Here is a 130,315-nt window from a genome sequence, read left to right on the forward strand (position 1 = left end):
TCCCTTCGTTGGTCAGAACAAAAGTGGATGTTACTTGTTCAGATGACATTTTCCGGTGAAAATTCTTATGTTGATTGACAGCCGCACATTCTCCTCAAAACATTGGATTCATCTGAGCTGTGCCTTGCCGAGGCACAACCCAACCAGTAAAGTTGATGATTCTGCGAATAACTGCAAATGCAGAATTCGAACAGATGGCCACAAAGAGGAAAATCTACGGACTGCAGCTTTAACTAATTTACTAATTTACTAATTTACTAAGTAACTAATTTACATTTACATTTAGCAGACACTTTTATCCAAAGCGACTTACAACTGAGGACTAAAACAAGCGAGGGCATTGAATGGCCTTTCTTGAAGCCTGATTGGTTGACATCCAGCTGATTGTTCAGAGACAGGGAAGATGATACTTGTTTGAAAGCAACTCATTCAAGTGTTTTTGCAATGAATGGTAGGAGAGAGACAGGTCTATAATTCACTAAAAGTGATGTTTAAAGGGTTAGTTCACCCAAAAATGAAAATCCTGTCAGTATTTACTCACCCTCATGTTGTTCCAAACCCTTATGTGTTTATTTGTTCTGCTGAACACAAAGGAAGATATTTGGAAGAATGTTTTAATCAAACAGATCTCATTCCCCATTGACTACCATAGTATGTATTTTTTCCTACTATGGAACTCAGCTTTGACTCCTGATTGACAGTTCCATAGACCCATAGAAAGAGTTAGAGGATGCAGATTAGCAGTATTGCGCTGCCTTCTGTGCATGATGAGAGAGAACAGGAATGTATTGAAAGCACATGTTGATAAAGTGAAATAAGAAAAAATCTGGGAAAGGAAAGGGTAAAGAAGATACTTAAGTGCATTGCAGGTGTCCTTGCTCGGTGGAGTCGCGCAGGTAGAGTCGCAGGTGTTTACCCGAGTCGGTCTTCACATGAAGAGGCAGAACACGAGAGCTGAACGTGTCCAGTGATCACTCACTCTAATCACTCTGAACATGCAAAATTATGCAATGATGACACTACGAAAATCTGCACATTCTCAAAACCTTCAGTGTTGACTATCCTGAACTAGGCAGCACAGCCTTAAGAGACTTCCAGATAATGTTTCTACAATGCACATTTTGGAAGTCTTCCTTCCCTGACACATTTCATATAATCAGTTAACGACCCAGGTGTCCAGTCCTTTTCCTGGAGGGCCAACATCCTAGAGAGTTTATCTTTAACTGACCTCAACACACCTGCCTAGAAGTCTCTACTTAACCCTCAGGTGCTCTTTGTTTCGGAGTCACACTTGTTATCTTCCCTGTCAAAAGTGACCGGACACCTAAAAATTAAATTTCAATTTATTTTTGTTCTATAATATTTATTCTTTGTAATTTAGTATTTTGAGACAATTTGATTGAATTTATTAATATTTATGCAATATTTATGGTCTATTTTTGCCATGGAAAAAAAAAAAAATATATATATATATATATATATATAATTTTTTTCCAAAAATTATTCATGCGGAATTTTAGTTTAATATAGAGTCTAGGCCTTTAGAAAAAAAATATATATTTTGGATGTGTGACTATTTTGGATGTGTGACCACAAGTGTGACTATTTTTTAAGACCGCTTAGCATGCTCAGATCATGACCTCAATTTTTTTTGTGTGTTCACATACATAATGCCATAAAAGTCACCAAGTTTCGTAACGTTACGATCAAGCTGTAATTTTTAAAAATTCAAAACATACTTTTTGTAATCAAAATTTATTGGTGTGTATGTGTATAAAAGTGTATTTCTATGTGTGTGTTTGTGGGTGGGTTTGTCTGTTTTGCACTCTAGATGTTGTAGAGTGTCACCCTTTTCCTGTGGTGTACTTTTTTTTTTAGAATTGTGGCTGATTTGTAGATTGCACGTACAAAAATTCAGAGATTTTTTTTTTTTTTGTCAATTTCCCATTCATTTCCTATGGGTCGGTCATTTTTGACCAAAGAGCACAAGTGTGACTATTTTTTTACGACCACTTAGCATGCTCAGATCATGACCTCAATTTTTTTTTGTATTCACATACATAATGCCATAAAAGTCACCAAGTTTCGTAACATTCCGATGAAGCTGTGATTTTTAAAATTTCAAAACAGAAATTTTTTCGGTCAGAAATGACCGAAGAGCACCTGAGGGTTAAGACGAGACTGAATATGCCTGCTACAGACTGTGATTTTGACAATCCTATAAGATCATTACAAATCACACTGTACAATTGTGACACCTATTGAATCGTCGGCTACGACGTTAGTATAGAAGAATTAAACGTCATCAGCATGCGCTAGTGGTAAACAGTTGTTTTTAAGTGTTTGCGGAATGTCGTGTTGATAAAAACTGCATATTATGTTCCATATTTATTGGCTGGTCAGTAGGGTTGGGTATCGAGAATCGAGTATCGATTGGAACCGAGAATAACTTTTAGTTTTTCCCGGAATCGTTCAAAAGTTAAAATTTCGATTCCTAATTTCGATATTCACAGTCCGCCGAGCGGAAGAAGAAACCGCTGAACAACACCAACGAAGAAACGTCTACCGGAAGTGTTGGCATAACCACACGAGTCGAACATGAGTACCTTACGTCGGCGGTCCAGAGTGTGGCTTCACTTTTCTAAAAATAACGAAATCTCGGCAAAATGCAAAATTTGTGACAAAAGGAGTATTTCCTTCAGAAAGGATTATTTCCTTCAGAAAGACCGTTGGTTAGCAAGGTTAGCTAAACTTTTTTGACCTTTTTTTAAACTTAAAAGAATCGGAATCGAGAATCGTTAGAAACCGGAATCGAAACAAGGAATCGGAATCGGAATCAGACTCGTTCAAATTCAAACGATACCCAACCCTACTGGTCAGTAAAGGTAGGTGTTAGCAACAAACACACCTTGAGATGATCAGGATACATTTCTGACACTGACTATGTTTGGTCGCAAGACCGTGACAATGGCTGTCTTTGAACCTCTCTCACTGTAGGAAACAGAATACCACAGTTTAGGAGCCACAACCACAGGAATCACCTAAAAGTTGTTAAAAGAACAGCCTTGATTAGCTGCTTCAGGTGTGTTTAATTGGGGTTGGTGCTAAACTCTGCAGGACACTGGCCCTTCAAGTGCTGATGAATTCAATTGGGTGTGTTTGATTAGGACAGGGTTTCTCAAATCTGGCCTTTGAGCTCCTGCCGAGTTTTGCTCTAATTCTAATTACCCCCTATCCCACACAAGCACAAGCTACTTAGGCTATGTTTACACGGAAACGATTCTGAAGAGAAAACGCAAAAGTGGTGTTACGACATCACTTTTATTTGCGTTTTTACCGTTTACACGGGAACACGGCGGTGGAGCATTTTTAAGATTTCCACTCTGGAGGGTGGTTTCACTTTTTTGCGTTTTTAAGCCTCAAAAACGCCATCGCCGTGTAAACAATAAAATATTTTTACGTTTTCACCCGCGAACGTTCTCGTGTGAACAAGGCCTTAAGGACTTCGAGATTACTAGAGAGTTACCGGTTTGATTACTGTTGGAGTGAAACCTTTTTTTTTAAGATTTCTGAATGTTGTTTAATGGGTAAAGATTACTTTGGGAAACATAGCATCAACCTACACCCTGCATGAGACTAGTCCAACCTATGGAAAATAGTTGTCTTTTACAGAGATATTATTATTCATTTTGCAAGCTGTCTCAGGCCTTTAGGGAATGAACATTCTTGGTTTGACTGTAGATGAGGAAAACTACGGATTCGAACCTATAGACCAGGCAAAAGGTCAAAGCTAATTTCTTTTCCTAGCACCCTGTGATCATTCATTCTCAGTTATTATGTCATAATGAAACCTAGATTCCGTTTGGACCTCATTTTTACTAGTAACGGGTCAATACAAACCCCATCCTTGTTTCATTCGAATGTATAACATATTCATCATGATGATTGATGTGTTCAATATGGCAGGAAGGAATTAGCTATGTTTTTCTTTCGTATTACTACTCATCAATATGCCTCACACACAGGACCAAGCCATAAAATAATGACTAAATGACAATATGAGTTGACATTTACATCTGTTTTCTTGAATCAGTAGCGTTCATATATTCTCAGATATAATTATGCTTGTATGTGCCAATGTTGCGTTTGGTGTGAATATGGAGCCATTAGTTTCGCTGTAAGAGTTTGTTCAAATCATATTAAAGAGATAGTTCGTCATTTAATTTCCCCAAAATTCAAATTCTGTCATCAATCTTGTTTCAGAACAGAAGAAATTTTGAAAACTGTGCTGGTCGCTCTTTTCTACGCAATTACAACTAAGCAACTAAGCTTTCAAAATTCTAAAAGAGTGCAAAAGCACCATAAAATTGTTTTAAGAGGTATCTACAAATCTATCCCATCTGGCAAAAATGTTTTTTTTTTTTGTTTTTTTTTTTTCAAAATATACAGTATGTTAAATATATGTGGTAAAAAGTTATTTAAAATACGTGTTAAAATACATGTTTAATATTATTTAAACTTTTGAAATGGCAAAATATATTTGAAAATGTACTTTAAGGGTCAAGAAATTAAATTTCAAATCTTAAAATAAAATTTAGGTGACTTCAAAAATGTTGCTTTTAAAATATATTTTGGACAATAAAAACATTTTTACGATAAAAATGGCCAAAAAGTTTAAAAATATGAGTGTAACTTCACCGATTTTCAACCCGTTTTGTATTGTTACAATGTCGGTAGTCTCTGTAAATTAAAAATGAAGTTCCGGTGAGAAGTGTACAGACACTTTACTATCCCATGAGGCCACGGGAGAGGATTTGTGAATGCCATTCACACCACACACATAAATACTATATAGTATTTTATAGTATACTTTGTATATAGTATACTTTTTAACGGTCACTAAGTAACTTCAAATTTAGATGTAGAGTAGACCTAATCAGACTCGGTCAGATTTCGGATGCACCGTATGTATTCGGACATAATACTCTTTGGCATACTATATAATAGGGAAATATTCTGGACGCAATTTGTGGTCATCCAGTTTTAGTCTATGGGATACATAGATTTGTGAGAGAAAGACTGAACAAATCAAAGTGATATTAGTGAACAAATCAGTCGTTTGAGTTGTTTAATCGGCTGATCTATTCTGAATGGGTAATTCTTGTTTCTTTGAAATGCATCATTGTATTAGACTAAGCTATCATATGGCAGCATAAGACTTGCAATATAGTGCACTACTTTTATGTTCCTTTTTTGAAGTTTGAAAGCTTCAGTCCATGTTCATTATTTTTGTGTCCAATAGAGAAACAGGCACAGTCTTCAGATATTCTCCTTTTGTGTTCCACAGACGAAAGAAATCCATATGGGTTTGGAGCGACATGAGGGTGAGCAATTGACGACAGAACTATTCCTTTCATTTGTGCCACTATCTTATGAATGCAAAATCGCATTAACTCACCAATTCTGTCTTTCTGTCCTCCTACACTGTCGTAATTGTGAAAGCAGGACTAATGTTTTCAGCCTTCTCAGAATAAAGATCTGTCTACGTGTTAGTGCTAAAACATCAATAAAGCAAATGGGTCTGTCGCTCTGAATGCAAAGACAGCGGCAATAGGCCGCATCAAGGTTTATGTGAGATTTATTAGATTGTTGTCTGAACTGTGTGTGTTCCTCTCAGAGAGAAAGAGATGCCAGAGAACGACTCTTTAACAGATGAATAAAGCTGAGCCCATGGGCGTCCTTCAGCGACTCTAATAAAAGTGCAATGTATAATTGAATTCATCAGGATTGCTCTCAGAGCAATAAGAGAAAACGTTATTTAAAATGATGCTGATAGGGAGCGTTTGCCAGTGCTGTGACAGATCACTCTGCATGTTCTGTTCATGTGAAGGGTCAAAATTAGCACTTGTAAAAGACACTTTCATTTCCAGTTGAAACAAAAAATTAGGGTAGGGACATATTGAAAAAAAAAAAATTATAATAATAAAATGGCCAGTAGACTTTAGTGTGTCATCCTGTTGAAAAAATAAGTCAAGTTTCATTCAGTATCTAGTATTTTAGAATAAAATATGTACTCTTTTTGGGAAGGTCATAAATGTTCAAGCCACTTTGTGCCCCTCTTGTGAAAGTGAAATTGCAAGGACCATGTTGTAACTAATTGGATTTCATCTGAATAAAAGCTTGAAATGAGGAAGACTGGAATCTGTCGACAGTGATTCCACAGAGAAAAACTGTAATCCAGTATTACAACAATCATGGAATACAGTCCTGTGAACAATCCAAAAACTCGACTGAACAGTTCTTAAAGGGTCACTCCACCTCTGGAAAGATGAATGGGTATTTAAAAAGGGTCGTTTATGTAGAAGAAATGTGAAATTATTTTTGAATTTGGAGCTTTCTAGACTGAGAAAAGCCAGAAAATATATTTTTTGGCTTATGTGGATGAAAGACAACAACTCCCAGAATGCACTTGCTTCGCTGCCCTAGGAGGCCACGCCTACCGGTAACAGAGCGCAGTAGTCTAGGCTACTATGAGTCTGCCTGAAAATGTGTTTCGAGATCGCCCAAAAATGTCCGGGATTCGGCTTTTGCGTTCTACAGTCGCCATTCATCATGTTTACTGTGGCGAGCGGGACGAGTGAGGGCCGAGCGACACCTGTGAGACGTAAGTTACCGGTCTCGTATCTCTCACGGAGGAGCAGGAATTTTCTTAGTAATGTTAAAACGAATATCAACCGATCACTTGTTTAGCGTTCAAGTAAACACTATATTCAGATTCACCAATCGGAACGAATTCAGTTAGATTGAAACAAAAGCTGCACATGTAAACAATGAATGGCGACTGCAGAACCCAAAAGCTGAATCGCGGACATCGACGGCCGGACATGTCCGGGAATAAGAGGATGGGAACCCCTAAAGTTACTACTCGGCTTTCTCCACAGAACAAGAGCCTGTTAGCTTAGCTTCCAAAACAAGATGGCCGACACTTTGTGTGATCCCAATCCTCCATAACGCATCCGTCTGCGTGTTCAGTATCTTCGTCCATATTTTCAAAAAGTTTCTGCCGGTGAAATCAATCGCACTGGCTCTGATCTGTGATTGGTCTGTTAGTGCATTAGGCCCAACCCCCTATGGGCGGGTTTGAAAGGGTGGGATCCAGTGCTTGTAGTCTTTACAGAAATCCCCTCTCTTACACTTACAATGAAGTTAAATTACGATTTTTGCGTCATTGTTGGAACTAAGTTTTGCTGAACCAAATGAACCTCTTCTGAACCTCTAAAAGTGTCCAATAATCCACTTATATGTTTCTGAAAAGACTTCAGTTATTCACTTCCCATTAGAAGCTCTTTATTGAAATGCATTGAAGAACGGATCTGGGTCTGTAAGGCTTATGGCATGTTGCGTTGATGCCACAGAGCTGCGTATTCCTAGAGAATGTGCTTTCAAGCGCATCGTGCTGAATGCAATGTGTATTGGTGATAACGTAGAGATGAAAGGAGCCGTTGCAGCAGCCAACCAGCGTGAAAACAAACCAGGCGAGCCACTAAATGGATTGATATGGAGAGACAGTGGTGTTCTAATGGGGCCAACATTGGCGGTTTAACCATATGCAGACAGCAACAGCCACACTGAACTTTCCCTGCAGTCTTTCTGTCATTTAAATGCACTATTAGTACTCTTACCAGGAAAAGAATGCAGGAAAATCTCTTCTAGCTGTGACCTTATTCCCTAGGGATGGGTAGCTTTTTCTCTGATTGCAATGATTCCTTTTAATTCTTGAAGAAGCTCAGACTAATTCAGTGATTGGATCAAACTAGTAATTCACAGAGCTATGGCAAATTTCTGATTATGCTGACTGACTGATACATCCACACAAACATTTGGTTCAAGTACAGTATTTTTTTACACAATGGAAAAGGTCTTGGTTCCCAACTCTATTATTCACGATGCTGCTTAACTCACCAAATATAGCAACAAGGGAGTGGATGTACTGCCTGAGGCAGGAATCTTTTAAGACCAAGACTGAGTTCAAACTAATTGGTCAAGAGACTGTCGCTGGCCTTGAGAAGCAAAAACCTGTTTAGTGGTGGTTGTAATTTTGAAGTCCTTTTCATATGTATACCCATAGTGGGCAAATGTTAATGAAAGCAAAGGTCTGCATCTCAGTGTACTAGCAGCAGAGTATCAGTATGTGTGGACAACCTTTCATTTAAAGAAGCAGTTTCCATGGCTCTCGAAGGAACAGCTGGTGTTGGAAATGCAGCACCATCTGGCCTCCTGTACATGGGTCACAAAGTTTGCACAACTAGTTTTGTAACATCATTTGTACACAACTTTGTCTAAAGTATTTTCCTGAAAAATATGTGCATCACTGTTTCAAACAGTGAAGGTTGGCTTAAGCCTGTACTTCAGACTTATAGAGCGTAGTTCATTTAAGAATTATAAACTAGAATAGGAAGGCTTGTCAAACATTTTTGTTTGTTTTAGTATGAATTATGTCAACGCAATCTCATCCTAGGGCATCATGTCGTCGTTGTCCGATGAAAACCACGTATGTCCATTTTGCCGATTTTGAGATTTTTCGACGGATAGAATGTCCAGGTTCATTTCCGTATACAGTATGCGTCACATTATCTAAATGACCAATGAAAAGTAGTGAAATCATGTCATCTGATTTCCACGTATGTCCATTTGCTGTCAAAGCTGTCAATCACGTAGCGCCCTGTGGAGGAATCTCGCCGGTCTCGTGAAGTTTCATCTTTAAGCTCAGCATTAGATTGCCGAATAGAGTGATGAAGTGATGACGTCACTTTGTAGGACAACTCGGAAGCTAGCAGCGCATGGGTTCCCTCGGTCGAAAAGCAACGCATTTTCCCCATAGACTTTTGGAAAATCGCAAAAAATAAGATCTGACATGTGACACTTACACGTTTTGTCTATCAAGATAATCTTTACAAGTTAATCCAAAATTTATACATTTTGAATTCTAAATAAAGATTTTAAAAAACACAATCAGACACAATAAAGTTTTAAAAAAAACACAAGCAGGTTATATCTGTGTGTTCTATGTCATAGATCAAAACGTGAAAATATTTAGAGGCTTTGTTCACCACAGACCTTATTTCAGGCGATTTAGCAAAAACCCATTCAAAAATCCCATAGACTTTAGAGCGAGGGAACCGTAGTGCTAAAATGCTAACTCACTTCCGCGTTTTGGCCTACAGAGTGACGTCGCAACTTCGGCACTCTATAACACTGTGAGGTAAAGTATCATCAAACTTTTGTTTTTGACAACTGTTGATGCCAGACATAGTGGAGAGGAGTGACAAAATTATGGTAGGATTGTGTAAACAAAAGTATCAGTCTAGCATCGCCATGTCAGTGTATTAATTCGTTGTCTGTTCATAGAGAGACATTTAATAAACTGAGCGTATTTGATAACTGAGACGTAGGCTATTTAATAAACTGAGCGTAGCCTTATCATCTGTCAATGTGAAACGTGATTTGGTCATTCTAATTAATGATCGGAATAACGCGTATCGACCTCCGTTAATATGCACGTATGTCCATTTAAACTCGATTTTGTGTCAAATGTGGATCATATCATGACACTGGCAAGAATATGGTTACATTTAAAGATGTTGTACCAAGCATGAAAACGCTACGTTCAGCTGCTTTTGAAATTACGTGTTTTTTTCACTTCCTGAAAAGTAATCGTTTTGGACGTACGTGAGTTTCATCGTGCATCGACGATATACTGACGCTTTTGACAATGCGTATACATCCAACGCATATGGCACCCTTTAGCGTCAATATAACACGCTTCGGTTATGGTAGGTTTAGGTTTGGGGTAGTGTTAGGGTTAGACCACTAGGAGGCGCCTTCTGGCCCATATATATCTGCGTCTCATATTGACGCTAAAGGGTGCCGTGTGCGTTGGATGTATACGCATTGTCAAAAGCGTCAGTGTATGACGCCTTGGGATGAGAACCACAAAAAAACTTTTTTATTATTATTGCAGATTTTTACAACAAAATGTAAAATAGTCTTAAATTGGTATAAGAAAGAGTTCAAAGACTGCGTTTTACTGAAATTTTAAAATTTTGATGAACAGCATTTCCCTCTAGCATTTTGAGCGCAGTTAAACGGATTCTTAAACGCATCACATATGATGCGCTCAACATAAATGGCTGTGATTGGCTACAATGATCAACACTTCAAAAACATGTTGATTTGAAACTCTTCGTCGAGCATTTAAAAGATACACACGGGAGCGTTTGAAGCTTGTAAGCGCACAGTGAAGAACGACAATCATTGTTGATCATTGTAGCCAATCACAGACATGTATGTTGAGCGCGAGAACACAATAGCAAATTAGAGGTGTTTAAAGGGTTAGTTCACCCAACAATGAAAATTAAGTCATTAATTACTCACCCCCATGCTGTACCAACCCCGTAAGACCTTCGTTCGTCTTCGGAACACAAATGAAGATATTTTTGATTAAATTTGAGAGCTGTATAACTACCACATTGGCTCCTAAGGGACTGCCTCTTGACGGCCCAGAAAGTCAATGAAGAAAATGTTTAAATATCCCAAGTGACTACCGTGGCTCAACTATATGTTTATCAAGCGACGCGAATACTTTTTGTGCGAAAAAACAAACAAAAATAACGAGTTTATTCGACTATTTTTTTCTTCCTTGTAGGCCAGAACGAGACTTCCTTATAGATTTCCACGACGCATGCGCGAGATTTGCGATCTGCGTACACCAGCTTACACCACTTCAGATCGCAATTCTCGCGCATGCGTCGTGGAAATCTATAAGGAAGTCTCGTTCTGGCCTACAAGGAAGAAAAAAATAGTCGAATAAACTCGTTATTTTTGTTTGTTTTTTCGCACAAAAAGTATTCGCGTCGCTTGATAAACATATAGTTGAGCCACGGTAGTCACTTGGGATATTTAAACATTTTCTTCATTGACTTTTTGGGCCGTCAAGAGGCAGTCCCTTAGGAGCCAATGTGGTAGTTATACAGCTCTCAAATTTAATCAAAAATATCTTCATTTGTGTTCCGAAGACGAACGAAGGTCTTACGGGGTTGGTACAGCATGGGGGTGAGTAATTAATGACTTAATTTTCATTTTTGGGTGAACTAACCCTTTAAGAATCCTTTCAACAGCGATCAAAATGCTACAGGGAAATGCTGGTATCTATCTTCACATATATAAATTTCAGTACCGACTTTGTGCCGAAGTTGGTACTTTTTGAGAACTCTAGTATGAGATTGAATAGGCGGTTGCTAGTGTAATAGAGACTAGCTAGTATATATGTGCTGTTAAACCTCACTCCCCTGATCTCAAAAGGCATGCTAGCAACTGATGCTAAAGGCTGGGATCTTTAGCGTCCACCTCCCATTCCATGCTACCTTTTAAAACAATGCACCAATTGAATTATATTAGCATGTTTATTTATATTTACAATATATTTACAATATCCAAAGCGAATTATATTGAATTTCAAGGTACACATTTACATTTTTATAAGTTATTGCGTTCCCTGGGAACCGAATCCATGACCTTAGCGTTGCAAGCACTACAACGCTCGATTGTTTAAGCTACAGGAATACACAATAACAATTATAAACATTTACTTGTCAAGCCAACAGTATTTGTTTGGTCTCATTTAAATGTCGGATATAGACATGCCTAATTCATAGAACATTTTCATCCTGACCTTTTTCTCCACAGTATTCGCAGTCATGTTCTTCCCCTTGATTAGCACTAATGCACTGATTGAGAGTAATTGGATGTTTCTCTTGTTCCTCATCTCCACTGAGCTCAAGGCCAAACACATCATTAGGGGCATAGCTCTCCCGCGATGCAATTGCTGTAATTTTCTCTTTTTCCTCTCAAAACCTCCTATACACTCACATTCAACTTAAAAAACCTTGATGTTTTGTGTCGGGTTTTATGTCATGGATGTAAATCGCATAAGCAAACATGAATAAGCCAAATGGAAAATGAGACTTGAGAACTGCAGAGGAGGGAAATCTTTTTCAATATCAATTTATTCCACATACAATGGCTATCACATCACTTCACAAGACATTCTGATTTGATTTTATGGAGAATTCAAACTTCAACTATCGTTTATCAAGCATTTAGTGTGTCTGAAAACGTAGGTAGCTGACTTGTACCCTCCCTGCCCTATTAGCAATGAATTTGCAGGCGGCGTTTGCACACAAAGGCACGTCACAAAACTGATTTCAGACAGACTACTGAAGCAGTGGAATTAATGATATACAATAAAACAGAGAGCATTGGCGATAACCGAGCAAATATTTGATTGCAACAATAGTAATTTCTACAATGTGTCCTTCATGAAACCAGATGACAATAATGAACCATTATCTTTAAGAACCTCATGGTGCAGAATGGCAGATACACTCTGATATGGTGTTTACCAGTAACTATGGGGATTCCTTCTAACCATCAGGTTCTTCAATCCAATTGTCATTAAATATCTACTATCGGCTCTACTATCAAAATATTTACATGTGTTGCGTCTGTTGTGTAATGTGTTGCCCTTTAACTGATTTAATGTCATGAAGTTACTCTGTAGAGGAGGACAAAACTGCATGAATAAAATCTAAAGGTATTTAGTTGTCCTTCCTTACACACCCTGTACACTAACGTACACAGTCTGCACAGATGTGCCCCATAAAGTTGTCTTAATCTTTTAGCAGATGCTTATATTTCAGGGATTCAGGACAAATTATGATTATCAAAACATAATCAGCACCACCTGATCAACTTTTCTCTTTGTTCATCTGGCAGTTATAACTCAGACACAACAGCCAAACAAAATCTAATGTTAACAGTTTAAGGCCCAACTGAAGCAAACACTGATCACCATAATGGTGTCTTAAAAATACGAGTTTCTCTATCACTCAATGAATCACTTAATGAGCTTAACACTCTTGAATGTTAATGTAACACTCATATTTTAACATTTTAACACTCTTGAGTCTGGAGCCATATTTAACACTGGAGTTTTTGCTGTGTGCAATATCAAGAGACAGACCTGCTAAACCATTTTTTTTAAAGTTGTTGCTTAAAGGTTTTAATGATACCCTAAATAATTAAGGTAGATTTGAACTTATCACTATGGGCCCTATTTTAACGATTTAACGCAAGTAATGTTGTCGGGCGGTTCTCAGGCGCTGTTGCTATTTTACCGGCAGGATAAATGACTCTTGCGCCGGGCCCAAGTTTAAAAGGGGTTGGTCTGAAGTAGCCTCATTATTAATAGGTGTGGTTTGGGCGTAACAGAAATAAACCAATAAGAGTGCCATATCACATTCCCTTTAAGAGCATGATGAACTAGGTGCGCTTGTTCTATGGCGCATTTAAAGGCGCATTTACCAGACGCGCTTCAGCATCGGTTCACAGCCGAGGAGATTGATGTTCTCGTCAGGGCCGTAAAAGAAAGAGAAGTGACATTGGGGATGGGACAAACCCACCCAAATTAGCTTCGGTTAAACACGCATATAATAATTTGGGTAAACGTGTAAGGTTTATGCCTATTTTTCCCATCGTCATGGAAACAACAACGATTTCCCTCATGTTTATATATTTTTCCTTATAATAATGTATCATTTGCAAAAAGTAAAATGCATCTTTGTAGATGAGAGAATCGTCTACAGTGTATGCGCGTTGTTCACACTCTGTATAATGGCCAAGCATGCGCGCTTAAATAGCATCTGAATGTACGCGCAACTGACTTTAGACCAGGTTTTTTCTGGTCATTGGCGCAATTGTTTTCTGAAACTGGGATTGTTTGCGCCAAAATACGCCTCCTTTTTGCGCAGACCCGCCCAGGGAGCGCAAGTTCATTTCCTAGTTTACCGATGTGGAGGGAAAAAGCCCGCTTTGCGCGGGTGCAAAATAGGAATGATAAATGCGTCAGTGTATAAAGTCATTTGCAACGGGTGCAAATTTGAGTAGCCTTGAAATAACCTTGAAATAAAGGAAATGAACGTTTTGGCACAAGGGTACAAATATATACCCTTTGCCAAGGGTACAAATGAAAAGCCCAGTGACAAGCCGTTGTACCTCAAAGGTACAATTACGTACTTTATTTTCTGAGAGTATAATGCTAAGGAAAGCAGACACACATAGTACTGTAAATAAAATATAAAAACTGATCTAAGAGATTAGTTTTGTATGACTGTTCATTAGTTATTAGTTATTTTTCTTGAACCTTAATTAGTCGATAATTAGTAGTAGTTCTGACAGAATTCATTAGTTACTGTTTCTTAACATTTTATCATAAAATTCTATTACATACTGATGAATTAACACATCTTACTTAGTAGTTAACAGCTGTGGAGAAGGAAGAATGACCTAGTTCTTCAATAATTCCTTATTAGTTATGCAGTAAGTAAGGTACAGTATTCTAAACTGTTACCAACTTTTTATGCATTTTGTTTGTTCATGTACATAACAATAGTGTTTTATGGTCTTGAAAACGCAAAGTGCAGGCTTATGAAAGCGATACCATTATTATTTTGTAAACTACAAAAACAATACATTTTTAGGTTTCCTATACAGTAAGGAACTTATCTGAAGCAGCAGAGAGTAGCAGCAACAGCTGTGGTTGAGCTACGCTATCTCACGACCAATTCGTACGAATTCGTACGAGTGATTTAAAAGTGGCTAATTCGTACTAATTAATACGACCTCACTCGTACGAATTTGTACGATTTGTCTAAACCCACATGACGGTTATGTTTAGGGGCGGGTCATTCGTATGAATTCATACGAATTGGCTAATTCGTAAAATATGTACGATTTAGCAAAATCGTACTAATTCGTACGAGTGAGGTCGAGTTTAGCCACTTCGTAAAATTCGTACGAATTCCCCTGAGATCAGAAAGATTCTAGCTGGCTGTGTATTGGCCGCCATGCTACGGTTTCGTAGAATTCTTGAAAAACTCAAAGAGTCTATTGGTTTATTTGTATAGGTTGCATAGTATTTACAGTCATTACATTCCTGTGTATATTGCGTGAATGACGGGTGGTTGGGCAGATATTGTGTTTTGCGGTAGGTGGTATCCCAGATAGCAAACTGACATTGAATCAACGTGGAAATATGACATCGAAACAACGTTGATCTGACATTGTTTTGCTCATCGAATTAACGTTGAACCAACGTCAGACGCGTCATTCTTTCAAAACTAACGGAAAATCAACTTGAAATCAACGCGTTGTTTCAACGTTATGAAAGCAAACCAATTTTCGATTTTCATTTAGCTTTGAAGAATGCCGCGTCTGACGTTGGTTCAACGTTAATTCGATGAGCAAAATCAACGTTGTTTCAATGTCATGAGAGACGTCGTTTCCACGTTGATCCAATGTCAGTTTGCTATCTGGGATGCCATATGGAACCGTTGCCACTGAAACGGCTTTAACGAAGACAGTGGGGCTCAACAGCCTTAGTCAAATGGGTTGGCGTTTATGGTTGGGTCGCGGAGAGATTGTGAGATTGTGGTTAGGTCTCAGCACCAAGAGGGATGTAGAGGTCAGTAAGCTGGGATGAGTTGAGTGGGGGACGGAGGGGGGTGACTCTGGGACGCCAGAGTCACTGTCGAGCCCTCTTGAGGTGTCGTGGGCTAGTCGACGAAACACTGAGGACGGAAGGTGCCCACTTGAAGACCCTAGAGATGTCCCCTACTCGGCTCAATCCAGACGGTTGTGGTGCTGGTCCACTAGGGAGACCACAGTGTAGTTGCAGCCATCGTGTGTGCTGACGCATCAAGTACACTGTAGCCGTTAACGCCGGATAAAAAGGGAGTCACACAACCATAAGAAGTGTAAATGGATAGAGAAGGATAGTTTACTGTAAAGCTACGTCTTATTTTGTGCTTATCTTGGCGAAAGTCGAGTAGTACAAATCAGCATGAAGTTTAACATCTACTCTAATGTAATGGAAATCAAATTACAAAGTGACCCAGATAGCAAACTGACATTGAATCAACGTGGAAACGACATCTCTCATGACATTGAAACAACGTTGATTTTGCTCATCGAATTAACGTTGAACCAACGTCAGACGCGGCATTCTTCAAAGCTAAATGAAATCGAAAATTGGTTTGCTTTCATAACGTTGAAACAATGCGTTGATTTCAAGTTGATTTTCCGTTAGTTTTGAAAGAATGACGCGTCTGACGTTGGTTCAACGTTAATTCGATGAGCAAAACAATGTCAGATCAACGCTGTTTCAATGTCGTATTTCCACGTTGATTCAATGTCAGTTTGCTATCTGGGGAGCTTGCCAATTACCTGCCTGGCATGAATAATAAGCATTTATTTTTATATATTTTTTTTTCCGTCTGAACAGGGATTGTTTTGACAATGTTGTCCTCGAAGAAAACGTGAAGAAAAAGCTTTTCCGTTTTTAGTACATCGTTGCCGTAAACGTGACCCCGGTTGTCTGTTGTTGGTAACCCAGATAGCAAACTGACATTGAATCAACGTGGAAATATGACATCGAAACAACGTTGATCTGACATTGTTTTGCTCATCGAATTAACGTTGAACCAACGTCAGACGCGTCATTCTTTCAAAACTAACGGAAAATCAACTTGAAATCAACGCGTTGTTTCAACGTTATGAAAGCAAACCAATTTTCGATTTTCATTTAGCTTTGAAGAATGCCGCGTCTGACGTTGGTTCAACGTTAATTCGACGAGCAAAATCAACGTTGTTTCAATGTCATGAGAGACGTCGTTTCCACGTTGATTCAATGTCAGTTTGCTATCTGGGTTATGTACTATGTAGTCTATTTATTTCCTATTTTGTATCTCTAATAATCCCAAGCATTCTTGAGTGATATGTTAAACTAGTAAATAAATAAAAAATAGCTCCAACCGTAATCAAACTCACCTGCAGCCTGTGTAATATTGAAGACCTTGATTAGCTTGTTCAGGTCTGTTTGATTAGGGTTAGAGAAAAACTCTGCAGGAAGTTGGATCTCAAGGGCCAGAGTTGCCCACCCCTGTGCTAAACCCTATTTTAGTGGGGCTTCCCACTTCCATAATTATATCTCAGTCACAATTTAAGTGACTTTTAAATAAATCATTCAATCTCAATTCAAATTGGCTGAAAACTACAGCTGCGGCAAGTTTTTTCCCTCTTCCCCTTACTAATCACAAACAATGAAGCTAATTACGTGAATTATTATACTTGTGTTTGATCAGTGGGAGATCCTGGCAATTCTTGAATGAATGATGTGAGTGTTGTGTCAGAAGGGTGCACTACTAATGAGCAGAAGTTCCTGCCCCACAGAACAATTAACATGGACCCAGTATGAGCCTATAGCATGCAGATATGCCATCTCAGGATTCATCCATGTTCTGATGGGAAGCTGATTATAGAGGCAGACAGCTCACTCTCCCAGTCATTCATCTAAATCTTGTCCAGAGTTACAGTACACTGTAAATGATTTCTGTTGTTTTCACAGGATTATACTGTTTTTCTCAACAGTTTCTTACTGTATAATCTATGTACAGTAAGTTACAGTAGATTTAGTTGTTTTCACAGTATTAAATTGTTTTTTCAACAGTTATGTACTGTGCACACAGTTGACAGTATGTTACTGTAGAATTGCAATGCATTCTGGGAAATTATCAGTTACTGTTAATCTAAATACAGCAGTGCATTGACCGCGAAAAACACCACACACAGATCCACGGGTAAAATTGCTAGCCTACTAATGTTATTCTTACATTTAAAATAAAAATGTAGCACTGGTTGACCATTAACAGTCATAATTTATGACATAATTTATGTCAGTGGGGTGAGAGCATGAGACGAGAGCATATTTGACTTTGGAAGAGTGTCGTGTCAGTGGTGCTGCTGTCTTTTCTGCCGACCTGCAACTTCTTCATCTGGTAAGTAATAATTCTTATAATGTGTATGCATACGGATTCTAGCTAATAACTTTAAAGTTATTTAGAATAGCTGACCACGATTTCTATATTCAATTTAATATATTCTAGACATTTTAATAGGCTACTCTTCAATGTAGTCATTTGGGATGTTACTGTAAATTCAAATACATTAGTACGAAATGACCGCGAAAAATATAACCACAACAAGCTGCCATTTTATGAAGAACTCGACTCTTCAGTTCCCTTCCCTCTGTAAGAACACGCAGGCCGTGCATCGCGTCGCTGTCGGTCGGCAACGTTTTCGCCATACATCTGGTTAGTAATTCATATTTTTATGCAAACCATATGAGTTACTTACGTTAACAGATTAACGTTAGAACGAAGTGGCCGCGGAATGTTCTACGTCTGTATAAGCCAGACGCGGATTTCTTTTATGTTGATAGCCTTACTTGATTAAATGTGATTTTATTAACATATATTTCATATGTAACCTCTTATACGGTCAAAATGGTCTAGCAGCTAATCATTTTGTTATTTACCACGTTGTCGGTGGAAGCGCCTGCACGTTCATTATTTTATGACTTACAGGGGTTAGGAATTGATAATCGATAAATGTATCCTGAAATCGGACATCCAAGGTTAGGATTCGGATTTATTGTTATAAAATTAAAGTGCCGATTCCTCTTATTGATTTTTTCACGCTTATTTTCGTGTAAATCCTGACCTGGCGTTCAACGTTAACTTAACGTTACCTCAGTGATAAAGTTGGACCGCGGAAAGCGCCCAATGTGTATTTTTGTCCAAAATACAAAGCTATGTGTGACATTTACAGTATTTGTTGTGGTCTTTGTTAATCTTTGGTTATCATTAACGACACATACACGAGGGAGTTAGCCTGGTGATGAACACTTTACTAGCGAACTTAGAATCAACAACAACAAAAAAAAACCCGGGTCATACCAACTACACAAACTGCCTGGGGGTGTTCCGGTAGGAACCATTCACTGCATATACTACAGTATTGTCGGCTATAATATCATTGTTTTTTTTTTTACTATGTGTAAACTGACATGTACTCATTTGAAGGGAACGATGCCTTGTCAAGCTTTTTTTAAGTCATGTAACTTAGTATCACACAAGCAAGATTTAGCCTACGTTTTCACGTGATCGTAAATGAATTGATTTTAAACAACAGTCCAACAAACAAGATTTTAGTATTAAGTGAATTACACTTTAGGCATCATTTTGTCTGTTTTTGCTGTTTAGCCAAAACAACAACAAAAACGTACTATATTTTAACTGTCTTGTCTGTTCTCCTTTTCCACAGGTGTGAGCTGTGCATGTTAAGAAGACCCCTATCCATCTTGACGACCGATGAATTGTAAATCTAATCTAATTTAATTATTCTATTTATCTAACTACTAACGTTTACCTTGGTCCAGTACTGACCCACTGAGAACATTTTAAACGGATTTTTATCCATCTGTGAATTTTGTCTATCTGCAAGAATTGTTGTGTGAAAATAAACGTTACTGTACAGTTTAAGGTTTAATTGCATAAAAGCTTGGATAGAAAACTTCTTATTTCAAAAGTTAGAACATAAGTCTGCATATAAATAATTATTGATACCGTAATGCAAGTTTTTCATGGCACATGTGCATGATGAGGTTGTTTTGCGTTTAGTTTTTTTTTTTAAAGGACACTGGATAACTTGTCATTTTGTTATACTCATCTGGATTGGTGGTTTACTCGTCAAAGCTTTTATAGTTTATAAGTTTATATGTGTCTCCCAGCCCTGCAAATCTGGTCCCTTAGATAGAAAGCAGCCAAAAACCCTTTAAAATCAGCAACTGTGACCAGTTAGACAGTCTATCTCAAACCAATAGACAATCTTAGACTAGTTTAAGCTGTTTTACCCCAGCAGGGAATGGGTGGATGAGTTGTTATGAACTATCTTTCTAATAGATTGATCAGATAGCACCCCTTTAATCTTTTCTATTTTACCTGTTCATGATAATTTTTGCATGTATTTATGCATAATTGTTCATGATTGTCATGCATGATTTTTATTGTATTATATTACATTTTTATTATTAATGTATTTAATTGTATTAATGTATTTAAATGTATATTATGTAAATGTACTAATGTGTTTGAAAATACACAATAAACCTTGTGCAGTTAAAGCTTCAATTGTTCTTTTTTCTATTTCCCATTAACAGTTAAAATAATATTTCTACGGATTTTCTACAGGTTACACAGTAGCACTATAAAATAAATACAATAACATTTCATACTATACAGTATTATTAAAAATTAACAGTGTAATTCTGTACTTTAATATGGTAAGAAATTACAGTAAAATAATGTTATTTAATTTGCAGTATGCTTAACAGTACTGTAGTTAGTGTTACGGTAATTTTACTGTTAAATGAAATACAGCAAGTACTGGATAATTGTTGCCAGTAAGTTACTGTTAATTTGACAAGAAATTTTTTACAGTGTATATATACTATATTAAGGACACTGAGCTCCAAACACTTTAAATATATATGTGCTAAGTAAGTGAAATGCCAGATCCCCTAATTCATTCACCAAGGCTGATGCTTGAGATCAGTTCTGAATGACAGCTTTGCTATTTTAATGCACAACGAGAAGCTTTTTCACAAACCCTCGGGGATACTGGCCTATCCTCTCTGCACTGATAAAACTGTGCTCAGTGAGCCGTAACCAAACCTTGTCTGAGTCACATCAAAACATTCTGGATCACAATGTATGACTGTGTTAAATTCCTAAACTGGCCCTACTCTCAACCCATACACCCACTCAAGCAAATCACAGACCCCGTTGAGCTCTTGTAGAATTTATTAGCTTGCCGAATACCCTCCATCTGTTAAGCTATGAGTGTTTACGCTAAAAAAAAAGTAGATTCATTACAGAAACATGCAGATGAGCCAATATATGTCCACAAACAGCGATCCCTGGTCCATGATACACCAAAAGCTTGGCTTGCTGATTGAAGAGGTGGTTGTCTGCATTTAAATTTGTTGTCAAGCTGTTCAAATGCTTATTTATATCTTACCAAAATGTGATTTTATAGATATTTGATAGTCTTTATTAGTGCATAAATGGACTATGGTGAACATATTAAGACAGGTTGTGAAGTGAACCCTGTTTTGCTTTCAAACAGTTGAATATAACTTTCAAAAAAAGTCCAAACGTTGCTGTCACTCATCAACGGCACCTTTTAGAGTTGCTTGGCGACAAGAGCAATCCTCCTTAGGCTAGACTAGACCGTCTGACTTTGAGATATACTATCACGTCATCTTTAACGGACAGCTCTGTCGCGTGCCGTACATCCTGTCGCCGTAAACTGCCCTGTCAATCATCTTGTCACAGTTAAAATCCTCCATTCTATCTAATTTGTTTTCCTACCGATTCGGAGAAAACATTGATCTGCCAGTCATGGGTCTTTCATGCATATACTCTCCTCGTGTTTGCAATAGAGTGCCGAAGTGATGACGTCACTTTGTAGGACAACTCGGAAGTTAGCACCGCATGGGTTCCCTCGGTTGAAAAGCAATGCATTTTCCCCATAGACATTTGGAAAATCGCAAATCTGTGTTTAACAAAGAGTTGTGACCCTTACACGTTTTGTCTATCAAGATAATCCAAAGTTAATCCAAAATTTATAAATTTTGAAGCCTATATGATGTTTTTTAAAAACACAAGCAGACACAATTAAGTTTACAAAAAAAACACAAGCAGGTTATTACTGTGTGTTCTACGTCAGAGATCAAAACGTGACAATATTTAGAGGCTTTGTTCACCACAGACCTTATTTCAGGTGATTTAGCAAAAACCCATTTAAAAATCCCATAGACTTTAGAGCGAGGGAACCGGTAGTGCTAAAAGGCTAACTCACTTCCGCGTTTTGGCCTACAGAGTGACGTCGCAACTTCGCCACTCTATTTGAATATAATGATGCATTTAAAAGGTAATGGCTAAACGAATCTTTACAAAAGTTCACAATGCTGCTGCAGATGTAATATAATGTGGACAACATTGAATAAATTCATTTTTGTTAGGTCAGATACTGATAATTAATCACTCAAACTTTATCTAAACCTCACAACACAACCGCGGGACCTCCATGTCTGTAGTTCTTTAACACGTTTCACTTTTGTTTGTAGTTCTAAAGGAATCTTCGTCCAACGCGCGATGGTTTGTGGGCAATATCAGCCGGTAGAGTGTGAATCGATCTACACTTCGGATTCTGACCGGAAATAGTAGACCATCCGGGTATCTTTGAAACACTCATTTCAACATACTACGGTTTGGGACGCACTAATTCTGTTTTCGAATACTATTTAGGACGGATAGTATGCGAATTGGGACGCAGCTACAGTCTTTGAATTGGGACGCAGCTATTGTCTCTGATGTTGGTTGGACCATGTGACTTTGTGGTCACAGCACATGACTCTTATTTGGTGTTTTTTTTTTATTAATTATTAATCTTACAGTGTAGTTTATATTTTCAACTGGGTGGGATCAATTGCATAAAGTAAATGAGTCAGCTCGTTTGCAGAGATTTCCTGATCTCATCAGCATAACAGTGACATAGATGGTCTAGATGGTGATCCAATCAACCTGATTAGATCATTCAAACCTTAACATTATCATAGATACAAAGGCCCAGCTGTACTTTGAGATGAGACAAAAGGTTAATGGATCATTCAGACCTTAACATTATCATAGAGACAAAAGGCCCAGCTGTACTTTGAGAAGTGACAAAAGCAGGATTGCTCTTTAAATCTCATCATCTATGCCTCAAAATGGAAAACAGTACATTTGTAACACTACAATATTCAACAACACATTCTCATCCCAAAAAGTCATATAACTGACGTCTTGGGACGTCTTTTGACCATACGTCAATATCCGCCTTTTTAGGGCCCCCTTAAACATGGGTTAGGTTTAGGGGTAGGTTTAGGTCTGGGGTAGAGTTAGGATCCCATAACCTCATCTACCGACGTTTAAGGGGGCCCTAAAAAGGCGAATATTGACGTATGGTCAAAAGACGTCCCAAAACGTCAGTTATATGACGTCTTGGGATGAGACTGCGCTGTATTCAATATCCACAAACAAAAGTGGCTTCAATCTTTTTGTTTTCCTCTTTTCATGTTGAATTTGAAGGAGTTCACTTTTAAAAAAAACTTTTGCTGATAATTTACTCACCCCCATGTCATCCAAGATGTCGATGTCATTCTTTCTTCAGTCGAAAAGAAATTAAGGTTTTAGATGAAAAAAAAAACTGTTAACTGTAAGAAACTTTTTTCTTTTTTTGTGTCATTTGGTTCATTCAACGAACGAAGTGAACGAATTGACTCAGGAAAAGATTCGTTCATTTTGATGAGTTCGAACAGGAGAGTCATTAAAGCGCATTACAGAACAGAGCAAGGCAACCATTTGAGCTTATAAAACCTAAACTTTGTTATTTTTTATTTTTTTTAAATGAGCGATCGTTTCGCCTGATAAGACCCTTATTCATCGTCTGGAATCGTTTAAAGCCCTTTGAACAGTTTGCAGTTTGTACTGAAAGTGTCTTTTGGACATTGAACCGTTTGGTTCCCATTGTAGTCCATTATATGGAGAAAATCCTGGAATGTTTTCATCAAAAATCTTAATTTCTTTTCGACTGAAGAAAGAAAGACATGGACATCTTGGATGACATGGGGGTGAGTAAATTATCAGCAAGTTTAAAAAAAAAAAAGTGAACTACTCCTTTAACTCTCGTTTCATCCTTCAGGCTAATAAATAACAAAAATTGCATTTTTCAAATGTCTTATAATGAATTATTCAATAAAATATATAGATTAAGAAATAAGAACCTTATTAGTTCATTTTTCCTGTGTATAAAATCTCATATTATGTACGCAAACAAATATATATATATTTATGTTAATTGTTGTTGTTTTTAGAGTGGTGAGAGGTTGCTCCGTTTATTTGTCATTATGACAGGGGCGGGGTAAGGGGTCGGTCATTCGTACGAATTCATACGAATCGGCCAATTCGTAAAATATGTACGATTTAGCTAAATCGTACTAATTCGTACGAGTGAGGTCGTATGAATTAGTACAAATTAGACACTTTTTAATCATGCGTCAAATTCGTACGATTTGGTCGTGAGATTGGGTTGGACTGTGTTATACAAGTCAACAACAAAGCTTTATTCAAACTACAAGAAACCCCACATATACTGCCATCTCAACACAGCGCTTCCCATTCTGCGGCTTTATTCTGATTAATCAGCGGACCACCAGAGGTGAGCTGTGCCTTCGTGCCTGAGATTGTTGCTGTGCTTCACAATCTGTGGCGATAAGGGCAGGTGGAGCGATGGAGCGATGGAGGGTTTCATCCATGGACTATTTCCAGGATTCATCCTCAGTGCAGACGTTTCAGATCCTACAAAAATACGCAAACATATATACAAACAACAAAAATAGTAATTTTAACAGCATAATGTATGAGAAGTAAGTAACAAAATGATCTTACTTTTTAAATTTAGCAAAATCCCTAAAATACCATTTCGAACCCCCACAAATGCCACCATCATCTTTCCTTGAAGGTCCTTCTCCACCATAAAAGATCTTCAGCAAATGCACAGAAATCAATAAACAAAAAAGTGCCGTAATAGTTCTGATTGAAATTACAATAATTAAACTACAACTTAATATTTAAGTAGAATTTGTCTTTCATTTCTGTAGTAAAGCATCCATTCTCCACCAGACAAACCCACACATGGTGATTTTCCCTGTAACATCCAGAAAAGATTCACGCTATACCCTCTGTGATTTATGAGCTCAATGCTGGATTTACATATTGAGGTTGTTGCTGATGTGTTAACTCCCTTTTTATCTCACATGAATGTTCCTAGATTTATCAACAGTACTAATGGACAAACAAAATAGATAACTTATGTTTAGGTCATTTATGGATTGGTTTATTTGCTTTACTTACAGCTCGAAGCCGTGTTGACAACAGTGGATTCTACATAATAGCACACATTTATCATTCAGATGTCTATGTCATGTTGTGGTGTGCTCATCTGCAATACTTATTGAAGATTTTCCTGTCAGATTTAAATAGACATTTGAAATAAGCAGGTGTTTAGAGACGTACAGGAGCTCCCCTGTTAGGTATACATAACAAAAACGTGTTTTTACAGCAAAATCACAACTATACTATACTGTCTAACACCTTAAAAAATCCAACATTTTACTCTACAGTAGTTCTACACATTGATTTTAACACAAGAAATTGTGTTTACTCACATTTACAACCGTGTCGCTGATCTCCGCGATGTTCTATAATGGCTTATCCTCTCCCGTGGCCTCCTGGGAAGGTTGGAATAGAAAAGTATCTGTCGATGGGTGCTTCAGGATGACATCCTGGAACTACTCTTTTATGAATACAGATGTTTTGAACATACTACTCCTTTAATGTACTGTTTTCTCCAACAATATAGTCATATATGCCTGTCAGATGTCAAATAGACGTTTAGAAGATGTCTTTAAGATGTAATGATTTAGAATGTATGTTAAACTGACATCTTAAAGATGTCTATCAGATGTTAGTAAATAGCAGATGCTTTCCAGATGAAGTGATCTTTAACAGACATCTTGCAGACGTACGTGTGCTATCTGGGAGTTATTTTGCACACAAATCAGGATTTGTTTCATGAATGGACGAGATTGCTGGCATTGGCTCTGTCACTGATATTTGGTAAATATCAGCTCCGGCTCTAGGTCTGCGGTGGGTGTTATTCTTGGATTTGCAGTGGTTGTGATTGATGAAATCAACAGGGAGTATGAACATTTCAGACACCGGAATACAGCTTCTCTTAAAGGGTTAGTTCACCCACACTGTAAAAAGTAATTGCTGATTCTACTTAAGAAAAACTAGTGAATTTAACTTACTTTAGAAACTTAGTTGATTTAACTTGATTACACTGTGTACTGTGAACTTTTAGGTGGATGCAATAGTCAAACTAAACAAATCTAGTACATTGTACTTAAGTTTGGTAAGTGTATTGTACTAAAGGCATTTTCACACTGTTGAAAATTTCTGGAGCACAGAATTTGGATAGTAATAATAATAATAATAGTGAAATTAACAACATTTTTAGTAAATACCATACAATTAGTTTGAAAATAGTTAATAGGTTATATAGTTAATAGGTTCTGAATCTTTTTTTCCTGCACGCTTAAAAAAATAACTGGGAAGATAAAAAGCAAGCCCATCGGCTGCTACTTCACAGTCCTTTATATTTTTAGTAACAAATCTTTATACATTTACTTTGGTTATTAAGTTTCAGCATAAGACGAAACAACTCGGTTATTATTATTTTTTTTTCAACTCGCGCATGCGCATTTGCGCAATTGGACGGTTGAACTTGAGGAAGACGTCAAGACGAGACGACATCGCGAGGGACTTCAGCTCGTGTTCGGGAATGGATGCGGCAGCAAAACTAGGTATGCTAGCCTCTTGAACAACTATTTATCAACTTTAATGTCATTGTATAGCTTAAAAACAGAATTTATTTTGCTCATTGTGCAGTAAGAGGAAAAGACACACTGAAGTAACGTTAGTTTTATGTCGAATGAGACCAGTTGAGACAAGCGGCATAAGTTACTAGATTAAAAAACGATTTTTACTGAACACGTGTTTTATATTAGTTACAGTTTGTATGCTGTGTTAATCGTTTAAGTTTGGGGTTTATCTAAAATGTAAAAACCCTGGCTGTGCGGCCTATAGCAGCTAACGTAACTTTCCTTCTTTCTAGAAAGTTCAATGCTCACGTGTCGTTCACATGAAAATTAATTACATGACGCATTAATTAAGAAGTGTAACTAACAAGCAGTTATTACCTTATTTTGTCTTTATTTTGTGACAGATTCGCTCAACGTTTCATCAATAAATTCAAGGCTAAATCTGGAGATATTGGCTCCAAACTTAAGATTCTGCAGCAGATTTAAAATGACGTAAGCTCATCGACATATCACAATTATGTCTCGATTGCAAAACATATGTTGCTTTTACTGTTGTTTTTTGCTCTGACGTTTTGCTAGTAACGAGTGCTATTCAATATACATTTTTATAACTTTGCAGAAATCTAATATCAATGCGGAACGAACAGCGTTCTTCATCATGGCCTACCACTACTTTTCGAGGAGGACCACAATGATGTTTACAAGACATCTTTTGTAAGTATTTTCATCTCTGATGTGATTCTTGTTTAACAGTCTAACTGTTCTTCAAACAGTTGATATCTGGCAAGAAGAAATGCATGAAAAACTGTCAGGACAGTGAAACAAAGTAAGGGTTGGAGAAAAGAAAGTGAAAGATAAATTAAGAGTTTAGAAGAAAAAAGACAGTTAGAAGATACATTTTATATTAGTTTTAATTTATATAACCGGCCATCAGTTTTATTTGTCTTTTCATGCAGTGGTTTAATGAATGTTTTTCCCCCTGAAAAGGCCTTTACATTTAGACACAAAGGGTTATTAATTTAGTATCATATTTTAATGACTATGTGCTCTTAAAGGGATCGATCACCCAAAATGAAATGATGTTGTTATTTACTCACTCTTATGTTATTCCAAACATGTTTGAGTTTCTTTCTTATATTGAACACAAAATAATATATTTTGAAGAAGTTCGGTAATCAAACAGTTGAGATTAGCCATTGACTTCCATAGTTTTTTTTCCCACTATGGAAGTCAATGGCTACTCTCAACAGTCTGGTTACCAACATTCATCAAAATATCTTCTTTTCAGTTCAGCAGATGAAAAAAAAAAACCTCATACAGGTTTATAACAACTTGAGGGTGAGTAAATTAAGACAAGATTTTAATTTTTGAGTGGACTATCCCTTTATAGTAACACTCCACCATTTTGTTCCATATTAAACTATGTTATTCCCTTAACAAAGACAAGTTGATGAATACCTCTCTATGAATACCTCTCTCGTCTCAGTGCCTGCACTCAATCGCTCTGGTGCATGGAGAAACATTGTTAGCACTTAGCTTAGCCCAGTTCATTCATTAGGATGCAAATTGAGATGAAGTTAGAAGTGACCAAACACCGCCATATTTTATTTTGTGTCACCATACTTGGCCGTGTAACCACATTTGAATAGAGAAAATGTGGAGATGTTTGGTCGCTTCTCTGTTTAAATAAACTGGGCTAAGCTAAGTGTTAAAGTGTCTCCGCACGCCAGAGCCATTGAGTGCACGCACTGAGACGACAGAGGTATGTATCAACTCGTCTTAGTAAAGAGAGTAACATAGTTTAATATGAAAAAATAGTGGAGTGTTTCCGTTAAAATATGTCTTGTTCTATTACCTAATTTTTGTTATATGCTATTCCCATTTTTAGGACTGTGATGACAATGAAGATATGTCCAACATTGAAATGAGTTCTGACAGTGATTCCCGAATCGTCTGCAACCGCTGCCATACCCTACTCCCTGCATCTTGATGCCACAACAACGGCAATCATTCTGGAAGGTACAGTGGTTGTGGATGATCTTGAAAATCTTCCACAAGCAATGAGCTGTCTTTAAAGGAACACTCCACCATTTTTTTTATATTAAACTATTTTATTCCCTTAACTAAGATAAGTTGTTACATACCTCTCTCGTTTCAGTGCGCCGTACACTTAATTTCTCTGACGTGCAGCGAAACTTTGATAGCCCTTAACTAGCCCTGTTCATTCATTAGGATCCAAGCAGTGAAGCTACCAAACACCTCCACATTTTCCCTATTTAAATACAGTTACACGAGTAGTTATACGACCAAGTATGGTGACAAAATAAAATGTGCCGCTTTTCTAAGCGTGTAACGTGGAGAACTACAATGTATGGAGTAAGGAATAGCACTTGAGAGCGCTTCGACTTGGCACAGTAATATCATCACTACTGATGATGAGAGGATTTTTTAGGAGTGATGATATTACTGCGCCAAGTCGAAGTGCTCTCAAGTGCTATTCCGCCATACATTATAGTTATCCATTTTACACTGGTGTAATCATACACCATTCTCGGTCATGTAACTGCTTACCAACGTGTAACTGTATTTAAATAGGGAAAACGTGGAGGTGTTTGGTCGCTTCTAACTTCATCTCTTTTTGGATCCTAATGAATAAACTGTGCTAAGCTAAGTGCTATCAATGTGTCGCGTCGCGCTAAAGCGATTGAGTGCACGCACTGAGACGTGAGAGGTATGCATCAACTCGTCTTTGTGAGGAAATAACATAGTTTAAAGGGATAGTTCACTTTGAAATTAATTTTTGATATGTTTTATCTTACCTCAAGGGCATCCAAGATGTAGGTGTCTTTGTTTCCACAGTATTTTCAATTTTTACATTTTTGGTCAAACCGTTCTTGTCTGTCAGTCATACAATGGATGTTTAGGGGGTCCACGTCAAAAAGCATGCACAGAGAAGTCAAAATTAAACATGATTTAATGACTTGTAAATGTAAGTACACATTGATGGCCTAAGACAAGAAACGAGCGGTTTGTGAGAAAACGAACAGTATTTATATCGTTTTTACCTCTTGTTAACAGCCATGTTCAACTGATCTGGATCAGATGTCCAAATGAACCGAACTGAACCATGTCCAACGTTCCGCTGGAAGTGATCTCGCGCGCGTCTAAGTCACTCATTGTTTACACAGAGATTTCGGAAGTTTTACCTTTCACTGTGAAGATCTAAACATATTTAGATATACAGGAAATCGCAATAAAAAATGATTTCGATATATCTAAATATGTTTAGTGAAAGGTAAATCTCTGTGTAAACAATGCGTGACGTAGACGCGCGAGATCACTTCTTGCAGAACGTTGGACATGGTTCAATACGGTTCAGTTAGACATCTGATCCAGATCAGCTGGACATGGCTGTTAACAAGAGGTAAAAACGATATAAATACTGTTTGTTTCCTCACACAAACCGCTCGTTTCGTGTCTTAGGCCATCAATGTGTACTTACATTTACGAGTCATTAAATCATGTTTAATTTTGACTTCTCTGTGCATGCTCTTTGTGGTGGTGACCATAGACCTGCATTATGTGACTGACAGACAAGAACGCTTTGACCTAAAAATATCAAAATTGAAACCACTGCGGAAACAAAGACTCCTACATCTTGGATGCCCTTGAAGTAAGATACAACATATCAAAAATTAATTTCAAAGTGAACTATTCCCTTAATATGAAATAAAACAGTGGAGTGTTCATTTAAGAGAACTCTAAAGAAAATTGTTCAGTACTGTTTTATAGATACTTCACTGTTTTTCAATTGTTGAAAAGAAAAAAGGAAAGAAAAAAAATCCTTATTTAAAAGGATGTTACTTGTTTGGTTTTGGAATAGTTTTATAAGAAGAGAATTTTAAAGAGAACTGTAGTAGGAAAGGAATTCTGTACCAAACTGTGTGACTTGCATGCTCTGCTTTCAACCACTTTGTAAAGATGTTAAAAACAAAGAAACATTGTTTTTATTGTCTTTAGTACTTTGTTTTTTTTTCTTGAGTGCATTATGTGCTTTATTTCTAAAATGTTGTTGGCGGGCCAGTAATGTTTTAACATATTGTTGTTGAACAAATAAACATTCTAGTGGTTTGCCAAATGTGTTGTCTTTCTTTGTATTCTCAACTCAGAATTTTGAGTACAATTTGCTTGAGAAATTTAAGGCAATCAGTTTCCACACATTCCTCTAGTAAGTAGAACAAGCAGACATGTTAAATTAACTGTTTTGTGTAAGTTCTGCTTACAAATCTCAACTTAAATCTGTAAGTTGCCTTAACTTGAGATTATTAAGTTACCTGTACTCAAGTTTTATGGTAACCTCTACAAATACACAAGTTAACTCTACAAAGAAGTAGAAAGTAGTATCAACTCAAAAATGATGACCTAATTTGCTTGAAAATTTTGAGGCAATCAGTTTCCACAGCTTTTCCTAGTAAAGTCAACTTATTACTTTTTACAGTGCAAAAAATTCTGTCAGTATTTACTCACCCTCATGTTGTTCCAACCCCGTAAGACCTTCGTTCATCTTTGGAACACAAATTAAGATATTTAAGATATTAAAATCGCTCCTGCATACTAGTCCATAGGCTTCTTGAGGGACTGGCTCTTGCTGTCCCCGAAAAGTCATTAAAGACATCGTTAAAATAGTCCAAATCACTACAGGGGCTCAATCTTAAGTTTATCAAACGACGAGAACACTTTTGTGTGCAAAAAAACAACAAAAATAACGACTTTATTTCAACTATTCACTTCCTTCTCCATGGGCCTGTAGTCAGTTAACGTAGTGTGATTGCGTAGAGCTACGTCACACGTAGGCTCACTATTGGCCGACGCTGGTCATGTGTGTGTGATGCGTGTGACGTACAATAACAGAAGCTTACGCTATTAAACTAGTAACCTGAAATAAACGAATAGTTGAAATAAAGTCGTTATTTTTGTTGTTTTTTTTGCGCACAAAAGTGTTCTCGTCGTTTGATAAAGTTAAGATTGAGCCCCTGTAGTCACTTGGACTATTTTAACGATGTCTTTAATGACTTTTCGAGGACAGCAAGAGCCAGTCCCTCAAGAAGCCTATGGACTGTATGCAGGAGCGATCTTAATATCTTAAATATCTTAATTTGTGTTCCGAAGATGAACGAAGGTCTTACGGGTTGGAACAACATGAGGGTGAGTAAATACTGACAGAATTTTCATTTTTGGGTGAACTAACCCTTTAATGTTTGTTAACTCTTAGTCGGCAAGCCTAAAAAGCTATAATAAATTGCTCCAGCCCAGTATAATGATTTCAAAGTTTCCAAAAATAAGTACTAGATGACAGAAACTAGCAGTATATTCTAAAATGGGTAACCCTTCATGGGCAAGGATGATTTGCTGCAAGATCCATAACCTTTTAGTTTGTTGGGTCCAGGGTCTGGCTGAGAATTAAGATGAAGTGAGATTAAGCAGATCTAAAATCCAGATCTAAACGGTAAGGAAACAGTAAGGAAAAAAAAACACAGTCTGCTTAATTCTGTGAGTGTCTTTTGATGTACAAGATATTCAATCTCTTTGATTTAATGTTGTTTTTACTCTCATGTTTCCAAACCTGCATTAAACTTTTAAACGTTGTCGCCTGCTTAAAGGAGTAGTTCACTTTTCAAAAAACTTTTGCTGATAATTTACTCACCCCCATTCTATCCAAGATGTCCATGTCATTCCTTCTTCAGTCGAAAAGAAATTAAGGTTTTTGATGAAAACATTCCAGGATTTTCTCCATATAATGGACTTCAATGGGAACCAAACGGTTGAAGGTCCAAATGAGAGTTTCCGTGCAGCTTCAAAGGGCTTTAAAAGACACCAGACGATTAATAAGGGTCTTATCTAGCGAAACGATCGCTCATTTAAAAAATAAATAAAAAAGTTTAAGTTATATAAGCACAATTGCTCGCCTTGCTCTGTTATGTGATGAGCGTTCGTGACTCTCCTGTTCAAACTCGTTCATCAAAATGAACAAATCTTTTTTCGAGTCATGACTCGAAGGGTCCTAGATAAGACCCTTATTCATCGTCTGGTGTCGTTTAAAGCCCTTTGAAGCTGCACTAAAACTCTCATTTGGACCTTCAACCATTTGTTTCCCATTGAAGTCCATTATATGGAGAAAATCCAGGAATGTTTTCACCAAAAACCATAATTTCTTTTCGACAGAAGAAAGAAAGACATGAGCCGCTTTCCGACCAAGTAGTTACAGGAACTTAGTTATAGGAACTATCCACTTCTAAACAGTTCTAAGAACTACTCTCCCCCAAACTCAGTTTTGCTGCTTGCGTTCGCACTGGCCAAGTGGCTATAGGAACTGGTTGGACGCAAGCACGGCGACGGTCTTACAACAAACCAGCATGGAGGAGGATATTGCAACGTTCCTGGTTCCTGTTCTGCCTTGCCGGGACCTTAATAACGGAGAACGAAAGGCGGCGTTGAAAGATTATGCTTGAGTTCTGTACAGAGAAACACATAAGACGAAGGCTCCAACGTAATATGATATTAAGTAATATGATGGAAGAAGATAAAAGAGCAGAGCGCAGGAGGCAAACAAAACGACGGGTAAGTTTAGCTAGCATTAGCAATCAGCTGGTTGAATGCGTTATGTTTGTCTTAATCCTCGTTGTAATGTTTTGCAAAAACACAGCGCATGGCAGACAGCGCGCTACAAGTTTCGTGTTGACAGTGGGCGTGACTTATAAGTTGTTGAATCAATCAATCAACGTAGACCTAGGGAAAGGGAACTAAAAAAGTCCTCGCTCTAGACTAGGCACTGAAAGAGTTATAGGAACTACGGTCTGAGGAACTAACAAATCCCCAATTTAGTCCGGTCGGAACACGAGAAAAAAAGGGTTATAGGAACGTATAGGAGCGGCTATGGATATCTTGGATGACATGGAGGAGAGTAAATTATCAGTAAAAGGTTTTTTTTTAAAGTGAACTACTCATTTAACTGCTATTTTGCAGAATGTCTGGTCACTGTTTTCACAGCTATGTGCAATGTGCTGTTGGATATGTACTGTAAGTCATTATTTCACCTCCTCCACAGCTCTAAAAAATATAATCCTCCTGTTCACACTAGGTGCAACACAATTAGCTGCTATTTAATTTCACACAGCTAAATTAATGAGTTCTCTGAGTCTTTCCAAATTAAATCAAGTAAAGCGGATTTATTTTATCCAAATGTCTAGAAAAAATATGTCAGAAACAATAAGAGAAAAAAAAACCTAGCAATGAAGGAAAATGTAACAATTTTCTAGGGGTTCCCCCATAGTCAATTAAACGTTAGTAGACGAGAAGAGGTTTAGTAAACCAAGACTAAGTCCGTGAGTGACAGATGGTTAACGGCGGGTTCACTCCTTGTGGTAATTACAGTATGTCGGGTAGGAAATCCAACTGTTCACAATCATGCATCGACCTCAAATATGGCTTATCATTTGAAACATGCAAGTAGTAGCAACATAGCCACTCACTCTAATGTTAACCTAGATAAATGTGTGTTGTTATTAGGTGCGTTCATGCGGAGTGTGGAAGGCAGCTTAAGACTTAGTGCAGTCTGCTGCAAGACATGGAGGCACCAACGCGATCACTTGCATTTTTTCAACTTAAACTCTCCGTAATTTGTGCTTTACAGATAAGAGTAATATATCATTCCAAACTGTAAAGTACTACTACTTTTAATACACAATAACATCTGAACGTTGTGCTTTTGTCAAATAAATAAAAAAAAATAAAAAAACAGGATGCGCTTTCTGCCGTCTAGGTCACATATATCCTCTGATTATGTAATCCGTATGAAAGGTGCATTTCTCTCTAAAAGCGTGTTCACTTTATGCGGAGATGGCGAGTCAGCATCGTTAACTTAATTTATGCAGCAATACTGACTTTATTAATGATCAATTAAAATTTCTCCTTGCTTTTTTTTCAGACACAATCATAATAATTAATAAACTTATACCGTGCGTAGGGCTGGGCGATATATCGCATCACATTGTTATGCACATCTCGTCAGTAAATCCGGTTCCTTGATTATTAGTAAATCGCCTTCACCTGCTTTCAGATGGAGCGGCATTTACTAAAATCCCTTTTTTTTTAACAGAAAAATATTATTTCTAAAAACTCCGGCCAAAGTGGAGATTTCTGAAAACGCTGGTTAGGTGTTGTCGTGTCAACTGGGAGAAACAGCGTTTTAGGTTCTCTCTTGTCAATTCTGAGGATTCTGATTGGCTTGCATGGCTTTATCCTTAACCCCTACACTGCCGCCCATAGGTTTGGCGTGAATATGATGGCGCTCAACGGCGTATTTATGTGGGTGTGTGCACGATGTTTTTATTGAAAACGGAGAGGGGGAAAATATTTCTCTAAATACCCGGCTTTGTGTAAACGTGGCCTCAAAGTTAATGAGATAATTAAGTGATTAATTGAGTGGTGAATGAGCATTATTGAAGACACCTAAAGCAGAATCACTAAAGGAGAAAATCTAAAATTGTAAGCCACCATTATGGCGATCATTGTTTGCTTTAGTTGGGCTCTTGACCCTTATATTATGAACTTTAGATTTTGTTTGGCTGTTGTTTCTGAGTTATAACTGCAAGATGAACAAAGGCAAAAAGTGGTGGTTATATTATGAAAATCATCATTTGAACTTTATGTTTGTGATTTATGCTGTTGGTTACAGCATAACTGTGATTCTGCATAAACACCCAGAATTTATGATATTAAGGATTTCTTAAAAGTTGTTTTTAACACACAGATTCAGTCTCAACAATGATGATGAGCAGGATATTCAATTAGGAAAAGTGAATTACATAGACAATTCAGATTATAATTTATTCATACCGCAATGCATGATGGGAGCCATTAATGAGTTGTGATTGATGGCAGCCACTGCAACATGGATTATTATTGTCACCATTGTTGAGATTCACAGGCTTATTATTGATGTCCGTGTTTCTAAATAAATTCATTCGACAGTGTTTTGATCAGAACAATGTTAATTAAATATTTTAGATTATAAGAAAAATACAATCATATGCTGTAGCATCAAAATGCTGTTGCTGACATTCTAAACCAAGCTATTTCATCCAGTTTCATTTTTCAGATCACAGCATGATTATGGCAAAACATAACCAACACTATCAGATGACATTTTTAGTCGTTCATTTTACTGTTATAAATCAATAACAGCAGACAAACAAATTTAAAGTGAAAGCATAAGTATAAGGGTCAAGAGCCAAGCTAAAGCAAACATCGCCATAATGGTGACTTACAATTTGTGATTTTCTCCTTCAGAGATTCTGCTTGTTAACATCAGGTGTCTTCAATAATGCTCAATCATCACTAAATTAATCACTTAATCATCTCATTAACTTTAACAATTTTGATTGTTAATTGAACACTCATATCTGCATCATATCATCCATCTCAAAGCAGGTGAAGGTGATTTACTACTAATCAAGGAACCGGCTTTACTGAAGAGATGCGCATAACAATGTCATGCGATATATCGCCCAGCCCTAACTACTTGTTGTATCACCTCCTGCAAGGTTCTGAGCGAGCTAAGGCAATTGTGGCGGTACTGTCTGCAATGGAAAACGGTGCGGAAAGCAAGCCGAGGTGAGTCGAGCTGTAATGGTAATGGAAAAGCACCATTAGTATTGGTTATGACCGCTTGAAGTGACTGACCTCAGTCAGTGGAGAAAATGGCAAAAGTACCTTCCATGGAAATAATGTTTCATGTTTCATCCATGTTTCATCCAGTTGATAATTCTTCAAGTGGTTCATTCATCACGAATAAAGTAGGTTGCAAATTAGTGAAATAATGAGATGAAGGTAATAATTACAAAATACATGGCTAAAAATGGCTAAATTTGGGAAAATTAGCACGTCAAATCACAATACCACAATTTGTGAGAAATGGGATTTTAGGTTCTCTCTTGTCGATTCTGAGGATTCTGATTGGCTTGCATGCCTTTATCCTTCTCCCTACACTGCCGCCCATAGGTTTGGCATAGTTATGATGGCGCTCAATGCCGTATTTTTGAGGCAGGGTGTGCGCACGATGTTATTATTGAAAACGGAGAGGGCGGGGGGGTTGTTTCTCAAAATACCTGGCTTAGTGTAAACGTGGCCTGATATTTTGTTGTTTTGAGATGTAAAAAAATAAAAAGAAAAGAAAAATAACATGTATTGTCGACTCTACGCTGTCTACTAAAAGTCATAAAATGTACGGCATATCTGGTCTTGCCCATGGACAGAGGTGGAAGTAACGAATTACAACTACTCAGATTACTGTAATTAAGTAGTTTTTTCGTGTACTTGTACTTTTATGAGTACATTTTATAGTCTGTAATTTTTCTTGTACTTGAGTACAAATTAAGTTAAGTAATGTACTTCACTACTTTAAAAATGCCATTAATTACAAAGTACTTGCACAATTTGAATTCAACAATTATTCAAATCTTTGACCAGCATTTGGGTATCCAATGGAAATAACTGATTGTGGGCGGGCCAATAAAAACCCTTGTATTTGGAGCGGGAAAAAAGCCCAGTTCCTGGAGAGCTATATTCATCCTCACACGTCCTTCAGTTTGTATTTTAGTGTTATCAAAGAACTTTGCCGTAATGGACATGGACATTCGAGACGCTGAATTCATTGAAAATTCCGAAGAAATACCAGATGACGAATGCCCATGACCCCACATGGAGGAGTTGTTCTTATACAGAGGAAGGAAAGGAGATGTTTTATAGAAACTTTGTTTCTGCAGTGATATGTGATAGTTCAGTTGTTTTCGTTTTTAAAGTTGGGTAGACCTCATGATAATTTGACTAAAAACATCACTTGAAACATGAGCTTCAGCATTACTCAGGTGACAAGCACATATACTGTAATAAAGATTTATCATTGTAAACTTAGATTAAAAAGTTATATTGTATGTCATTGTCAACACATTGTTTTATTAATATTGAATCCGTGTTTTAAGCTTACAATGAAGAGTTTAATAATGACTCTTTCATAAAAACAGTATCTTGCCGGCCATGACCCACTGGCATAACAGTTTAACTGCACTGATTGTCAGTCTGTCTAGATGGCACATTTGTGTCAGTGCTAAATGCTGATAACTTTTGAAACTTTTGAAATATTAGTAGGGTACTTTTGGAAATCTTTTTGTAAAAAAAAAAAAAGAAAAGAAAAAAAGAAGTTTATAAATAAAATAACCCAATAAGTTTATTTATTTTGCATTATAATTCATTAATAATAATAATCATATTAGACCATTTTTATAACTTGGTTTCCATAAAAGTAAATAAATATCACAGGCTAAAAGTAATTAGTAATTAGTACTTGAGTAGTTTTTGAGAGGGGTACTTTGTACTTTTACTTAAGTACATTTTTAACACCAGTACTTTTGCTTGTAATCGAGTATTATTTTAGCAACTACTTGTACTTGTACTTGAGTACAAATTTTCAGTACTCTTTCCACCTCTGCCCATGGAGTACTTGTGCGTTTGTGTTTTACTGCCACTAATCTTCATTTCAGCCTGAAAATGCAGTGAATTGTATGTAGGTCGAGTTTTGCAAAAATGTAGACGCATGTTTTTTGTTTTTATCATTGAGCATAGGTTAAAATTTGGATGGTCTCCTCTGCTGATCTCTTTTTTAGATTTTTTTTTTTTTATAATAACAATAAAATAAAATAAATAGATAATGCTCAATAACACATCCTGTGCTGACCACTGCAGACACTAAAGCTGTGTCTCCTGCCACTGTTAGTGGTTAGCCTGATGAAAACTTTATCCATCCACATTACCCTCTCCCCCTGGAGCTCTACCGGTAGATTCATTAACACATTAACACAGAGTCTGATTTAAATGGAGCTGCTCTCATGGGATAAAATCTATTAGAGCAGACAACCTCTGTCACATCTCCTCAGCATCTCATCTGGCTCTCATGACTCCTGGCAGCTCAGGAAAAAAAGAGAAGTGGCCTCCAGTAATGTGGCAGCACTATAACTCAGCAAGTCTCTGCAGTGTACATACACTTATGCAAAGGAGTAGCGTTGACAAGCCTTTTCGTTTTCAGAAAGCCTGGGACTATCAGCCTAAAGCCCCAGTCACAGCTTTGCTTGAGTTCACTTGGCAAAACAAATTATTGTTTTGAACAGCCGGCCTCTGTTTGAGTTGGTTGACTGGATGGCAGTAGTAAATTTATTGAGTGTTCAAATTATCCCAGAGGTTCCAGGCACCGTCGGGGGGAAAGTAAGTTTTGTGACGTTTCCTTGTTCTCGAAAAAACAAAAAATCGATGATGTCGATTTCCACCTTGTGGTGGCACATGAAGAAAAAGATTTATTTACAGTGTTCTAGGGGAAATAAGGCAAAACAAGCAATTTCCTTTCCTGATGAGAAGTCAAAAAATGAAGCACTGTTCACATAATGTCCTGCTTGGGAGTATTGTGAACACAGTCAAGAGTGATACAAACAGTGAAATGTCCTAGCACTGAAATTCTAACAATCAGTACTCTCGAAATGCCGCTTGGTCAATCATAATTGAGGTTTATCTTTGTTATGATGGGGAGTTGGTATTGCACGTTGCTGACACACTGACATTTTACTTAGAATCTACGATTTTGGTTAAAATAGACACATTTGGATCAAATGTATAGTGCAAAGATGACATAACTGGTCAAAATATCAGTACACAAGCTTAAAGGATTAGTTCACTTTTGAAAAAACTTTTGCTGATAATTTACTCACCCCCATGTCATCCAAGATGCCCATATCATTCTTTCTTCAGTTGAAAAGAAATTAAGGTTTTTGATGAAAACATTCCAGGATTTTTCTCCACATAATGGACTTCAATGGGAACCAGACGGTCCAAGGTTGAAAAGACAGTTAATAACAGTTTCAGATGCAGCTTCAAATGTCTTTAAACGCCACCAGACGATGAATAAGGGTCTTATCGGTTATTTCAAAACTTATTCCAAAAATGTAACTTTTCTAAGGACAAATGCTAGCCTTGCTCTATTCTGTGAGGCGCGTTTGTAACGTCACGTAATACGTAATTACGTTTAAAAGGTCACGGGCGACGGAAGTACAGAATCAAAATCGTCCGACATCGTTGTTTTACCTTTTAATTCCTTTTTTTGTAAACGCCGTTTGAGTTAGTTTGCACGTTCAACTTGTAAACACTGACTCTGTACTTACAGCTACGTCGCCCGTGACCTTTTGAAAAAAGTTACATTTTTGGAATAAGTTTTGAAATAACCGATCGTTTCGCATGATAAGACCCTTATTCGTCGTCTGGTGTCGTTTAAAGACATTTGAAGCTGCATCTGAAACTGTTATTAACTCTCTTTTCAACCTTGGACCGTCTGGTTCCCATGTAAGTCCATTATATGGAGAAAAATCCTGGAATGTTTTCATCAAAAACCTTAATTTCTTTTCGACTGAGGAACGAAAGACATGGATATCTTGGATGACATGGGGGTGAGTAAATTATCAGCAAAAGTTTTTTCAAAAGTGAACTAATCCTTTAAAACTAGACTAGTTAGGCTCCCTTGCCCAAGTGGTTTAGGCTGGTCTCGTTTACTGGTTGAAGAAGGGGTTTGGAACAAATAAGACCAGCTTGGTTTAGCACAGCAGGCCAGACTCCCATGTGCTAACATCCACACAAATAAATAAAGCTTTAACTTACTTTATGATTGTTAATCTCTTTTATTACGGAGGAGTCCTACGGCGGGGCTGAATTAATGAACACCAGTGTCGTTCCACACGAACATTATAAACTTAAATATAGCTGCGAGCAGCGATGGCGGGCCCAAGCCGGTGGCACCGCAACCCCTGGCTCCTTTAGTTACCTAAAGGCACCGGGGTGGCGGTGCCGAAGGCTTTGGCCCTTTCATGATTAAATGTTAAAACGGCTTGCCATAGTCTGTCATTTTGACTAGTCACAATTATGTTACAGATATCTTAAATGATAATACAAACTATCCAAAATGTAATTACGACTAGACAGAAAGACATTGTTGATATCTACAATGTTAATTTCCGGATAGGCAAACTTAGCTTTTAAATGTTAAAAGGGCTTGCCATACACGGACGTAGGCTCAGAGAGAGTCTCACCATATTCAAACCAAAATATCTGACTTCCTCTTGGTCTGAGCTAATGACTATGAATTAGAAAGTTGTCTGGCTTGAGGAGTACAATGTATATAACGATTTTTGTAACTGTAGATAAAAATAACAACCCCACTTTTGTCAAAAGGTGGCGCTATTTAGTCCCTGCACCATGCCCGTTTCTGAAACTTTGCACATGTCTACTGGCTAATAAATGTGATGTGTCTGTTGAGTTTCATGCAATTTCAAGCATGCTAAGAGTCTCAAAAGCATCCTAAAATAATTTCAAAGTTTGAAGCTTTGCCACGGCAACAGTTTAAAAGATATCAAGAATCCATTCACAGGTCTACATCTACCGTATGTTTACATTATACAGAAGAAGTTTTTCATCTGTTTTTCATCATTATACAGATGAAGTTTTTCATCTGTTTACATTATACAGATGAAGTTTTTCATTCATATTATTACATGCAAGCGTGTTTGATTTATGGACCAAGTTTTCGGACCCCGTTCCAGGGGGCGCTGTCTAGCCCCCCTGCCACGCCTAGGTACCATCTTCAGCCCGGGCCTGATGGCTGTGGGATATGACCTGTGTGCAAAGTTTCAAGAGTTTTCAAACCCGTTAAGGGCCTCAAAAGCCATTAAGAGTCTCAAAATCATCAAAAAAAAAGAATTTTAAAGTTTGATGCGTTGCCACGGCAACAGTATCAAAGATATCAAGAATCCATTCACAGGTCTTCATCTGCCATGTATTTACATTATACAGATGAAGTTTGAAGCAAATCGGGTAAAAATAAGAGGTTGATTTCAAAGCATTTTGAAAGTGACACACTTCCTGCTGCCAGTTGGTGGCGCTATAACTTTGACTCGAAATAGTCACATCCATGTGATCGTCCTCTTACAGCGAACACACTGATGAAGTTTCATCAAGATATGTTAATGTATGCTGAAGTTATAACACACTTCCTGTTTCACGTTTCTCGCCATAATTTCGTTTCCTCGCCACGGCCAAACCGTTTGAGATATCAAAAATCCCCTCACAAACTTTCATCCTCAATGTCTTGACTTCTTGCAAACCGAGTTTGGTTGTGATTGGTAAACACATGCGTTGTAATTTGATGTATTTCTCCTAGGACAACTATTCAAACAACCCATAATTCTCAACTTCCATTTTAATTGTCGTAAAACTTAGAGCACGAAAGTTGTTTGGCCTGATGTGATCTATAATTGTACCGAGTTTCATATTAATTCACGCAAGTGTGTTTGATTTATGGACAAATGTTCGAATCCCAGTCCAGGGGGCGCTGTCGAGCCGCCCTGCCACGCCCGATGACCAGCTTCAGCCCGGCCCTGATGGCCATGGGTTCTGACCCGTGTGCAAAGTTTCAAGAGTTTTAGAGGATGTTAAGGCCGCCGAAAATGCTAGAGAAGTCGCACACAGCAAATAAAGGGTTAAAATTAACCTGACAGGCGCCCCTCCTCTCACTCACACAGAGGGACACTGAGAGACTGGCAAAATTCTAAGATTTTCTCTACATTCAAACAAAGATATCTGACTTTCTGTGGGTCCTAGCTAATGAGTGTCAATTAGAAAGTTGTCCGGCTCGAGGAGTACAATATACATACCGATTTTTGTAACTCTAGTTAAAACTAACAACCCCACTTTTGTCAAAAGGTGGTGCTACTGAGCCCTCACCACGCCCGTTTCTGAAACTTTGCACATGTCTACTGGCTAATAAATGTGATGTGTCTGTCGAGTTTCATGCGATTTGAAGCATGCTAAGGGTCTCAAAAGCATCCTAAAAGAATGGTAAAGTTTGATGCGTTGCCACGCCAACAGTTTAAAAGATATCAAGAATCCATTCACAGGTCTAAATCTGCCGTATATTTACATTATACAGATTAAGTTTGAAGCAAATCGGGTAAAAATAAAAGGGTGATTTCAAAGCATTTTGAAAGTGACACACTTCCTGCTGCCAGTTGGTGGCGCTATAACTTTGACTCACAATAGTCACATCCATGTGATCGTCCTCTTACAGCGAACACACTGCTGAAGTTTCATCAAGATCAGTTAATGTATGCTGAAGTTATAACACACTTCCTGTTTCACGTTTCTCGCCATAATTTCGTTTCCTCGCCACGGCCAAACCGTTCGAGATATCAAAAATCCCCTCGCAAACTTTCATCCTCAATGCCTTGACTTCATGCTGACCGAGTTTCGTGCCGTGTGTTTGAATTCTCTAGGAGGAGTATTGCACATTCCATTGCGAGCGTTTTACAAACAAACCTCAATAGCCGACTTCCTGTTGGGCTGGGGTAAAAAGTAATAGTTTGAGGTATATATGAACGATGAGATCAACATGTGTACCAAGTTTCATATTATTACATGCAAGCGTGTTTGAGTTATGGACCAAGTGTTCCGACCCCGTTCCAGGGGGCGCTGTCTAGCCCCCCTGCCACACCCAGGTACCATCTTCAGCCCGGCTCTGATGGCTGTGGGATCTGACCTGTGTGCAAAGTTTCAAGAGTTTTCAAACCCGTTAAGGGCCCCAAAAGCCGCTAAGAGTCTCAAAATCATCAAAAAAAAAGAATTTTAAAGTTTGATGCGTTGCCACGGCAACAGTATCAAAGATATCAAGAATCCATTCACAGGTCTTCATCTGCTATGTATTTACATTATACAGATTAAGTTTGAAGCAAATCGGGTAAAAATAAGAGGGTGATATCAAAGCATTTTGAAAGTGACACACTTCCTGCTGCCAGTTGGTGGCGCTATAACTTTGACTCACAATATTCGCATCCATGTGATCGTCCTCTTACAGCAAACAAACTGCTGAAGTTTCATCAAGATCAGTTAATGTATGCTGAAGTTCTGACACACTTCCTGTTTCACGATTCTCGCCATAATTTCGTTTCCTCGCCACGGCCAAACCGTTCGAGATATCAAAAATCCCCTCGCAAACTTTCATCCTCAATGCCTTGACTTCATGCTGACCGAGTTTCGTGCCGTGTGTTTGAATTCTCTAGGAGGAGTACTTCAAATTCCATTGCGAGTGTTTTATGAACAACCCTAAATAACCGACTTCCTGTTGGGCTGGGGTAAAAAGTAATAGTTTGAGGTATATATGAACGATGAGATCAACATGTGTACCGAGTTTCATATTATTACATGCAAGCGTGTTTGAGTTATGGACCAAGTTTTCGGACCCCGTTCCAGGGGGCGCTGTCTAGCCCCCCTGCCAAGCCCGGGTACCATCTTCAGCCCAGCCCTGATGGCCGCGGATTCTGACCCGTGTGCAAAGTTTCAAGAGTTTTTGAGCATGTTAAGGGCCCCAAAAGTGCCCAAATAGTCGTATAAATAATAATAATAATAAATATAGCTGCGAGCAGCGATTGCGGGCCCAAGCCGGTGGCAACGCAACCCCGGTGCCTTTAGTTACCTAAACCCCACTTTTGTCAAACCCCGAGTTGCTTCAAACGGCACTGGGGTGGCGGTACCGACAGCTTTGGCCCTTCATCGCTGCTCGCAGCTATATATATATATATAAAGCCGGTGGCACCGCCACCTTGGTGCCTTTAGGGTTATTCTGCATGACGTGCAAAAATGTAGCCCCCGCTTTGACTGAGAATGAGGTTAGTGTTTTAAAATTTTTAGGAAAACAAATACATTGAAATATAGCACATGAATTTTAAACTCTTTCAGCTTCAATTACAAATACAATCTTACTTTTATTTAAAGAAAACTATACATTTAAAAGATGGGGGTTATATGCATATTTTGTCATTTAAAAAATACAAAATTGTTATGCTAACAGACAAGGACTTAGAGACAAGGACTTGCAGGAAAAATCACAGCCAACCACACACACACACACACACATATAAACACAGACAACAGCCCTCCCCTCCCCACACACGCACACACACACACACACACACAAAGACACCAGCAACCCCCCCCCCCTCCCCACACAGACACTGATAGAGACAAGATACACATCCAAAACTACAATATCTGACTTTCTTTTGGTCTGAGCTTCTTACTGTTAATTAGAAAGTTGATCGGCTTGACAAGAACAATATACGTGGCAAGTTTTGTAACTGTAGGTAAAACGAGCAAAGTTATAACACACTTTATGTGTCCTTTTTCAGTCATAAAATTCATTTCCTCGCCACGGCCAAACCGTTCGAGAAATCAAACATCCGTCCGGAATTGAGCATCCTCAATGTCTTGACTTCATGCACACCGAGTATGGTGGTGATTGGTAAACACATGCGTTGTAATTTGATGTATTTCTCCTAGGAGATTTATTCAAACAACACATAATTCCCAACTTCCATTTGAACTGTCTTAAAACTTAGAGCAGAGATGGGCGCAGGTCACGCAAGTCTCAAGTAAGTCTCAAGTCTTAACCGTCAAGTCTCAAGTAAGTCCCAAGTATTTTTTTGGGGGGGGGGCAAGTCAAGTCAAGTCAAGTCACAGGCTATGTCAAGTCAAGTCAAGTCAAGTCTTGTAGTAGGTTAAGTCAAGTGCAAGTCAAGTCACCTTATTATTTTAATTTTACATGCAGAATCTGATCTTAATAAAATGAAAAGACAAGATAAGTATTTGCCAGTAAATTACAATAATTTGCATTGTAAATACTCATGTTCAGTAAAATACACCATGGAATCAAACAAAATTGTAACTTCATAAAATTATTTATTTTTCACTTCTGCCAACAGTGTGTTTGAAATTTTTTAAATTTTCAACATTGAGTCCATAAAACAAATAACAGCTTAACATCCTACAGACTCTCTGAACACCTTCCTCTCTCTCAAACACAGTTTACAAACAATATTAAACTTTGTTACATTTCTCCTCTCTCTCTCTCTCTCTCTCTCTCTCTCTCTCTCTCTCTCTCTCTCTCTCACACAGTGGCGGTTCTAGACCATTTCAACTGGGGGGGCCAAGCTGGGGCCAGTTGTACTGTTAGAGGGGCCAGTTACATTTAGACCTTATCATTTTCTGCACTGCACTGAAGGCATAAATAAGCAAAATACCATGTTTATAATTATCCAACAATTTGCATTTCCATTATATTTTTACATTTGCATTACATATATCAGTCTGTATTTGAATTTCCATTTTATTTTTTTACATTGAATATACAGTATGTATATATATATATATATATATATATAATTTTTACAAATTAATCTACGATTTTTGTGGGTTTTTTTTTTTTTTTTTTGCAAAAAGATCAGCAAATTATCCTCTAAACTGGCCTTTTTAGGGGGCTTTCCTCTCAGGGTGAATGAGCTTTTTTATAATTGTTTTTTTCCTGACATCTTTGAAAGACAGAAGCAATAATTAATGCATCCTTGGCCAGGATATAATTATAAAATATGACATGATTTTAAAAGTGACCTATAAAATCGACTATGCAATACACTTTAATTTATCTAGTGCTAATAAAATTATTAAGCCTATTTGGAGAGAGAGATGTTTTAAAATCGACTATGCATTACACTTTAATTTATCTAGTGCTAATAAAATTTTTACGCCTATTTGGAGAGAGAGATGTTTATAATGTGACAATATGTCAGTCATCGTGATTCGTGTAATAAGATGACTAGGCCTAGACTACTTGTTCTGAGCAGGTGTTGTCAGTGAACAGGCTGTAAAACTGTTGTCTAAGTTACAGACTGATACTAATTAAATGGGAAACGAATCGATTACCTAACGTAACCTCGGTTCTCTCTAGATGAGGGAACGAGCATTGCGTAAGCTAGCTTACGCTACGGGAAAGATTCATCTTACATCAGTCAAGTTGTCATAGTTTTTGTCAAACAAGTTGTGAATTTGTTGTAACATTAAAACAGGAGATCATGACTTACTCCGTGCTCCAAGTGATGTTCGGAGCTCCAGTGATTAGTTTCATCTGTGGGACGGGTGAAGAAACTTTCGGAAGATGTTGTAACAGAATCATATGAACAATTCCAGGATATGCTTTTTTTCATTGGTTGTTGCGTTAAATTTTACCCAGATACAATAGTGCCCTTTTCTGATTGGCTATTAAGTAGCACTTCTCTTTTTTTGATTGGCTGATGCGTAGCAGGGTCGACTGCTGAACTCCAGGCGAGACGCGCTTGATTCTCACGTGAGAGCGGCGCGGCCAGAGAAATTGCGTATATTAAATATATTATTAAGTTTTTCCGCATGAGAAATACAATGTGTGACGGGAGTGTGAGACAAAAGACTGAAACGAGTGACTGTCATGCTCAATGCGTGACACACTATAAAAAAAATATTTCACACTGACTCCACATTTAGGGGGGCCACAAGGGGGTCCAAGCTTGTTGTCGCAGGGGCACTGGCCCCCCCAGGCCCCCGCCTAGAACCGCCACTGCTCACACACACACACACACACACACACACACACACACACACACACACACACACACACACACACACTTTCTCTCTCTCTCAAGAAGCAAAAACATGACTGCTAAAGGTTGTATCAGCGATGGCGGGGTAACATCACTTAACATCACGAGTGATATTCCCTTAGGCCACGTCCCCTTGTCTCCCCAAAGTATTATAAGCAATCATGCGCATCCCGTGTGCAGAATGATGCACTTGAAGCAACACCAAGTCACAGCACGCAACGCTTCACATTGAAAAGAACATAGCGAAGGGATGGTATCTATAATCTATGCTTAGTAGGGCTGCACGATTTGGGAAAATGTCATATTGCCATTATTGAGCCAATATTGCAATTGCGATTTGCGACTCCGATATAATAAAATGGTTTCATGAGTCCAACTTGCTTGGTTCTAAAGTAAAATGCACACACAGATTAATGTTTATTTCTCAACTCAAACTAAAAACAACAACAACAATAAATGATTGATAACACCTATAATGATCAATAAACCATCAACCAAACCAACATAACAGTGATTCCATCAATTGAAAGCCATCAACTTTTAAAAAAATTATTAGGCTTAAAAAAAATATATAACAGCTTTTAAATTAAGTGAACTTCAAACAATCCCCACATAAACCCATAATAAAAAACATATTTACCTGTGCCCTTCCTGTCTTAACAGGTACAGAAATTGAATAAAGTTATCAAACAGTCTGCGCTGCCTGAATCATAAATTATATATAATAATAATCCTTATTAAAGCTACAAAAGTTCTTTACTCAAGATCAGTGAGTAATTTTCTAATTTCCCTTTGTTCTTTTAACTTTACTGAAAGAACGCTTTATTCGCTGCTGGCCCTTTAAGAGCACCCGTTGCCGAGACGCGGATCTCACACGCGCCTCATAGCACAACTCTTTTCATCCATAGAGTTTTCTTATGTTATGAAGATACTAGACAAAACCACATTTTGGCATAATTGTGTGTGCTATTGTTCGTTCAAGCTCGAAAGAGAACTGTTTATTCTGGGCTGGCACACGGTCAGTGCATGCGCATTATGCAGTCTCATCTATTCTAATCTAGGGCACTCACAGGCAGCTTTTCACATCTTGTCGTGCAAAATGCGAAAAGGCATTTGAACCAATAAGAGGGGGATCTTGTAACACTAGTCAAAGGATGACAAAAAAGAAGAGATGCTGCGCTAATAGCCCTACTTTGTTTATTTCATATAAAATCGCGGAATTTTGCGTTATATAATTGTATAGGTTTGAGATCGCTATTACGACTGCGATATAATTAATCGTGCAGCACTAATGCTTAGTGTATTCTAAAGGGCAATAAACTCCACTCCAGCAAGATAGTCATTTTATGCAAATCATAGACCTTTATGCCTTATCTACAAATAAAGTATAATATTGGGAACATTGATCTTGAAGAGAGTGTCGTCGTGTTACTGTCGCAACCGAACGCGACGCGCTAATGCTGATGCATGGAGAATGACTGAGGCGAGATGACTTTCCGTTAACTTTAACTTAGAGACTAAAATATTAATTTTACCACACATTAAGCTATTGAATGACTTTAGAAGTCTTGGAATATAGTGTGAAAACTTGATTGTGCTTTACAGTTTTTTATGCCTTTAGTGGGGCTTAACAAAATAACACAATATGCAGAATGTCGGACGTCACTTAGGCTAAACTGTTTTTTATAGATAAAACTATTTACATTCGGCAGTCATGAAAACAAATCTCAGATAACGGTTGACTAGGTAACAAATGTGTAATTTTGCGCCGGAGTTTTCCTTTAACTTACATTAGCTAGCTAACTACGAACGAGCTAACCAGATAACATTAACAAATTGACAAGCACTTACTGGGCACAGTGGGCAGAATGGCTCTTCAAATGACGGACGAAATTGGAGGTTGTCATCTGACTGTCCGCGATCTTAACGTTGCATGTCTTGCAAAGCGCTGTTCTTTTGCCATCTTGTTGTAAGAAATTCTTGAATCCAAAAGCGACGACGACCCTCGTTATCCCTCCGGCTGACATGTTGATGTGATCTGATGTAAGTGGGCGTGGTGTGTGCGTAAGGTATGAGAAGGCATGACTGATGATCTCTGATCCAGTCATGACAGCGCTATTCTCAGCCTGCGCTCCAGCTGGATCAACTTTATTTTTTTTACATAATTTATATATTTTATATTCAAACTGAAAACATGATGTGATTAACACTCAAGTCATATTATTACATGCAAGTGTGTTTGATTTATGGACCAAATTTTCAGATCAAGTTTATGGACCAAGTTAATTTAATTAATAAACTAATTATATAAAACTATTAATGCACTACAATTAAACTGGTTATATGCCTTTACTTAAATAAAAAAAATAAAAAATAAAAAAACTTATTTAAAAAAATACCAGGCTTAAGGCATTTATTTTTTATGCAGGCCACACACACAGCAGTGAAATGGTTAAGACCCCTCCCCCTACAAACACAAACACATACACAGACAGGCAAAGACAGCATGCTCAGATTGAGCAAGACCACATTCAAACAAACATATCTGACTTTCTGTGGGTCCTAGCTAATGAGTGTCAATTAGAAAGTTGTCCGGCTCGAGGAGTACAATATACATACCGATTTTTGTAACTGTAGATAAAACTAACAACCCCACTTTTGTCAAAAGGTGGCGCTACTGAGCCCTCACCACGCCCGTTTCTGAAACTTTGCACGTGTCTACTGGCTAATAAATGTGATGTGTCTGTCGAGTTTCATGCAATTTCAAGCATGCTAAGGGTCTCAAAAGCATCCTAAAAGAATGGTAACGTTTGATGCGTCGCCACGGCAACAGTTTCAAAGATATCAAGAATCCATTCACAGGTCTACATCTGCCGTATGTTTACATTATACAGATGACGTTTGAAGCAAATCGGGTAAAAATAAAAGGGTGATATCAAAGCATTTTGAAAGTGACACACTTCCTGCTGCCAGTTGGTGGCGCTATAACTTTGACTCACAATAGTCACATCCATGTGATTGTCCTCTTACAGCGAACACACTGCTGAAGTTTCATCAAGATCAGTTAATGTATGCTGAAGTTATAACACACTTCCTGGTTCACGTTTCTCGCCATGATTTCGTTTCCTCGCCACGGCCAAACCGTTCGAGATATAAAAAATCCCCTCGCAAACTTTCATCCTCAATGTCTTGACTTCATGCTGACCGAGTTTTGTCAAATTTGAATCAAAGCTCTAGGAGGAGTATTTAACATTCCATTGCGAGCGTTTTACAAACAAACCTCAATAGCCGACTTCCTGTTGGGCTGGGGTAAAAAGTAAAAGCGCGAGGTATAGATGAAACTATGAGATCAACATGTGCACAGAGTTTCATATTATTACATACAAACGTGTTTGAGTTATGGACCAAGTGTTCGTACCCCGTTCCAGGGGGCGCTGACGAGCCGCCCTGCCACGCCCGGGTACCAGCTTCAGCCCGGCTCTGATGGCCGCGGGTTCTGACCCATGTGCAAAGTTTCAAGAGTTTTCGAGCACGTTAAGGGCCCCAAAAATGCCCAAAAGGTTACAAAATAATAATAATAAAATATAGCTGCGAGCAGCGATGGCGGGCCCAAGCCGGAGGCACCGCAACCCCGGTTCCTTTAGTTACCTAAAGGCACCCGGGTGGCGGTGCCGAAGGCTTTGGCCCTTTCATGATTAAATGTTAAAACGGCTTGCCATACTCTGTCATTTCGACTAGTCACAATTATGTTACAGATATCTTAAATGATAATACAAACTATCCAAAGTGTAACGACTAGACAGAAAGACTTTGTTGATATCTACAATGTTAATTCCGGACAGGCAAACTTAGCTTTTAAATGTTAAAAGGGCTTGCCATACAGGGACGTAGGCTCAGAGAGAGGCTCACCATATTCAGACCAAAATATCTGACTTCCTCTTGGTCTGAGCTAATGACTATGTATTAGAAAGTTGTACGGCTTGAGGAGTACAATGTATATACCGATTTTTGTAACTGTAGATAAAACTAACAACCCCACTTTTAAGTATATATATGGTGCCTTTAGTGTTATTCTGCACGACGTGCAAAAACTTAACCCCCTCTTTTTTAAGTATATATATATATATATATATATATATATATATATATATATATATATATATATAAAGAGGGTTATTCTGCACGACGTGCAAAAACTTAACCTCCGCATTGACTGTCGAAGAGAAGTGTGCAGAAGAGTTTGCATCAGTGAGGGCTTTGCAAAATATATATACATACAAACACACACACACACACACATATAAATGAGGTTAGTGTTTTACAATATTAAGGAAAGCAAATGTATTGAAATATAGCACATTAATTTTAAATTCATTCAGCTTCAATTACCAATTTGTAGTTTACCAATTTATCTTACTTTTATTTAAAGCAAACTATACATTTAAAAGATTAGGGTTATATGCATATTTTGTCATTTAAAAAAATACAAAATTGTTATGCAAAAAGATAAGGACTTGCAGAAAAAATCTACAGTCAGCCACACACACACACACATAAACGCAGACACCAGCAACCCCCCCCCCCTCCCTCTTCCCCATACAGACACTGATAGAGACAAGATACACATCCAAACTGCAATATCTGACTTTCTTTTGGTCTGAGCTTCTTACTGTTAATTAGAAAGTTGATCGGCTTGACAAGAACAATATACGTGGCATGTTTTGTAACTGTAGGTAAAACGAGCAAAGTTAACACATTTTATGTGTCCTTTTTTAGTCATAAAATTATTTTCCTCGCCACGGCCAAACCGTTCGAGATATCAAAAATCCGTCCGGAATTGAGCATCCTCAATGTCTTGACTTCATGCACACCGAGTATGGTGGTGATTGGTAAACACATGCGTTGTAATTTGATGTATTTCTCCTAGGAGATTTATTCAAACAACACATAATTCCCAACTTCCATTTGAACTGTCTTAAAACTTAGAGCAGAGATGGGCGCAGGTCACGCAAGTCTCAAGTAAGTCTCAAGTCTTAACCGTCAAGTCTCAAGTAAGTCCCAAGTATTTTTTTGGGGGGGGGCAAGTCAAGTCAAGTCACAGGCTATGTCAAGTCAAGTCAAGTCTTGTAGTAGGTTAAGTCAAGTGCAAGTCAAGTCACCTTATTATTTTAATTTTACATGCAGAATCTGATCTTAATAAAATGAAAAGACAAGATAAGTATTTGCCAGTAAATTACAATAATTTGCATTGTAAATACTCATGTTCAGTAAAATACACCATGGAATCAAACTAAATTGTAACTTCATAAAATTATTTATTTTTCACTTCTGCCAACAGTGTGTTTGAAATGTTTTAAATTTTCAACATTGAGTCCATAAAACAAATAACAGCTTAACATCCTACAGACTCTCTGAACACCTTCCTCTCTCTCAAACACAGTTTACAAACAATATTAAACTTTGTTACATTTCTCCTCTCTCTCTCTCTCTCTCTCTCTCTCTCTCTCTCTCTCTCTCTCTCTCTCACACACACACACAGTGGCGGTTCTAGACCATTTCAACTGGGGGGGCCAAGCTGGGGCCAGTTGTACTGTTAGAGGGGCCAGTTACATTTAGACCTTATCATTTTCTGCACTGCACTGAATGCATAAATAAGCAAAATACCATGTTTATAATTATCCAACAATTTGCATTTGCATTATATTTTTACATTTGCATTACATATATCAGTCTGTATTTGAATTTCCATTTTATTTTTTTACATTGAATATACAGTATGTATATATATATATATATATATATATATATATAATTTTTACAAATTAATCTACGATTTTTGTGGGTTTTTTTTTTTTTTTTTTTGCAAAAAGATCAGCAAATTATCCTCTAAACTGGCCTTTTTAGGGGGCTTTCCTCTCAGGGTGAATGAGCTTTTTTATAATTGTTTTTTTCCTGACATCTTTGAAAGACAGAAGCAATAATTAATGCATCCTTGGCCAGGATATAATTATAAAATATGACATGATTTTAAAAGTGACCTATAATATCGACTATGCAATACACTTTAATTTATCTAGTGCTAATAAAATTATTAAGCCTATTTGGAGAGAGAGATGTTTATAATGTGACAATATGTCAGTCATCGTGATTCGTGTAATAAGATGACTAGGCCTAGACTACTTGTTCTGAGCAGGTGTTGTCAGTGAACAGGCTGTAAAACTGTTGTCTAAGTTACAGACTGATACTAATTAAATGGGAAACGAATCGATTACCTAACGTAACCTCGGTTCTCTCTAGATGAGGGAACGAGCATTGCGTAAGCTAGCTTACGCTACGGGAAAGATTCATCTTACATCAGTCAAGTTGTCATAGTTTTTGTCAAACAAGTTGTGAATTTGTTGTAACATTAAAACAGGAGATCATGACTTACTCCGTGCTCCAAGTGATGTTCGGAGCTCCAGTGATTAGTTTCATCTGTGGGACGGGTGAAGAAACTTTCGGAAGATGTTGTAACAGAATCATATGAACAATTCCAGGATATGCTTTTTTTCATTGGTTGTTGCGTTAAATTTTACCCAGATACAATAGTGCCCTTTTCTGATTGGCTATTAAGTAGCACTTCTCTTTTTTTGATTGGCTGATGCGTAGCAGGGTCGACTGCTGAACTCCAGGCGAGACGCGCTTGATTCTCACGTGAGAGCGGCGCGGCCAGAGAAATTGCGTATATTAAATATATTATTAAGTTTTTCCGCATGAGAAATACAATGTGTGACGGGAGTGTGAGACAAAAGACTGAAACGAGTGACTGTCATGCTCAATGCGTGACACACTATAAAAAAAATATTTCACACTGACTCCACATTTAGGGGGGCCACAAGGGGGTCCAAGCTTGTTGTCGCAGGGGCACTGGCCCCCCCCAGGCCCCCGCCTAGAACCGCCACTGCTCACACACACACACTTTCTCTCTCTCTCAAGAAGCAAAAACATGACTGCTAAAGGTTGTATCAGCGATGGCGGGGTAACATCACTTAACATCACGAGTGATATTCCCTTAGGCCACGCCCCCTTGTCTCCCCAAAGTATTATAAGCAATCATGCGCATCCCGTGTGCAGAACGATGCACTTGAAGCAACACCAAGTCACAGCACGCAACGCTTCACATTGAAAAGAACATAGCGAAGGGATGGTATCTATAATCTATGCTTAGTAGGGCTGCACGATTTGGGAAAATGTCATATTGCCATTATTGAGCCAATATTGCAATTGCGATTTGCGACTCCGATATAATAAAATGGTTTCATGAGTCCAACTTGCTTGGTTCTAAAGTAAAATGCACACACAGATTAATGTTTATTTCTCAACTCAAACTAAAAACAACAACAACAATAAATGATTGATAACACCTATAATGATCAATAAACCATCAACCAAACCAACATTACAGTGATTCCATCAATTGAAAGCCATCAACTTTTTAAAAAATTATTAGGCTTAAAAAAAATATATAACAGCTTTTAAATTAAGTGAACTTCAAACAATCCCCACATAAACCCATAATAAAAAACATATTTACCTGTGCCCTTCCTGTCTTAACAGGTACAGAAATTGAATAAAGTTATCAAACAGTCTGCGCTGCCTGAATCATAAATTATATATATAATAATCCTTATTAAAGCTACAAAAGTTCTTTACTCAAGATCAGTGAGTAATTTTCTAATTTCCCTTTGTTCTTTTAACTTTACTGAAAGAACGCTTTATTCGCTGCTGGCCCTTTAAGAGAACCCGTTGCCGAGACGCGGATCTCACACGCGCCTCATAGCACAACTCTTTTCATCCAGACTTTTCTTATGTTATGAAGATACTAGACAAAACCACATTTTGGCATAATTGTGTGTGCTATTGTTCGTTCAAGCTCGAAAGAGAACTGTTTATTCTGGGCTGGCACACGGTCAGTGCATGCGCATTATGCGAGTCTCATCTATTCTAATCTAGGGCACTCACAGGCAGCTTTTCACTTCTTGTCGTGCAAAATGCGAAAAGGCATTTGAACCAATAAGAGGGGGATCTTGTAACACTAGTCAAAGGATGACAAAAAAGAAGAGATGCTGCGCTAATAGCCCTACTTTGTTTATTTCATTTAAAATCGCGGCATTTTGCGTTATATAATTGCATAGGTTTGAGATCGCTATTACGACTGCGATATAATTAATCGTGCAGCACTAATGCTTAGTGTATTCTAAAGGGCAATAAACTCCACTCCAGCAAGATAGTCATTTTATGCAAATCATAGACCTTTATGCCTTATCTACAAAGAAAGTATAATATTGGGAACATTGATCTTGAAGAGAGTGTCGTCGTGTTACTGTCGCAACCGAACGCGACGCGCTAATGCTGATGCATGGAGAATGACTGAGGCGAGATGACTTTCCGTTAACTTTAACTTAGAGACTAAAATATTAATTTTACCACACATTAAGCTATTGAATGACTTTAGAAGTCTTGGAATATAGTGTGAAAACTTGATTGTGCTTTACAGTTTTTTATGCCTTTAGTGGGGCTTAACAAAATAACACAATATGCAGAATGTCGGACGTCACTTATAGGCTAAACTGTTTTTATAGATAAAACTATTTACATTCGGCAGTCATGAAAACAAATCTCAGATAACGGTTGACTAGGTAACAATGTGTAATTTTGCGCCGGAGTTCTCCTTTAACTTACATTAGCTAGCTAACTACGAACGAGCTAACCAGATAACATTAACAAATTGACAAGCACTTACTGGGCAGAATATGGCTCTTCAAATGACGGACGAAATTGGAGGTTGTCATCTGACTGTCCGCGATCTTAACGTTGCATGTCTTGCAAAGCGCTGTTCTTTTGCCATCTTGTTGTAAGAAATTCTTGAATCCAAAAGCGACGACGACCCTCGTTATCCCTCCGGCTGACATGTTGATGTGATCTGATGTAAGTGGGCGTGGTGTGCGCGTAAGGTATGAGAAGGCATGACTGATGATCTCTGATCCAGTCATGACAGCGCTATTCTCAGCCTGCGCTCCAGCTGGATCAACTTTATTTTTTTTTACATAATTTATATATTTTATATTCAAACTGAAAACATGATGTGATTAACACTCAAGTCATATTATTACATGCAAGTGTGTTTGATTTATGGACCAAATTTTCAGATCAAGTTTATGGACCAAGTTAATTTAATTAACTAATTATATAAAACTATTAATGCACTACAATTAAACTGGTTATATGCCTTTACTTATAAAAAAATAAAAAACTTATTTAAAAAAATACCAGGCTTAAGGCATTTATTTTTTATGCAGGCCATACACACAGGAGTGAAATGGTTAATACCCCTCCCCCTACAAACACACACACATACACAGACAGGCAAAGACAGCAGGCTCAGATTGAGCAAGACCAAGTTATAATATTTGTATAATTTAATTTAGAAACAAATGATGTATAATTACATTTTTAGAAGATATGAGGCTTTTAGTGTTTACTTTTTTGACATTACTTTAATCTTTTGCCATAGTTGCACATGTCTATTGGCTAATAAATGTGATGTATCTGTTGAGTTTCAAGCAATTTCAAGCAAGCTAAGAGTCCCAAAAGCATCAAAAAATAATGTTAAAGTTTGTTTCGTTGCCACGGCATTTTGAAAGTGACACACTTCCTGCTGCCAGTTGGTGGCGCTATAACTTTGACTCACAATAGTCACATCCATGTGATCGGTCTCTTACAGCGAAAACACTGCTGAAGTTTCATCAAGATCAGTTAATGTATGCTGAAGTTATAACACACATCCTGTTCCATGTTTCTCGCCATAATTTCGTTTCCTCGCCACGGCCAAACCGTTCGAGATATCAAAAATCCCGTGGCACTTTTTCATCCTTAATGTCTTGACTTCACGCTGATCGAGTTTCGTCGAATTTGGTTCAGTGCTCTAGGAGCAATAATTTAAATTACATTGCATGTGTTTTAAACACAACCCTAAATAGCCAACTTCCTGTTGGGCTGGGGTAAAAAGTAAGAGTGTGAAGTATATATGAAACGATGAGATCTATATGTGTACCAAGTTTCATATTATTACATGCAAGTGTGTTTAATTTATGGACCAAATTTTCAGACCAAGTTTATTGACCAAGTTAATCTGATTAATAAACTAATTATATAAAACTATTGTCAATTCACTACAATTAAACTAGTTATATGCCTTTACTTATAAAAAATAAAAATAAAAACTTATTTAAAAAATACCAGGCTTGAGAAATGTATTTTCTTTATGCAGGTCATACACACAGCAGTGAAATGGTTAAGCCCCCTCCCCCTGCACACACACACACACACACACAGACAGCCAGCCAGCCAGCCAAAGGCTCAGAGTGGCCATATTCAAACAAAAATATCTGAGTTTCTGTGGGTCCTAGCTAATAAGTGTCAATTAAAAAGTTGTCCGGCTCGAGGAGTACAATATACATACCAATTTTTGTAACTCTAGTTAAAACTAACCACCCCACTTTTGTCAAAAGGTGGCGCTACTGAGCCCTCACCACGCCCGTTTCTGCAACTTTGCACATGTCTACTGGCTAATAAATGTGATGTGTCTGTCGAGTTTCATGCAATTTGAAGCATGCTAAGGGTCTCAAAAGCATCCTAAAAGCATCCTAAAAGAAGGGTAAAGTTTGATGCGTCGCCACGGCAACAGTTTCAAAGATATCAAGAATCCATTCACAGGTCTACATCTGCCGTATGTTTACATTATACATATGAAGTTTGAAGCAAATCGGGTAAAAATAAAAGGGTGATATCTAAGCATTTTGAAAGTGACACACTTCCTGCTGCCAGTTGGTGGCGCTATAACTTTGACTCACAATAGTCACATCCATGTGATCGTCCTCTTACAGCGAACACACTGCTGAAGTTTCATCAAGATCAGTTAATGTATGCTGAAGTTATAACACACTTCCTGTTTCACGTTTCTCGCCATGATTTCGTTTCCTCGCCACGGACAAACCGTTCGAGATATAAAAAATCCCCTCGCAAACTTTCATCCTCAATGTCTTGACTTCACGCTGACCGAGTTTCGTCGAATGTGGATCAAAGCTCTAGGAGGAGTATTTGACATTCCATTGCGAGCGTTTTACAAACAAACCTCAATAGCCAAATTCCTGTTGGGCTGGGGTAAAAAGTAAGAGCGCGAGGTATAGATGAAACGATGAGATCAACGTGTGTACCGAGTTTCATATTATTACATACAAGCGTGTTTGAGTTATGGACCAAGTGTTCGGACCCCGTTCCAGGGGGCGCTGACGAGCTGCCCTGCCACGCCCGGGTACCATCTTCAGCCCGGCTCTGATGGCCGCGGGTTCTGACCCGTGTGCAAAGTTTCAAGAGTTTTCGAGCACGTTAAGGGCCCCAAAAGTGCCCAAAAGGTAGTAAAATAATAATTATTATAATAATAATAATAATAGTAAAGAAAAATAATCCCAAGGAAAACAATAGGGCCTTCGCCCTTTCAGGGCTTGGGCCCTAATAATCGTTAGGAAAACAATAGGGCCTTCGCCCTTTCAGGGCTTGGGCCCTAATTAATAGTAGGAGGTAAAACTCTCCCACAAACTCATATGCTAGGAAATCTTACTTCCCGGTGGGTTCCTGATGAACAACGTTTTAAGGAATGGAGTTCCAAATTAGATTTTGTGAGTCACTCCAAAAACTAAACGTGTGTGAACTGAATTTCAAATTGAGGATGGTGTGTATACTGTCAGCGCTGCATTCAGCTTGATATGTGGTTAATATTCTAAATCAGTAAATACTGTTGACCTTTTGTGTGATACATCGTACTCCATTCAAAACAATTTACCTCAGCATGTTGCTAATTTCACCCCGAAACCCTTTATAGGAATTGGAAATACGGATGGATGGACACAGCAGGACTATTGCAAAATGTCAAAGAGGTGGATAAAGGCGAAAGTAAAAGGAATGTTGTGTATACTATTTCTTCCCTTCCCTACATACCAAAATCCCCGGTGTTCATATGTCCACACCACAGGGTCTGGTAACACTTTATTTTACGACCCGCAAACAACTGTGTAAGTACACTGAAATTACGGTGTACGTTTCTCTAATTATAGTGTAGTTCCGTGTAGGGTTGGGTATCGTTTGAATTTGAACGATTCTGATTCCGATTGCGATTCCTTGTTTCGATTCCGGTTCCTAACGATTCTCGATTCCGATTCTTTTAAGAGGCAGGGTCAAAAAAGTTTAGCTAACCTTGCTAACCAACGGCCTTTCTGAAGGAAATAATCCTTTCTGAAAGAAATACTCCTTCTGTAAAAATACTCCTTTTGTCACAAATTTTGCATTTTGCCGAGATTTCGTTATTTTTAGAAAAGTGAAGCCACACTTTGGATCGCCGACGTAAGCTACTCATGTTCGACTCGCGTGGTTATGCCAACACTTCCGGTAGACGCTTCTTCGTTGGTGTTGTTCAGCGGTTTCTTCTTCCGCTCGGCGGACTGTGAATATCGAAACTAGGAATCGAAATTTTAACTTTTGAACGATTCCGGGAAAAACGAAAAGTTAGTCTCGGTTCCAATCGATACTCGATTCTCGATACCCAAACCTACTTCCGTGTAGGTATAAGGGAACAATATGTTAAGTTTTGGGTAATAAAGGGGTAACAAGCACCACTTTAATTTACAGCCCGCACGAGTTACACTTACTCAGTAACTACGCAGAACAACGGGGTAACAAACGCTACTTACTATGTAGCAATACGAAACAACACTATTTGCACTGTAATAATTACAGAGAAAGGTACTGTTATCAAAAACAAACAAACAAACAAAAAAAAATGTTTTAATTACACAGTATATTTGCCCTGACATTTAAGTGTCATTGCAATTCAATGGGATAAGGTAAGTACTAATTACTAATGGTAAGGCCTAAAAGTACTAATGGTAAGGTCTAAATTAAAATCATAGCAAAAACAAATTATTTTGACTTAACATTAAGTAATCTAGTAAGAAATGCCAATAAATTTAATTTTTTATCATAGTATGTAACATTGCACAAGAACATATTTTGCCAGAAATGTGATATGTTTCGTAAACAACAGACGTACAATTTTTGCCTGGAATATATTAACAGAATAGGCACCTGTTATTTTTTAACTAATTAAATAATTTGCTTGTATATCTGCTTGTTACCTCTTTATTACCCCAAACTTAACATATTGTTCCCTTATAACTACACGGAAGTACACTAAAATTACAGAAACGTACACCGTAATTTCAGTGTACTTACAAAGTTATTTGCAGGTTGTATATCTGTTTGTTATCCCATTATTACCCAAAACTTAACATATTGTTCCAACCCGGTCTCACCCCAAGACGTCATATAACTGACGTTTTGGGACGTCTTTTGACCATACGTCAATATTCGCCTTTTTAGGGCCCCCTTAAACGTCGGTAGATGAGGTTATGGGATCCTAACTCTACCCCATACCTAAACCTAACCCTAAACCTAACCCGTCACCTAACTGACGTTAAAGGTAAAGCGTCAGTTGTATGACGGCCCGGGATCGCCATCTACCGACGTTTAAGGGGGCCCTAAAAAGGCTGATATTGACGTATGGTCAAAATACGTCCCAAAACGTCAGTTATATGACTTTTTGGGATGAGACTGTGTTAATCGTTCCCTTATACCTACACTCAAGTACATTATAATTACAGAAACGTACACCGTAATTTCAGTGTACTTACACAGTTGTTTGCGGGTCATAAAATAAAATGTTACCCAGGGTCTTGGAAAGTTAATGAGATAATTGTAATTAATTAAGTGATGAATAACCATTAGTGGTGAAACCTGATGTTAATAAGCAGAATCACTGAAGAAAAGAGAAACAAGAAGAACACAAAAGAGAGATAGACCAACTACAACTGAATTCCAGCCATTACACATTGATTATTGCACTTATTACTAACCAATTTGACTTTATTTCTGTCATACATCGACTTAAGTTCTTATTGAGAAATTAAAAAGAAGTTTAAAGGGTTAATGTTGTAATGAAAGTTTAATTTGTAGTCACCATTATGCTAATCGGTGTTTACTTTAGTTGTGCTCTTGACCCTTTGCTTTTTAAAATTAGTTTTTCTCTGGCTGTTCTCCTTCTGCATTCTCCGAGTCATTTACAAAAGAGCCACATCACTGCAGTAACTTTCATTTTTATTGCAGATATTTTGTGGCAATTTCCCAGGAAGTGGACCTGGATGCCTGGAGACTTTGATACAAATGCTTTGGGAGTGTCCAGATGTGCAACGCTTCCGGGATATGGTGCTTGATGTTTTGTTCAAGGATTTGTTTTCCCCAAAAATCTTGATAATTTATTGGTGAATGACAATTCTCAATTTGAGAAGGTATGGACATTTTGGCTAGCTGCCATAACTGCTAAAAATAAACTACTAGTTCACTGTTGGAAACCTCCTCATGACCTTTCTACTAAGTCACCTTTCACCTTTATTTATATAGCACTTTTAACAATACAGATTTTTTTTTTCAAAAACAGCATTTCATTGAAACAGGAAAATCATGTGTGTTAATCAGATCTAGAAGAAAATAGCACCATAGTACAGCCGAAGTAAGTTTTTTTTTGTTGTTGTTTTTTGTAAAAAAGTTGTTGAGTTATTTCATACATATAGTGGCGAAAACAGTTATGTCGTCATCCAATTTCGTTTAGTTCTCATATAATCATGTGAATGCAGGCACATCACTAATGTTTTTGAATATTAAGTGTCCCCAAAATCCAAAGCTAAACATTGGCTAAATTCTTTATTGGAGATCCGGTAACACTTTAGAATACGGTTCCTTCGTTAATGAATAACTACACAAGAACTAATGAGTAACACAATATTAACAATCTAACTATTATTAACTAACAAGAAACTCTGATTAACGAACTAGTAAGTAATAGAGCACAGACGAAAGTGGTAGTTCACTATTAAGTAATCAATAACTACTATCTTTTAATACTTCCCAGAGAACTACTGAAAAAGTTTATTAACAATCTAGTAACTACTATTAACTAAAATAAATTCTTATTAACAAATTAGTAAGTAATAGCTCACAGATGAAAGTGTTACTAGATACTTCTGTGGGAATTACTAATTATTTGGATTCGTATTATAAAGTGAAGATCATTGGAACTAACTAGTAATTACTCAAGTGTTAAAGACATTTTCTAAAAGTTACTAAAGTTCACCAAAAATCTCAAACGGTTGCACAAATCATGACTAGATCATGTAGTAACACTTGAGTAATTACTAGTTAGTTTCTTGTTAGTTAATAATAGTTACTAGATTGTTAATATTGTGTTACTCATTAGTTCTTGTGTAGTTATTAGTTAACGAAAGAACCGTATTCTAAAGTGTTACCGGAGATCCTCTGTGCAGACTCATTATGCTAAACCTGTAACATTGTCTATGTGGATATCTACAGTCAAGGAAATTGTGGATATTTAATATACAGATTTTACCCCTTTTGTTATTATTATTACAATTTTTTTTTATCTGTGTGTTTATTTTATTTTATCCCATTTAATGTATGTATCTGTCTAAGTCCTGTTAGTAGTGCTATAAGTTGGGTGAGGGTAATAGTGATCAAATACGTTTTCTTTTTTTTATTATTTCTTTTAAATGTTCTGTATGGTTTAAAAAAAAAAAAAAAAAATTACACCCAAACATTTTTGTTTTATATCCTTCCTTCTTAAGGAGAACCTATCGTATTCTAGTGCTTTGGTGAAAAGAGAAGAGGGGAAAACATCACTGAGGTGGACAATGGAGGAAAAGATAAGAAACGAAGGAATCTTTCAGCAAGACTTTATAATTTGTGGCCATCAGTATGCAGGCTGAGAGACAGACAGCAGATGACTCCATCACACACTCCACTGCCCCTTACAGCTCCACAATCAGCACTGTCATGCGGGTTACTGTTTGTGAGGGGATGTCAACCTGCCTCGATGCACATCACTGTCTTTCATCTGCATAAAAAAGGACAAGGGCAGCACTTCCTGATAATGGGAAAGGCATACATTTGACTTCTGCCACCCACTGCACCAGTATGGCATACAAATATATATATTAGTGGCTTGAACTCTTCGAAATATCCTAAGATCTGGAGATTTTGTAGTGCACAATGTTAAAGATCAGGTAAAGTGTCAAGGAATCAAGGTCAAAGCTTGTTCATGTATCTACAAGAACAACTTTCTTAAATTTTTATATAAAGACAAATATTTCAATGCATTATAGTAGATGATTTGGCAGTGACTGACTGCTTTATGTTGTAAAATGAGACTATACAGTGATGAATTATGTTTGCCAGTGCTGAAGATGGTGACTCATACTAAATGCTCCACAACATTTGCTTAAAATGCACAGATGGACACGTTTTCTATTATAGACATTAGCGGAGCCCCGGGCCCAGTGCTTTCCATTCTATTCAATCTAATTATTTTTGAAGACAGTCCATGAGCTTCACACACACACACACACACTGTCACTGACCAATGTTCCATAACCAGAGCCAAATGTCAGCGCTCCTCACCAAACAATGGCTCTGTAATTAATCACCTGTTAAAGGCCAGTCATTTAGCTTCACAACACAACAATGCAAATGTTTCATCAAATCCTTATAAAGTTCACTGGTTGTCTTTCCTTTCATCCCTATATATGGGTGCCTTGACCTTCTGATACATGGTGTGCACTATACAGACTTTTATACTGTACGTCATTTGAACTATTCAGATACTACTGTGGTTTTTATATAAAGTGTGTGTGCCTATGTGGTCCTGATAAAGGGGGGATTGAAAATGTCCTCATAAGAATAGTAATACCAGTATTTTTTTTTACCATGTGGGCACATGTTCAAACATATTCTCAAACCTATCGTTTTCAACGTCTTCTGACAGCTTGTTCACCAGATCCACCATCAAGTGACAGTGACAGTAAAATGTTACTTGCTCTGCAGTAAATCGCTGAGCCATTTCCACTTTTGTTGATGATACTTCCTATTCCTAATGTCTTAGATTTAGATAGGTAAGGTAATTACAGCATACAGCGGTTTTTTAATGTACTCCAAACGATTTCTTAAAAGCTGTTTAGATAAAACAAGTGTTCCTTATAGGCACACACAGACATCTAGAATCAGTGTATGGATCTCAACAATGGTGACAAACAAAATATTCAATTAGAAAAAGGAAATTACCTAAATAAATCAGATCATAATTTATCCATACCGCAATGCATGATGGGAGGCATAAATTAGTTTTGATTGGTGGCACTATTCCTAATGTCTAACTTTAAAAAATGAATGAGGAGGAAGGTAGTGAAGACTCCCCTAAAGACCCGAGGTATGAGTTAAGGGTTAATATCCTTACTTCATATACAACATTTAATGGTGCTGTAAGTGATGTTTTCTTGAACGTCCATTAGACATAGCCACTAAATTAGACTCTTATTTCTAAAATCCTCCCTGTAAGAAAACAGCTGCACTATTTATATTGTTGTACTCATAGATGGTGTAAGAGTTGTCATCTCAGTGTTGTTAAAGGTAGCAAAACAATGCCTTGAATGATCTCCTCCGTCTAGCACGCTCTCAGCTTCCTGCTTACCACATACCCAAAGAACATGCTAAATGAAAATGAAATGTTAATAAGTCTTTTCCCTTTGCGGTTTAATAATTCATACACTTGAAGGTTTAAAGTACTAAATAGAAGTAAGGAATCTTCCCTATGATTATATATGATCACAGAAGGGAACATGACGTGCGTTTGTGAAAAATAGAAGAGTCCAGCATGATTTCGCATTCACATTAGTATTTACTGGAAATATATATTCAAATACAGAAAAATATCAAAGCACAGCCTTGTCAGTAGTGATAGAACAACATGAGGTATGGTGATTTTCCATATGATTTTCTTTTACCTTTCCCCCTCAGTATGTAGTGGAAAAAAGTGGTAAATGTGATCAGAAATGGCTGTAGAAAATAAATCTGCATTATTTATCCTTAAGCAAAAATCTAACCTTATAACAGACGTAAAATAATTAAAAGTGGGGGGAAATCACATTATTAAAATAATTGTTTTTCTCCAAAGCACATTGGGAAATATTATTTGTTTAGTGATTCAAGTCAAATGAAGATTATATAAAAACATAATTATATAAAAACACAACAGTCACCATTATGGTAATCAATGTTTGCTTTAGTTGGGTTCTTGAAAGTTTTTAACTTTATATTTAGTTTGGGTGCTGAAACTGAGTGGTGAATAGCCAGATGAACAAAGAGTAAAGGTGATCTGATGGTGTTGATAATGTTTTTATATAATCTTCATTTGACTTGAATCACTAAACTCATTTAGAGCATAATTTTTGCCTTAGATTTAGATAGGTAAGGTAATTACAGCATACAGCAATTTTTTAATGTACTCCAAACGATTTCTTAAAAGCTGTTTAGATAAAACAAGTGTTCCTTATAAGCACACACAGACATCTAGAATCAGTGTATAAATCTCAACAATGGTGACAAACAAAATATTCAATTAGAAAAAGGAAATTACCAAAATAAATCAGATCATAATTTATCCATACCGCAATGCATGATGGGAGGCATAAATTAGTTTTGATTGGTGGCACTATTCCTAATGTCTAACTTTAAAAAATGAATGAGGAGGAAGGTAGTGAAGACTCCCCTAAAGACCCGAGGTATGAGTTAAGGGTTAATATCCTTACTTCATATACAACATTTAATGGTGCTGTAAGTGATGTTTTCTTGAACGTCCATTAGACATAGCCACTAAATTAGACTCTTATTTCTAAAATCCTCCCTGTAAGAAAACAGCTGCACTATTTATATTGTTGTACTCATAGATGGTGTAAGAGTTGTCATCTCAGTGTTGTTAAAGGTAGCAAAACAATGCCTTGAATGATCTCCTCCGTCTAGCACGCTCTCAGCTTCCTGCTTACCACATACCCAAAGAACATGCTAAATGAAAATGAAATGTTAATAAGTCTTTTCCCTTTGCGGTTTAATAACTCATACACTTGAAGGTTTTAAGTACTAAATAGAAGTAAGGAATCTTCCCTATGATTATATATGATCACAGAAGGGAACATGACGTGCGTTTGTGAAAAATAGAAGAGTCCAGCATGATTTCGCATTCACATTAGTATTTACTGGAAATATATATTCAAATACAGAAAAATATCAAAGCACAGCCTTGTCAGTAGTGATAGAACAACATGAGGTATGGTGATTTTCCATATGATTTTCTTTTACCTTTCCCCCTCAGTATGTAGTGGAAAAAAGTGGTAAATGTGATCAGAAATGGCTGTAGAAAATAAATCTGCATTATTTATCCTTAAGCAAAAATCTAACCTTATAAAAGACGTAAAATAATTAAAAGTGGGGGGAAATCACATTATTAAAATAATTGTTTTTCTCCAAAGCACATTGGGAAATATTATTTGTTTAGTGATTCAAGTCAAATGAAGATTATATAAAAACATAATTATATAAAAACACAACAGTCACCATTATGGTAATCAATGTTTGCTTTAGTTGGGTTCTTGAAAGTTTTTAACTTTATATTTAGTTTGGGTGCTGAAACTGAGTGGTGAATAGCCAGATGAACAAAGAGTAAAGGTGATCTGATGGTGTTGATAATGTTTTTATTATGCCCAGAATGCACTGCAACATGCTTTATTGTCACCATTGTTGAGATTCACAGGCTGATTATTGCTGTCAGTGTGTCTAAATAAAATACATTCTAAAAGTCATCTGAACAGAACAATTTATGATAAATATTTTTGATTGTATTGAAAATGCTAATAACTGTTTGCTATAGAATCACAACATTGCTGTAATTAACAAGGTTAAGACACGCGTCATGACTTTAGTGATTCAGGTCAAGTGATGACTGTCAAAACACAACCAACACCACTGATAACCTTTTCTCAATGTTTATCTGGCAGTTATAACTCAATTACATCAGCCAAACATAATTGAAATATTAATATTTTAAGGGTCAAGAGCCCAAATAAAGAAAACACCGATCACCATAATGGTGGCTTAAAAATTGAATTTGCTTCTTCAGTGATTCTGCTTGTTAACATCAGGTTTCTTCCTTAACGGTCAATCATCACTCAATGAATCACTTAAATAGCAGACAACACTTTGACGTCAATATGACTTTAATTTTTGACCTATTTCATGACGTCATTTTGACCAAAGTTTGATGTCATATTGACATATGTCCAAAAGGACTGCATGAATAAACTTTATTTTTAATGACATTCCACTCCAGCTGATGAGGGTAAAACATAGTCCGTCTGTTCGCTTCATTTCACTGAGGATTGTTTTGTAAACAAGACTGGATTTGCAGACCGATTAAGAGTAAAGAACGGTTCTGTCCCGTCTATATTGGATTCTGACAGGAATGGTGCAACACATGGACTCTGGGTCGAACAGGTCGAAAGCCAGTTGCCATTTTACAACATTGGACGTTTTCAGAACAATTTCCCCCAAGTGCATCGTCGGGTGAGTCGAAACTCATTATAATATGCAAAACTGTTATCCACTCACAGCAGTGGGCGTTTACTTCCAAGTCTTCAGTGCGAGACGCCCATAAAAACCGAGCGTTTTTCAGCTAGGCTCAAAACTTGGGTAGAAAATAGCCTATTACTGTTTTTGAATGCAAAAACCAAGCGAACGTCATAAATTTACCTCAGACAACAATATAATAAAATTTAAAAAGCCAGTTCATGACCCCTTTCAAATGACATCAACATCCTGACGTCAAATAGATGTAGAATTGACATCAAATGCCAACAAAACATGACATCAAAATGACATCAAAATTACATCAGCGGAGGTCAAAATCTTGACATCAAATTGATATTGACACTTTGACGTCAATATAACTTTGAATTTTTAACCTATTTTGTGATGTCATTTTGACATCAAATGCCCACTAGGATACCAACAGATAAAAAATTTAAACCTGATAACCTCTGCTAGTCTTACCCTCTGCTAGTCCTAGGATTTTCCAACAGGACAGTGATCAAAAAACAAACATCAAAACCAAGCATCTGTAATAGCCACCTCATGCAGTCTCTGACCTGAACCCAAATGAGTGGGCTGAACTGAAGAGAAGACATCATGGATCTGGGAATCTGAAGGATCTGGAGAGATTCTGTATGGAGGAATGGTCTCTGATCTCTGCAGGTGTTCTCCAAACTCATCTGGCATTATAGGAGAAAACTCAGAGCTGTTATCTTGGCAAAAGGAGGTTGAAAAAATGTATTTAATATATAATTCTGACCAGCACTGTATGCAATAGTGAATTATTTTTTTTCTGTGCAACAATAATTGAATTAACTGATAACTCAATAAGTGCAATTCACCTTGTTCTAAAAGGTAATAAAGTATGCTTTATTTTTTATTCTTTTGTAATTGTTCTTAAAATATCAGGGGAGTCTTCAAAGTATCGTGGCAGTTAGGGTTCGATCCATGTTAGATATACAGATCCAGGTCGCTTAAGACCCGAATATGCAATAATGATTGGCAATACATTCATCCATTTCAGGGTTAATGGCAGTGTAGTTATGAAAGACGTTTTTATTTGCATTTTTATTTTTACTTTTATGAAGTTAGAAAAAAATCTTTCCAAAAGTTTTCCAAGCACAGGTATTGAGCGTCTCAGATGCATTCAGCAAAAAAAAAAATGAATTCTTGATGTTTTCATGCCTGAGGAACTTGTTTTTATCATTTTATTGCTTTTGGCTTTGTTATTATTTATTTATTTAGTGCACAGTGGTTGGGGAAAGACACAGAACAAAAAGACCACCTAGTACACCAGCCCCAAAAAGTAGTTAAATTGCAAGCTAAAATTACTATATTATTGAAATATTGCAACCATATACATTTTCTTTGCTACAAATGCAGTTTTGTATTGTTTTTATTATTATATTTTCATTCAGCTTTTTTTCTATATGGTTACAGATACATTCCTACTTCAGGACACTATATTAAAAAATGCATGTTTTGCCTTGATCATTCACAATATTATATATCTTATATATTCATAATGTGCCAACACTTTCATAAAAGCTCAATATTGAAGTTTATCCAGTGTATTAATGTCTTTGGGTCAGAAAAGTGTACAAGACGTGCAATAAATAATACAGTATATAAATAATAGAAAGCTCAAACATTCACAAAAAAACATATAATAATCATAATTTTAAAAAAAACTGTGTAAACACCCTCACAAACGTAAGCACATGCATTAGAGGAATGGTAAACAACTTTCATTTTCCCAGAATTACCATTAGAAACTTATGAATAACACAAAGAAAAATGCAGAGAGCAAGATGGGGGGAAAACAAAACAAACAGATGTAGTGCAAAGTGTTTTATGTGCAAGTATCAAGATGAGATATAAATGTCCATTTAATGAGCAAGTGAGCAAGTGATTTTCCTGAGATCCCAAGAAGGCTTTCTGAGAATGGTAAATTCACAGTCACACTCACTGATCCAGCAACAACATTGACCAGCGCTTCACTTCAACAACATGTACCGGTGATGGGTTCAGGGTAAACGCACAAACAGATACTGGAAAATCTTCTGAAAGAACTACATACCACACAATCTATAGGTTTCCAGATCAATGGTTCTTTTGCAGCAAAGAAAGGGAGAGATCACGTAACAATGAAAACTCAGTCATTATGTACTCACTCTCATCTTCTTTCAACACTTGAATTACATTCTTTCTTCCATGGAAAACACAAAATGAGATGTTTTGCAGAATGTCTAAGCTGCCATTTTCAATGACTACTGCTTTCCAAGGTCCAAAAAGGACAGAAACGACATTTTCAAAATGATAGTCCTGGTTCTGGTTATGATGTTTACACTGTCCTTTTTTCCACCAACCTTGAAGATCCAAGACAAAAAAATGGCTTTTATGACATATTTTTAGAATTTATTTGGTGCTATTTTACCAGCTGAGAACTCCATCACACACACAAACACAGATCTGCTGCAATATGACGAGAAAAAACAGGTTCTTGGGGATTCTATCCTCTTTAGGGTTGTATCTTGTGACATCACATCCTGATTTCGGTTCCTTTAGATGTCTTTGCGTTCATATTTCAGTCGAATCACATCAGAGTTCATCTGAAAGGTGGACGAGAACCCCTGAAAAGTTGGGTTTTGGTCCGTTTTAAAGGGTTAGTTCACCCAAAAATGAAAATTAAGTCATTAATTACTCACCCCCATGCTGTACCAACCCCGTAAGACCTTCGTTCGTCTTCGGAACACAAATAAAGATATTTTTGATTAAATTTGAGAGCTGTATAACTACCACATTGGCTCCTAAGGGACTGCCTCTTGACGGCCCAAAAAGTCAATGAAGAAAATGTTTAAATATCCCAAGTGACTACCGTGGCTCAACTATATGTTTTTCAAGCGACGCGAATACTTTTTGTGCGAAAAAACAAACAAAAATAACGAGTTTATTCGACTATTTCTTTTCTTCCTTGTAGGCCAGAACGAGACTTCCTTAGATTTCCACGACGCATGCGGGAGATTTGCGATCTGAAGTAGTGTAAGCTGGTGTAAGCAGATCGCAAACCTCGCGCATGCGTCGTGGAAATCTAAGGAATTCTCGTTCTGGCCTACAAGGAAGAAAAGAAATAGTCGAATAAACTCGTTATTTTTGTTTGTTTTTTTCGCACAAAAAGTATTCGCGTCGCTTGATAAACATATAGTTGAGCCACGGTAGTCACTTGGGATATTTAAACATTTTCTTCATTGACTTTCTGGGCCGTCAAGAGGCAGTCCCTTAGGCAGCCAATGTGGTAGTTATACAGCTCTCAAATTTAATCAAAAATATCTTCATTTGTGTTCCGAAGACGAACGAATGTCTTACGGGGTTGGTACAGCATGGGGGTGAGTAATTAATGACTTAATTTTCATTTTTGGGTGAACTAACCCTTTAACCAAATCTACATAACCTTAGAGGCTGTTTACACAACACCGCTTTCAACTAAAAACGTTTTAAAAAAAATGCGTTTTGGCCGTTCGTTTACATGGCAACAGCGTCTTGGGTGTCTGTAAACTCAACGTATTGAAAACGGGTTGCACAAGGCACGTTTTTGAAAACGTTCTCTGTGTAAACAACAAAAACACGAAACTCTGAAGAGAATGATGTCATGCACATTGCGTATTACCCCAGATAGCAAACTGACATTGAATCAACGTGGAAATATGACATCGAAACAACGTTGATCTGACATTGTTTTGCTCATCGAATTAACGTTGAACCAACGTCAGACGCGTCATTCTTTCAAAACTAACGGAAAATCAACTTGAAATCAACGCGTTGTTTCAACGTTATGAAAGCAAACCAATTTTTGATTTTCATTTAGCTTTGAAGAATGCCGCGTCTGACGTTGGTTCGACGTTAATTCGATGAGCAAAATCAACGTTGTTTCAATGTCATGAGAGACGTCGTTTCCACGTTGATTCAATGTCAGTTTGCTGTCTGGGACGTGTTCAGTCTATAGTGTTTCATCGCCATCTACTGGTCTAGCAGCAGAATAGACAGGTTTTTATTTGCTTACGCGGATTTGTGTGAATGGGGATCGTTTTGACAATACATGGAAAACTCAAAGGAAAAACTTATATGTATTAAGCATATTGTTGTCGTATGAACACACCCTCAGTCTGAAATTATTAAATTGGCTAAAAGGTTCTTTTTGTTTATATGCATGCAAGAAGATGGAATCTGTAGATGTTTGTGAATACGGCATTTGAGCTTTTGAGCTTCTTTGTAGAAGATTCCACATGAGTCTGTAAATGAGTTACACCTATAGGTTACCTCATACCGAAAGGGAATTTATGTTAATTACCAGCAGCTGTCGGGATCAAGTGCTATGAAGCACATTGAAGATATACTTAAGGATGATCCTGTCTGTTTTACAAACATGCCAGTCTCATTATCTTTAAAAAGTGTGGGTGTAAACAAGACTCAGATATAGTTCCAATCCAGAACCACCTGCTAATAGATGTCAAAGAGCTTGAAGCTGGAGACCAAATACTGCAAGACTTGACAATTTTTAAAGGAATTTTCTTGTTAGAAATAACAAGTGCTGAGCCATCAAACACAATAATCATGTGCAATGTCAGAAATTTTTTTTTGAAATGGTACATGTTGTACCCCTAAAGGAAAAAAAAATATTGCAAATTTGTGTCTGAATAATGAAATAAATCAACTTCACGTTGCGGATCTACGGAGGCGTATTGCATTCACTTGAAGAAAAAAAAAATCTACTCTGTTTTTCTGAATTAACAAATTAATTTTTCATGGAATTTTTTTTTTGCTCTGTTTTTCTGAATTAATGAGATAAATTTTCATGAGAAAAAAAAATATTTTGCTCTGTTTTTCTGAATTAACAAGTTAATTTTTCATGAGAAAAAAGTTTTTGCTCTGTTTTTCTGAATTAACGAGTTAATTTTTCATGGATTTTTTTTTTTGCTCTGTTTTTCTGAATTAACAAGTTAATTTTTCATGGATTTTTTTTTTTGCTCTGTTTTTCTGAATTAACGAGTTAATTCAGAAAAAACAGAGCAAAAACTTTTTTTCTCACGAAAAATTAACTCATTCATTCAGAAAAACAGAGCAAAAAAATTTTTCTCATGAAAAATTAACTCATTAATTCAGAAAAACAGAGAAAAACTTTTTTTCTCACAAAAAATTAACTCGTTAATTCAGAAAAACAGAGCAAAAAAAATTTCTCATGAAAAATTAACTCATTAATTCAGAAAAACAGAGAAAAAAAAATTTCTCATGAAAAATTAACTCATTAATTCAGAAAAACAGAGCAAAAAAAATTCTCATGAAAAATTAACTCATTAATTCAGAAAAACAGAGCAATTTTTTTTCTCATGAAAAATTAACTAATTAATTCAGAAAAACAGAGTCGATTTTTTTTTCTTCAAGTGAATGCAATACGCATCCGTACGGATCAGAATACCAAAGAGAATGAAAATAATTCTGACGCAGGATTTATACAAAACTATATAGGCCTGGAATGTCTACAGATTTCCCTGTCTACAGCTTGATACACTGAAAGGCACTGACATAAAAACAGCAACAGTGTCATCTGCTGGTTCATAAAGGATATTTTCAAATATCACACAATCTGCACTTGCTTTCAGAGGACTGTGAGAGAAATCAGTGTCCAGCAGAATGAATAAGTACATAAATAATCTTAACAAGCTCATCAACACAAAGCTGGAGCTGCCATAAGGTCCATATTAGTATAGATGTAAATATAGATATAGATGTAAATAAGGTACAAAGATGTTCCTTTAAGTGTACCGTCCCTGCTGTACCCCTAAAGGGAAAATTGATGCACATTTTAGTCTGAATGTTGCAAAATCAATTAACTTTCAGTGACCGTAAATGTCATTTGACTAATTATTACCCATAATAATGCACCTGAAAGTCATTCAATACAGCAACTCTGGCCCTGTCCCAAATGGCACACTTGCGCCTTGTCCACACGGACACGTTTTTTTCCTCCTGCGTTTTTAAAAAAAATCCCGTCCACATGAAAACGCAAAAACACGCTATCAAGCGCTGTCAAGAGCACGCCACACCAGCAGGTGGCAATATAACCCTAACTGTAAAGCCACATTGGCCAATCAGAAGTCTAACAAAAAGTTATTACAGGTTCCGGTTGGGGGATAACGGCGCAGCGCGGCCGCATACTCTGACGTCTACATGACAAAACTGTAACCGGCGTTTCTGAAAATCCTCACCCTGGCAGGGCTAACTGATGCTTTATTCTTAAATGATAAAAATAAAGTCTAACCCCACAGTATTTTCTTTAGTAAAAATCACTCAGATGTATTCAAATGGCAATGTGATTTAGGTCAGATTTACTGTCATTTTGAGTTTCTGGATTGTGAAAAAAAATGCTCATGTCTTTCTGAAAATGTTATATTTGAACCTAAACCCTCAGACTTACAGAAGAAAATGTCCTTTACCTTATGAAATTCATTTCTTTACATTCTTTCTCCATTCAGCCTCACAAATCTCAGCCTAACAAACTCCCCTGGAATTCTGCTTGCCGGGGTGAAGAAGATAAGGCTCTGTTTTGACATTTAAGATATAGAGATGATATGTGGAGAGCCACACACAATACTTTAACCATCTCTATGACATTCCCCCATTTTTGACTCTTGGCTACTTTCACTATTAATTAATTTTAATCAGCCATGTTCATCACAGTGCACTTCTACATTAACAACAGACATAGAGCTGCACTTTAGTATAAAATATAATGATTTGATGGCGAGTAAACCTTTCGATTTTAACAAACTGTTTCTGACAACAAACTGACAATTTACTATCAATCAAAACTTTGAACTCAAATTGTAATTTATGCATTGATAATATTTGTCTGCAAAGCAACTGTCAACGATACAAGCACTATTGTTGTGATGTCAAGTGTCTCCAAATGTTGACTGTTAGTAACTTACAGATTTCTTAGGGTATCACATTGTCAAAGTATATTTTTTGGGATTTCATAGGCAGAAAACTGATCCGTCTTCAAAACAGAATGCTGCGTAAACACTGGATTCAGACGTGCCCCAACGTCCTCCTACTTCAGCATTTTACGGCTTTTGAACAGAGCCAAGAACATCAAAGACAGATCCTCAAAATAAAAGCTAACAAAGAAGAATCTAACAAACCTAACATTGTATGACTGATATCAAGCTGACTCAACAGCGTGGAGCAAGACAGCCCACGATTATGTTTACACTGAATTTCTCATGCTCTCTGACCTGTCAATTGCTTCAGTTTTTTACAGGTCAAACAGAACAACAGAGATAAAAAAAAAGCATGTTAGAGCGAAAAAATGAGAAACATACCAGAAAAGTTTAAAAGTTCAGAAACATTGTATGCATAGGAGGAAAATGGATTTCATAAAATAATCTAAAAAACCTTACCGTGTTTTACTTTGAGTACATTATACCCACTCAGTGAAGTAGGATAAGACGTTTTAACACTTTACAATAAGGTTCGTCAACTCGAAATAACATGAACTAAGAATGAACAATACTTCTACAGCATTTATTAATCTTAGTTAATATTAATTTCAACATTTACAAATACATTCTTAAAATCAAAAGTTGTATCTGTTAACATTCGGTAATGCACTGTGAACTGAAATGAACAAACGATGAACAGCTGTATTTTATTAACAAACATTTAACAGTAACAAATGTATTGCACATTGTTAGTTCTTGTCAGTTAATAATGTTAACCAATTAACCTTATTGTAAAGTTTTTTTTAAAAGCACTTTCTTATATCTCAGCCACTCTAAAAAATCTGATTATACAATCTCTTTATGTTTGCTCAAAAGTGCTATCTGAAGGTCAGTCGTGATAACTCTTTGTATAGTTTTAGCATGTGAGTGGATATGACAATATTCATGTATTTGGTCTTGGTGGACTAAAGAAAAATTATCTTGTTTCTGTTTGAATTAAGATTATTTTTCTAACCCCATTGAAACAGATCTGCTCGTACGTGAGGTTAGCTTGTGCGCAAGTTACGGGACAAGCTGGAATCCACCTTATCTTTATACAGTATATACAAAATAATAATATTTTACATTGCAATCCTTTTATTTCTAATATTTGGTGTGTTTACTTTGGAATTAATTTCTGTTTTAGCTTACCTCAAGGACATCCAAGATGTTGATGTCTTTGTTTCCGCAGTATTTTCAATTTTGATATTTTTAGGTCAAACCGTTCTCGTCTGTCAGTCGTATAATTCAGGTCTATGGTCACCAACTCAAAGAGCATGCACAGAGAAGTCCAAATTAAACATGATTTAATGACTCGTAAATGTAATGGCCTAAGACACGAAACGAGCGGTTTGTGTGAGAAAACGAACAGTATTTATATCGTTTTTACCTCATGTAACCACAGCCACAAAGCGCCTGCACCCTCAGATCACTTGCACATGGCTGTGGTTACAATATGTAAAAACGTTTGTTTTCTCACACAAACCGCTGGTTTCGTGTCTCAGGCCATCAATGAGTCATGAAATCAAATTTAATTTGGACTTCTCTGTGCATGCTTTTTGAGGTGGTGACCATAGACCTGCATTATAACGGTTTGACCTAAAAATATAAAAATCGAAAATTCTGTGGAAACAGACACCTACATCTTGAATGCCCTTGAGGTAAGATAAAACTTATCAAATATTAATTTCAAAGTGAATTATCCCTTTAACTCTTTCCCCGCCAGCGTTTTAAAAAAAAGTTGCCAGCCACCGCCAGGGTTTTTGACGATTTTCGCTAAATTTGAATGCCCCGCTGAATATTTTCTTCCATGAATATATGAAGATGATATATATAAAAATAAAGATCTGAGCCTCTGCTTTTAGGCAAAAAAAAACGTTTTTATTTTATCTTCATCTGTTCTTTTTTTATTGCCTCTTGAACAGAGGTAGGTTTTGTCAAAAACACAACATTTTGGACAAAAAACTGAGAAAAAGGTATTTTTATCAAACAAGTGCATTTAAAAGCAGAATACATTCAGATGTTGTTTCCTTCATATATAAAACTTTCCAAAATAAATTAAAAACATAAAATAAATGTAAAATATATCAAATTTCCCAGGATGTAAGGGAAATGTAACTTTTGCAATAAAACTTCTGCCTCTGCCTCTCTGTGTTCTACCTGTGAATAATGATTGGAACTACAATAAACAAGCCTAGACACACACACACACACACACACTAATACATATTACAATGTGGTAAATGTGCACAAAGAGAGAAATAATTTGACAATTACACCTTCATATTTAGACAGCCACACATAAATGCCTGCACACACACATAAATATTATAGTGTCATAATATTATACGATCTATCTGCGGCACGTCCATGGCTAGCATGAACATGTGCATCTCTCTCACTGACTACTTCGTCCCGATCAGATTCAGAATTATCAAATAAAGAGTGATCGGACTCCGAGTCCATTAACCTCCAGTACTTCAGCCATATACCTCTGCATTGTCTGTCTGATACATTCTCACTACTCCACTTTTTGAGACGATTGCAATCTTTTTCTCTGATCAAAGAGTTGCGCACTCATTCAGGACATGCGCGCGGGTCTTCCTTACCGTATACCACCTAAAACACGGATACCCGGAAAATTCCGTGTTTGGCGCAGATGCGTTTTTTCATTAAACCCGGAAAATTCCGTGTTTGGCGGGGAAAGAGTTAATAAGCAGAGTGTACACTCGTTGTGCACCCGCCTAATAGGCGCATATTACTAATTCGTCCTTTAAATAACAACAAAAAACAAACGTATATTTCAGTTGCCTCAAAATAGCAACGCACCAACAATGCACCAGAACACACTTCGTTTTCAGACCAGCAGCCCATGGGCGCACAGATGGTCGCAAATACATTTGCTATTTAAACAACGTGGCGCAGGACGTGAAAATCATAACTGCGTCGGGCTGAAACTAGCCAAGCACAATTGCACCGAGTATATGATAGTTTTGTTTATTTTCGGTGTCTTTAACACTTGTTATGCAGTTTATGCATTATTTAAAAGTATTTAAAAAAAAAAATATATATATATATATATATATATATATATATATAAATTTGTCATAGTTGCAAATCTAGTCAGAAAAGTTTTGTAAACGTATACCCTGAAATGCAATGTACAGATTTTGATAAAAGCATCTGCCAAATGCATTAATGCGAATGAAGTTTTTTGACATTTTCTCACTGAGAACTGGTTCTCAATAACTCTATCCAGTTTGTTTGAGTGTTGGGTTTCTTTTTGACTTGGAGCCAGATGAGTGAACCTCTGTAATATGAGTAATAGCACAATTCCCCCTCTATCCTGGGAAGACAGATGTCTCCCAGAGAGCATGTGTTTCTGGATGCCTTCCACTTTGAGAGATTAGTTACACAATGATTCATGTTTGCATCTATAAAGCAAAGGGGCAAAGACATGAACCCCTAAAGGCATTATGACGTAACTCAAACATAATACAAAGACACTTTATATAGTTATATTTCTGCGCAGAAGATCTGAACACAATCACTGAATGCTAAATCATTCCACCAAGGCACATCAGCTTTATGTCCTGAATTGCCCAAGCCTGCCAATTCAGCACACATGCCAATATAGAACATTCAGGTGGTGTTAAAGTGACAGATAAATGTAGGAGGCAGAGTTTGTGTCTCAGTCACCCGTGATTTGTGTCTGTAAACAAATGTCTCTGCAGCCCTGATCATGATCTCCACTGTTATACTTTATATTTAAAAAAAATAATATTGAAAACATGTCAACTCAAGTAGGCAAGACTTAGCATTTTTGTAAGAGTTCCAAAGATTCTGCCTGGGCCTGCTGGTTGAGTTTCTGTGTTTGAAACAAATCCATTAAGGAGATAAATTCATTACACAAGAGTTGAGTAATGCTTTGGTTACTGCCACTGGTTCCAGTAGAGTTTACTTTTGCCTTCTAAAAAGGTCAAAATCATATTATAAATGCGGTAGCATTCCATAGGCTAATGAAACACAATGAGGTGTTGGATTTTTGAGAGAATCTCTTAGGTCAAAAGGATGGGAGATATATAAATATGCCATGTAGTCCCTTTATTTCATGGATTTTTCTAGAAAAGCTGAGACACGGACTAATAACAAATATGTTTGTTCTTTGAAATCCCCTTTTTAACCCAAAGAGGGATAGTCAGGACAAAAAGATAGAAGAGAGGGGTGAACAAAACTTGCCATACAGGGTGGGCAAGCGACTACTTGTTGTAGCTTTAGGAAAAAATTCTCCTCTTTATAGTCAGTGTAGGAGTGTAGACCGACACTGCAGAAACTTTCCTCTTCCACTCACACCATATCTACCAACTTCGGAAAAACAAAAAAAGATGTTAGTCATTTTGGCATTTTTAACCACTCTCCTGATATCAGGAAACACTGAAGGTAAGACGTTTCAGACATTTAGTTCTTCATAAATTAATTAAAGAATTTCCTTGCATAAATGTATTATAAATGTAACGGATTATGGTTCACCAAATTACTTTAAAGTAGTACACTTATTTTGATGATGACTTGATGGCTAACATGCTAAAAAACAAAACACTAAAGTCCAGGATTACAATTTTAACTGCTATGTGGTTTTTGATATTATAGTTAAAGATCAATATATTTTAAATCAACCAAATTGCAAATTCATTCATTCATTCAATTATATTCAAAAATACATGACATACACGTTTCAATAGATATTGCATTAAAGTATATTTTAAGCCTGTCAGTACACGGTTTTACACAAAACAGACTAATATGATATCACATAAAGGTGAACTGTGCACAGCAAAATTCCCAGTGTTAAATTAACACTGAGAGTTTGAATTATATAAGCAGAGTGGTAAATGAACACTGAAGCAGTGTTAAAGTTAATGAGATAATTAAGTGATCGATTGAGCATTATTGAAGACACCTGATGTTAACAAGCAAAATCTCTGAAGGAGAAAACCGTAATTTTTAAGTCACTATTATGGAGATCAGTGGTTTGGTGGTTTGGGCTCTTGACCCTTAAATCATTAACTTTAGATTTGTTTGGCTGCTGTATGTGAGTTATAACAACCAGATGAACAAATAGACAAGTGATCTGATGGTGTTGGTTGTGTTTGTAACATAATCATTAGTTGACCTGAATCGCTGAACTCATCAAGAGCATAAATTCTGAGTTAAATTTACCTTATGGATTTTAGCAGCATGGTCATTTTAGAACATGCAATTTTTAGCCTTTTCAATGAAATCCAAATGATCAAATAAAAAAAATCCAAAAAATATTTTATGTGGGCACACAGAGACATCAATAATTAGCGTATCAATCTCAGCAATGGTGACAAACAGATCACCTCTGAACAAAAGCTCATTATTTATTCATGCAGTAATGCATAATGGGAGCCATGAATGAGTTTTGATTGGTGGCACCCAGAACCCAAAAAACAACCTGCTTTATAATTGTCACCATTGTTGAGATTTACAGGCTAATTATTGATTTCTGTGTGTTAAAAAAATTGTATAAGAAAAACTTTTAAGAAATTAGTTTGACTACACCATAAACGTTAAAAGTATTATGCTGTACAAGGTCACTGCTATATAATTAATAAAGTAAACCTAACTCAGAAATTAGGCTCTATATGAGTTCAGTGATTCAGGTCAAATGATTGTGAAATAATTCAAATAATTAAGGGTCAAGAGCCCAACTAAAGCAAACACTGATCACCATAATGGTGACTTAAAAATTCTGGTTTTCTCCTTCAGTGATTCTGCTTGTTATCATCAGGTGTCTTCAATTATGCTCAATCATCACTCAAATATTCACTTAATTATCTCATTAACTTTAACACTGCTTCAGTGTTCATTTAACACTCAGCTCAGAGTTTATATAATTCACACTTTTCAGTGTTAATTTAACACTGGGGATTTTACTGTGTAGTCCCACATAAGAGGGTCAAAAATCACTCTAATGTTTAACTAATTTCATTAAATATAAATTTAAACTATAATACATTTTTACTTAATTAAAATCAATATTAAATTGTGCTAATTCAGTTTATACATTCACCTCACACTTAAGTATTGTTATGGTGCAGGAAAGGGAGGAGGAGCAGAGGATAGGGATCGTTACACGACACCAGTTCCAGCTAAAAATGACAAACTTTTTTTGGCTGTTCGTTTAATGATAATGGTGTTTTGGAGGCCTGAAAATGCATTTTTCAACTTGTAAATTGTAAAAAATGCAACTTTTGAAACTGGGTTTTATAGTGCAAGTTTTTGAAAACAATACTGTTATTGTCACACTGTGGTTTCCTCAGGAACAGACTGAAGATTACGATTATACATACAAACTCAAACTTTAATACTAGTAATCTGGAACAAGCTGACATGCATGGAAAACACACATAAACACAACAGAGATCAGACAAGGACTGATAGAAAGGGTGCATCTTAAGCCTAGTTCACACTACATGATTTGCAAATCCCGATTTGCGAAGCCCGATTTGCAAATCGTTGAGCTCGCTGGCAGGTTATCGCGTGAAAATCGTGGGGTATTAGCGGATAATGAACACTCGCCAATCTGTTAGTATGAAAAAGCCAACAATGCATCAAAGACGCTCGCAGACACGTCACCGAACCAAAAACGTGGTTTGTAGACAAGATAGAATCGTTGTGTAACAGAGTTGCCGTCAACTTGTGTAGTGCGTTACCTCCTGTTGCGGATCAGTCATGTTGTGTCGCGTGGTGTGAACAGCTAAACAACTTGAACACTCCTGATTTCACAGAGAGCAAGTAGTGTGAACTGTGTTAAAATCATGTAGTGTGAACTAGGCTTTAGCAAACGGAAACACGATAACTAATCATACACAGCTGGGACAAATGCACTTAATGATAGTAGAAATGAAGGAGTGGCGGGAAAAGAACAAAGGAAAACAGGAACCAATCAAAACAAACTAAAAGTTCAAACATACACTGACACATGACTGTTATATGCTGTGTCCGAAATCACCCAGTACTTACTATATAGTGGACTATATAGTGAGCTCGCCATTTTGTAGTGCTGTCCGAATGTATACTGATGATTATTATACCCTATACAGTCCACTCAATGAATCCCGACGCATCCTGAATGCATTTTTAAAAGTAGTGCACTAGGGAGTTGTGGTTTGAGTGGAGATTTCAGACACAGCGATAGTCTCCATTTAAACTACAAAAACGTGAATTTTTTGAAAACTGTCATCATGCGAATGCGTATTATGTGTTCAGTTTATAGGTGCATAGTGTTTCTTTATAAAGTGACATCGCCAACTACTGACCTGGCATAAATAATATGGCGCTTTTAATCGTTTTCGTGGACCCGTGTAAACAGTGATCGTTCTGACAATGTTGTCGTCTGTACACAAAAAATGCAAGGGAAAAACTTTTCTATTTTTAATACAGCGTTGTTGTGTAAACATACCCTAAATTGCAGAAGTTTTACTTTTATTTCTAAAACAGACAATACAAGACAAAGGGTAGAGTAACCGAGGGCTGAAAAGACTAAATGAGGAACCCAACGAGACACAGGTGAACATAACCAATGAGTAACAATAGTAACAAAAGAGCGACCAAGGGAACTAAGCAAGCAGGAACTAAACACAGATAGAAAACTCCAACCCGATCTCACGACCAAATCGTACGAAATCGACGCATGATTAAAAAGTGTCGAATTCGTATTAATTAGTACGAATGACCTACCCCTTAACCCGCCCCTAAACCTAACCATCACGTGGGTTTATACAAATTGTACAAATTCATACGAGTGAGGTCATACGAATTAGTATGAATTAGAAACTTTTTAATCATGCGTCGATTTTGTACGATTTGGTCGTGTGATCGGGTTGGAGTTTTCTATCTGTGTTTAGTTCCTGCTTGCTTAGTTCCCTTGGTCGCTCTTTTGTTACTATGGTTACTCATTGGTTAATTGATTATGTTCACCTGTGTCTCGTTGGGTTCCTCATTTAGCCTTTTTAGCCGTGAGATAGCGTAGAAAACTCGGGAACCAAGGCCCTGTTTACACGAGAATGCTCGCGGGGGGGGCGCTGTTGGACACCAAGCATGTAGGACGTGTCTCCCTTTTGCTCCGCGAGTTTGTTATATTATATAAAATTAACACAGTTTATTTTCACTAAATTGACTGGTGTCCACTTGCGACAAGTACCGGGTCAGTTTTGTTGTGTTTTAGGCGAATTTCCATCGACCATGTCAGCTGCACGTGGAAACTCAGCTCGCTCAGGCCGTGCTAAAGCCTCTCCCTCGAGTGAGCCCGCATCTCCGCCGAAAGTGGTCACGGTCCCCGACTGCGCGCCCAATTTGGATCACCTACGGGTTATGCTAGATCAGTTAAAAGGGGACATTTGCGAAAAAATAGACTCGCTGTCTTGCGAGCTTCGAACGGACATTTCTTCGGTTAGAGAGGAGCTGAGACACGCAATTGAACCGATGCAGCAAAAACTTAACTCTCATGATCAAACCATTACAGAGTTGCAGCGCGCGTGCACTGATCATAGCGACCTGCTATCTTCACTGGATTCTACAGTTTCCACGCTGAAAGCCGAGGTTAAACTGCTGGCTGACAAATGTGAAGACTTGGAGGGTAGAGCTAGGAGAAACAACATACGGCTGTTGGGTGTGCCGGAGGGGGCCGAAGGTGGTCGCCCAACCGAATTTATTGCACAGCTGCTGATGGACTCGCTCGGCCTGGGGGAATTGCCCTTACTCGACCGCGCGCATCGCACTCTCCGACCCAAGCCCAGTGACGGTAAACCACCCCGACCCTTTGTGATTCGTGTGCACTTTTTCCACGTGAGGAATGACATTTTGCGCCGGGCTCGCGAGGCTTCTCTTCTCCATCGAGGCAAGAAACTGTTTATCTTCCCTGATTACACTTTGTCTGTTGCAAATAAACGCGCTGCATTCACGGACGTCAAACGTCTATTACATTCGTGTGCTGGAGTGAAGTTTGGATTGAGGTTTCCCGCGACTTTAAAGATCACTCTTCCCGGTGGAAATACACACACCTTTGAGGACCCAGCCACTGCAATGGACTTTGTCAAGGTGAACTTAAAGTCTGGTGTCTCTTCTGAGGCTACAGTTTGAATGCGTCTGGCAGTTTGCTTGGTAACTGGCTTCTTCTTTTAAGCTGCTTCTGATCTGATCTTAAGCTGCTTCAAGTTCGTGTCACTTGGACTTAAGTAACTTTCCATATTTTGCTACTGTGTTTTGTTTATATATTTTTTTTATGCTTTTTTTACAAACTCGCACGAGCACTACTGGTTTGTGCCGTTAACGGAGCGTGTTAGGATGTTTTTGTTAGTTTGTGCGATTGGCTTGCGTCTTATTTGGGAAGACGCTTCAGCTCGTGGGGTGGTGGGTGGGAGGAGTTCTTCGTTTTTCTTTCATTGTGTGTTTTGTGTTTTGTCTAATCAGGTCGCCCATGTTTTAATTTATTTCTGTGTCCGGTATACATTCCATGCTGCAGTGTACACTAATACTTGACTGGTATGCAGCACTCTAGGATGCCTCGACAATCAGGGACAGGACTCAAATTTGTTAGCTGGAATTGTAATGGTCTAAATCAGCCGATTAAACGTAGCAAAGTTCTTCACCATCTTCAGCAATTAGGTGCCCATATTGTTTTCCTTCAAGAAACTCACTTAAAATCTTCCAGCCATATTAGATTGAAGGGGAGATGGGTCAGTCAAGTTTTTCATTCTAGTTTTAATTGTAAATCTAGGGGTGTTGCGATTTTGATTCACAAATCGGTTCCTTTTGTGTGCTCAAATGTAATTTCTGACCCTAATGGAAGATTTGTGTTTGTAACCGGTCAGCTATATAGTAATTCTGTGATTCTAGCTAATGTTTACGGTCCAAATTGGGATGATGACAACTTTTTCCACCATTTGTTCGCCAAATTACCTGACATGTCCACACATCTACTTATTATGGGGGGTGACTTCAACTGTTGGCTTAATCCAGTATTAGATCGCTCTTCTACTAGACCAGGAGTGCCCTCGAAGTCTTCAAAGACAATTTTATCCTTTATGGATGAGTTCAAGGTCTCTGATCCATGGCGCTTTCTTAATCCGTCTGGTAAATTGTATTCTTTTTTCTCTCATGTACATCACTCCTTTTCTCGTATTGATTATTTCCTCCTGGACAACCGCCTTCTCCACTCTGTTCAGTCTTGCTGTTATGATACTATTCTAATATCTGATCATGCCCCTACCACACTGGAGTTATTCATAGAGGAGCGCGAACGTATATGCCCCTCATGGCGTCTTAATACGCGCCTGCTATCTAATGAGGATTTTGTTAAGTTTGTTTCTAATCAAATTGATTTTTTTCTTACGACCAACAGTACCCCAGGGATCTCAGCCTCCCTTCTTTGGGAGACTTTGAAAGCATATATTAGAGGTGAAATCATCTCATACAGCAGCTATGAGTACAAACAAAGGAAAAATAAATTAAAGGAATTGAGACTGCGAATCTCCCAGCTTGATAATATCTATGCTGCCTCCCCATCCCCCAACATATATAAGGATCGTCTCTCTCTTCAGGCTGAGTTTGATGTTCTTTCTACTAAAGAGGTTGAGGAGCTCTTATTTAAGGCTAAATATTGCTATTATGAATCTGGGGACAAGGCAACCAAACTTTTGGCCCATCAGCTTCGACAGGCTTCCTCCTCTCAGCAAATTTCACAAATCAATACTCCTTCTGGCATCACTACCGATCCCAAAAAAATTAATGATCAGTTTAAACAGTTTTACTCTTCTTTATATACTTCTGAGGTTGGGTCTGATCTGTCTGCCCTGGATAATTTTTTTGATTCACTGGAGTTGGTTAAGGTTGATGCTGATATTGCTGAGCAGTTAGAGGGCCCAATCACCATTGATGATCTTAAACGGGCAACATTTTCTATGCAGTCAGGAAAGTGTCCAGGCCCGGATGGTTTTCCAACGGAGTTTTACAAGATCTTTTTCGACAAATTAGCACCATTGTTGATTGAAATGTTCAATGAGTCTCTTACTCTTTCTAAATTACCTCAGACTCTAAATCAGGCATCCATATCATTACTCTTAAAAAAGAATAAGGACCCTCTTTCCTGCTCAAGTTATCGTCCAATTAGTCTTTTATCTGTAGATGTAAAACTTCTGTCCAAATTATTAGCTATGCGACTGGAATCAGTTTTGCCTTTGATTATCTCTCCTGATCAGACAGGTTTTGTCCGGAGCAGACACGGGTTCTTTAACCTCAGACGACTTCTTAATGTTGTTTATAATCCTTCTACATCAACGGGGCCGGAAGCCGTGATCTCATTAGATGCGGAGAAGGCTTTCGACAGAGTGGAGTGGAACTATCTTTTCTACGCTCTGGAAAAATTTGGTTTTGGCCAGGAGTTCATCTCTTGGATTAAGTTGCTCTATTCTTCCCCTGTTGCTTCAGTTAGAACTAATGACACACATTCAGAGTATTTCCCTTTGCACCGCTCCACTCGTCAAGGCTGTCCTCTGAGTCCTCTCTTATTTGCTATTGCTATTGAACCTCTGGCTATTGCACTTCGTTCAGAGCCACGCATCACTGGAATCACTAGATATGGTCTTGAACAGAAGGTTTCCCTTTATGCCGATGACCTTTTACTATATGTGTCCAATCTCTCTATCTCAATTCCAGCTGCTCTTGGCATCCTTAGTTCATTTGGTCAGATTTCAGGGTATAAACTAAATTTGGACAAGAGTGAGCTGTTTCCTTTGAACCCAGGTGCTCACAATGCTGCTCAGGGTTTCCCATTTAAAATTGTTCCTTCTGGCTTTAAATACCTTGGTATTCGGATTTGTGACCGATTCAAAGATTTGTTTGATTATAATTTTGCCCCTTTGTTAGATCAGATACATATGGACTTTCAACGGTGGTCACTGTTACCTCTCTCCCTCGTGGCCAGGGTCAATTCGGTTAAGATGAATATCCTCCCCAAATTGTCTTACCTCTTCCAGTGTATACCTATCTTTCTCCCTCAGTCTTTTTTTCGCAAATTGGACAAATTAATCAATGAGTTTATTTGGAACGGGAAGGTCCCTCGTATGCGCAAGGAGCTGTTGCAGAGACCTAAGAACCTTGGGGGCTTGGCCCTTCCTAACTTGAGGTTTTATTACTGGGCTTCCATCCTCAGAGTTATTCAGCTTTGGATTTCTCTAGAGGGTGCACCAGTTTCTCCTACATGGTTGAGTATGGAGACGTTTTCTGTTAAACCTGCTTCATTGACTGCTCTCGTCCACGCTCCTCTTAGCTTTTCTTCCTCCCTTTTTTGCAATAATATCTTAGTTAAATCAACTGTAAAAATTTGGAAACAATTTCGACGCTATTTTGGTTTACAGTCCTTCTCTTTCCTAGCACCTTTATCAGATAACCCTGTTTTTCACCCTTCCTTAATCGATGGGGCTTTTTCTTTGTGGTCTGATTACGGCATCAAGACATTTAGGGACTTGTTTATTGCGGGTACATTTGCATCCTTCCAGCAACTCTCAGAAAATTTCAATTTGCCAAGGCAGCATTTTTTCAGATATCTTCAAGCTCGAAGTTTCATTCGCAGTCTTAGCCCCAACTTCCCGAATCTCCCAGAGGCCTCTCCAATCGATTCATTTTTAACCCCATTGCCCACCATTAAGGGTTCTATTTCTTATTTATATAACCTCATTTTTTCTTTGCAGCTCACTCCGCAGCATAAAATCAAAACCCAATGGGAGGAGGATCTAGGGGAGGTGTTCTCGGAGGAGCTATGGGATGCCATTTTGCGTCGGGTTCATTCCTCTTCAATTTGCGCTAGACATGGTCTGACCCAGTGCAAAATTCTACATCGTACACATCTCACTCGAGTTAGGCTTTCCAAAATCTATGATGATGTCGATCCCATGTGCGTTAGATGTCGTCAGGCTTCAGCTACCCATGCCCATATGTTCTGGTCTTGCCCTTCACTTCATAATTTTTGGACACAGATATTTAACACTATTTCTGTTTGTACAGGGGTTCAATTTAATCCAACAGCATGCACCGCTCTTTTTGGGGTTTTACCTCCTACTTTGCAGCTGCCTAAATATAAAGCGGATTTTGTAGCCTTTATTTCGTTACTGGCTAGACGTTTAATCTTATTGAGGTGGAAGTCTCCCTTGCCGCCTTCTCACTCGTTCTGGATCAGGGACATTCTTCAGTTCGTGAAGTTGGAGAAAGTTAGGTGCGTGATACAGGGTTCTCATGCAAAGTTTAATAAAACTTGGGGTCCTTTTTTTACACATGTTGAGGGATTGACTTTTTCGGCTATTCCAGAGTAGCCACCCTGACTGTCTTTTAATTGTGAGGTTTCATGTAATTTTTTTTATTTTTTATTATTATTATTATTATTTTTCAATGTGATTTAGTAGCATGCTGGGATGTTTTTTTTCTTCTCTCTCTCTGTAAGCGAGTATATTAAGCTCTTATTTAGCAGTGGGTGATCATTTTGTGTTTTTTTTTTTTTTTTTTTTTTTTCTGTTTTTCCTTTCTTGTAAGTTGTACTTGACACTGTTTTGATTCTCGAATTGTTATCACTTTATTTTGATATGTCGCTGGAAAAAAACAATAAACAAATGTTTAAAAAAAAAAGAGAATGCTCGCGGGTGAAAACGTAAAAATATTTTATCTGATGTGCCTTTCGTTTACACGGCGGCGGTGTTTTTTAGGCTTAAGAACGCAAAAAAGTGAAACCACCCTCCAGAGTGGAAATCTTAAAAACGCTCCACCGTCGCATTCCCGCGTAAACGGTAAAAACGCAAAAGTCTGCTTGACAGTGAAGGTTGTACGCAGGTGCGTGGACTTGGTGGTGTTGTGTGGCAGTGCTTCACATCGCCACCTAGCGGCCTGGAGTGCATACTACATTGCGAAACGCTTGTCTAAACGCAGAATGAAAGTGAAAGTGATAACGCAATGCCACTTTTCCGTTTTCTCTTCAGAATCGTTACCGTTTAACCATAGCCTAAAGGAAACGACATGATTTTACAAACATATTTTACTTCTGCAATGAGTTTTTTCAGATACTAAAGTAGCTCCTTTTCACAAGGCACTACTACACTACTAAATTTCTCTTTATAATAACTTATGTATGACTGCAATGTTTGAAGGAAATGTTCATGCTGTTAACAATGTAATTGTTTAGCATTTAAATTTTTACCACATAGCACAGATTAAAAAAAAAATTAAAAATTAGATTTAAAAAACACTAAAAATTTGAAAGCCTTTGATTTTCTTTTTGATGTTCAACCTTTGAAATTCAGTTTTAGTATTGTGCTTAGCATATATTAAGTTGTCTGAAGGCATAGAAATGTTTCACCCAATGCTAACATTGCTTTCTGACACATGCAGATGAAAAGGTGCTGGCTGCTTTCCCAAACCAGACAATGAACTGCAATGAGAGGACTGTCTTACAGTGCAACATCAGCAAATCAATGGAGTTGAACATTGTTAAAATATTCTGGAAAAAACAATCAGAAGAAGGTTTTAAATGTGATCCAACATCAAGTAACAACCCTCCAGGATTTGAGTGCAACTACACAAGGGAAGCATTAACATTAACTATTTTACATCCTACCCCAGCAAACATAGATGTGTATTTTTGTTGTATAAGGGCGGACTCTACACATGGATCAGAGAAAATCAACGTTTCTTTAGGTCAGTTCATTGATCCATTATTATTATGATCATTTCGCAGTACAAAGTTGCGTGCATGATGCATATTTTAATGAATTCATGAATGTTTGGATGTACGAGTGAATCGATTAATTAAAATGTAGAAAACTTTACATCCCTTTGAGAAACTTAAAAAGTAATATTTTAAAAAACAATTCAACATAAGTTTAAAATGTGTCAACTTTCTTTGTATTTTGTAAAACATTTGTATTCAAATTAACAAAATACATTTTATTTTGGAAAACAAAAACATCATAGAAGAGGGTCATTTTCAAGTCATTGTTCGTATGAATTTAATTTTTTTTATAGATCTGGTCACAAAAACTGGGCATCACATCATTCACCCTGGTAACTTGTGTTTGTAAATGTATTTTCGCAGGAAAGTGCAGTGGAGAATTCTCAACAACTATGACTGGGCCCGGACAAATGGAATGTAGCTTTAATAGTGTGTATCCGGACGGAATAATAAACTGGTTCCATTACGACAGGAACGTGACTTCCAACTCTAAAATCACAAGCCTGAAGAACTCTGATGGAACATTCAACATCTCAAGTATCCTAAACATCCCAGACAATGAAGTGAGATATAACTGCTCTCTGTGGAAAATCAAAAATGGACGATACCTTAAAGATCAAGAGTTTGAAGTGGAAGTTGGTGTTGGTGTTGTTTTTGGTGTTGGTTCCAGACAAGGTAGCAGCACCAGTACGCAGCATTGTTTATCATGGACTCTTCTCCTTCTTGCCCTTATGTTTTCATTGAGAACCTGGTTGTCTTTATAATCTTATTTCACAAGACCTGATAAAATAACCAAAGATTGGGTGGGTTTAAATAATTGAAATTTGCAAGATAGGCTGATCATCTAATCAATGTTTTCAGTGGATGAACTGTCTGCCATGCAGAAAATCACTGAAGTTGGTCTATTGGAAGTCTATTGGCAGCCCATAAAACAAAGTTATGAAATTTGGCACACTGAACGGTTTGGGAATAAATCCTTTCAGTTATGCAGAGAAACATTGGTCAAAAAATTGGTCAAACTTCATGTCCGCCATTTTGATTTGATTTCAAAATAAAAAAAATTCAGACTCCTCATAGAATGTTTGTCCAATTGTCACCAAAATTGAATCGTATCATCTTTAGACTGCGCTTACAAAAAGTTGATAGATGAATCAAACAAATATGAGACATGATTCCAAAATCAATTTCAGGCTGAATCTCCGCATTGCTTTGACATATTGACACCAAACTTTATACATTTCATTGTCACCTCCCTCTGACTGCTAACACAGTCTCATCCCAAGAAGTCATATAACTGACGTCTTGGGACGTCTTTTGACCATACGTCAACATCCGCCTTTTTAGGGTACCCTTAAACGTCGGTTATTGACGATCCCGGGCCGTCATACAACTGACGCTTTACCTTTAACGTCGGTTAGGTGACGGAGTAGGTTTAGGGGTAGGTTTAGGTCTGGGGTAGGGTTAGGATTCGATAACGTAATCTAACTGACGTTTAAGGGGGCCCTAAAAAGGCAGATGTTGACATATGGTCAAAAGACGTCCCGAAACGTCAGTTACATGACGTCTTGGGATCACACCACATACATTTTGTAACAGTGCCACCTGTTGGTCAAAAGTGGTAAGACATTAAATCATATACTAGTAACTGTATTATATTTTTCAGCCATTTTGCCTAAAATCATCTTAATATGTCTTTACCTGCTGATTGATGCAGTTGGTCTGACACCCCCAGCCATGTTGGTATGACTTATTTTGAGGTGAGGGATACGTTATTCTTTGAATGGGTAGTCTTCATAGAAACTAATTCAACCTCCTAAAGAGAAAGAAAGGGGAGTGCAGGAAGACTAAAAACTGTTAAAAATGTGACTAGAAACATAAACTAGTTTCTGGTTGTGGTACTGTAGCTGTTGATTTGGTAGCTCATGTTTTCTAACTGCAAATAGAGTCTAACTATATATTATCAAACAATTTACATAAACTACTGGCTAGGGTCAACTAAATTGTTAAAACGTTGGTAAAAACTTACCAAACACTGCGCCTGAGAAACACTGGCATAAATGGGGCTCAAAGCTGGAACTCTTCACAGACATCAACAATCAGCATTTTTCACAACCAGTATATGAAACTCAACAATGGTGATATTATTTGTGCTGCAGTGCATGATGAGAGCCATCATACAAAACTTAATCATGGCTCCCAGCATGCACTGTGGCATTAATAAATTATGAAGCTGAATTATTTTACTCTCTCTCTCCTTAACTATTTCAATCGTATTCCATGATTCAATCTCTCGCCATATGCGAGAAACTGTCTATACGTTTGAATGGCAATATTTCGTTTTCGGGGTAGTTTGTTAGATCTTTTCCAAATCCAATTATATGGCTTCACACACACACATTCACACCTACAGACAATTTAGCATCTCCAATTCACCTACACTGTTTTGGATCTCCCGAAAGGGCTCCTGGCTAGACAGAGACTCGAACCAGAGCTTGCTGTTAGGCGACACTGCTACCCACTGAGCCTTGCTATTCTTTTACTATTTATATTTCAATATTTGTTGATCATTGTCACCATTGTAGAGGTTTGTTGATGTCTAAGAGTTCTCTTTTTTTACATAAAAGATGTTATATACTGTATATATTTTAAATTTCTGTGTTAATGCATTGCAATACTACTGTATTTCCATTACAAAGGTTGAATTTATTTGTGGGTGTTTTTCTATTCATGAATGCTTCTACTTTTTAAGTCAGTTATGACTTCACAGACACAACTACAGAAAATGCAGTTATCTAAATCACTTTAATGCAGTCATTTACTACCCTTCAAGCAGACATGTTGATCTGTTTTTTTCATTAATCTCTTTCTTTGTCATAGAAATGTTCTCTGAAACGGCTATATATAACTGCACACATTAAGCCAATATAATGGTGACTTCAAAAAATCTATTTAGATGTCTGTTTAGAAAAAAAAAATGATTAAAGAAAATATCGAATACACATTATGCATCAATTGTCCATGTACCTTTGTGTGACAAATGCTGTCAGCTTTTCTATGAGAAAAAATGAGGTCTTCCACAAGCTGGTGCTTGGTGGCATTGAGTTGCTTTCAAATATCAGTTAGGAAAGCTGTGCAAACTATTTAGCTTTGTGATTGAATTGTTTCTCCTTGTTTAATTCTGTATTTATTTTTTGGATTTATTTTTTTGAAAAAAAAAAAGAAAAAAAAGCTGTTGGTAAAATTATATACATTCTTTTAATGCAGATTTTGGCTTTTAATAATCAAAGATAATCAAATTTGACCATTGTTTCTTAAATTGGAAAGCAAATCACTGTAAAACTGAATAAGTCACAAACATACAGTGCATATAATGTTATTGAAGAGTGTTGTACCTCTATCCACTGAATGAGTTGACATGACTTGTCTTTTTTGTCACTTTTTGACATCATGCCCATACACACCGATCAATGATGCCTTCTTTCTCGACTTCACTAGCCACCACAACGATTTCCATCTGAAATCCCAGAAGTACTCAAACACCCTCATATGCTTCATGTGATTTTCTCTAGTCCGTTTCAATACTCCTAGAAGTTTCATGCAGTTTTACAAAACCCCACTAGGAGGCAGATTCACTCTTCACTACATTTATCACTGGCATTATGGTTCTCAACTGGTTTTGCACCAGGATGCAGATTTTACGACCCAACACAGTAACAAAATAATGAATGATGACTTGATGATGCCTACCACAAAATATATAAGAAAGGTTTTCTCTTCTTAAAACGAATGAAATTTGATTTAAGCTTATTTGCTCATTTCAAAAGTAGGTAAAATTAGTGTTATTTAAAAAGTATATCAACTTTAATTCAAGGTGCAATGGCACAAGAAAAACAAAGAAAGGAATTGCATATGGCTCCAGATGGCAACAAAAATTGGGCCAAGTCTGGTTTAGTATTTAGCAATAACCTTTCGTAACGCTTTAGAATATTGGTCAGTCATTAATGATTAACTACACTTACAACACACTAACTTGTTACTACTATTAACTAACAATAAACTCTGATTAACGAATTAGAGTGTAATAGTGCTCAGTTGAATGTGGTTCACTAGCTAATCAAGTCCTGTGGTGATAGGAAAATCCTTAAGCGCATTGTGTCACGATGACTTCAGGTCACAGGTTTTATATCCGCTCTTTATGTAAAGCAACTGGCGCAGACATCCCTGTGAACTCTTCTGCACAACTGAATAATAATATATTTCCTTGTCTGGTTTGATACGGATGATGATCCAAGTTTTATTTGTTAACACACAATGTATTTAAATCGAGCAGACAGAAACACCAGCCATGGTGAACCATCTTCACTTTAGGAGGAATGATCACAGGAGGCTCTCAGGGATCATTTCATCTGGCCTGGAGCTCATGTCCTGGATAGAAGATTTATAAAAAGAAGAGCACAGTAAGAGTAAGTTGGTACCAGAGATCTTCTTTAAACAGATAGTAAGATTATAGACTCTAAGTACAGTAAGCATTAAATCATGCAAACAGCACTCATGCATGGGAGACTCATCATCATCAAAGTGAGACTGAGCATGACCCTGGCAGAGTCTCAAGATGCAGCCACACGAACAGCTCCTCCCAGACTGGCAACTGGGAAGAAGTGGACCCCAGCTGAATGTGGTAGAGCAAGCAAAATCCGCTCTCAGACATGGAGACGTAGTGGGACAGGTGCAGCCAGGAAGAGTTGGGTTTGGACTTGGGACAAGTCGACCTACATGGCACAAGGCAATACCTGCAGAGAGGTGAAGGCACCAACAGGAAGCCGAGAGATGTGCAAAGGAAGTGTAACAGGCCATGCAGGGCCAGTGGACTACCTGGGAAAACCTGGAGCAATGCAAGCTCACTTGGAGAGATCTGTAGGAGATGGAAGGAAGCCAAATCAGCTTAATCATCCGGGCCACCTACAATGTTCTTCCTACACCCACGAATCTTTACCAATGGGTTGGAGAGGATCCAGCATGCCCTCTCTGCCAAACTCCGGCAACTCTCAGGCACATCCTCACCGGCTGCAATATCAGTCTGTCCCAACGCCATTACACCTGGAGGCACAACCAAGTCCTGCGCCAACTGGCTGTTATTCTAGAAGGCGATCCTCCATCAAATGCCTTCCTCACCCAACAGCCGGACACTCATCCATTATCCTTGTGAGAGCAGGGCAGTGCCCAGTGAAACCAACTACAAGAGTGGATAGCACCCTCTTGGAACCGCATGGGACTGGAAAATGGAAGTGGACCTAGATCAGCAACTCAAGTTTCCACCTGAGATTTTAACAGTCCGGTCTCATCCCAAGGCGTCATCTAACTGACGCTTTTGATCATGCGTCAACATCCGACGCATATGGGCCAGAAGGCGCCTCCTAGTGGTCTAATCCTAACCCTACCCCAGACCTAAACGTACCCATAACGGAAACGTCTCATATTGACACTAAAGGGTGCCATGTGCGTCAGATTTTGACGTGTGATCAAAAGCGTCAGTTAGATGACGCCCTAGGATGAGAATGCGTTGGATTTTAAACACCAATCTCAGGTCGGATCTGGTTTTGTGGTCTACTTCACAGAAGTCCCTGTTCATCGTGGAACTGACTGTACCTACCAAAAAGCTGAAGTACACTGATATAGCTTTTGAGGCAAAACAACAAGGCTGGCGTACACAGATATTTCCGGTAGAGTTTGGGTGCAGGGGATTTGTGGCCAAATCCATATCCAGGCTCCTGAAGGGGTGAGAGTTCAGGGACAAGCCATCAGATCACTGTCGGAGGTAGCAGAGCGAAGCAGCAGGTGGATCTGGATAAAGAGGAAGGACCCCAGTTGGGCTGCAAAGAACAATAAAGAGGGGTAAAAGCAGAAGGGGGCTCACCTGGGATGCCAGATGTTGCCGTTGAGCCCTCTGGGGGTGTTCGTTTATCAACGAAACACCGGTGAAGGAGGGCACTGAAGACCCTGATGATGTTCTTACCCCTCTCCCCACTTAAAACAATGAAGTGCTGATTACTAGGGATATTAACATCAAGTCCTCTGAGCTGAACATAGAGGGAAGAGGAGTCTGTCCCGTGAATACTGGTATATGTGTATTTTGTCTTGTACATTTGGCTTTTAGCTAAATTTGAATAGGAACTCTTTTAAACTGACAGCCCATTCTCACCCCCAAGGCGTCACTTAACTGACGCCTTGGGAAGCATTTGGACATGCTTCAATATCTGACGCTTTAGGCGCCCTTTAGCGTCAGTAAGATGACGCCCTAGGATCGCGTGTACCCTACCCCCACCCCACACCTAAACCTAACCGCGTCCTCTAACAGACGCTTTCCTTTACCGTCAGTTAGATGACGCCGTAGGATCGCGTCATGTAAGTGACGCTAAAGGGCGCCTAAAACGTCAAATATTGAAGCATGGTCAAAGGTGACGCCTTGGGGTGAGAATGCGTTGAAACTGAACCTGTCTTGCTATTTTAAAGGTTCTTAATTTTATTTTAGAGGTCTTCAACAATAGGCTTTAATTTTCTCATAGCATCATCTCTTTTCTTTAAATGTTTCAATAAAGGATTCAGTCTCTCTAAAACCCCATTCCCCATGCTCTGATTGGTCAGATGGCCAAATCTGTTGTTATTGGTCTACTCTGCTCTGACTTTACAATTGACTATTGCCTTGTTTCTCAGGTTAGAGGTTCAAACAATGAGTTTCATTGATTGTGGCTCTCAAAGCCCAGTATCACACAGTCACACACCTGAGCTTCTGCCGACAGAGTCCGTGTTGCCATGGTGAACGCAGGTTTCTGAATGCCTGCTACACAACAACAGCTGATTAGCTCCAGTTTATTCTCTCCAAATGAAAAACAGCACAGAAATCTGAATCTGTAATGCATTGTTCACCTTGAAATGTTATTTAACAAGAGCAACCAACACAGTCTCAAGACATATTACATATTTGTAAAGATCTTACAATTGTGTATGCTCTGTACCAGACTGATCTCATGAAGTAGCGTGTGTATGACACGGCAATTCGTATTTCCATTTTTGGCGTGCTATCAAGACGCATAATTGCCTTTCAGCGTGTTTATGAACGCCGTTGACTTAACGTTATATAAATATATGACTTACCTCAACCCTGTCCCTAAACCTAACCATCACTGGGGTTAATGGCATATATGACTGTTCCCATAGGCGGAAATCGCGGGGGGGTCGGGGGGTTCAGGACCCCCCCTATCTGAGGGTTGTCCCCCCCAAAAAACATTAAAATATGTGTATTGTAAATAATGTAATGATATGTTCTCAAAATAATTAAGAAATAAAATAACACAAATGCAAACGGGGCAATATCGAAAAAAGCGTTCTAAACATTTTGAGACCCCCCTCCCTTGCCTCACAGTGCGTTGGTCCACTGCCTCCGTCCCTTTTACCTCAGACACACACATTCCGGTGGCGGGAGAGAAAAACATAGTTTTTGAGTAGTTGTGGAACTCCAGTAAAGGGGTCGCACACCGGACGAGAAGCGTCGCGTCGCGCAGCGCCACGTCTTTAAAATTCGAACACATTATTCTCTATGAGTGTACACACACCGGCGGCGCCGTTCGGCGTCTGTCCGCGGCGCCCAGCAACGGCAGGACCGTGTTCAAAACCCTGCTGCGCCACAGAGTGCCATTTACATAGTTTTATATACAATTTAAATTATTTTTGTCTCAAATCGGTGCTGACGGATCCTGACTTCGCCCTATGCTGCAATATGCATTTAGTTTTGCATTTATTTACAGAAATCAGCTGCTTGAATGACAATTGCTGGTGTTATTGGATTTTTCAGGTTAGATTCTCAATTCATTCAGTAAACAGATGCTCTGAGGTAAAGTTTTCAGACTGCAGACTCAGGAACGATTGTTTTTAATTGTACAGTACAATAATAACTTAGAACAGACATTATCTTCATGTCATTAAACATTACAATATTGCTGGCCATACACTGGTGAGAAAGTCTGGGTGCGCTGTGCATTTAGATTGTAACGCTTTCACTGTGATTTAGACCCCGTTTACACCTGGTATTCAAATACGATCTGTATCCAGATAAGTTATCCGGATAATAAAAAACGCATGTTAATGCAAGGTGTAAACGCGTTGTGATCGGATCGTGATCGGATCTGCCTGACCACATCTGGAGGTAGTCTGGCTCGCATTGTGTCTGGATCTTTAGGACCCCGTTTACACCTGGTATTAAAATGCGATCTGTATCCAGATAAGTTATCCGGATAATAAAAAACGCATGTTAATGCAAGGTGTAAACGCGTTGTGATCGGATCGTGATCGGATCTGCCTGACCACATCTGGAGGTAGTCTGGCTCGCATTGTGTCCGGATCTTTACTAGGTGTAAACGCAATCTGGTTGTTGAAACCACATATGTATATTTTACTCCTCCCAAAAATGCTAAAAAATAAACGAGTGAGAGCGTGTTATATAGGCTATATGTCATGTTATAGCCTAGTCAGATGCGACACGCATCACCGCAGATGAGCAGCTGAGCGTCTATTCAACGTGCAAACATCGCAAATAAAAGTGAAAGTAAGTCACAGACGCAGTTAACACATCTTCAAGTAAAGAAACGAAATTATCTTACCAGGCCTGTTGCCACTCTCTCTTATTGATGTCTCTGATTTGGAAATTAGCTGATGATCAATAAAATGCCGCTCAGATCTGTTGCTTTTGGTGGCGTGCAATCCAATAAATCTGCATATAACGCAGGAGGTGAAGATCGGATTTATATCCGTTTTGCAAAAACACATTTATGTGGCCAGGTGTAAATGGAATCAGTACTTATTATCCGGATAACTTATCTGGATACAGATCGCATTTTAATACCAGGTGTAAACGGGGTCATAGTTGGTTTATATGATTTAATATAGTTAAAGAATGAGTCAATGAATGAAATGAAATCGCTGCGCTACGTGAGGAGAGTAACGTTATGTAAACAGATTCGCCGCTGGCTTAAACCAGAAAGAAATTAAGAAGTATAATGAAATGGTCTCCATGCTACACTAATAATAGTAGTAAGGCTTTCCTCTGTATTTTTTTTGCCTGTATTATTGGTGTCCACTTCAAAATTTGCTCTTGAGAATTGTTATGTTTATTGTCCCCCCCAACATTTTGATGAAATTTTCGCCCCTGACTGTTCCCTTACCATCCTAGGTAAAAAAAAGATATGACTTACCTCAACCCCATCCCTAAACTTAACCGTCACTGGGGTTAATGGCATTTATGACTGGAGATTTGACTGCGTGTACAGACACGCGGAATGACGCGGACGTTAATGGCGTTGACATACACGCATACACGCGGATAGCTCAAAATGCGTAGAGATAACACGCCACCTGACTCGAAAGTGGCGTGTATGTTTACGCAAAAGTCATGATGTCATGTTGTCTACGATCTGCAAACCCCAAGGTTTATGTTTAGACCTTCATGGTGAAAGTTCATCTACACTTACAGATTTTACGAATTCATATGAAATTGCCTTCAGAATATTTTATTTTCAGTATTTGTCAGCAGAAAATCTGAAAATTAGCTGATGGGCTTCTCACTTCTAACCTTCAATAGCTTTTTTATTCAATCCAGAGGAGATGTGCAACTCACGTATTTTAATTTTAGTCCAGGTGTGAAGTCTTCTTTTAGCATTCCACCTGAGTGGTACACGCAAGTCAAGTTCCATCATCATAAACTGGATGATATTCTGTCAGCACTGCATATAACGCAATGCATATAAATGACTTGGCAGTTAAAAGCAGAAAAAAATTAATTGGCCTATTCAGCCGTAAGGCTCTGCCTCTGTCATTCAATTCCAAGAAGTAGAGGGTGCAATCTCTCTGCAATGCAGATAGTGATTAGTTGACTGCTCAGAGCTGCATAATGTCTAAGCTATTAACAAGGTTATGTACCATATATAGTCATTAAATCAGATTCTTGCAGTTTTTAGAAAATATGGCCATTAAATATTGTGAGCTATGGTATCATTCCCCCATCCTCTAAAACCATATGAACTATCCAAGGTAAAAGAAAAAAGGCAACCCATACTATATTTAAAACAGCTTCACTTGCAGTGTTAGGTGTGGTGAAATTTTGGCTGCTGAGAGCAGGAAGGCATCAACATTTCAGAAAAATTTAAAACCTGAAATTATCAATTTTATGGCTGCACTGTAAAAACTGAAATATTGTAAAATATCATTAAACTTTTCAAATATCTGCTTTCTGTTGTAATATATTGTAATTTATTCCTGTGTGCATCATTACTTCGGTGTCACACGATCCTTCAGAAATCAGTTGATGATTTGCATTGAAAACAGTTGTGCTACTCAATGTGTTTGTGGAAACCGTCAAACAGATTGGTGTCTTTGGGATTCTTCCAAAAGATGCGCATTTGTTTGAAATATACTTTTTTGTATCACCATCTTTACCATCACATAGACAAACCATAGATGTCTGGATGATATTTAACCCACTATGGAGTTTATGGGGTTCAATTCCCTGTATTTACTTTGAAATCCAAGGTGTGTAAATAGAAAGCTCTACTGACGGCTATTGTTCTCTGTTTACTCAATTGCATAAGGTGGTAAAAGTCAACACCACTGCACTGTAAATGCCCATTAAGGATGGCGGTGAATATCCTTCTTTGACTGTCTGTCCTCTCAGTGTTGGAGGTTGTGTAATCGTTAAACTATTGCTTGCATCTCTGATTATTCCCGAGAAAACACCCCATCTGTCCTCTCTGTAAGAGCCCAGATGAATAGCGTCGTGAGAAGTTCAGTGGATTTGGCCTTTTATATTCACAACACAGTTATTGGGAACAATGCAAGATGCACTGATTGAACATGTGTGAGACTAAACAAAAGTTCACAAATGAGTCGTGTGTATTAATCAATGGACACTTCAAGAATGATCATGTGCTCGACGTGTAATGGGCTTGTCTTTGTATGTATTTTAGTAATATTGTTCACGAATCAGATTCTGAACACAAACCTACCTTGAACCTTTGTGAAATAAATCCCTGTAGAAAATCTTACATCTGCACACTTAATAATTGTCAGCACACACTCAAGTGTCTAATTTCCCCTGTTCTTCTAAATTGCATGATTGAGTCAAGAGCCTGTAAATCACAGTACAGAAACTGTTACAAGCCTTCGTTTAAATTAAAATATTAACAAGACAAGATAACAAGAGTTAAATCTACAGTATCAATAATATGAATAAATAAAGTTCAAATGGCACAGTAAGTAACATGGAAGACAGTAAACAACCAAGACCAGCAACATGTGCCAAAAAAAGAAAAAAAAAATCCATCCAAGCTTCTACAACAGCAAAAATGATTAATTGTACCTGTGCCTTATGCACCAAACAAGTGGCCAGTGGAGGACAGGCTGACCTCTAAATCAGTCACAATAATGTGCTATTAAAAAAAATGCCCGTCTCTCCAGAGCTTTCTGGTCCAGTTTTGTCCACTTTTCTTTCACTACAATACGTCCCAAATGCAATACAACAATTACCCATGCGATGGATTGTGGGGGCTGAGGTAAGCCTTTGTGATGGATATCACTGAATCATTCTGTTCAGGGAAAATGGACACTCCATACAAATGATTTTAAATCTTCCAACTGTGCCTGGTTTATTTGCCCATTTATAAACCTTCAGATCTAAGTCCTCCAGCTTGATTTGATGCAAAGAGCATCTTGTGCTTCGATAGAAATGGAAAAAATAATCTGACAATCTCTACAAAGATTTCACCATATTAACAGTTCAGAAACTTAAATGTTTCTCCAAAAAATGTTTCCTTAAAATTCATATATATATATATATATATATATATATATATATATATATATATATATATATATATATACTCACCTAAAGGATTATTAGGAACACCTGTTCAATTTCTCATTAATGCAATTATCTAATCAACCAATCACATGGGAGTTGCTTCAATGCATTTAGGGGTGTGGTCCTGGTCAAAACAATCTCCTAAACTCCAAACTGAATGTCAGAATGGGAAAGAAAGGGGATTTAAGCAATTTTGGCCATGGCATGGTTGTTTGGTGCCAGACAGGCCGGTCTGAGTATTTCACAATCTGATCTCAGTTACTGGGATTTTCACACACAACCATTTCTAGGGTTTACAAAGAATGGTGTGTAAAGGGAAAAACATCCAGTATGCGGCAGTCCTGTGGGCGGAAATGCCTTGTTGATGCTAGAGGTCAGAGGTGAATGGGCCGACTGATTCAAGCTGATAGAAGAGCAACTTTGACTGAAATAACCACTCGTTACAACCGAGGTATGCAGCAAAGCATTTGTGAAGCCACAACACACACAACCTTGAGGCGGATGGGCTACAACAGCAGAAGACCCCACCGGGTACCACTCATCTCCCAGACTGATCTCATGAAGTAGCGTGTGTATGACACGCCAATTCGTATTTCCGTTTTTGGCGTGCTATCAAGACGCATAATCGCCTTTCAGCGTGTTTATGAATGCCGTTGACTTAACGTTATGTAAATATATGACTTACCTCAACCCCGTCCCTAAACCTAACCGTCACTGGGGTTAATGGCATTTATGACTGTTCCCTTACCATCCTAGGAAAAAAACAAGATATGACTTACCTCAACCCCATCCCTAAACTTAACCGTCACTGGGGTTAATGGCATTTATCTACGCATAGCTCAAAATGCGTAGAGATAACACGCCACCTGACTCGAAAGTGGCGTGTCTGCTTACGCAAAAGTCATGATGTCATGTTGCATCTCCACTACAAATAGGAAAAAGAGGCTACAATTTGCAAGAGCTCACCAAAATTGGACAGTTGAAGACTGGAAAAATGTTGCCTGGTCTGATGAGTCTCGATTTCAGATGGTAGAGTCAGAATTTGGCGTAAACAGAATGAGAACATGGATCATCATGCCTTGTTACCACTGTGCAGGCTAGTGGTGGTGGTGTAATGGTGTGCGGGATGTTTTCTTGGCACACTTTAGGCGCCTTAGTGCCAATTGGGCATCGTTTAAATGCCATGTAAAAACATGTAGAAAGTAACCAAGCATCAATAAACTGTAGACCGACTGACACTAGAAGGAAACTAAAGGTATTTAAAGGAGTAGTTCAATGTTAAAATAACTTTTGCTGATAATTTACTCACCCCCATGTCATCCAGGATATCCATGTCATTCTTTCTTCAGTTGAAAAGAAATTAAGGTTTTTGATGAAAACATTCCATGATTTTTTCCTTTAAACACTGGGACTAATGGGATAATTAACGACACAACATGTGGGAATAATGAACTAATCATACCACGCAAAGCTAGGTCACATGGGGAACACTATGGAACGCAAGATGTAACACCAATACAAAATAAAAAAAAAATGTTTTACAGTGATGATAATCTTAATATGTCGTTTAAGAGACGATAAATCAGATCTACTTGTCCAAGAATGACATTCTTTTATTCAAAGATCTTCCCTGTTGTCCTGTTTGCTCAAACAAAGAACAAATTCATCTGGCATCCTGAAATAAACCTGAGATCTATATCTTGGCACTCTATTATTAAATATTAATTATTCTAGAACAAAGCTTTGTCTTTGTTTGCTTCATACATTTCCTCTTCATTTTATCAAGACAAGCAAACATCGTGTCAGGTGAACAGGTTTACTTTTCCCTCATATATTGAACGGCGCACATCTGACACACTTCAACTGACAAGGGCACACGCCACCTTACTACATTCATTCAGTTCATTTAGTGCTTTCATGCGGATCTTAAACCTAGTCGTGTGACCCTTTCTCGGTTTAGTGGTTAACGTCGTCAATGCTCGCATTGTAGGCCATTAATACGCCACATTAAACCAGCAAACACATCATGACCACATGACCGCTCAAACCCAAACACAGAGTCAGTATGGTTGACTAGGCTGTGTTTACTGTGGTGCAAATTCAGTCCTCCAAGGGAAGCTTTTGTTATAATGCCATTTACTCACCCTGTATAGGAGAGTTTATTTCGAGGTGTGTGTGTTTGGTAGTGAGGGCATGTTATATGGAGGTTTATGGGGAGTAATAAAATCTTACTAGCCTACAGTATTATGTATTCTCATTGGACACTTGCTATTAAACTTTGATGGCAGTGAGTGAAGTCACTTCACAGCCAAGAGCCATGCTTTTTATTTATGACAGAGAGCCAATAAGAATCGTTCTTTTGAAATATGCATTAGAAATCAAACGGCCTCCCCAAACTGCATTAAAATATAGATATAGTTCTAAAAATCATTCAGAATATAAAAGAATAGAAGAGTTCTTAGCACAACTATATGGATAACAGCACAGGAAACGCTGATCAACGATTAAAAGCAATAAAAGCTAATCAGAAACCATCCTGCGTTGAAGGGATACTCCACTTTTTTAGGAAATAGGCTCATTTTACAACTCTCCCTGAGTTAAACAGTTGAGTTTTACCATTTTCGAATCCATTCAGCCGAGTTTCTGATATTTAGAAAAATATCAGTAACCAGACAGTTTCTGGTCCAGTTGACTTCCATAGTATAGATTTTTTTTTTCCTACTTTGGAAGTCAATGGGACCAGAAACTGTCTGGTTACTGATATTCTCCTAAATATGAGAAAATCGGCTGAATGGATTAGAAAATGGTAAAATCCAACTGTTTAACACTGGGGAGTGGTAAAATTAGCTTATTTCCAAAAAAAAGTGGAGTATCCCTTTAAAGAGCTCAAGCATTTAAAACGACAGACGACAAAACTGAATAAACAGAACGGTACCGTCCACTTGTGTTGATGCTAATATAGTTGTTGTTATAGTTATCGTTGTGGTAACAGATGTTAAAACCAATTCATCTTTCCAGCTGAGAGCATGACGCACTCTATTGTGTGGCCATGGGAATGGTAGTCCACAAATCTGTTAACAACAAAAAAAAATCATCATGCAAACAGATAAAAGAAGTAATGCAAAACACAACTGAACTTGGTTACATCCTTTGATACATTTAACTCAATGCACTCTAAAAAATGTTGGGTTGTTTCAACCCAAATGTGGGTCAAATATGGACAAAACCATATCTTGGGTTAAAAATGCAATTAAAAACAGTTGAAAATTGAAGTTGGGTTAAAATATTAAATGACATTTTTTTAAACCCAAAGTTTGGGTTAAAACAACCCCGCACTTTTTAGAATGTGTGTATTGTATTAACAAAAATGAATGTAATTTGCATGTTCCCATCAACTCATTTAATGGGTTTTATAGAATAAGAAATTGCTTTTTGGTACTTTGCTTTGGGCACAAGGAGGGAAAATGTTTTCTAGAACATCCTGTTTTTTGTGTTTTCAAGTGAAATGATATAAAACATCACAATGATAAAGAAAAATGTCCTGAATGTTTTCCTCATAATGACCCTTTGATTCTATTCTGTGTGTTGTTACTTATGCTTGTCTTACACTATAAATATATATATATATATATATATATATCCACAGGGCCACCATAGAGAGGAAACTAAACAAAGTCATTAAGACAGATGGAGGCCAAATGTGGCAATTCACTGGAACTGGATCATTGCACTCACCTCTAACCCAAATCAAAGAAAGCACAGGGTATAATCAGTAGGCCTGCCTGAGTTAGATAATACTATTCCGGTCAAACCAGTACATTTTGTCAAGAGTCAGAGGTAAACTAAGCCAATGTAAGTTTGGAAATGTGTGCAATACAGGAGAGAGACCTTCTTTAAAACTCATTAAAGTTGCAGACCACATCAAATCAAAATCCACCTTGTTTACTCAATGCCTAATGCTGATTATTGAGTTTTTCCAATACATTTTTGGTAACACTTTAAAATAAGGTTCATTTATTAAACATTAGTTAATGTATTAACTAACATGAACTAACCATGATCAATACATTTGTTACTGTTTTTGTTCATCTTTGTTAACGTTAGTTAATACAAATACAGCTGTTCATTCATGTTAATTCACGGTGCATTAACTAATGCTCACAAGATTTTAATGAAGTATTAGTTAATGTAGAAATTAACATTAACTAAGAGTGAACAATACTTCTTCAGCATTTGTTAATCTTTGTTAATGTATACTAATGTAGGTAACTAATGAACCTTATTGTAAAGTGTTACCACATTTTTTTTTATCTTTGTAATCTTTCATCAAACACTAGTAACTTGCTCCACTTGTGAAACAACTTTCCATTTTTAGACATCACCAGGCCCTTTTCTAAAGAAGCTTGGTTTTGCAACAGAATAAAAAAGGGGTAAAACTTTAGAATACTGTTCTGTCATTATATATTGAATAACTAGGGCAAATGAGTAACACATTATTAACACTCTAACTATCATCTAGCAAGAAACTCACATTAAATAATTAGTAAGTAATAGGGCAAAGTGGTAGTTCACCATTAGCAAATCAGTAAATACCTCAGAGGACTACTAAGAATTATCGTATAATAATTAATGTGAAAAATGCATAACAAAAGGAAATGGTAACCTATTAATGGTAACTTGTGTTTATATTAGTTTATTAAAGACTTTCCAGTGATAGTATCTGCGCCAAGCAATTTGGATTATACCTTATTGTGACTCTCACAATTGTCACACAAAAAGAAATTATGTTAAGAAAAAATTGATTTATATATATAAAAAATTGATGTATATAAATTGAAATTTGTGAGATATAAACTATATATATATATAGTCAGAATTCTGAGGAAAAAAGGTCAGAATTGCAAGACTAGCAATACCTTTTTAACTATTTTTTATTTAATTATTCTTTTCAGATCCGTCTCTAAATACTTGGGAATGCCCAATCAATCTCAGAAAAAATTAAAAATAAATCATATGCATGTGAAAATTGCATACGTAAAAACTAATTTTTGCATGAAGATCAGGCTGGTCATTTGTTTGGACTGCAGGTCTCTGAATGAATACATGCATTGTTTTGCAGTGGCTCATATACTGTAAATATACACTTTTATTAACTGGAAAGTAACACTGTAAAAAATATTTTCAAGATTTGTTATCACAACATTTTTTATTTTGTCAAATCAACTTAAATAATTTATTTAGTTCAGATAACATATAATTTTGAGTTTCTGATGGTTAAATTAATCTCCTTCATTGTATTAACTCACTTTTTCCAGTTCAATCAACTTAAAATTTTAAGGCAACCAGGTTACTTACTTTTTTAAGTTAAACCATCAATATTTTTTTAAAGTGTAGTTTTTAAATATTCTTGTAATAAATATACTGGATTTCTGAACAAGTATTTACTTACATAACATTTACTTACATAAGCATTTGATTCATAGCCTGAAAATGCCACATTCTTAGTCTTTGAAAGTATATAAAACATATCCTAAAGAAAACCTGGAACAGATGATTCAACCATCCCTGAAGCACAATCTTCTAAATTTGCATGACCTTTTTTTTCATGATATTCTTCTACATAATATTTAGGTTATACAACACATTGACTGTTTGCCCTCCAGTGGCAAAGGTTGCTCTGAAATATCCATGGAGAAAGCTGCGAGTGAAGGGCAGGCTGTAAACTTCAAGATTCACAACCAACATTGCAGCCTATATCTCTGTTGCCAAGGGGAGTGTGATAGCATCTCATGTATATTTATGCGGAGAAAAAGGAGATAACACGGGCAGATTTGTCAATGTTGTACACTCGAATTTCATCCGAGGGGTTGCTATTCCTAGCATTGAGCTGTACTAATCCATACATCTACAGGCTATGAAATTAAACCTTACCATATCTGCAGTGCTAATAGCATTTCTGCTGTCTCTAAGCCTTTCGTGATTACAGACAAGCTGACGAGTGAAGGTCCCCAAAGAACGATTCAAGCCTACAACAGAATCACTATCTGAAATCTGCAATTTCAGAAACTTGAAGTGAGACTCTCCCAGAATATCAAGTAAACATAAAAAAAACCATCTTTTTCTGTATGTTTTGGTCTTCCGTCCACACTAAGATGGCGTTTTTGAGGACAAACTCAGATTTATGAGTGGACTCCCAAGTGGACTTGAAAAGACTGTTTTCGCATTGTTGCCTGGACTGTGAAAACAAAGGTGCAATAATGCATGGTTAATCATGTAATTAAATGTACAATGCTGAAATATATCAATGTTTATACCAGTGTGTGACAGCTATATTCTATTCTCTTTCACAGTGTTGCACACGGATCAATAACAGGTTCTGTTTGTGGAGTGTAAAGGGCCCTTAGGAGTTTGTTGTGCTGCACAATCTCATTTGACAACCTCAATGCTGTATGGGGCACGTCTTCAAATATCATCTGAAGGAGTAAGATTGCACCGGCACATCTAATCATGGAGATTCAATTCAAGGCAGAATTTTACATTACTGTCAATATGGTGCTCAATAAAGAGGGTCTGAGAATGAAACACATCCAAGTTCTCCCAAGATTTTACATTACAAATCTCAGTCTCTAAAACTACATTGCAGAATTGCAGGTTGTTATAGGATAATTATCATTAAACATCTCTTAAACAAGGCCACAAATTGAGGTCTGGGTAGATTAGATTGTAAGAAAACAATCAGTTCTCGTAATCAATGTGTTGGATGCAAAAAAATAAGTTCTTATTACGAACATGCTGGATGCAGCAGGCGAAATGGGAAGGAATAAAGATGTGAGCGACTTTGACAAGGGCCAAATTGTTATGGCAAGTCAACTAGGTCAGAGTATTTCTGAAAGGGCAAGGCTTGTGTGTTGCTCCCAGTCAGCAGTTGTGAGAATTTACCAACAGTGGTCTGAAGAGGGACAAACCACAAATCGTCGACATGGCGTCCAAGGCTAATTGATGCACGAGGACAACGAACGCTCTTCTGTCTGGACTGAACCAACAGAAGGTCTAATGTGGTACCAGAAGTCACACAACATTTGAATGATGGTTATGGGAGGAAAGTGTCACAACACAGTGCTGCATATGAGACTGCTGATGACCACTGTCCACAACTGAAAGGGACACAGGAGTGTTGGAACTAGGCCTTGTACCTGGAGAAGTGATGGCACCAGGATACACTGTGGGAAGACGACAATGCCGGTGGAGGGAGTGTGATGACACAGGCAATGATACTAGTGCTGTCAAACGATGACGTATCGCATTAATGTCATAGTTAACTCGCGATTAATCGCACATTTTTATCTATTCTAAATGTTGCTTTTGATTTCTTTTTGTTACATTATTTTTTTTTTCTCATTTTAATGCTCTTATCAACATGGAAAAGTGGATCGGCTTGTTTAGTGCATGTGTAGCAGTGAATAGCTACATGCTAATATTGATTAGCTAAGTGCTAAATCATGCCAAGAAATTGCTACAAACTTCATAGTAACCATCTGTGACAACTACCAACCACCTATACCAGAACATCCTAGCAACCGCCTAGCAACACCCTAGAAACCACCCAGAACACCCTAGCAACACCCTAGCAACCACACAAAATACCCTAGCAACCGCCTAACAACACCATAGCAACCACCCAGAACACCCTAACAACCACTTAGAACACCCTAGCAACCACTTAGCAACACCCTATCAACCACCAGAACACCCTAGCAACCACCCAGAACACCATAGCAACCACCTAGAAACACCCTAGCAACCACCCAGAACACCCTAGCAACCGGGTGGTGAGTTTTGCCACTGCAAGCACCACTTCACATTTTCTGCTGGAAATGTACATTCTACTAGGGAGTGTGATGACACAGGCAATGATACTAGTGCTGTCAAACGATTAAAATATTTAATCGCGATTAATCGCATTAATGTCATAGTTAACTCGCGATTAATCACACATTTTTATCTATTCTAAATGTCTTTTGATTTCTTTTTGTTACAGTGCCCTCCACAATTATTGGCACCCCTGTTTAAGATGTGGTCGAGGACTTTTAAAAATTCTCCCTTTTTTTTAAACAACATAGAATCCAAATGCAAAAAAAGATAAAAATCCAACCTTTTATTTAAGTACATTACTTTGGTGGTAAAAAAAAATGTAAAATTTTAAAAAATAAAAACTTCAAATCATGTGTCCCACAATTATTGGCACCCCTGATGTTAATAGTTTGTACAACCCCCTTTTGCCAACAAGACAGCACTTAATCTCCTCCTATAACATCTCACAAGATTGGAGAACACAGAGAGAGGGATCTTTGACCATTCTTCTTTGAAAAATCTTTCTAGATCATCCAGAATCCTGGGCCCTCTCTTGTGCACTCTCCTCTTTAGCTCACCCCACAGGTTTTCGATTGGATTGAGGTCTGGAGACTGAGATGGCCATGGGAGGACCTTGAGTTTGTGACTGAACCATTTTTGTGTAGATTTTGCTACACGTTTTGGATCATTATCCTGCTGAAAGACCCAATGACGACCCATCCTCAGCTTTCTGGCAGAGGCCATCAGGTTTTTATTTAAAATGTCCTGGTATTTCAAAGCGTTCATAATGCCATGCACCCTAACAAGGTTCCCAGGGCCTTTGGAAGAGAAACAGGCCCACAGCATCACAGATCCTCCACCATACTTCACGGTGGGCATGAGGTACTTTTCGGCATACACATCTTTTGTTTTACACCAGATCCACTTAGAGTGTTTGTTGCCAAAAAGCTCAATCTTAGTCTCATCCGACCAAAGCACATGATCCCAGATGAAGTCCCAGTGCCGCTTGGCAAACTCCAGACGTTTCCGTTTGTCAGTGTTAGTGAGAAAAGGCTTTTTCCTAGCATGCCTCCCAAACATCTTGTTGGCATGTAGAGAGCGTCTGATGGTTGTTTTGGAGATTTTGTGACCCCAAGATGCCACTATTTGATGCAATTCTGTGACAGTGAGCTTAGGACTTTTTTTTACTTTTCTTAGCATCCTCCTCACAGTGCGTTGTGGCAAGATAAACTTGGGACCTCTTTCAGCCTTGTTTGTCACTGTTCCTGTTGTTTTAAATTTCTTAATGATTCCTCTAACTTTAGATACGGGCAAGATAAGGTGAGTGGCTATTTTCTTGTAGCCATTGCCTGACTTATAAAGGTCAACACACATCTGCCTTACTTGAATGGTGTGTTCTCTTGTCTTTGCCATGTTGACAAATGGGTAAGAGAATTAGGCCTCTGTGTAATGTCATATTTATACCCCAGGGAAATAGGAAGTCATAAATTACTAATTAAAAGTTCCTAGATATCCTGACCAACATTAGCAACTACAGAAAATATATATATTTTTTTAAATCAATTACATTTTTCAGCGGAATTGTTAGGGGTGCCAATAATTGTGGGACACATGATTTGAAGTTTTTATTTTTCTAAATTTTTACATTTTTTTTACCACCAAAGTAATGTACTTAAATAAAAGGTTGGGTTTTTCTCTTTTTTTTGCATTTGGGTTCTATGTTGTTTAAAAAAAAGGGAGAATTTTTAAAAGTCCTCGACCACATCTTAAACAGGGGTGCCAATAATTGTGGAGGGCACTGTACATTACTTTTTTTCTCATTTTAATGCTCTTCTCAACATGGAAAAGTGGATCGGCTTGTTTAGTGCAAATGTTTTTTTATTATTATTATTAATATTATTGAAAATATCATTGGAATAGTGTTCAATTTCACACTAACATATATAAATAATCTCTCACACAATGTAACACTGTCTATCAATAAAAGGGTGAAAGAAATACTGACGAGGTCCTGATATTGACGAGGGGGTGGAGAATTCGCATCTCTGTGTGTGTGTGTTTGTGTGTGTGTGTGTGTGTTTGCTTGGCCATCATCAAGTGGTGTTTCAGACTGGGCGTGCTGCGATGATGATAGCTCAGTTCACAACGACAAAACACACAGATCACTTGGTCTTGTCAATTGGACAATTTGGCAACTTTTTAAAAGTAAACTTTCCATTCAGAATTTTAGGACATCCATTTCGGCGTCTCGCGCTCGTCATCCACTCAAAACGTAACGTTACTATTTGGCCGGCTCGCAAGCCGAAACGAGTGTGTGTGGCACAAAAACGTCCTCGTGCTGCACTCTGAAACATTAATTTCAATGGCTTGCGCCGCGCGAGGACGTTTTGTTGCTTCTTCGACCAAAGCGCAGGCGGATCTAGACCGTAAACAAAACAACAGCACGCCGCAAACACACGTTTCGGCTTGTGAGCCGGCTTTGAGTGAATGATGAGCGCGAGACGCCAAAATGGACCAGGACGCATGCCGCGTCCTGTTGCAAAAGCATGTGAAAAAACGACAAAGTTTGCTAGGACAAAAAGACCGTTAATCGCGCGATAAAACAAATTAACGCCGTTAAAATGGGTTTGCGTTAATGCCGTTAATAACGCGTTTAACTGACAGCCCTAAATGATACGCTAGCAAATCCTGAGTCCGGCCATGTTTAGGTAGTACTTTGACATGTACTAACTTTCTAAACATTGTTGCAGACCAGGTGCACCCCTTCATGTCAATGGTGTCCCCTGGTGGAAGTGGCCTCTTTGACAGACATTGTTCAGGAATGGTTAGACAAAATATTTTTTTAAAGGAGGGAATGTCCAACACGTTCTCATCCTAGGGCGTCATATAGTGACACTTTTGAAATTTTGTCTAAATCCAACGCACATGGCACCCTTTAGTATCAATCTAACACGCTTCGGTTATGGTAATGTCAAAAACGTCAGTATATGACGCCTTGGGATGAGATTGGGCTAGAATGTCACAGCATAACAGAGTTTAACAGAAAGTGATGAATGGAAAATCAGCATTTATTTAGAAAACTACACTGATCTTAAAGGGATAGTTCACTTTGAAATCAAGGGCATCCAAGATGTCTTTGTGTCCACAGTATTTTCGAAACGAGCTGTTTGTGTGAGAAAACGAACAGTATTTATATCGTTTTTACCTCTTGTAATCATAGCCATGACAAAATGATTTGACTGCACGGGCGCTTCAGTCTGCGCATACGCCGGAAGTGATCGCTTGCGCGCCTACGTCACTCTTTGTTTATACAGAGATTTCGGAAGTTTGACCTTTCACTAAACATATTTAGATATACGGGAAACCGCAATGGAAGACGATTTCGGTATATCTAAATATGTTTAGTAAAAGGTAAAACTTCCGAAATCTCCGTGTAAATATTGAGTGACGTCACACGCAAGCGATCACTTCCGGCGTAACATTGAACTGATTCAGTTCGGTTCAGTTGGACATTGCACAACTGATTCAGATCACTGTGATTACACAAGGTAAAAACGATATAAATACTGTTCGTTTTCTCACACAAACCGCTCGTTTCGTGTCTTAGGCCATCAATGTGTACTTACATTTACGAGTCATTAAATCATGTTTAATTTTGACTTGTCTGTGCATGCTCCCCCTTAGCCTCCAGTGTATGACTGATAGACAACAACGCTTTGACTGAAACATTTCAAAATTGAAAATACTGTGGAAACAAAGACACCTACGTCTTGGATGCCCTTGAGGTAAGCTAAAACATATCAAAAATTAATTTCAAAGTGAACTATCCCTTTAAGATCAATTAAGCTACTAATAACATAAAGGTGATGGATGGTGATATGAAATCCTGCTGAAAATATAAATATATATTTTGCATTACCAATTAATTGTATTTCAGTCTCTAATAAAAGTCAATTCCAGTGTAGATGCACAGTATGTGAAGTGAAATGAAGAGTGAAGGCCAAGTATGGCATCCCAAACTTAGAATTTGTCCTCTGCATTTAGTGCAAGTGCACACACATTAGGAGCAGTGAGTAGTGAACACCCACACACTGCAAAACGTGAACATACACCGGGAGAAGTGGTTAGCCATTCACAGGGGAGCGATTGGGGGTTTCTCAGCTGTTTCCTGTCGGTATTGAGAATCGAACCTGCGACCTTCAGGTGCCAAGTTCTGTCTTAGTAAGTCAACTGAACACAAAAGGCACCGTTTCCTGAGAATTACCCAAATATGGAAACAATTTCAACTTTTTTCTCAAAAAAAAAAAAACCACTTTGAAAGATACAATATACTTCACAATGAATTTTAGATTTCCCCAGGAAAATAACAAAAGGAGCCCAGAATAGAAGTCTGACTACAGTCTCCTGCATAAAGAACGAGTCAGCAAAGACTATTTCCCCTCCCCTCCATTTTAGGCTCAGAAACGTCAATGAAATGTCTACATAACACTCCAGCCTTCTTAATATTTGTGGTTTCAGCCCAAAAGCTCCTGAATGATACAAATCCCATTAGGCCGCATGCCTTCGGAGCTTCTGAAACTAGGTCATCGGTAAAGAAGGTTTTTGTGCGCCGATTAAAAGAGTACTCGCGTTAACATTTTTGAATGAGTCATATGAGTCAGTGCCCGGCGGGCTGAGCTCAAAAATGATCCCCTTGACGTCTTTGAGTGTTTCTGCCCACGAGGCGGATGATGAATGTGCGGCCGCAGCGGACTGCGAGAACGACCATGTGCACAGTGTTCTCATTACGACAAATAATCGTCAGCTTGATCTGCTTCTCTGCAACCGCAGTTGTAGGTCATCGTAAAATGGCTCTGATGGAGGATTGCATGGTTTGCTGATTTGTGCAGCAGGGCAATATCGCAAATTAGGGCAATTTTCACATCGCAAGAGGCTGAGATTTATGAAATTACACACGTGTAGATCATGATACTGTAATTCACGAGTTCATTTACTGTAGCCGCTTTTTTCCAAACGGTTCTAAGAACGGCAAAGAAAAGTTCAAGTCATATGTCCACTTGAGCAAGGTGCGGCACGGTACAACTGACCTATCGATAAGCCCCGCCCCCCTTAGTTACTGTCGCTATCTAGGACAAACAAATGGAGTTGCTAACTGTCTTGCACTGACAGCTGTCAGTGTGAAAAACTTATCCCAAAATGTTTTTTATCAATTTTGGACAGAAGGACCACATTCTCATCGCGGAACATTCAAGTGGGACTCAAATATGCCATGGACGGGGGTATGTAAAAGATTTTAAAATAAATGTGTTGGGTAACAAGATTAATTTGGAAGCAAGGGTTTATAGATCACAATGCAATCGGGAAAATCGTCACGACTGCAGATGAACTACACTGTTCATGTAACAAGGGGTAAGATTCAATTCATTTACAATTTAACCAGTTTAATATGGAGAGGCACTGAAATGTACCCAAGGCAGAACGTTTGACCATTTTTGTAGCATAAAGACCATGAAACCGATGAGAGCTTTGGATCTCCCAATGTTTCTCTATAGCGCTGAAACCTAAAGATGTCCCAGTTCTGGTCCACCGTGCAACTGATGCTCAACTGCCATTGGCTCATTTCTGATTGAGGGGAGGGGCTTACCGATAGGTCAATTACAAACTGTTCTCGGCCCAGAATCCTCAGCAGAGTAGAGTTGTGGCTGACAGTATTTTACCACCGCAATGGTAATGGACCAACCACCGGCGGTTGCGCAGGGTGTCATGTGCGTAGTATTTCGACGAAATGTCATATGGCGTCACCTATATGAGGCCAAAGGAAGAGAATGTGTTGTATATAGACACCCCCGACCACCTATTTATATATATATATATATACACCTCAATTAAATACATTTTGAAATAAAATAATAGGCTAATAATTAGGGCTGGGTATTGACACAAATTTCACAATTCGATTCAATTTCGATTCACAAGCTTGCAATTCGATTCGATTTCGATTCGGATTCGATTCAATATTGATTATTTTGGATATCAGTTACAATAAATGGCAAATTTTCTCAAGGAAATCAAATCTCTTAACTAATGCTGTAAACTATGGGAGTCTAGTTGTAGCCTATAGGCTTTATTAGCCTAATATGAAGGTAATAAAACTGTTTTGTAGCTACACAAACACTTAAATTACACTTTTATTTATTTTTATAATAAGAAGATTATATGAAATATAAACATTTAAATGGTGGCTGTCATAAAAACTTGCCAGATTTATTCAAATATGCATTAAATATTGAAGAACATTAAGATTATAATGCATATGTAATATGGTGTATATATTTAGCAAAATGCTCCTCTTTGGAGTTATTTTTTTTCTAGCTGACTAACGAGTTTATGTGGGTTTTCTGAGGTAAATATGACGATACATGACATTGATTACAAGCTGTTTAACTGACGTCTTTCCACGGTTGAAACGCTGATTGAGCGAATCAATGTGACATGATACGGATTTCGATAAGTTGTACTCTATCTTTTAAAGGGGTGATGAACTGAGAAATCAAATTTTCCATGAGCTTTTGACATCTAAGAGGTCATCATATTATAAGAATATCCTGTAAGTTTCAGAACTGAAAACGTCCTTGTTAGTCCAATAAAAGCTTTTATTGACACAGCCTCTAAAAACGACTCGTTTTTAAAAGTGGGAAACTATGACGACAAAGAGGATAAAACACCACCCCCGCAGAAGATGATCAACGCCTGCTTCACCACGGCAGGTTTAGCCCCGCCCACCGATTCGCGCATTACACACATAAGTATCATACATGTACATGCTTACCTCGTGATGACAAACTGGATCGCTACCGAGCAATACAGAATATTGTGCAGTGCCTGGTTGTGCAAGACAGTCGCTGCATAAGCTTCCTGTGGATTCCAATAGGACTGCATGGATAAAATTTATTTTTAATGACGTTCCAGTTGATGAGGTAAAAAACATCGTCGTCTGTTCGCTTCATTTCACTGAGGATTGTTTTGTCAACAAGACTGGATCTGCAGACCGATTAAGAGTAAAGAACGGTGCTGTGTCGTCTATATTGGATCTGACAGGAATATTGTGCAACACACGGACTCTGGGTTGAACATGTATGGGCGAATCCGGTTGCCATTTGACAACATTGGACGTTTTCCCCCACGTACACCGACGGGTGAGTGAAACTCATTATAATATGCAAAACTGTTCTCCACTCGCAGCAGTGGGCGTTTACTTCCAAGTCTTCAGTGCGACACGCCCATAAAAACCGACTGTTTTTTAGGTAGGCTCACAACCAGGGTACAAAATAGCCTATTACTTGTTCATTTTGATGTTTTTGAATGCAAAAACCAAGCGAACGTTATAAGTTGACCTCAGACAACAATATAATAACATTTAAAAAGCCAGTTCATGACCCCTTTAACACACTTTCAGATGCTCATTCATGTTTATTTGGCGCTGTAACTGGTATTATTAAGCCGGAAGAGAGATCAGCGCTGCTGCTTCTCCAGAGCGATCTCACGCCACAGCGCCAAAACGTTATTTATGTTTTTGAATTTCTAAAGAAAATGGACGTGATTTGAAAATTGAGACTTTGTTTCATATCAATAGTAACAAAGGACAAAGATTATTGCGATTTGTTGGATGTGCGCAGCCGCTATACAATGTCCCATTCATTCAAATGAAACAGGATGACTAATTGATTCTTGAGATTTAAGAATTGATATCAGTTCGTAAAAATGAGAATCGATTAATTTCGAGAAATCGATATTTATTACCCAGCCCTACTAATAATAAACAAGGCTCAAACATCCATTTCGTAACACACATGAGCACTTCCATCAACGAATCATCACACTTCGCAATTTTATCACAATCTTCCACATGGACAAGGTATTTGATTTTGCGGCGCCAGAGAAAGCGAGACTAAAATCACCCGCGTATGTGAAGCACGGATTACAAATAATCTTGACGTGCCTTAGCAAGTATAATAACAAGCACAAACCGTGTTAAAAAGAATTCGGCGTGCAAGTAAAAACATAGGTTATCTTTAGTAGCGTTTTTCTACTTTACCAAAGTAAAGAATGTGAATATAATAAGCCTACTTAAAGGACAACTCCGGCGCAAAATGAACCTTTGGTCTAATTACACATTGCTACCTAGTCAGCCGTTATCTGAGATTTGTTTTCATGATTGCCGAATGTAAATAGTTTTATCTCTAAAAACAGTTTAGCCTATAACGCTAGTTCAATGCTAGTATATATGGGCATAGAGTATTGACAAATAAAAATCGCTTGTTATTACCACTAACACGGCTCAAAATAGCCCCACAGTAACACGACAGCATAATAAGGGTCCCTACATTCAAACCGAAGCATTGAGAACGTTGTTAGTGTCCAAACAGTTTAATAAGAAGATATTTTATACACACAGTAAATTTCGCGAATACAGGAAGAAGCCATCTTTGAAAAATAGTCTCGACCAGTCTATCTACGAGCGCCGATCCAAGTGCGCTGAACTGTGCAGAATCTCATATGGTCCGTTGTTTCCAGTAGAAACACAAACACAAACCGTTTACTTGTCTTCAATATGTACACGTAGCCTACTGTTCGCGCTCACCTTATCACCTTATTCACATCTCACCAGCGCACTTGGATCGGCGTTCGTAGATCGACTGGTCGAGACTATTTTTCAAAGATGGCTTCTTCCTGTATTCCCGAAGTTGACTGTGTGTATAAAATATCTTCTTATTAAACTGTATGGACACTGACAAAGTTCTCAATGCTTCGGTTTGAATGTAGGGACCCTTATTATGCTACCATGTTACTGTGGGGCTATTTTGAGCCGTGTTAGTGGTAATAACAAGCGATTTTAATTTGTCATTACTTTATGCCCTATATACTAGCATTATACTAGCGTTATAGGCTAAACTGTTTTTAGAGATAAAACTATTTACATTCGGCAATCATGAAAACAAATCTCAGATAACGGTTGACTAGGTAACAATGTGTAATTAGACTAAAGGTTCATTTTGCGCCGGAGTTGTCCTTTAAAAGCGAACCAAAAAAAGAAACGTTTACAATCCCTTTGCGAAAATGGGTGAGACGTGAGTTGAAGATTTGGGAAAAGAAACGATATTCCGCCGCGTCCAGTGGAATAACTAATGGAATATTCTTATATTATTCGCCGATAATAGAGTGACCAGATCGCAAAATAGAATAAAAAGCAGACAAAGCTTAAACGGATACTCCACTTTTTTTGGAAATAGGCTCATTTTACAACTCCTCCAGAGTTAAACAGTTGGGTTTTACCGTTTTCGAATCCATTCAGACGATTTTCTGATTTTTAGAAGAATATCAGTAACCAGACAGTTTCTGGTCTCATTGACTTCCATAGTATATTTTTTTCCTACTATGGAAGTCAATGAGACCAGAAACTGTCTGGTTACTGATATTCATATAAATATCAGAAAATCGGCTGAATGGATTCAAAAACGAAAAAACTCAACGGTTTAACTCAGAGGGAGTTGTAAAATGAGCCTATTTCCAAAAAAAGTGGAGTATCCCTTTAAATGTATGGGCTCACGCATTCACGCAACGTTCTCATTCGTCACGAATCCAAACGTTTTCATGGCTGTGACGTAACATTTAATTGCTAATCTATTGTTGTTTTGGTAAACAGAGCTTTGTGCTTCACCCCTTTCATAATATTCATGTAAAACCGCATTCACATACAAAAAAAAAAAAAAGTGTTTTGCCGGAAACTCAACCACCGCAGTGGCGCGGTCGTCAAGTTTTACCGAAATAGCCCTATAGCAAAGAGTTTATTATGTGATTCACTTTTGAGCTGGTTGGCTGGGGCTTTTTTGAAAGGATCTTCGGAAAAAAGATGAAAGGGAAATACATGTCTGCTATAAATGTAGGCCACTAGTGCTCTTGACCTAGTATATAAATGAACATTCAGAATAAGTGAGCTACTGAATTGAATTGGCCTCTGCTGCAGCGGAAACACTTCACAACTGCTCTAAACTTATCCTGCGTAATAAAATGCAGATGCAAGTGGCTGACACATCACAGCGGTCCGCTTGGGTCTGATGTGTCATTTCAGCGTTCAGATACATCCACAATCAGCACTGGAGATGGCAAATGTAAAATATGTTGAGCAGGGATTTGATCTTTTAAAGAATTTCATCAGATCAACACATGCCTGACCTTGTTTATCAAGCTTTGAAACATGCAACTACTTATATTTGACCCGACAAGTCTGGAACCGCATGTATAGAAGTGCTGTTTCTTATTTTATCTTATGTCATGGCCTCTTTGAACCACTATACATAAAATGTATTAAAGTGTCACATGAAACATATAATACTTGGTAAACCGATGGAGAAGGCAGACACATTTGGCATAACAATATTGATTGTTCATGATACATTTATGATGAAATTTCTGGTGATATAAAATTAATAATTCTGGGTTGCACTTTATTTTACATTACATGCACTTACCTAAACAAGTACTGGTTAATATACGGTAACTACATGGTGCAGGTGGTTTAGGAGTAGTTATTACCCAATTATTATAATAAGTACGTCCATGCGGAATAGGACTGCAAAATAAACCGCTACCAAATTCTGAGTAACACAATGATTTTAATTGTCTTTTTTATATTACCTGGTCGTTTTCTAAAGAGATCGCCATTAGACTAGTTTTGTCATTATTTCTTGTTGAGAATGTTACAAATATTTAAACCTACTGTAAAATTTTTGATACAATTAAATTTTAGCAAGTAAAATACATTTAAGTATTAAAAAGCATTTTTTTAAAAAACATCCCATCTGGTATTCACATGTATTTTTGCTGTGAAATCTTTAATGATTTGTATATAGTAAATGTAATAACTGTAATATCCAATTTTAAAACTACAGAGATTTAATCATAAAATTAAGGATTTAAATACTATCATTAAGACATTATTGGGAGATATAGAGTGAAAACTGAGATTTATGCACAATATCTGATCAATATATCAAAATTTCATTGTGTAAGTTTTTAAATATTAGCAGCAACTGCACAAAATGTCATGTTTTTCTCTTATTTTGTGTCACGTTTAGGATGTAGGAAGACCAGGGATCAAATAGGCTTTAATAATCCATACGAGCAAACAATCCAAACGGCAGGCGAGCAAACACAACGTGACGGTGACAAAGAGTGACTGTGAGGGTACAACTTCTAAAGTAAACACGAACAAGATGATAATCAAATACAGCTGAAACGCAAAACTCATAATGACAGTAACCAAGGAGACAAACGAGTGGCGGGAAAATAGAACAAAGGGAAACAGGAAACTGAAGACAAACTAAAAGTCCATGATGATGAAACTGAGGGTACATTTACACAATAAATTATAAGCTTGTAAGCTCCGCGTACAGAGAAACCATATTCAAAACGATTCACACGGATCCGTGAAAACGAATAAGAACGCTGTATTCTGCTGCCAGGCCATTAGGTGGCGATGAAACACTATAGACTGAACACGTAATATGCATGTACGTGACGTCATCGTCTTCAGAGATTCGTGTTTTTGTTGTTTACACAGAGATCGTTCATCAAAATGAACAAATATTTTTCAGAGTCAATTCGTTCGTTTCATTCGTTGAATGAACCAAACGACTCGGAAAAATATTCGTTAATTTTGATGAACAGGAGAGTAACGAACGCGCATTGCAGTACAGAGCAAGGCGAGCATTTGAGCTTATTAATCTTAAACTTTGTTATTTATTTAACAAATGAGTGATCGTTTCGCTTGATAAGACCCTTATTCATCATCGTCTGGAATCGTTTAAAGCCCTTTGAACAGTTTGCACTGAAACTGTCTTTTGGACCTTGAACCGTTTGGTTCCCATTGAAGTCCATTATATGGAGAAAAATCCTGGAACGTTTTTATCAAAAACCTTAATTTCTTTTCGACTGAAGAAAGAAAGACGTGGACATCTTGGATGACATGGGGGTGAGTAAATTATCAGCAAAAGTTTTTTTTAAAAGTGAACTACTCCTTTAAGCGTAGTGTCTTAGGCACACGCGACCGAACACATTTTTACTAGTTTACAGACGGAAAAAAAATTTTGACGCATTTTTCGAACTTTTTCAGGCTTTTCAAGCTCCATTGAGTCTCTGGCAAAAGGGCATTAGAGTATAGTTCAATTAATTTCCATGAATTACTTCAAACTGTCCATTTCAATGTACGAATTCAAAACTGTGCTCAAAAATTCAAAGTGTTTTAGTACCAGTATTTGTATGGAAATGTTGTTTACTACCATGTATTGATACATTGGTACATAGACGTGATTAAATCATGATCATTCTTTAGTGAAAACCTATATTTTTATGTATTTTACATTGATTGTTTTACATTCTCCAGCTCTCATTGCCTACAAATAAAAAGAAATAACAGCAGCAATTTCAAGCTCAAACTCTACAAACACACTTCACAGTGCGACATTAGGTCTCTTCCTTTCTGAGCTATTCAGTAAACTAATGTTCACAAGCTAATGAGGGGACATCGCAAATGTGACGGGAGAAAATGACCCTCTCAGCTTTTGCTTCTCTGAGCATCATTTCTATTCAGACCGAGACACATTTGAATCACAGCTCCAAACTCCAGAACATATCTCCATTTTTACTTTAAAAGCATCATTAAAGTGCAAATTATTTATAAGCATGTATTCATCTGCACTTAACTTTTCGCATTTCCCCGTTCCAGACATGCTCAAACGGGTATGAGTAGAAGCTCAACAGAAGGGCATTCTGGGATCTCACTGAGATACTAAAAAAGTAATAATCCTCTGGATAAATTGCCTGGTTTGAGCCACATTTATCATACACAATACAGTCAAAAAACATTTCAAGTCTTTTATTTTAAGATGATATGTTTTTTCCTACATACAATCCTTATTTGAAGTTGATTATTATTTGCTTTTGAATGCATGAACTATTTTTGCAATTTTGATAAAAAACAATAGTATAACTAAGAGAAACTGCAGCATATGAGCTATATAGAGACAATAATATGAACACAATGAGCTTATATCACATACAAACTCTGAATTGAGGCTTAATGAATTATTGTCAGTGGTGTTTTTCTAACAATAGAGGTTAAGATAGAAGAACTGCTTCTTGTCAAGCTGAGCCAAACATTCGAGCACATCAGAGTCAGGGGAGAGAGGAAATAAAGCAGTAAACCATCAATTACAGTTTCGTTTTTTACCTCAGCTAAGGGGTATGGGCTGAGACTCTTAAAGCTAAAATGGGTAATTCTTGAAATACTGAAAATATTGACAGCCTGTCACTCACATGAGATCGATCAATACCAAGCATTCAATCAATTCCCCATGGACAAAAACCCAGTCCATTTATTCTTATTGGAGAAGATTATGAGCTCTGTCACGTTCTCTTTTCGCCAGCAGACTCTCCTTTGTTCGGGGTTTGTTTAAAATGAGGTCTCCCAACCCAGACTGATCTCATGAAGTAGCGCGTGTATGACACGCCAATTCGTATATCCATTTTTGGCGTGCTATCAAGACAAGAGCCAGACCGATATATCGGCAGGCCGATATTATCGGCCGAAATTAGGCATTTTCTAAAAATATCGGTATCGGCAGTTATAATGGCCGATAAATGAATATTTCAAAAATAAAATAAAAACGGACGAATCACGCAGCTTATAACTATAAGGCAATGTAGGGGCTAATTATTATTTTATTTATCAGAACTTTCATATATTTTGATGTTCCTCTGTTCTGTTGTGACAATAGAAACAAGTTTCTTTTTTAAAATGCATTATCATATTATTTTAGTTAAAACTCATAAATAACTACAAATAACTAATGTTAGGGAAATCTGTCAATATTTTGTTGTGCGTTTCTGAAATAATAATAATATCGGCCGATATATCGGATTTTAAAACCAACAAATATGTGTATCGGTATCGGCCTTCAAAATCCTTTATCGGTCTGGCTCTAATCAAGACGCATAATCGCTTTTCGGCGTGTTTATGAACGCCATTGACTTAACATTATTACTGTATATATGACTTACCTCAACCCCGTCCCTAAACCGAACCGTCACTGGGGTTAATGGCATTTATGACTGTTCCCTTACCATCCTAGGTAAAAAAAAAAGATTGCTCCCCAGATGTAGATCTACAATTTGCTTCGTTTCGCGCAGACATTTGACGGCGTGTTCAGTCACGCGGAATCAGACGTTAATGGCGTAGACATACACGTGGATACATGCGGATAGCTCAAAATGCGTAGATACTTGACTCGAAAGTGGCGTGTATGTTTACGCAAAAGTCATGACGTCATGTTGCCCAACCAGACACGTGTCTAAGTAGCCGGAGGAACTTCTCTCTATTTCAGTGTTTCTCAAACTTTTTCTGCCATTTCCCACTTTGAAGGTAGGGAGGGGTTTGTGCCCCACCTGCCCTACCAGATGCGAATTCGCGTCAAACACATGAATGCACAAATGGCACTAACTAAATCATTCGCGCTTAACGCGTCAGACGCTCAATTCGCGCGAATGAGGCATATTCGTGTCTTACGTGCCGCGCTCCATGCCTCATTCGCGCCGCAGAAATTTTTACGCGCATAACGCGTCTTTGCATTGACTTAACATTGAAATCATTCGCGCCTGACGCGCCACTCGCGTCCGGTGTGAACGTAGCATAAGTCAACGTTTTCTCAAAACTCCTTACTGCAGCTTTAACTCCAACTTTAAGTTTGTAAATGCAATCAAACTCTACATTTCTATGTTAAGAAACTGCATATTTCTAGTCAAGTAAACTTAAAAATCGAGGTTTAACTGTAAGTTTGTTTAACTTAATATATTATGTTGATCGAATATACAGGTTTGTACAACTAATTGACTTTTAAGTTAAGAAAACAGCTGGTGCCTTAAACTTAAGTTTTCTCTTTTTTTTCTTTTATTATTCATTGTATTGATCTGAAATGGTATAAAACTTGACGTTTGTGTGTATATTTATTTCAAATGTGTGAAGCATTTTAAATAACCATTTTTTAAGTGCTATACAAGTATACCTAGACTTACCTACATATAAAAATTGGGCCCAATGTAATGTTAATTTTTCACAGGTTATTTACCCAATTTACACACTGTGTGTTTTAGGGACAAGTCTGTAAACTTAACGGATGATGTCCTGGCAGAAAACCCCCAGGAAATGTTCCATTTATCTACAGCTTTTTTTCTTACAGCGATGTACTTGGATTGAGACTTGTGGCACTTTATTCCACATAATAATCTATGATCAAAACTATGATCAATTCTAATGTAAAATACTGATGCGGTGTTTCTGTGTGGCATATTAGATCAACGTTTCACAGATTTGTGATTTAATTGTAAAATTGACACTTTTAATCGAATGCCGTTTCAATCTGTCTGTCTTTCTCGGTCTATATCTCTCACACAATGCCTGTACGTGACAGATTTGAAACTCTCTTATATCCACCACATAAAAACACAGGTAATCATAATTTTTTTTAACTGGGATTGCTGTCTCCTTGAAGGAAGTTCATTCCACAAAAGGTTCTTTATACTAGAAAAAATATTATTTAGATCATTAAAAATGTTTCTTTTAAGGACCAAATTTGAGGACCAAAATATGATTCTCCTACTGCAGGGCGTAACACACACTACAAATTGTGCAAGCAAATATATAAACTGGCAAAATGCTCTAGGCAAATTAAATTCACACATTTAAAAACCCGACAAGCGCTGTCTCCAAGCCGCAAACCCCATCTGACAGCTCTCCACTACCTCAACAGCAAGGGCTTGTATCTCATCTGCATAGTGTCTTGCCATTGGCCAGTGGTTTAACAAGAGCAGCTGCTGCCGCAAGCTGATTGGCTGAGCTCTGAAGAGGGCTTGGAATCCCTCCCAGCCATTGAGAAAGGCCATAAATAGGGCACGAGAACACACACAAAACACAGATGCAGCTGAAACCATCTCATGCTTCAAGACTGCCACAATCAGAAACATCCACGAGTTTGAAGCTGCAGGGGAAACAGGCAAATCCAAACTCTCAGACTTACATTCACTATTGGGATTGGGAATCATGTCTCTGGAAGGCAAGGAAAAGACAGAGGTGCGATTGGTGTTCATGGGAGCGGCAGGTGTTGGGAAAACAGCCCTGATTAAACGTTTCCTACAAGACAGCTTCGAGCCCAAACATCGGCGGACGGTGGAGGAGCTCCACAGCAAGGAGTACGAGGTGGCCGGGGTCAAAGTAACCGTGAACATCATGGACACGAGCGGGAGCTACTCCTTCCCGGCCATGAGGAAGCTCTCCATCCAGAACGGAGACGCCTTCGCCTTGGTCTACTCCGTGGACGACCCCGAATCCCTCGAGGCCGTCAAGAGCCTGCGTGAGGAAATCCTGGAGGTCAAGGAGGACAAGTTCACACCCATCGTAATAGTGGGCAACAAGACCGACCGACTGCACGAGCGAAGGGTGTCCGCGGACGACGTGCTGGCGAAGGTGGAGATGGACTGGAACAACTGCTTCCTGGAAGCCTCGGCCAAAGACAACGAGAACGTGATGGAGGTGTTCAGGGAGTTGCTCCAGCAAGCCAACCTCCCCAGCCGCCTCAGCCCGGCCTTGCGTCGTCGCAGGGAGACCATTCCCAAAGACAAGGGTCTGCGGCCGCCCATGAACAAGGCCAACAGCTGTTCGGTCTCCTAACGCCCGCGAGAAAACGACGAGCGAGGACGGCATGGGTCGAGGTTCTCCTCGATGATGTGGAAGGCTCTTTTAAGGCGAAGACGCTTTTGTTACATAGCGAAACTTCCCATAATCCCGCTTCCAAAATCAGCATCCAGAGAAAGGGGAGGATGATCAAAAGACAATGAACTGTTGCGTTTGTGCACAGAATCTGTTGAATGTGTTGACCGTGACGTTCAGTTGTGTGATCCGTGTCGTCGATTCTATCGTATACGTTAAAATATTCCGACTTTAATGCTAAAGCATTGCAATTTAGCAATGTCATAAATGTTTATTATCATAATTTGACTGTATGGCCAATGTATTCATTGGTTTACAAATCATTGCACTAAGTATTAAGGTCACTGTGTTCATTGTTCAGTTGCATATACCAGCACTTTTATTCTGTCGAAAACTCGTATGATGCACTGATGTCTTTTTTTTTGTAACTTGTTAAAGAAAAATAAATAACTAATTGCTGATCAAAGGCTTTCTGGCAGGATTTATGTTGAGAGAATTTGAAATGTGTCAACGCACAAAGCTAATTTAACTTAAAAAGTGAAACTAATGTATTTTATAGACTTACACGCAAAGTTTGATATTTCAAGACTTTATTTGTTATAATTTTGATGATTATGGCTATGAAAACCTTTTCACAATATTCTAATTTTGAATTTGGGGTTTTATAAGCTGTAATCCAAAATTATACCAAATAAAGGCTTGAAATCTGTATAATGAGTCTATATAATATATTAGTTTCACCTTTTAAGTTTAATTACTGAAATAAATTAACTTTTGCACGATATTTTCAGTTTTCAAGTTTCACCTGTACCAAATTTGTGATAAACTTGTTGGAAATATCTATTCATTCTTTATCACTGCGCTACAGAAAAAAAAATATTTTCTTACTCAGTATTGTTGGCATTTTTTCCCGATATATTTAAATATTATTAAAACAAAATTATTTTAACTGAAGCGAAATTGGATATGAAGTCTTGTCTTCTGAAAAAGTATCAAAATTAAGTGAGTTTTTATACTTCAAACATTATATTTGAACATAATATTGTTTTCCTTTTAAGTTTATTTTTCTGATACTACTTGCAGATATTTTCCTTTTTTTATATCTTTAGTAATTTTGCCTCTCAATTAAATGTGTCTGGATTTAAGAATGTTTAGATATTTGTACTAAGTATCATGTACAGTGTTTTTAAGAATAGCGAAACAAAAGACTTAAATGCTATGAAAACAAATTTTTTTGGAAAAGCATCAATATATTGTAATTTATCCACTAAATAATTTCAAGTTTTTAAGTAGAAGCTAATAAATGAGAAATGTTTCATGCAAACTACAGTTTAATCAGTCATAAAATCCAGAAGGCAACATTAACCCTATTAAAACATAACCATAATAACCAACTTTTATACTTTGATAATGAAAAAAGATGCTACACTAAAAAATGCTGGGTTGTTTTAACCCAATTTTGGGTCAAATATGGACAAACCCAATTGTTGCGTTAAAAATGCAATTCCATAAATGTAATCCAACTGCTGGGTTTGTCAATATTTGACCCAAAATTGGGTTAAAACAACCCAGCATTTTTTAGAGTGTACCACAGCTAAATTTCCACATCCACACATCCAGGACTTGTCATATATTGCCACCTTGTGGTGCGTCGACTGACTTGGAGCTTTTCACCGGCTTTGGGTGTGATATGCCATGAATATAGTGAACAATAAAAGCAACGAGGAAATGTGTGCTGCGTAAAACAAAGGCCTATTATCACACACACATCTAACGGGATGTAAGGTACTTCCTAAAACACTGAGTGAATGATCTATTGAATGAAACGTAATGCATGTAGCACAACATTTTACAATGACAGACTTTTGTTTAACAATGCAGGACTCTACAGAAAATAAAGAGGGTTATTCAGAGTTATCCAAACGTTACTTGGTTATCCAAGTATTCAAATTAATTTTAATGAAATCTACAATTACATTATGAACATCTAAGCCCATTACACTGCAAAAGAAATGACTAAAATTATTACTGGTAATTGTTTATATACTTGCTTTCCAATATATATATATATATATATCTGAGTCGGTCGGAATCTGCTCAGTTACTGGGATTTTCACACACAACAATTTCTAGGGTTTACAAAGAATGTTGTGAAAAGGGAAAAACATCCAGTATGCGGCAGTCCTGTGGGCCAAAATGCCTTGTTGATGCGAGAGGTCAGAGGAGAATGGGCCGACTGATTCAAGCTGATAGAAGAGCAACTTTGACTGAAATAACCACTCGTTACAACCGAGGTATGCAGCAAAGCATTTGTGAAGAAGCCACAACACACACAACCTTGAGGCGGATGGGCTACAACAGCAGAAGACCCCACCGGGTACCACTCATCTCCACTACAAATAGGAAAAAGAGGCGACAATTTGCAAGAGTTCACCAAAATTGGACAGTTGAAGACTGGAAAAATGTTGCCTGGTCTGATAAGTCTCGATTTCAGATGGTAGAGTCAGAATTTGGCGTAAACAGAATGAGAACATGGATCCATCATGCCTTGTTACCACTGTGCAGGCTGGTGGTGGTGGTGTAATGGTGTGCGGGATGTTTTCTTGGCACACTTTAGTCGCCTTAGTGCCAATTAGGCATCGTTTTCTACCTGAGTATTGTTTCTGACCATGTCCATCCCTTTATGGCCACCATGTCCCCATCCACTGATGTCTACTTCCAGCAGGATAATGCACCATGTCACAAAGCTCCAATCATTTCAAATTGGTTTCTTGAACATGACAATGAGTTGACTGTACTAAAATGGCCGCCACAGTCACCAGATCTCAACCCAATAGAGCATCTTTGGGATGTGGTGGAACGGGAGCTTCGTGCCCTGGATGTGCATGATAGGGGGTCAAACACAGTATAAGTACAGTGTTCCTAATAATCGTTTGTGAGTTTGTGTATGTACGGGCAGACAGTCAGACAGACGATTTTTTTATAGATACAAAGACACACATATGAGTGAAATATGCCAGGGAAAATGATGAAATGGTTTAATTTTAGTAAGTTCCTCATTCACATATAGACTAATATAATACACAAGTCATATGAACTACCATTGTAGCAGTGGTGTTTTTTAGTCCCTTTTGAAAAGCATGCATTTTGGTTGCATGCAAACAAGCAGATCATCTCCTTTTGTATTAAATAGAATATATAATGACTTTAAGGTTTCCCAAAATGTCTACGCTCTAAAACACCGTTGCCCACTGACACACACACACACAAACTGTGAGTATTTCCCCTTTCATCCGAACTGTAGATACAAGGTGTATTGTTTCCTGAGGCCACAAGTGGGAAGTGACCTCTAAACGCTGCATGTCTAGTTCCTCTTCGAGCTGAGTTTAAACACACAGCTGTCTGTTCATCGGTCATCCACACACTGATAAGTGCCACTCTCGCCAGATCTGTGTCTCACTGATAACAGTGTTAAACCTGACACAACTGCACAACAATTGGAGGTACGTTTGCTTCAGTTTTTTTTTTGTGTTTGCTATATATTCAACTATCATTGTTCTTTTGAGATGAAAAGATCCTTGAGAATGTTGTCAATATTTTTGAGTGGGTAAAACCTTTTAAAGGGTTAGTTTAACCAAAAAAGGGAAAATTATGTCATTATTTACTCACGCTCATGTTGTGATATAATATATGTAATAAATGTATAAATATGTGATAAATGTTATGTTCCATGAAAGAAAGTAAGTTCTACAAGTTTTGAATGACATGAGGGTGAATTGATGACAATTGTCATTTTTGGGATGTCTGGTTCCCATTTTATTTCATATAATATATATATATATATATATAAAAAATATACATATATATATATATATATATATATATATATATATATATATATATATATATTATTTATTTTTCTTCTAGAAAATGTAGATTTTAGGACCATTTAGGACCAAATAAATACATTTATTTATATATAAATCATGGTAGTTTAAGGTTTAGATATACCACTTTTTTATGTGTATTAATGTGTATGAATAAATATTGCAAATTATTAACAAAAAAAAAAAACAGTCGTTTCCATGATTTGTCTGTACTTTTTTACTATGTTTGCTTAATTGTCATCCTAAAAAATCATAATTATCCTAAAAATAGGC

General features: G+C 37.7%; 2 protein-coding genes and 2 long non-coding RNA genes across 4 annotated transcripts; all 4 read left to right on the forward strand.

Moving 5' to 3' along the window:
- Window positions 1–26,186: 26,186 nt before the first annotated feature.
- Window positions 26,187–29,478, forward strand: LOC148982088 (uncharacterized). Its single transcript, XR_016155222.1, has 4 exons — window positions 26,187–26,485; window positions 26,908–26,995; window positions 27,123–27,217; window positions 28,392–29,478. It is a non-coding gene; the product is annotated as an uncharacterized LOC148982088 (long non-coding RNA).
- A 6,347-nt stretch (window positions 29,479–35,825) lies between these two features.
- Window positions 35,826–64,061, forward strand: LOC148982089 (uncharacterized). The gene is made up of 3 exons (XR_016155223.1): window positions 35,826–36,175; window positions 61,366–61,547; window positions 62,898–64,061. It is a non-coding gene; the product is annotated as an uncharacterized LOC148982089 (long non-coding RNA).
- A 15,009-nt stretch (window positions 64,062–79,070) lies between these two features.
- Window positions 79,071–90,650, forward strand: LOC120474884 (uncharacterized). Its single transcript, XM_039665510.2, has 3 exons — window positions 79,071–79,220; window positions 89,241–89,546; window positions 89,944–90,650. The coding sequence occupies exons 1-3, from the start codon at window positions 79,166–79,168 to the stop codon at window positions 90,342–90,344; spliced, it is 762 nt and encodes a 253-aa protein (XP_039521444.2). The 5' UTR covers window positions 79,071–79,165; the 3' UTR covers window positions 90,345–90,650.
- A 34,699-nt stretch (window positions 90,651–125,349) lies between these two features.
- Window positions 125,350–126,858, forward strand: rasd4 (rasd family member 4). Its single transcript, XM_039665511.2, has one exon. It carries the CDS (start codon window positions 125,490–125,492, stop codon window positions 126,114–126,116), a length of 627 nt encoding a protein of 208 aa, XP_039521445.2. The 5' UTR covers window positions 125,350–125,489; the 3' UTR covers window positions 126,117–126,858.
- The last annotated feature ends 3,457 nt before the right edge of the window (window positions 126,859–130,315 follow it).

Source organism: Pimephales promelas, chromosome 3 (genome assembly GCF_988280905.1).
Source record: "Pimephales promelas chromosome 3, fPimPro1.hap1.1, whole genome shotgun sequence".
NCBI classification, from domain to species: domain Eukaryota; kingdom Metazoa; phylum Chordata; class Actinopteri; order Cypriniformes; family Leuciscidae; genus Pimephales; species Pimephales promelas.

Excerpts from the sequence above, each read along its gene's own strand:
- rasd4 (XM_039665511.2), top strand. The coding sequence starts at position 125,490 with ATGTCTCTGGAAGGCAAGGAAAAGACAGAGGTGCGATTGGTGTTCATG.
- LOC120474884 (XM_039665510.2), top strand. The coding sequence starts at position 79,166 with ATGTTAGTCATTTTGGCATTTTTAACCACTCTCCTGATATCAGGAAAC. Across the intron at positions 79,221-89,240 it reads GATATCAGGAAACACTGAAG|ATGAAAAGGTGCTGGCTGCT; the intron begins GTAAGACGTTTC and ends TGACACATGCAG. Across the intron at positions 89,547-89,943 it reads GAAAATCAACGTTTCTTTAG|GAAAGTGCAGTGGAGAATTC; the intron begins GTCAGTTCATTG and ends GTATTTTCGCAG.